Source organism: Oncorhynchus mykiss, chromosome 5 (genome assembly GCF_013265735.2).
Source record: "Oncorhynchus mykiss isolate Arlee chromosome 5, USDA_OmykA_1.1, whole genome shotgun sequence".
Classification (NCBI taxonomy): Eukaryota; Metazoa; Chordata; class Actinopteri; order Salmoniformes; family Salmonidae; genus Oncorhynchus; species Oncorhynchus mykiss.
The window spans coordinates 92,941,600-93,081,826 of record NC_048569.1 but is presented as its reverse complement, the minus strand read 5'-3'; the positions used below and the strand labels follow the sequence as shown (position 1 = coordinate 93,081,826).

The 140,227-nt window shown below is 44.2% G+C and overlaps 4 protein-coding genes and 1 long non-coding RNA gene across 13 annotated transcripts; 3 read left to right on the top strand and 2 right to left on the bottom strand.

Annotated features, from left to right (window-relative positions):
* Positions 1 to 3,823: 3,823 nt before the first annotated feature.
* Positions 3,824 to 8,457, top strand: LOC110522899. Its single transcript, XR_002473391.2, has 3 exons — positions 3,824 to 4,020; positions 8,025 to 8,133; positions 8,371 to 8,457. It is a non-coding gene; the product is annotated as an uncharacterized LOC110522899 (long non-coding RNA).
* Positions 8,458 to 19,525: 11,068 nt separating this feature from the next.
* tm4sf18 (transmembrane 4 L six family member 18) lies at positions 19,526 to 36,929 on the top strand. The gene is made up of 4 exons (XM_036978837.1): positions 19,526 to 19,959; positions 26,485 to 26,556; positions 31,437 to 31,579; positions 35,569 to 36,929. The coding sequence occupies exons 1-4, from the start codon at positions 19,783 to 19,785 to the stop codon at positions 35,765 to 35,767; spliced, it is 591 nt and encodes a 196-aa protein (XP_036834732.1). The 5' UTR covers positions 19,526 to 19,782; the 3' UTR covers positions 35,768 to 36,929.
* Positions 36,930 to 40,347: 3,418 nt separating this feature from the next.
* Positions 40,348 to 79,756, top strand: cp (ceruloplasmin). Its single transcript, XM_036978795.1, has 20 exons — positions 40,348 to 40,551; positions 41,128 to 41,372; positions 46,993 to 47,205; positions 47,683 to 47,979; positions 48,096 to 48,350; positions 48,915 to 49,080; positions 49,286 to 49,425; positions 58,454 to 58,594; positions 58,845 to 58,889; positions 63,681 to 63,895; positions 64,050 to 64,200; positions 64,605 to 64,817; positions 65,110 to 65,317; positions 67,114 to 67,253; positions 67,524 to 67,652; positions 68,862 to 68,968; positions 77,917 to 78,136; positions 78,479 to 78,618; positions 79,169 to 79,331; positions 79,476 to 79,756. Exons 1-20 carry the CDS (start codon positions 40,394 to 40,396, stop codon positions 79,496 to 79,498), a joined length of 3,369 nt encoding a protein of 1,122 aa, XP_036834690.1. The 5' UTR covers positions 40,348 to 40,393; the 3' UTR covers positions 79,499 to 79,756.
* Positions 79,757 to 80,445: 689 nt separating this feature from the next.
* hps3 (HPS3 biogenesis of lysosomal organelles complex 2 subunit 1) lies at positions 80,446 to 113,326 on the bottom strand. Of its 9 annotated transcripts, none has more exons than XM_036978796.1 (19): positions 112,671 to 113,322; positions 102,843 to 103,210; positions 99,860 to 100,034; positions 99,559 to 99,766; positions 99,229 to 99,311; positions 96,818 to 97,007; positions 96,155 to 96,236; positions 95,030 to 95,184; positions 93,314 to 93,415; positions 91,398 to 91,506; positions 89,749 to 90,002; positions 89,031 to 89,208; positions 88,686 to 88,919; positions 88,414 to 88,599; positions 88,122 to 88,316; positions 85,991 to 86,089; positions 84,021 to 84,227; positions 83,651 to 83,741; positions 80,446 to 81,411 (listed from the first exon to the last, which is right to left on the bottom strand). In XM_036978796.1, exons 1-19 carry the CDS (start codon positions 112,885 to 112,887, stop codon positions 81,284 to 81,286), a joined length of 3,261 nt encoding a protein of 1,086 aa, XP_036834691.1. In that variant the 5' UTR covers positions 112,888 to 113,322; the 3' UTR covers positions 80,446 to 81,283. The 9 variants fall into 9 exon arrangements, with proteins under 9 accessions (XP_036834691.1, XP_036834693.1, XP_036834692.1 ...); XM_036978798.1 differs by having other exon boundaries at positions 99,559 to 99,736; positions 112,671 to 113,321; XM_036978797.1 differs by having other exon boundaries at positions 102,855 to 103,210; positions 112,671 to 113,321.
* A 14,302-nt stretch (positions 113,327 to 127,628) lies between these two features.
* Positions 127,629 to 139,792, bottom strand: si:ch211-284e20.8 (CY domain-containing protein). The gene is given in 10 exon segments (XM_036978835.1): positions 127,629 to 127,817; positions 127,819 to 127,865; positions 127,867 to 127,929; positions 128,430 to 128,528; positions 128,743 to 128,888; positions 128,933 to 128,948; positions 137,035 to 137,201; positions 137,396 to 137,474; positions 138,470 to 138,582; positions 138,835 to 139,792. Coding segments are annotated over 10 exon segments (948 nt in total). The 5' UTR covers positions 138,893 to 139,792; the 3' UTR covers positions 127,629 to 127,657.
* Between the last annotated feature and the right edge of the window lie 435 nt (positions 139,793 to 140,227).

Below are 140,227 nucleotides of genomic sequence, written 5' to 3'. Positions count from 1 at the left end.
TGTGAAAAAGCAACGAGTCCAAGGCATATCACAATATTTCAACATACAATCGCAGGAATACATCGTTTGGAAAGCAAATGATTATCGCTGTAAAGTTTGTTATCAAAATTGAGTGAACAACAGTATAGCCTACCTAATTGGCACCCGCAGAGATCATTGGTAATATCGTTGGTGGGCGTGCACTGCACCTATTCATTATCATTGGGTCAGTGCTACTTAAATTTGCTTTTGGACAATAATTGCCTCCTCCAGTTTAATTGGACATCAAATTCTATTTCTGTCTCCCCTTCTTGTAGGTCTATTATATGGGCAATTTCGTTTGTATTGACCTGTTAGTCAGTGACAGCGGAGAAGGTGTAAAGGATGTGAAACGGCTAGCTTAGTTAGCGGTGCCCGCTAAATAGCGTTTCAATCGGTGACGTCACTTGCTCTGAGACCTTGAAGTAGTAGTTCCCCTTGCTCTGCAAGGACCGCGGCTTTTGTGGAGCGCTTCGTGGGTGACTGTTGTTGATGTGTGCAGAGGGTAACTGACTCGCGCCCGGGTATGGGCGAGGGAACGGTCTAAAGTTATACTGTTACATAGGCTATCATGTTATATTCTGCTAATGTCTCCAACTCCAGTCATATAAAGTGTAGTAGAATAGCATGACATGTGTTTATGAAAGGCCACATGTTTCCCATGCTAAGAAAGAAGAAACAGAGCCTATAGGCTACTCTATGCCATACTCTCTCAGCCATGCCTTGAAAGCTATTTTTTGGCCAACAGTGATTGAGTTATATTATTAGCCTAAATTATGACAATCCAATCTACTCATCACATTACGAATAGTAGGCTGTCTTTACATAACTCTGCAAATGCAATTATGTGTGGATGCTTTATTATAAAGGTGCATTTTTATGGTGAAAATTAGCTACCCACAAACTTGAAACTCACGCATTGTCTATGTATGTCAGGTTGGTTACACTAGTTGGAAAAGAGGATGAATGTAATTCATTGTAGGACACATCTTTCAGCCAGCGCTGGCTCTGAAGACAGATATATTGGTCCTCTAATACAGCACTATTAAAAATATTAACCAGATGTATTAACATCCCTCCCTACACCATTAATAATAGCACTTTCCTAAACAAGATCTGTTAACTAATTTAAAGTGGTAGCACCTAGGGCTGTGGTGTTCATGACATTTTATCAGCTGGTGATTGTCATGCAAATAACAGCCGGCCTCATGGTAATCGTCCGTTAATGAACATAAACACCTTTAGCATCGCCTGGCTTCCACGCATAGACTACAAGAACATCTACATGTAAAAAAAAAGTTTAATAAATCAATTTAATATAGCCTACACCCCTCAGACTCAACTCTGGACCTTGAAGCCAGCCCCACTGCATTTTGTCATTGTTCTCCTGTAATCAGGGACTGGTTGCAGGTTGCACACACATCATCAGTCTCTCATTCACAATTTGACAACCCCTTGATAATATTCTCACCCATCAGACTATTCTTCATTTAATCTGCTCTTTACATATAGTCTACTAATATATGTGGGTCATTATTTTTTTTATTTAGAATGGCCCACACAAAGAAAACGGAATCCGTAGCCGGAGGTTCCGTTCCGGAGGTTCCGGAGGTTCCGTTACGGAGGTTCCGTTACGGAGGTTCCGTTCCGTTTTTAATAACATGCAAGCATAGGTAGTGCGTCCACAACGATTGGGTAAACTTTCCCTGAAGTAAATGGATTTAAATTGCCAAAATTATATCCTAATTAGCCTACTCCTGTCTATACAGAAATAAATAAAACCATTCAAAACAGTCTACTAAAGCATGATTTGGCCTCAGAGGATTGTTAAGCTTCTTTCCAAAAAATAAATTGTGGATTGTTTTAAATGACATTGCCTGCAGTTAGAAGGAAAGGCAGCGCGTGCAATTTGAGCAGATTATTGTTGATTTGTAACTGTCTGTGAAAAAGCAACGAGTACAAGGCGTATCACAATATTTCAACATACAATCGCAGGAATACATTGTTTGGAAAGCAAATGATTATCGCTGTAAAGTTTGTTATCAAAATTGAGTGAACAACAGTATAGCCTACCTAATTGGCACCCGCAGAGATCATTGGTAATATCCTTGGTGGGCGTGCACTGCGCCTATTCATTATCATTGGGTCAGTGCTACTTAAATTTGCTTTTGGACAATAATTGCCTCCTCCAGTTTAATTGGACATCAAATTCTATTTCTGTCTCCCCTTCTTGTAGGTCTATTATATGGGCAATTTCGTTTGTATTGACCTGTTAGTCAGTGACAGCGGAGAAGGTGTAAAGGATGTGAAACGGCTAGCTTAGTTAGCGGTGCGCGCTAAATAGCGTTTCAATCGGTGACGTCACTTGCTCTGAGACCTTGAAGTGGTAGTTCCCCTTGCTCTGCAAGGACCGCGGCTTTTGTGGAGCGATGGGTAATGATGCTTCGTGGGTGACTGTTGTTGATGTGTGCAGAGGGTAACTGACTCGCGCCCGGGTATGGGCGAGGGAACGGTCCAAAGTTATACTGTTATACTGTTACATAGGCTATCATGTTATATTCTGCTAATGTCTCCAACTCCAGTCATATAAAGTGTAGTAGAATAGCATGACATGTGTTTATGAAAGGCCACATGTTTCCCATGCTAAGAAAGAAGAAACAGAGCCTATAGGCTACTCTATGCCATACTCTCTCAGCCATGCCTTGAAAGCTATTTTTTGGCCAACAGTGATTGAGTTATATTATTAGCCTAAATTATGACAATCCAATCTACTCATCACATTACGAATAGTAGGCTGTCTTTACATAACTCTGCAAATGCAATTATGTGTGGATGCTTTATTATAAAGGTGCATTTTTATGGTGAAAATTAGCTACCCACAAACTTGAAACTCACGCATCGTCTATGTATGTCAGGTTGGTTACACTAGTTGGAAAAGAGGATGAATGTAATTCATTGTAGGACACATCTTTCAGCCAGCGCTGGCTCTGAAGACAGATATATTGGTCCTCTAATACAGCACTATTAAAGGTCACCACAGGCACCACTTTTGTGAAAAAAATATTTTATTACATTTTTTTAATTCCGATTTTTCAGGGGGTGGTGCAACAACCTCAGCACCCCTACTTCCCGCAGCCATGATCATACACACTTAAATAGGAAATGGAGGACACTTTTCCGTGGCTCATTTTCATGCCAGCCAGGTAGGCTACTCCTATTGCAATGTGCTTCATATTAGGAAAGTTAAGAAATAAGTATAGTAGGCCTAGCATATAGAAAGCTGATGGGATCCTCCTCTTTTTAAGAGGACATACAAATGTTGCGCAACGTGAGCTCATAGTGTCTCATGAGCTCATTTTGTAGGGACAATAGAGCGCTGAGTACCCAGGCCATTAGCAAGTTTGGTAGGCTACTGTATCTCAGAGCTTCCATATCTTCATCCTGGGAGTAGTCAGTGGGGCAGTTGTGTGTGTGAATTTCCAGTACACTCTTAGAAAGAAATGTGCTATCTAAAGAACCTAAAATGGTTCTTCGGCTGTCCCCATAGATAGGAGAACCCTTTGGAGAACTCTTTTTGGTTCCATGTTTTGAGTTCCTTTTGAGTTCCATGTAGAACCCTTTCCACAGAGGAAACCTTTTCCCTTTCCATCTGGAACCAAAAAGGGTTCTCCTAAAGGGTTCTCTAAAACTGCCCTTAGGTAATGACTCTCTGTGTTTCCCGCTGAAGATGGTGGTGTGACTCTATGTTTCCTGTTAACTTCCCGTTACCGCTGACAAACTGAAACGTGCGTTTCCTGTTCCTCTGTGTCTGCAGATCTCCATCCAGGACATCCTGAGGCCCTCCTTTAGACCTTCCCTGTTGTTTCCGCCCACCACTGGGTCAAGTGGGTCCATAGCAGGTGGGATGCTGGGAGGGAGATGGAAAGAGACTTCCTGATTAAGAACGAGGGGCACAAACATGGACAGATGTTTTCCGAACCCCATCTGGCCCAAACCTTCCAGGTAACCCTGCCCTGGGCCTTGACTGAGCGAACCATCAGAGATGTCCAACATTACTCAGAGAGGAGTGTCTGTGTGTGCATTTCTCACTCCTGGGGCACGGGGCTCAACTCTATTGTGTACAGAATGGATCTCTAATGCCATGTCTAACAGACTTGGTCCTTTAACCTGTGAGTCCCTGAGTCACCAGTCTGGTTTTGTATAAGTAAATCCTATAGAAAACCCATGATGATGTATTGGTTAACCTTGCTAACTATAGCTAGGCTACTCATGATGATGTATTGGTTAACCTTGCTAACTATGATGTATTGGTTAACCTTGCTAACTATAGCTTGGCTACTCATGATGATGTATTGGTTAACCTTCTAACTACAGCTAGGCTACTCATGATGATGTATTGGTTAACCAGGCTAACTATAGCTAGCCTACTCATGATGATGTATTGGTTAACCTAGCTAACTATAGCTAGGCTAGTAATGATGATATATTGGTTAACCTAGCTCGCTATAGCTAGGCTAGTAATGATGATATATTGGTTGACCTAGCTAGCTATAGCTAGGCTAGTAATGACGATATATTGGTTGACCTAGATAGCTATAGCTAGGCTAGTAATGATGATATATTGGTTGACCTAGATAGCTATAGCTAGTAATGATGATATATTGGTTGACCTAGATAGCTATAGCTAGGCTAGTAATGATGATATATTGGTTAATCTAGATAGCTATAGCTAGTAATGATGATATATTGGTTAACCTAGATAGCTATAGCTAGGCTAGTAATTATGATATATTGGTTGACCTAGAAAGCTATAGCTAGGCTAGTAATGATGATATATTGGTTAACCTAGATAGCTATAGCTAGGCTAGTAATGACGATATATTGGTTGACCTAGCTTGCTATAGCTAGGCTAGTAATGACGATATATTGGTTGACCTAGATAGCTATAGCTAGGCTAGTAATGACGATATATTGGTTGACCTAGATAGCTATAGCTAGGCTAGTAATGACGATATATTGGTTAACCTAGATAGCTATAGCTAGGCTAGTAATGATGATATATTGGTTAACCTAGATAGCTATAGCTAGGCTAGTAATGATGATATATTGGTTAACCTAGATAGCTATAGCTAGTAATGATGATATATTGGTTAACCTAGATAGCTATAGCTAGGCTAGTAATGATGATATATTGGTTAACCTAGATAGCTATAGCTAGGCTAGTAATGATGATATATTGGTTAACCTAGATAGCTATAGCTAGGCTAGTAATGACGATATATTGGTTAACCTAGATAGCTATAGCTAGGCTAGTAATGATGATATATTGGTTAACCTAGATAGCTATAGCTAGGCTAGTAATGATGATATATTGGTTAACCTAGATAGCTATAGCTAGGCTAGTAATGACGATATATTGGTTAACCTAGATAGCTATAGCTAGGCTAGTAATGATGATATATTGGTTAACCTAGATAGCTATAGCTAGGCTAGTAATGATGATATATTGGTTAACCTAGATAGCTATAGCTAGTCTACTCATGACGATGGATGTATTGGTTATTTGTTTTTTGCTTTGGAAGTGCTTTCAGATTTCTTTATTTTATGAAAAGTGCTATAGAAGTTTAATAAATGATCATTATTATCCATTACTGAGTGCTGCCATGGATAGCATCATCCATCCACCATAACAGCCAGTTGATTATTATTTTCAGTTCATTGATAAAGAAGACATCTCATTGTGCTTTTGTAGCTAATTTATGCCATTTAGCAGACGCTTTTATCCAAATCATACAGTCATGCGTGCAAACATTTATACGTATGGGTGGTCCCGGGAACCAAACCCACTATCATACCGATGCCAGCACCATGCTCTACCAACTGAGCTATAGAGGACCACATAGTTTCCATAGCATCTGCTGGTCCCAGTGGGCTGACATAGAGATCCCTGGTCCCAGTGGGCTGACATAGAGATCCCTGGTCCCAGTGGGCTGAGACAGAGATCCCTGGTCCCAGTGGGCTGAGACAGAGATCCCTGGTCCCAGTGGGCTGAGACAGAGATCCCTGGTCCCAGTGGGCTGACATAGAGATGCCTGGTCCCAGTGGGCTGAAACACTAAGATCGTTGGTCCCAGTGGGCTGAGACACTAAGATCGTTGGTCCCAGTGGGCTGAGACACTAAGATTGTTGGTCCCAGTGGGCTGAGACACTAAGATCGTTGGTCCCAGTGGGCTGAGACACTAAGATCGTTGGTCCCAGTGGGCTGAGACACTAAGATCGTTGGTCCCAGTGGGCTGAAACACTAAGATCGTTGGTCCCAGTGGGCTGAGACACTAAGATCGTTGGTCCCAGTGGGCTGAGACACTAAGATCGTTGGTCCCAGTGGGCTGAGACACTAAGATCGTTGGTCCCAGCGGGCTGACAGAAAGATCGTTGGTCCCAGTGGGCTGACAGAAAGATTGTTGGTCCCAGTGGGCTGAGACACTAAGATCGTTGGTCCCAGTGGGCTGAGACACTAAGATCGTTGGTCCCAGTGGGCTGAGACACTAAGATCGTTGGTCCCAGTGGGCTGAGACACTAAGATCGTTGGTCCCAGCGGGCTGAGACACTAAGATCCCTGGTCCCAGTGGGCTGAGACACTATGATCGTTGGTCCCAGCGGGCTGAGATACTAAGATCGTTGGTCCCAGCGGGCTGAGACACTAAGATCGTTGGTCCCAGTGGGCTGAGACACTAAGATCGTTGGTCCCAGTGGGCTGAGACACTAAGATCGTTGGTCCCAGCGGGCTGAGACACTAAGATCGTTGGTCCCAGTGGGCTGAGACACTAAGATCGTTGGTCCCAGTGGGCTGAGACACTAAGATCGTTGGTCCCAGTGGGCTGAGACACTAAGATCGTTGGTCCCAGTGGGCTGAGACACTAAGATCGTTGGTCCCAGTGGGCTGAGACACTAAGATCGTTGGTCCCAGTGGGCTGAGACACTAAGATCGTTGGTCCCAGTGGGCTGAGACACTAAGATCGTTGGTCCCAGTGGGCTGAGACACTAAGATCGTTGGTCCCAGTGGGCTGAGACACTAAGATCGTTGGTCCCAGCGGGCTGAGACACTAAGATCGTTGGTCCCAGTGGGCTGAGACACTAAGATCGTTGGTCCCAGTGGGCTGAGACACTAAGATCGTTGGTCCCAGTGGGCTGAGACACTAAGATCGTTGGTCCCAGCGGGCTGAGACACTAAGATCGCTGGTCCCAGTGGGCTGAGACACTAAGATCGTTGGTCCCAGCGGGCTGAGACACTAAGATCGTTGGTCCCAGTGGGCTGAGACACTAAGATCGTTGGTCCCAGTGGGCTGAGACACTAAGATCGTTGGTCCCAGCAGGCTGACATGTCACGTGTACACAGAAACTGATCTCTGACTCATATTTCACTGGTGTCTACGTTCGGAGAGAATGTCAGTTGAATGAAATGAATGATTGACTGAATAGCTGGTGAATTGTTTTATTATGCTGTGTCACTCCTATATATTGATAGATAAAATATTTCCCAACTCAATGATTGATTCAGGTATTTTTTTTAAATGTAATAAATAAATAAATTAGGGGGTAGACCAGCTTTAATAGTGCAGATAGATTGTAGCTTCCATCAATGTAATAGTCTGTATCATTTTCAATCCCTCATATATTGTTTTGTAAATATATATACAGTTCCAGTCAAAAGATTGGACACACCTACTGTACTCATTCCAGGTTTTTTCTTTTTTTTTTTTTTAACAATTTTCTACATTGTAAAATAATAGTGAAGACATCAAAACTATGAAATAACACTTATGGAATCATGTTGTAACCAAAAAAAGCGTTAAACAAATCAACATCTATTTTAGATATTACATTCTTCAAAGTAGCCACTCTTTGCCTTGATGACAGCTTTGCACTCTTGGTGCTCTCTCAACCAGCTTCATGAGGTAGTCACCTGGAATGCATTTCAAATATTTTGTTTTTAATCCCATCCTTCAGCTACCATCAACCCCTCCCATCTACCATTCAGAACAGAGGCGTGATGAGTCTGGAGGATCTATGTGACCATGACAACGAGGAGTTCAAACAAATCCACACTGACTACAGGGTATGTTCAAGGACACACAACACAACCAACGAAGGAGGAGTTTGATGTGATGGATCACAGTGACACAATGTTCATGTTACTATCAGTCCCACTGTGGAGACTCTCTCTCCTCCCTCTGTTCTCTCTCCCACTCTCACTTTCCTGCTCGTCTCTCTCTTTCCCGCTCTTCTCTCTGTTTCTCTCTCTCCTCCTCTCTCTCTTTTTCATTCGCTCTCTCTTTTTCCCTCTCTCTATCAGGGGGTGAAGCTATGGAAAATCTCTCATGGCAGGACTCATGGCCCTCAATATACTGGAGAACTTTCCCATCAAAGGTACACTCCTCACCTTAGCTATGGCTCAACAATAAAGGACAACCCCAGCTATGTATTGATTTGTGGAGAAGAGCATGGCTACATTAAACTCCATTGAGAGAATGTGTTAATTACTTACAGCTCGATTGTTCCATTGTTGCTTTGATAGGAATCAAAAAAAATCACCACATAAGGCCACCTGTTACTCTCAGTGAGGATCTTGGGTTGAGCCGTCTCGGCGTTCCACAACAAACAGCCAACCCTGGGTCTGTTCCAGAACCGGTGGTGAGAAACACTGGCCTGTTCAATGCAACCCAAGAAGGTGCTACCTAGAACCATAAAGGGTTCTTCAATTGTCCCCCATAGGAGATCCTTCAGAAAATAACTATTTTTGGTTCCAAGTGGAACCCTTCCACTAATGCAAGGTTCTAAATGGAACCCTTTCGCTACTAAAAAGGTTCTGAGTAGAATAATGGAGACCACCAAAGGGTTCTATCTGTGGTATAAAAGATTTTACTCTGAACCGTTTCTTATCCTTTTGAGACAAACAAATAAAAAGTGTATCTCTGTGTATCTGTGCTCTGGTTCATAACAGTGGAGTTATCTCTATGTGGTGGCTGAGGCCCTGAGCCTGGCTGATACAGTCCATTACTGTGCCGACCCAGACCATGTTAAAATCCCTCTGGAGCAGTGAAGGCTCCTTGGAGGAGGAAGGGGAGGACCATCTTCCTCAGTGAATTTTATTAAAAAAATAAAAATAGTGAAATATTTTAAAAAGTTATCATTTTTAAATAAAACTTTACGAAATATATTCACGTCACCAAACAATTGATGAAAACACACTCTGTATAGGAGCAACATGGTGTATCCGGAGGCAGAGTATGTGAGTGGAGTGGAGCAAGGAGTGGAGCTGGAGCGAGGGGTGGAGCGAGGGGTGGAGCTGGAGCGGAGCGAGGGGTGGAGCTGGAGCGGAGCGAGGGGTGGAGCTGGAGCGGAGCAGGGACTGGAGAGGAGCAGGGAGAGGAGCAGGGACTGGAGCTGGAGCGGAGCAGGGACTGGAGCTGGAGCGGAGCGAGGAGTGGAGCTGGAGTGGAGCAGGGACTGGAGCTGGAGAGGAGCAGGGACTGGAGCTGGAGCGGAGCGAGGAGTGGAGCTGGAGTGGAGCAGGGACTGGAGCTGGAGAGGAGCAGGGACTGGAGAGGAGCAGGGACTGGAGCTGGAGCGGAGCGAGGAGTGGAGCTGGAGTGGAGCAGGGACTGGAGCTGGAGCGGAGCTGGAGTGGAGCAGGGACTGGAGCTGGAGAGGAGCAGGGACTGGAGCTGGAGCGGAGCGAAGAGTGGAGCTGGAGTGGAGCAGGGACTGGAGCTGGAGCGGAGCGAGGAGTGGAGCTGGAGCGAGGAGTGGAGCTGGAGCGGAGAGAGTTTCCAGAGGCTGGAGCATCGTCCTTCTCACCACTCCAGTTTAACTCTTCTGTAGCGCTCACTTCACGAGCTCAGGGCCCAGCATGCATTTATAGGCTACTTGTGTGCAGCTATAGCCCTTACTTTAGCTCGTGTCATGGAGTTCTCTAAATATTTAAATTAATAAACAGACAAAACACATAGGTGAAAAATCAAGGTGACTTACAAAGATGAGAAGGACCAAGAGCAACAGAGGGAATCATTGTGGAATCTGAAAAGACAGGTATCCTGAATGCTTGACGATGTACTTACTACGTGCACAAGCTAAGTGTGTCACTGTAGCAAAGTATTTATAAATAAAACATCTGATCTCTTAAACGTTTCATTAATTTTCCTTTGGCAAGAGTGGCCAGAAGGGTGTTTATGATCCCCAGTGGTTCTGAGAGGCTATTCTCCGCTGTTGGCCTGCTCTACAGGCACCACCGCAACAGCCTGAAGCCACAGACTCTGGCCAAACTCATGTTTCTAAAAATGAATTCAAAAGGCAAGAAGGCCCTCATTTTTCATTTAATTTGTATTTAATTGTAAGTAAGTCACAGCCTATATACAGTATGTGCAATTTATAGACTATAATGATTTAATACAACAAAATGTTGTTTCAATTCTGAGCACTTAAATGTCCCTGCCAACCTATTGTGTTGCACTCGCAAATGCTTCACAATGTATTTCTTTGTAGGCTTTAGCCTTGAAATAATTGAAATAATACTGCCTAAATAATTCATTTTCCTTCTTAGACTCCCTGTCTGGCTCCTGACCTATTTACAGTGTTTATATGCTGTTTAATATGACATGTGGCCTATTTGAAATGATAAGCACTTCCTACAGTCACCTTTTCATGTTGTTTATTAAAATACTTTTCATTACAATCATATGGTTTGGTTTCAGTACTTCAAAACCAAATGGTAGGTCCCAGTAGTCACAACAATAGATGGGTGATGGTTAAATGGTAGGTCCCGGTAGTCACAACAATAGATGGGTGATGGTTAAATGGTAGGTCCCGGTAGTCCACAACAATAGATGGGTGTTGGTTAAATGGTAGGTCCCGGTAGTCACAACAATAGATGGGTGTTGGTTAAATGGTAGGTCCCGGTAGTCACAACAATAGATGGGTGTTGGTTAAATGGTAGGTCCCGGTAGTCACAACAATAGATGGGTGTTGGTTAAATGGTAGGTCCCGGTAGTCACAACAATAGATGGGTGTTGGTTAAATGGTAGGTCCCAGTAGTCACAACAATAGATGGGTGTTGGTTAAATGGTAGGTCCCAGTAGTCACTACAATAGATGGGTGTTGGTTAAATGGTAGGTCCCGGTAGTCACAACAATAGATGGATGTTGGTTAAATGGTAGGTCCCAGTAGTCACAACAATAGATGGGTGTTGGTTAAATAGTAGGTCCCGGTAGTCACAACAATAGATGGGTGTTGGTTAAATTGTAGGTCCCGGTAGTCACAACAATAGATGGGTGTTGGTTAAATGGTAGGTCCCAGTAGTCACAACAATAGATGGGTGTTGGTTAAATGGTAGGTCCCAGTAGTCACAACAATAGATGGGTGTTGGTTAAATGGTAGGTCCCGGTAGTCACAACAATAGATGGGTGTTGGTTAAATGGTAGGTCCCGGTAGTCACAACAATAGATGTGTGTTGGTTAAATGGTAGGTCCCAGTAGTCACAACAATAGATGGGTGTTGGTTAAATGGTAGGTCCCTGTAGTCACAACAATAGATGGGTGTTGGTTAAATGGTAGGTCCCGGTAGTCACAACAATAGATGGGTGTTGGTTAAATGGTAGGTCCCAGTAGTCACAACAATAGATGGGTGTTGGTTAAATAGTAGGTCCTGGTAGTCACAACAATAGATGGGTGTTGGTTAAATTGTAGGTCCCGGTAGTCACAACAATAGATGGGTGTTGGTTAAATGGTAGGTCCCAGTAGTCACAACAATAGATGGGTGTTGGTTAAAAGGTAGGTCCCGGTAGTCACAACAATAGATGGGTGTTGGTTAAATGGTAGGTCCCGGTAGTCACAACAATAGATGGGTGTTGGTTAAATGGTAGGTCCCGGTAGTCACAACAATAGATGGGTGTTGGTTAAATGGTAGGTCCCGGTAGTCACAACAATAGATGGGTGTTGGTTAAATGGTAGGTCTCGGTAGTCACAACAATAGATGGGTGTTGGTTAAATGGTAGGTCCTGGTAGTCACAACAATAGATGGGTGTTGGTTAAATGGTAGGTCCCGGTAGTCACAACAATAGATGGGTGTTGGTTAAATGGTAGGTCCCGGTAGTCACAACAATAGATGGGTGTTGGTTAAATGGTAGGTCCCGGTAGTCACAACAATAGATGGGTGTTGGTTAAATGGTAGATCTCGGTAGTCACAACAATAGATGGGTGTTGGTTAAATGGTAGGTCTCGGTAGTCACAACAATAGATGGGTGTTGGTTAAATGGTAGGTCCTGGTAGTCACAACAATAGATGGGTGTTGGTTAAATGGTAGGTCCCGGTAGTCACAACAATAGATGGGTGTTGGTTAAATGGTAGGTCCCGGTAGTCACAACAATAGATGGGTGTTGGTTAAATGGTAGGTCCCGGTAGTCACAACAATAGATGGGTGTTGGTTAAATGGTAGGTCCCGGTAGTCACAACAATAGATGGGTGTTGGTTAAATGGTAGGTCCCGGTAGTCACAACAATAGATGGGTGTTGGTTAAATGGTAGGTCCCGGTAGTCACAACAATAGATGGGTGTTGGTTAAATGGTAGGTCCCGGTAGTCACAACAATAGATGGGTGTTGGTTAAATGGTAGGTCCCGGTAGTCACAACAATAGATGGGTGTTGGTTAAATGGTAGGTCTCGGTAGTCACAACAATAGATGGGTGTTGGTTAAATGGTAGGTCTCGGTAGTCACAACAATAGATGGGTGTTGGTTAAATGGTAGGTCCTGGTAGTCACAACAATAGATGGGTGTTGGTTAAATGGTAGGTCCCGGTAGTCACAACAATAGATGGGTGTTGGTTAAATGGTAGGTCCCGGTAGTCACAACAATAGATGGGTGTTGGTTAAATGGTAGGTCCCGGTAGTCACAACAATAGATGGGTGTTGGTTAAATGGTAGGTCCCGGTAGTCACAACAATAGATGGGTGTTGGTTAAATGGTAGGTCCCGGTAGTCACAACAATAGATGGGTGTTGGTTAAATGGTAGGTCCTGGTAGTCACAACAATAGATGGGTGTTGGTTAAATGGTAGGTCCCGGTAGTCACAACAATAGATGGGTGTTGGTTAAATGGTAGGTCCCGGTAGTCACAACAATAGATGGGTGTTGGTTAAATGGTAGGTCCCGGTAGTCACAACAATAGATGGGTGTTGGTTAAATGGTAGGTCTCGGTAGTCACAACAATAGATGGGTGTTGGTTAAATTGTGATTTTAATAAATGAAGTGAATTTGGAACAGCATTTTTTCTTACTGTGAGTGAGAAGCAGTTTTTAGCAGAATGGTTGGAAAGGACTTGGAGCATGGAGCGGTGCGCAAGCATGAGCGAGATTTAAGACCACTCAACTCCGCGTGGAGGACAGCTAGCTTCTGTCCTCCTCTAGGTACATTGACTTCAATACAAAACCTAGGAGGCTCATGGTTCCCACCCCCTTCCATAGACTTACACAGTAATTACGACAACTTCCGGAGAACGTCCTCCAACCTATCAGAGCTCTTTCAGCATGAACTGACATGTTGTCCAACCAATCAAACGATCAGAGAATGAATCTAGTACTGAAAGCATTAGCTACAGCTAGTTAGCACTGCAGTGCATAAAATGTGGTGAGTAGTTGACTCAAAGAGAGAGAAAAACAATAGTTTTGAACAAATTGATTTATTCCAAAATGAAGGAGGCAAGAGAGAACGAGAGAGAGAGAGAGAACTAGAAGGAGAGAACTAGAGAGAGCTATCTAGCTATATTTCGTAATATATATATATATGTATATGTATATATATATATATATATATATATATACACACACACTGACTGCCACTGCTCTGGAGAGTCTAGCATCGACTACAGCCTGTAACAGTCCCACACAACATACACAGGTCAGACCACACAAGTGTGTGTTATGAAAAAGTAAGTGAGTGAGTGAGTGAGTGAGTGAGTGAGTGAGTGAGTGAGTGAGTGAGTGATAGAGAGAGAGACAGAGAGAGAGACAGAGAGAGAGACAGAGAGACAGAGACAGAGAGAGAGACAGAGAGAGAGAGAGACAGAGAGAGAGACAGAGAGAGAGACAGAGAGAGAGACAGAGAGAGAGACAGAGAGACAGAGACAGAGAAAGAGACAGAGAGAGACAGAGAGAGAGACAGAGAGACAGAGAGAGACACAGAGAGAGAGAGAGAACGTCTGTATCCATGACAGGATCAGGGCTTTGAGGTGACACCACCCTTTCTATTTCCAGTTCAGTGGAGGCTGCTGAGGGGAGAACGTCTCATAATAATGGGTGGAACGAAGCAAATTGAATGGCTTCAAACACATGGAAACCGTTCTACTGATTCCAATCCATCCATTACCACGAGCCCGTCCTCCCCAATTAAGGTGCCACCAACCTCCTGTGTTACAGTTAGTGCATTCATCTGAAGGGAGCTAGGTGAGACAACCACATAGCTTAGTCATAGTAAGTAAAACAATTCCTCAATAAAGCTAGTTATCAGCAAAGCTGCCTCCTCCCTGTAAATAGTACCTGTATCTGCCAGGTACACTCTGCGTGCTGTAGATATTGCATGGCGACAGCACCGATCGATCGATCCTACCAGACTTTGATCTCTTGATTCACTAGATGAAAGACAAACAAAACAGGCCGGTTTCCCTGTCTGACACCGCTGCATAAATAACCCTTCAACAACCATCTGTCTGTCTTGTGGTGGACACTTCTAAATATTCAAATATGACCCATGTTCTCTTTCTCTCTCTCTCTCTCTCTCTCTCTCTCTCATGTTTACTAAACTACTGTAATACTTTCAGAATCAAATCAAATTAACGTGTGCACACATTTTGTTCGTTAATACAAGTGTGTGAAAATTCTATATTTTTTTATTCTTATCGCAAAGTGTATATTCCGATAAGCATCCCAAAATTGTTTCTCCTATAAAGGGTTTTGTTGTTTGCCCTGCCTAGCCTTGACGACATCCCTTTGGAATGAACAGCAGAGCGATGTGTCATGGCCGTTGAATTCTATTGAGTGAAAGGAAAAGGGCGATGGGGGGCACATCCTGGCTGAGTCACAGCCCTCCAAGCCCCTCTTTGTTTCTGCTTCTGTGAGAGGGAGGTTAGTGGGAAAGACCAGCCCAGCCCTAAAGCTTGAACTGAGCCACTAGGAAAATCAACTGAACACTCCTGATCCAAACAGAGAGTTGTGTTCAAACTGCACGATTCCCCCTGAACCAAACCCATATGGGACTTCACAGGGACTGCATTCTGCATTTTTTTTCTCTCTCTCTCTCTCTCTCTCTCATTAATTAGATGGATTTTCTATTCTCTTCCTGATTTGTTTGAATAGAAAATGTCAGTCACCCTATAACCCTGTGAGAGACTTCTATTTTTATTTGTAGAGACCGGGGAAAATCCCCCAACTGCGGAAAAGAGGAACAAAGGCCGTCCTGGGGTTATGTGTGAATGTAATTATTGTCATTATTGTGTAGGTACAAGACCAGTTTGGTCTTCTTGTATTAATCCATACATGAGCTATAAATCTACCCACAAATCAAATCAAATGTATTTATAAAGCCCTTCGTACATCAGCTGATATCTCAAAGTGCCGTACAGAAACCCCCAGCCTAAAACCCCAAACAGCAAGCAATGCAGGTGTAGAAGCACGGTGGCTAGGAAAAACTCCCTAGAAAGGCCAAAACCTAGGAAGAAACCTAGAGAGGAACCAGGCTATGAGGGGTGGCCAGTCCTCTTCTCACAACATCTCAAACCTGTGACCCTCCGTCAGTGGATTGGACTCTGCCCACTGTTGTATCCCCTTACAACAGGCTTCCCCTGGTACACAGCCTCAAATCCCCAGGAATATGTTAGTCAGCAAATGAAAGAATGAAACACTGATAGCAGCTGCGGTTCATGAACGAGTCCAGCTAACCTTGGTTACGCCAGATTAGGATTAATACAGGGTGATATTACTAAACTACATTACACTTGATCCCATTCTTTCCATTTGAGTCATTTAGCAGACGTTCTTACCCTGAGCGACTTACGAGTGCATTCAATTTGATACTACACGGGACAAGTGTAGTATTGTATAGCCCCAGTGTGTACTTAGCTATTAAACACGTAAACGTGGTTAACTAAGTTGCTGTCCCAAATGAAGTACCCATTGACCTTCATATATTGTGTTGGGGGGGTTACTGTGATGAGGTTGTTGTGACTGAATAAAAGAACTGACTGGTGTCCCAGATAGAATGTGTCACTATAGGTCTGTCGGGATAGGTTGGTGTCGTCTTGTCTCATCTGTTTGGCCTATGTTTATTCTTCTCATGCCATCTCCTGTTGGTGGAGAGAATGACTGGCTCAGTTAGAGGGCTGTTCGCAGCCACCTGTCCTGTCAATAAACTCAAGGTCATATAACCTGATACCACCGAATTTCTGCCATGCCATGGGTTTACTTTGGATGAATAGTTCAGCTGTTTGTCTAAAACATTGCTGCATCTGTCTAGGGTTAGAAATAAACATATACATGTGTATTTGTACACTGAAGCTAAAACTTTTAATTTGGCTCTATATACGCCCACATTTTGGATTTGAGACAACAAAACAAAAAAAATTCATATGAGTCGACAGTACAGAAGGCGTGTATGCCTTATGATTAACGAGTCGTGGTGTGATCATAACAACATACAGGAACTCAAGTCCTTTTGTTCACCTGACCTAAAATTCCTTACAATCAAATGCCGACCGCATTAACTACCAGGAGAATTCTCTTTGATTATAATTTCATCCGTGTATATCCCCCCCAAGCAGACACCTTGACGGCCCTGAAAAAACTTCATTGGACTCTATATAAACTGGAAACCACATGTCCGTAGGCTGCATTTATTGTAGCTGGGGATTTAAACAAGGCTAATCTGAAAACAAGACTCCCTAAATTTGATCAGCATATCGAATGCGCGACCCGGGCTGGAAAAAATTCTGGATCATTGTTACTCTAACTTCCCCGACGCATACAAAGCTATCCCTCGCCCTCCTTTCGGCAAATCTGACCACGACTCCATTTTGTTGCTCCCAGCCTATAGACAGAAACTAAAACAGGAAACGCCCGTGCTCAGGTCTGTTCAATGCTGATCCGACCAATCTCATTCCACGCTTCAAGATTGGTTCGATCACGTGGAGTGGGATATGTCCCGGTTAGCGTCGAACAACAACATTGATGTAAACGCTGATTCAGTGAGCGTGTTTATTAGCAAGTGCATCGGTAATGTTGTACCCACGGCGACTACTGAAACCTTCTTCAATCAGAAACCGTGGATTGATGGCAGCATTCGCGCAAAACTGAAAGCACGGACCACTGCTTTTAATCAGGGCAAGGCGACCGGAAACATGACCGAATACAAACAGTGTAGCTATTCCCTCCACAAGGCAATCAAACAAGCTAAGCTTCAGAATAGAGACAAAGTAGAGTCACAATTCAACGGCTCAGACACGAGAGGTATGTGGCAGGGTCTACTGTCGATCACGGACTACAAAAAGAAAACCAGCCCTGTCGCAGACCCCAATGTCTTGCTCCCAGGCAAACTAAACGACTTCTTTGCTCGCTACAACTGACTAGGTATACCCCTTTCCCTTTACTCAGTACTTTCTTGAAGCATCTTTGGCAGTGATTACAGCCTCGAGTCTTCTTGGGTATGACGCTACAAGCTTGGCACACCAGTACTTGAGGAGTTTCTCCCATTCTTCTCCGCAGATTCTCTCAAGTTCTGTCAGGTTGGACGGGGAGCGTTGCTGCACTGCCAATTTTGCATTGTCTTGGCTGTGTGCTTAGGGTTGTTGTCTGTTGAAAGGTGAACCTTCACCCCAGTCTGAGGTCCTGAGCGCTCTGGAGCAGGTTTTCATCAAGGATCTCTCTGTACTTTGCTCCGTTCATCTTTCCCTCGATCCTGACTAGTCTCCCAGTCCCTGCCGCTGAAAAACATCCCCACAGCATGATGCTGCCACCACCATGCTTCACGGTAGGGATGGTGCCAGGTTTCCTCCAGACGTGACACTTGGCATTCAGGCAAAATAGTTCAAACTTGGTTTCATCAGACCAGAGAATTTTGTTTCTCATGGTCTGAGAGTCTTTAGGTGTCTTTTGGCAAACTCTAAGCAGGCTGAGGAGGCTGAGGAGTGGCTTCCATCTGGCCACTCTACCATAAAGGCCTGATTGGTGCTGTTCTGCCGAGATGGTTGTCCTTCTGGAAGGTTCTCCCATCTCCACAGCTCTGTCAGAGTGACCATCGGGTTCTTGGTCACCTCCCCGACCAAGGCCCTTCTTCCCCGATTGCTCAGTTTGGCAGGGTGGCCAGCTCTAGGAAGAGTCTTGGTGGTTCCAAATTTCTTCCATTTAAGAATGATAGAGGCCACTTCAATGCTGCAGAAATGTTTTGGTACCCTTCCCCAGATCTGTGCCTCGACACAATCCTGTCGCCGAGCTCTACGGACAATTCCTTCACCCTCATAGCTTGGTTTTTGTTCTGACAAATCAAAATCATGTCCAATCAATTGAATTTACCACAGGTGAACTCCAATCAACTTGTAGAAACATCTCATGGATGATCAAAGGAAACAGGATGCACCTGAGCTTATTATGAGTCTCATAGCAAAGGGTACTTTTTTAAACTTATGTAAATAAGGTATGTTTTTTCAAACATTTGCATAAATATTTTTTTTAAAACTGTTTTTGCTTTGTCATTATGGGATATTGTGTGTAGATTGGCGAGGATTATTAAAAAAGTCAATTTTAGAAAAAGGCTGTAATGTAACAAAATGTGGAACAAGTCAAGAGGTCTGAATACTTTCCAAATGCTCTGTAGAATGGTTGAGGTTCTCGATGATCTTGGTCTTGGTCTCTCTGTGACACCAGGTGCTGTAGATGTCCTGGAGGGCAGCCATTGTTTTAGCTTCACTGTTCAAATAAATACGTAAAAGGGATTGTATCTGCTTTTACAAACCAAAATACTCTACTGTTCACACTGTATATTCTTTGTAGTGGTCTGTTGACCCGTTGGTTAACTTTGTCAGGGCGTTCACAGTTCACCGCCCCCTGGAGTATTGTGGAGTAGTGGAGGAGGTTCCATAAATATGAGTCAATTGTAATGTATTTTTAGTCATGTGTCAGACCCCAGTAAGACTAGCTGTCAATGGGGAATCACATCAAAACACAAACACATACTCCCTCTTTATTGCTCTCGGTCTCTCTTTTTCTCTCACTCTGTCACTTTCTTTCTTACTCTCTGCCCCCCCCCCCCCCTCGCTCGCTCTCTGAATTCCTAAGGGATTTTTCATAGTTTTTCGGACAGAATGCTTTCCGGCCCTGAGGGATTGGTCAGGGCTCAAGACTCTCACCCTTCTCTCTTCCTGTGGCGTCCGTTCCACTCAGGTCCCTCGCCTTAAAATGGAGCTGGTTGCGTCATCAACCTCAGACTCTCAGGAGGTGGAGGGTTCAGTTAAAACCCATCCACACCAGGGAAACCATTCAGTTTCCTTCCTGGATTACAGCTGTGAACAGACCCCAGACCTTCCTCTCTCTCTCTCCATTCCTCTCTTCACGGATCCTCTAACCCTCTCTCTGCATTTCTCCACTCCTCTCTCCACTCGCTGGTCTCCTTGGTGATCCCCGCTCCACTCCTCCTCTCCATTCCTCTCCTCCTCGTCCTCCTGTGTGGTAGGGGCGATGTGCTCTACGGGTTTTGTGCGGTCGCTGGGCTTTGCCCTCCTGCCCCTGGCGGTGTGCTGTATTGTGGCTAACGTTCTGCTGTTCTTCCCCGGAGGAACGACCCAATACTTGCAAGAGGGGAAACTGTCCAGGCTGGTCTGGTTCATGATGGGCATCGGAGGGGGAGGCGCATTGGTGAGTAGTTTTCAACTCTCTAGAGACAGCAGGAGCGGTAGAGATACTCTTAATGATCAGCCAACTGACATTTACTCCTGAGGTGCTGACTTGCTGCACCCTCGACAACTACTGTGATTATTATTATTTGACCATGCTGGTCATCTATGAACATTTGAACATCTTGGCCATGTTCTGTTATAATCTCCACCCAGCACAGCCTGAAGAGGACTGGCCACCCCTCATAGCCTGGTTCCTCTCTAGGTTTCTTCCTAGGTTTTGGCCTTTCTAGGGAGTTTTTCCAAGCCACCGTGCTTCTACACCTGCATTGCTTGCTGTTTGGGGTTTTAGACTGTGTTTCTGTACAGCACTTTGAGATATCAGCTGATGTAAGAAGGGCTATATAAATACATTTGATTTGATTTGAGTAGCTACAGTATATGTCATCTTGTTGTTACTACACCGGCTACAGTTGTAGTACTGTTGAGTTGACGGTTTATGGGTCAGGTTAAGAAGCGGTCCAGGGAACAAAAGGTAAAATAAAATATCAAGATAATTAGGAGAACTTTAGGGAAGTTATAATAGTTTCATATTTTGGTCTTGTATTTCCTTTCAGATAAAAGCACATGCTAATATGAAACAGGTATTAATCTGACAGGTGCTAATCTGACAGGTGCTAATCTGACACGGGTATTCATCTGACACAGGTGCTAATCTGACAGGTGCTAATCTGACACGGGTATTAATCTGACACAGGTGCTAATCTGACACAGGTATTAATCTGACACAGGTGCTAATCTGACACGGGTATTAATCTGACACGGGTATTAATCTGACACAGGTGCTAATCTGATTTTAGTAAATCGATGTGTGTAAGGAATTGATCTTTTGCCTTTTTTTGTAAGAGTGGGGTTGAGGCTACATGGCTGTATCCTGGATGTTTTGACCTTCCCTCAGCTGTTTTCCTAACTGTGTAGATACAATAGGAGACAAAGGAAATGGTTGTCAGCTCTTCCTCCAACAAACCCTAGGAGTTTTATTTTACCAGACACCTACAACAGGTTCAATAAAAGGTGGCTAATGGAGCATATTTTTGTTGTTGTTGTGATTAGCGACAGTTGTACAGTACAGTTCAGTACAATACAGTACTACAACAACATAGCTCTTGAGGATACTGTCTATAGATGATGAATTGATGCGCTGAAATAATATACCGAGGCAGAACCTGATATTTTCCCACCGTTGTGTGTGTCTCTGTAGATGTTCCTGAGATTTTCCCCCGTTGTGTGTGTGTCTCTGTAGATGTTCCTGAGATTTTCCCCCGTTGTGTGTGTGTCTCTGTAGATGTTCCTGAGATTTTCCCCCGTTGTGTGTGTGTCTCTGTAGATGTTCCTGAGATTTCCCCCGTTGTGTGTGTGTCTCTGTAGATGTTCCTGAGATTTTCCCCCGTTGTGTGTGTGTCTGTAGATGTTCCTGAGATTTTCCCCCGTTGTGTGTGTCTCTGTAGATGTTCCTGAGATTTTCCCCCGTTGTGTGTCTCTGTAGATGTTCCTGAGATTTTCCCCCGTTGTGTGTGTGTCTGTAGATGTTCCTGAGATTTTCCCCCGTTGTGTGTGTGTCTCTGTAGATGTTCCTGAGATTTTCCCCCGTTGTGTGAGTGTCTGTAGATGTTCCTGAGATTTCCCCCCTGTTGTGTGTGTGAGTGTCTCGGTAGATGTTCCTGAGATTTTCCCCCGTTGTGTGTGTGTGTCTGTAGATGTTCCTGAGATTTTCCCCCGTTGTGTGTGTGTCTCTGTAGATGTTCCTGAGATTTTCCCCCGTTGTGTGTGTGTCTGTAGATGTTCCTGAGATTTTCCCCCGTTGTGTGTGTGTCTCTGTAGATGTTCCTGAGATTTTCCCCCGTTGTGTGTGCGTCTCTGTAGATGTTCCTGAGATTTTCCCCCGTTGTGTGAGTGTCTCTGTAGATGTTCCTGAGATTTCCCCCCGTTGTGTGTGTGTCTGTAGATGTTCCTGAGATTTTCCCCTGTTGTGTGTGTGTCTCTGTAGATGTTCCTGAGATTTTCCCCCGTTGTGTGAGTGTCTCTGTAGATGTTCCTGATATTTTCCCCCGTTGTGTGTGTGTCTCTGTAGATGTTCCTGAGATTTTCCCCCGTTGTGTGTGTGTCTCTGTAGATGTTCCTGAGATTTTCCCCCGTTGTGTGTGTCTCTGTAGATGTTCCTGAGATTTTCCCCCGTTGTGTGAGTGTCTCTGTAGATGTTCCTGATATTTTCCCCCGTTGTGTGTGTGTCTCTGTAGATGTTCCTGAGATTTTCCCCTGTTGTGTGTGCGTCTCTGTAGATGTTCCTGATATTTCCCCCCGTTGTGTGTGTGTCTCTGTAGATGTTCCTGAGATTTTCCCCCGTTGTGTGTGCGTCTCTGTAGATGTTCCTGAGATTTTCCCCCGTTGTGTGAGTGTCTCTGTAGATGTTCCTGAGATTTTCCCCCGTTGTGTGTGTGTGTCTCTGTAGATGTTCCTGAGATTTTCCCCCCGTTGTGTATGTGTGTGTCTCTGTAGATGTTCCTGAGATTTTCCCCCGTTGTGTGTGTGTCTCTGTAGATGTTCCTGAGATTTCCCCCGTTGTGTGTGTGTGTCTCTGTAGATGTTCCTGAGATTTTCCCCCGTTGTGTGTGTGTCTCTGTAGATGTTCCTGAGATTTTCCCCCGTTGTGTGTGTGTCTGTAGATGTTCCTGAGATTTTCCCCCGTTGTGTGTGTGTCTCTGTAGATGTTCCTGAGATTTTCCCCTGTTGTGTGTGTGTCTCTGTAGATGTTCCTGAGATTTTCCCCCGTTGTGTGTGTGTGTCTCTGTAGATGTTCCTGAGATTTTCCCCCGTTGTGTGTGTGTCTCTGTAGATGTTCCTGAGATTTTCCCCCGTTGTGTGAGTGTCTGTAGATGTTCCTGAGATTTCCCCCGTTGTGTGTGTGTCTGTAGATGTTCCTGAGATTTTCCCCCGTTGTGTGTGTCTCTGTAGATGTTCCTGAGATTTTCCCCCGTTGTGTGTGTGTCTCTGTAGATGTTCCTGAGATTTTCCCCCGTTGTGTGTGTGTCTGTAGATGTTCCTGAGATTTTCCCCCGTTGTGTGTGTGTCTCTGTAGATGTTCCTGAGATTTTCCCCCGTTGTGTGTGCGTCTCTGTAGATGTTCCTGAGATTTTCCCCCGTTGTGTGTGCGTCTCTGTAGATGTTCCTGAGATTTTCCCCCGTTGTGTGAGTGTCTCTGTAGATGTTCCTGAGATTTTCCCCCGTTGTGTGTGTGTCTGTAGATGTTCCTGAGATTTTCCCCCGTTGTGTGTGTGTCTCTGTAGATGTTCCTGAGATTTTCCCCCGTTGTGTGTGCGTCTCTGTAGATGTTCCTGAGATTTTCCCCCGTTGTGTGTCTCTGTAGATGTTCCTGAGATTTTCCCCCGTTGTGTGTGTGTCTGTAGATGTTCCTGAGATTTTCCCCCGTTGTGTGTGTGTCTCTGTAGATGTTCCTGAGATTTTCCCCTGTTGTGTGTGTGTCTCTGTAGATGTTCCTGAGATTTTCCCCCGTTGTGTGTGTGTCTCTGTAAATGTTCCTGAGATTTTCCCCCGTTGTGTGAGTGTCTCTGTAGGTGTTCCTGAGATTTTCCCCCGTTGTGTGTGTGTCTCTGTAGATGTTCCTGAGATTTCCCCCCTGTTGTGTGTGTGTGTGTCTCTGTAGATGTTCCTGAGATTTTCCCCCGTTGTGTGTGTGTCTCTGTAGATGTTCCTGAGATTTTCCCCCGTTGTGTGTGTGTGTCTCTGTAGATGTTCCTGAGATTTTCCCCCGTTGTGTGTGTGTCTCTGTAGATGTTCCTGAGATTTTCCCCCGTTGTGTGAGTGTCTGTAGATGTTCCTGAGATTTCCCCCCTGTTGTGTGTGTGAGTGTCTCGGTAGATGTTCCTGAGATTTTCCCCCGTTGTGTGTGTGTGTCTGTAGATGTTCCTGAGATTTTCCCCCGTTGTGTGTGTGTCTCTGTAGATGTTCCTGAGATTTTCCCCCGTTGTGTGTGTGTCTGTAGATGTTCCTGAGATTTTCCCCCGTTGTGTGTGTGTCTCTGTAGATGTTCCTGAGATTTTCCCCCGTTGTTTGTGCGTCTCTGTAGATGTTCCTGAGATTTTCCCCCGTTGTGTGAGTGTCTCTGTAGATGTTCCTGAGATTTCCCCCCGTTGTGTGTGTGTCTGTAGATGTTCCTGAGATTTTCCCCTGTTGTGTGTGTGTCTCTGTAGATGTTCCTGAGATTTTCCCCCGTTGTGTGAGTGTCTCTGTAGATGTTCCTGAGATTTTCCCCCGTTGTGTGTGTGTCTCTGTAGATGTTCCTGAGATTTTCCCCCGTTGTGTGTGTCTCTGTAGATGTTCCTGAGATTTTCCCCCGTTGTGTGAGTGTCTCTGTAGATGTTCCTGATATTTTCCCCCGTTGTGTGTGTGTCTCTGTAGATGTTCCTGAGATTTTCCCCCGTTGTGTGTGCGTCTCTGTAGATGTTCCTGATATTTCCCCCCGTTGTGTGTGTGTCTCTGTAGATGTTCCTGAGATTTTCCCCCGTTGTGTGTGCGTCTCTGTAGATGTTCCTGAGATTTTCCCCCGTTGTGTGAGTGTCTCTGTAGATGTTCCTGAGATTTTCCCCCGTTGTGTGTGTGTCTCTGTAGATGTTCCTGAGATTTTCCCCCCGTTGTGTATGTGTGTGTCTCTGTAGATGTTCCTGAGATTTTCCCCCGTTGTGTGTGTGTCTCTGTAGATGTTCCTGAGATTTCCCCCGTTGTGTGTGTGTGTCTCTGTAGATGTTCCTGAGATTTTCCCCCGTTGTGTGTGTGTCTCTGTAGATGTTCCTGAGATTTTCCCCCGTTGTGTGTGTGTCTGTAGATGTTCCTGAGATTTTCCCCCGTTGTGTGTGTGTCTCTGTAGATGTTCCTGAGATTTTCCCCTGTTGTGTGTGTGTCTCTGTAGATGTTCCTGAGATTTTCCCCCGTTGTGTGTGTGTCTCTGTAAATGTTCCTGAGATTTTCCCCCGTTGTGTGTGTGTCTCTGTAGGTGTTCCTGAGATTTTCCCCCGTTGTGTGTGTGTCTCTGTAGATGTTCCTGAGATTTCCCCCCTGTTGTGTGTGTGTGTGTCTCTGTAGATGTTCCTGAGATTTTCCCCCGTTGTGTGTGTGTCTCTGTAGATGTTCCTGAGATTTTCCCCCGTTGTGTGTGTGTGTCTCTGTAGATGTTCCTGAGATTTTCCCCCGTTGTGTGTGTGTCTCTGTAGATGTTCCTGAGATTTTCCCCCGTTGTGTGAGTGTCTGTAGATGTTCCTGAGATTTCCCCCCTGTTGTGTGTGTGAGTGTCTCGGTAGATGTTCCTGAGATTTTCCCCCGTTGTGTGTGTGTGTCTCTGTAGATGTTCCTGAGATTTTCCCCCGTTGTGTGTGTGTCTCTGTAGATGTTCCTGAGATTTTCCCCCGTTGTGTGAGTGTCTGTAGATGTTCCTGAGATTTCCCCCGTTGTGTGTGTGTCTGTAGATGTTCCTGAGATTTTCCCCCGTTGTGTGTGTCTCTGTAGATGTTCCTGAGATTTTCCCCCGTTGTGTGTGTGTCTCTGTAGATGTTCCTGAGATTTTCCCCCGTTGTGTGTGTGTCTGTAGATGTTCCTGAGATTTTCCCCCGTTGTGTGTGTGTCTCTGTAGATGTTCCTGAGATTTTCCCCCGTTGTGTGTGCGTCTCTGTAGATGTTCCTGAGATTTTCCCCCGTTGTGTGAGTGTCTCTGTAGATGTTCCTGAGATTTCCCCCCGTTGTGTGTGTGTCTGTAGATGTTCCTGAGATTTTCCCCTGTTGTGTGTGTGTCTCTGTAGATGTTCCTGAGATTTTCCCCCGTTGTGTGAGTTTCTCTGTAGATGTTCCTGATATTTTACCCCGTTGTGTGTGTGTCTCTGTAGATGTTCCTGAGATTTTCCCCCGTTGTGTGTGTCTCTGTAGATGTTCCTGAGATTTTCCCCCGTTGTGTGTGCGTCTCTGTAGATGTTCCTGATATTTCCCCCCGTTGTGTGTGTGTCTCTGTAGATGTTCCTGAGATTTTCCCCCGTTGTGTGTGCGTCTCTGTAGATGTTCCTGAGATTTTCCCCCGTTGTGTGAGTGTCTCTGTAGATGTTCCCGAGATTTTCCCCCGTTGTGTGTGTGTCTCTGTAGATGTTCCTGAGATTTCCCCCCGTTGTGTGTGTGTCTCTGTAAATGTTCCTTAGATTTTCCCCCGTTGTGTGTGTGTCTCTGTAGGTGTTCCTGAGATTTTCCCCCGTTGTGTGTGTGTCTCTGTAGATGTTCCTGAGATTTTCCCCCCGTTGTGTATGTGTGTGTCTCTGTAGATGTTCCTGAGATTTTCCCCCGTTGTGTGTGTGTCTCTGTAGATGTTCCTGAGATTTCCCCCGTTGTGTGTGTGTGTGTCTCTGTAGATGTTCCTGAGATTTTCCCCCGTTGTGTGTGTGTGTCTCTGTAGATGTTCCTGAGATTTTCCCCCGTTGTGTGTGTGTCTCTGTAGATGTTCCTGCCTGCTGGTGTGTTCATCAGCCTCGGGAAATGTGCAGGCTGCTGTTGGAATGAAAGCCTCGTGGTGAGTACTGATGCTTTGGTTACGTCCCGTCATTAAGGGGCCTTGTGTATTGTGAGGTCATGTGACGTGGTCATGTGACGTGGTCATGTGACGTGGTCATGTGACGTGGTCATGTGACGTGGTCATGTGACGTGGTCATGTGACGTGCCTGGATTTTAAACTGTATTTCAAGCTTTTTCCATCAAACTGTCCACCACTTTTCTTTTATTTTCTTTTATAGCTTTGATCCTATAAATATAAAATCACTGATATTACAAAAGGTCAATTTTAACACTTGTGCTAAGCTAATGCAAAAACTAGGTAGGCTATGCTTAGCTAATTATACATAGGGCCATTGTAACACTATTAGCGGGTACACTAATGATATGAGGAGGAGGCCTCACCATCAGGGAGTACAAAGCATCTGGGCCGGGAAGAGGAGCTGAACCTTATCTGTGTACAAGATGTTTTGTAACAGCCAACATTTCTCCTCACACACCCACACACTCCTCTCATGGGGATTGTTATGCAGCTGTTCTGGGTGTAGCAGGCAGGCCTGACCGCGTGCGCGTGTGTGTGTGTGAGAAAGAGAGATATATATATATATACAGTGCCTTGCGAAAGTATTCGGCCCCCTTGAACTTTGCGACCTTTTGCTACATTTCAGGCTTCAAACATAAAGATATAAAACTGTATTTTTTTGTGAAGAATCAACAACAAGTGGGACACAATCATGAAGTGGAACGACATTTATTGGATATTTCAAACTTTTTTAACAAATCAAAAACTTAAAAATTGGGCGTGCAAAATTATTCAGCCCCTTTACTTTCAGTGCAGCAAACTCTCTCCAGAAGTTCAGTGAGGATCTCTGAATGATCCAATGTTGACCTAAATGACTAATGATGATAAATACAATCCACCTGTGTGTAATCAAGTCTCCGTATAAATGCACCTGCACTGTGATAGTCTCAGAGGTCCGTCAAAAGCGCAGAGAGCATCATGAAGAACAAGGAACACACCAGGCAGGTCCGAGATACTGTTGTGAAGAAGTTTAAAGCCGGATTTGGATACAAAAAGATTTCCCAAGCTTTAAACATCCCAAGGAGCACTGTGCAAGCGATTAATATTGAAATGGAAGGAGTATCAGACCACTGCAAATCTACCAAGACCTGGCCGTCCCTCTAAACTTTCAGCTCATACAAGGAGAAGACTGATCAGAGATGCAGCCAAGAGGCCCATGATCACTCTGGATGAACTGCAGAGATCTACAGCTGAGGTGGGAGACTCTGTCCATAGGACAACAATCAGTCGTATATTGCACAAATCTGGCCTTTATGGAAGAGTGGCAAGAAGAAAGCCATTTCTTAAAGATATCCATAAAAAGTGTTGTTTAAAGTTTGCCACAAGCCACCTGGGAGACACACCAAACATGTGGAAGAAGGTGCTCTGGTCAGATGAAACCAAAATGTAACTTTTTGGCAACAATGCAAAACGTTATGTTTGGTGTAAAAGCAACACAGCTCATCACCCTGAACACACCATCCCCACTGTCAAACATGGTGGTGGCAGCATCATGGTTTGGGCCTGCTTTTCTTCAGCAGGGACAGGGAAGATGGTTAAAATTGATGGGAAGATGGATGGGGCCAAATACAGGACCATTCTGGAAGAAAACCTGATGGAGTCTGCAAAAGACCTGAGACTGGGACGGAGATTTGTCTTCCAACAAGACAATGATCCAAAACATAAAGCAAAATCTACAATGGAATGGTTCAAAAATAAACATATCCAGGTGTTAGAATGGCCAAGTCAAAGTCCAGACCTGAATCCAATCGAGAATCTGTGGAAAGAACTGAAAACTGCGGTTCACAAATGCTCTCCATCCAACCTCACTGAGCTCGAGCTGTTTTACAAGGAGGAATGGGAAAAAATTTCAGTCTCTCGATGTGCAAAACTGATAGAGACATACCCCAAGCGACTTACAGCTGTAATCGCAGCAAAAGGTGGCGCTACAAAGTATTAACTTAAGAGGGCTGAATAATTTTGCACGCCCAATTTTTCAGTTTTTGATTTGTTAAAAATGTTTGAAATATCCAATAAATGTCGTTCCACTTCATGATTGTGTCCCACTTGTTGTTGATTCTTCACAAAAAAATACAGTTTTATATCTTTATGTTTGAAGCCTGAAATGTGGCAAAAGGTCGCAAAGTTCAAGGGGGCCGAATACTTTCGCAAGGCACTGTATATACACTACCGTTCGAAAGTTTGGGGTCACTTAGAAATGTCTGTGTTTTCCATGAAAACATACATGAAATTAATTGCAAAATGAATAGAAAATATAATGAAAACGTTGACAAGGTTATAAATAATGATTTTTAATTGAAATGATAATTGGGTCCTTCAAACTTTGCTCTCGTCAAAGAATCCTCCATTTGTAGCAATTACAGCCTTGCAGACCTTTGGCATTCTATTTGTCAATTTGTTGAGGTAATCTGAAGAGATTTCACCACATACTTCCTGAAGCACCTCCCACAAGTTGGATTGGCTTGATGGGCACTTCCTACATACCATACGGTCAAGCTCCTCCCACAACAGCTCAATAGGGTTGAGATCCAGTGACTGTGCTGGTCACTCCATTATAGACACAATACCAGCTGACTGCTTCTTCCCTAAATAGTTCTTGCATAGTTTGGAGCTGTACTTTGGATCATTGTCATGTTGTAGGAGGAAATTGGCTCTAATTAAGCGCCGTCCAGAGGGTATGGCATGGCGTTGCAAAATGGAGTGATAGCCTTCCTTCTTCAAGGTCCCTTTTACCCTGTACAAACTTGACCACCACCAAAGCACTCCCAGACCATCACATTGCCTCCACCATGCTTGACAGATTTTTCGGCGTCTCACAAATGTTATTTTTTGTGATCCGATCACCTCAAACTTATATTAGTCTGTCCAAATCTCTTTTTTCCAATCTTCCTCTGTCCAGTGTCTGTGTTCTTCTGCCCATCTTAATCTTTTCTTTTTATTGGCCAGTCTGAGATATGGCTTTTTCTTTTCAACTCTGCCTAGACGGCCAGCATCCCGGAGTCGCCTCTTCACTGTTGACGTTGAGACTGGTGTTTTGCAGGTACTATTTAATGAAGCTGTGAGTTGAGGACTTGTGAGGCGTCTGTTTCTCAAACTAGACACTAATGTACTTGTCCTCTTGCTCTTTTGTGCACCGTGGCCTCCCACTCCTCTTTCTATTCTGGTTAGAGCCAGTTTGCGCTGTTCTGTGAAGGGAGTAGTACACAGCGTTGTACGAAATCTTAAGTTTCTTGGCAATCTTGGCCTTCATTACTCAGAATAAGAATAGACCGACGAGTTTCAGAAGAAAGTACTTCTGGCCATTTTGAGCCTGTAATTGAACCCACAAATGCTGATGCTCCAGATACTCAACTAGCCTAAAGAGGGACAGTTTTATTGCTTCTTTAATCAGCACAACAGTTTTCAGCTGTGCTAACATAATTGCAAAAGGGTTTTCTAATGATCAATTAACCTTTTAAAATTAACTTTGATTAGCTAACACAACGTGCCATTGGAACACAGGAGTGATGGTTGCTGAAATTGGACCTCTGTACGCCTATGTAGATTATTCCATAACAAATCAGCCGTTTCCAGCTACAATAGTCATTTACAACATTAACCATGTCTACACACTTTTCTGATCAATTTGATGTTATTTTAATGGACAAAAAAAAATTGTTTTTCTTTAAAAAAACAAGGACATTCCCAAGTGACCCCAAACTTTTGAACGGTAGTGTATGTGTGTACAGTATATACTAATGTATTATATATATATATATATATGTGTATTATAGATGTGTATTACATATGTTTATTATACATGTGTATTATATGTGTGTATATATATATATGTGTATTATATAAGTGTGTATATTATGATGTGTATTATATGTGTGTTTTACAAGTATGCGTGTATTATAGATGTATATAATACACATATATAATACATGTGTATTATATACGTGTATATTATATGTGTATTATGATGTGTATTATAGATGTATATTGTATATTATATATGTGTATTGTATTTGTGTATTATATATGTGTATTATATATGTGCATTATATATATATATAAATATGTGTGTGTATATTATAGATGTGTGTGTGTATTATAGATGTGTGTGTGTGTATTATAGATGTGTGTATTATAGATGTGTGTGTGTGTGTATTAAAGATGTGTGTGTGTGTATTATAGATGTGTGTGTGTATTATAGATGTGTGTGTGTGTGTATTATAGATGTGTGTGTGTGTATTATAGATGTGTGTGTGTATTATAGATGTGTGTGTGTATTATAGATGTGTGTGTGTGTGTGTATTATAGATGTGTGTGTGTGTGTGTGTGTGTGTGTGTATTATAGATGTGTGTGTGTGTGTATTATAGATGTGTGTGTGTGTGTGTGTATTATAGATGTGTGTGTGTGTGTATTGAAGATGTGTGTGTGTGTGTGTATTAAAGATGTGTGTGTGTGTGTATTATAGATGTGTGTGTGTGTATTAAAGATGTGTGTGTGTGTATTAAAGATGTGTGTGTGTGTGTATTATAGATGTGTGTGTGTGTGTGTGTATTATAGATGTGTGTGTGTGTGTATTATAGATGTGTGTGTGTGTGTATTATAGATGTGTGTGTATTATAGATGTGTGTGTGTATTATAGATGTGTGTGTGTATATTATAGATGTGTGTGTGTGTATTATAGATGTGTGTGTGTGTATTATAGATGTGTGTGTATTATAGATGTGTGTGTGTATTATAGATGTGTGTGTGTGTATTATAGATGTGTGTGTGTATTATAGATGTGTGTGTGTATTACAGATGTGTGTGTGTGTGTTTATTCCAGATGTGTGGATCAGTCACGGCAGCGTTAGTTGGGTTGGCCGGGTCGGGGTACTGTTTTGTCATCTCTGCCATGGCCATGTTGGAGGGACCTCAGTGTGACACCGGTCTGGGATGGTCCTATCCCTTCGCCAACAAGGGAGGAAGGTTAGTGCTAATATATAATAATATATAACAATATATAATAATGTATAATAATATATAATAATTTATAATAATATATAATAATTCATTCTGGAAATATTCTAGATATTAAAGCTTTGTTTAGTTTCTGAATTAGAAACAAATGTCTGTTTTTCTGTTGTGTTTGGATCGAATCCCCGAGCAAGGTAAGAATCTGTTCTTCTGCCCCTGAGTAAGGTAGTTAACCCACAGTTCCCCGGGCGTGGAAGACGTGGATGTTGATTAAGGCAGCCCCCCCCCCCCCCCCCCTCTGATTCAGAGGGGTTGGGTTAAATGCGGAAGACGCATTTCAGTTGAATAAATTCAGTTGGAATTTAGGTACTAGGTATCACCTTTCCTCCAATGAGGGTGGGTCCAGGGTGTCTACGAGTAACAATAACTTGACTACAGTGCGTTTAGAAAGTATTCAGACCCCTTGACTTTTTACACATTTTGTTACGTCACAGCCATATTATAAAATGGATGAAATTAATAAAAAAAAATCCTCATCAATCTACACACAATAGCCCATAATGACAAAGCGAAAACAGGTTTTTATACATAAATACCTTATTTACAAAAGGTATTTCAGACCCTCGGCTTTGAGACTCGAAATTGAGATCAGGTGCGTCCTGTTTCCATTGATCCTCCTTGAGATGTTTCTACAACTTGAATTGAGTCCACTTGTGGACTCGGTACTGGTACTTGTGTATACAGTGCATTCGGAAATTGCTCACTTGGCATTTAGGCCAAAGAGTTCAATTTGGTTTCATCAGACCAGAAAATCTTATTTCTCATGGCCTGAGATTCTTTAGGTACCTTTTTGGCAAACTCCAAGTGGGCTGTCGTGTGCCTTTTACTGAGGAGTGGCTTGCGTCAGGCCACTCTACCATAAAGGCCTGATTGGTGGAATGCTGCAGAGATGGTTGTTCTTCTGGAAGGTTCTTCCATCTCCACAGAAGAACTCTGGAGCTCTGTCAGAGTGACCAAGGCCCTTCTCCCCCGATTGCTCAGTTTGGCCGGGCAGCCAACTCTAGGAAGAGTCTTGGTGGTTCCAAACTTCTTCCATTTAAGAATGATGGAGGCCACTGTGTTCTTGGGGACCTTCAACGCTCCAGAAATTGGAACCCGTCCCCATATCTGTGCCTCGACACGATCTTGTCTTGGAGCTCTACAGACAATTCCTTCGACCTCATGGCTTGGTTTTTGCTCTCACATGCACTGTCAACTGTTGGACCTTATATAGACTGGTTTCAGAAACATCTCAAGGATGATCAATGGAAACAGAATGCACCTGACCTCAATTTTGAGTCTCGTAGCAAATGGCCTACTTATGTAAATTGAGTATTTCTGTTTTTATTTTTTAAAACGTATACATTTGCAAAAATGCCTAAAAACCTGTTTTTGCTTTGTCTTCATGTGGTATTTTGTGTAGATCGATGAGGAACAAAAAGTCAATGGGTCTGAATACTTTCCGAATGCCCTGTGTAGTGTATTTTACGATCTGTATGGCACAGCTGTCAATTTTTTTTATCCTTAAATGAAACTGGTATACTTTTTTTATTTATCACAATTTTCTTTAACCAATTTTGGTCTTTAATTCAGGGTCAACAGACAAGTTCCTAATTTTCTCCCCATACCACTTGTCTCTTCCATTTTTGCGGTAATGCTGCAATTAGTTGGTTGTAATTTCGGATAGAGCAGATATTTCCATATACAGGTGTCCTGGCTAAATTCCCAATCTGGCCCTCAAACCATCACGGTCACCTAATAACCCCCAGTTTACAATTGGCTCATTCATCCCCCTCCTCTCCCCTGTAACTATTCCCCAGGTCGTTGCTGCAAATGAGAATGTGTTCTCAGTCAATTTACCTGCTAAAATAAATACATGATCAACAAATACAGTGGGGAGAACAAGTATTTGATACACTGCCGATTTTGCAGGTTTTCCTACTTACAAAGCATGTAGAGGTCTGTCATTTTTTTTAGGTACACTTCAACTGTGAGAGACAGAATCTAAAACCAAAATCCAGAAAATCACATTGTATGCTGTTTACTTGTCAGCTCAGGGATTCGATCCAGCAACCTTTTGGTTACTGGTCCAACGCTCTAACCACTATGCTACCTGCCACCCCTCAATCAATTAGTATATTAGTCAATCAATTAGTATATTAATCAATCAATTAGTATATTAATCAATCAATTAGTATATTCGAGTTTAACCGTAATATTTGTTTGGTCTTTTCTGGTGGATTAAAATTCAATTGCAACCAACTTTCTATGGCTTGTTTTAAAAATAGTGACATTTTGGAGATTATTTAATTTTCAAATAACTGAAAGTGAGAGGTTGTAATCTGAATAAAGGGGAAAAGGCCATTCTTACTAATCTGTTAGAGAACGAGTTCAGATTTAAGCGTATATTTTGTATGACTGAAGCCTTTAGTGAGCGGTCTAATGATATTAATATTAAATCATTTCTGCCCTTCAAATGTATATTCATTATATAAATAGGCATGTTTCATTTTGTCTGGCTTGCCATTCCCCCAAAAATGGAATAAAAACATCACTTTAGTAAATACTATCCACACAAAAAAAGCACTCTAGTAAATACTACAGTATTATCCACAAAAAAAAGCGGTACTTAATTTACATGTACCCTGTCCATTCACCTCCCACATATCGTAATTTGTGGCAACCATAAGTGAAAAACCTACATGCCAAGTATAGACCATATATTGTGTTCCCTGCAGGATGTAGAAAAGAACAGGATCTCTGAACTACCTGTTCAGATCCCAGTCCTAACTCCCTGCAGGTGGTAGAAAATGTGTTATTTTAGTATTTCTCCAGTAGGTTTCCTGAAGGACAAAGACTTCTATTTCAAATATAATAAAACACAAACACTTTAGTAAATACTACAGTAATGTCTGTAAAAACACTACAGCAAATACACCATTATACTACAATCCACAAAAAAACAAACATTAATTACTATAGTTTATACTACAGTTCTCTTTTACTACAGTATTTATATTATAGTTAACTTGAAATACTACAATACACTACAGTAACTACTACAGTATCCACTGTAGTGTCTCTACAGAATTTAGTCCACAAAAACACAACAGGAAATACTACAGTAAAGTCTGCAACAACACTACAGGAAATAGTATAGTATTTCTACCATATTATACTATAGTATTTTTCATGTGGGTATTGTCTTTTCTTTTTTGCAAAAAAAAAAAAGTAGTGTGTAGTGCCAATAGTTAGCTACAATGCTACAATGGCAGGAAAGTATTTCACTACCGAAAACACTACGTAGGTTTAAATGTAGTTTAAGTAGCAGCAAAGCTACTGCAAAATGGTGTTAAATGTTTAACTACGCGTAGTTTAGTACTCCAACACTGGTTGAAGTAGTATAAAAATAACAGCCTGTTCTTAACACCTCGCAACGTCTAAACTTAATATCAACAATACTACCCAATAGTATAGAATATATACACAACACTACAGAATATATACACAACACTACAATACTACCCAATACTACCCAATATGTATAGAATATATACACAACACTACAATACTACCCAATACTACCCAATAGTATAGAATATATACACAACACTACAATACTACCCAATATGTATAGAATATATACACAACACTACAGAATATATACACAACACTACAATACTACCCAATATGTATAGAATATATACACAACACTACAATACTACCCAATAGTATAGAATATATACACAACACTACAATACTACCCAATATGTATAGAATATATACACAACACTACAGAATATATACACAACACTACAATACTACCCAATACTACCCAATATGTATAGAATATATACACAACTACAATACTACCCAATACTACCCAATATGTATAGAATATATACACAACACTACAGAATATATACACAACATTACAACTTTCCCCCTGTGTTTGTCTACAGGTACCTGTTTGAGCAGGAGACGTGGTCTAACTGTTCATATCCTGTCAGCATTGTGGAGTGGAACGTGACTCTGCTGTCCATCCTGCTGGGTCTCAGTGGGTTGGAGTTTATCATCTGTTTCCTACAGGTCATCAACGGGCTGGTGACAGCCGTCTGCAGACCCTGCTGCTACAAACAGGACTATACCCTCAACGCCTGAACACACACACACACACCACACACACACACACAAAAATACGACACACACACACACACACACAAATGTGACACACACACACACACACAAATGTGACACACACACACACAAATGTGACACACACACACACACACACACACAAATGTGACACACACACACACACACACGTGTACATGATACATACATGCATATAACAACATAAGATCCAGTGGCATACCCATGAAATGACACATAAAACAGGAGAGTGTACATTACCAGCCGGGGGAACATTGCTTTCCTAGACACTCGTTATTATCTCCTTATTGGTTTATAAATCAGGAAGTGTGATTCAGGAAGTGTGATTTTTTTCCAAGCGAATGCTGCCTCATCTCTGTATGAGGGAGAGATACCTGTTTGAATGTTCAGTTAATTTATGGTATTCATTACAAAACACTGTATAATAAAAACACCGGATGAAAGTTTGTAGACCGCAACAATAGCCTTTTTTCATGTCTGTATTTTTTTTATATCATGTTTAACACACTGGGCACAGATGTCAGTTCAACGTCTAGTTTTGATTTACGTTTGGTTGAGTTGTCAACTAATGGTGAATTTTACATGAAATCAACAAAAAGTCTTAATGGGTCATAATTAATAAACACTATTTTTTTTAAACTGCAAAAAAAAATAAAAAATTGGGTGTTTCTCTGTCAAACAGTTTTGTTATATTTTAGTCTTCTGTGATATATCTAAAGTGTAGTATTGGGATGCAAACTCAAAATGTAATACATTTAAACTCTATATCTGACATGGTACAGGTGTCGTCTTAAACCCATAACCATGTGTTTGAGGTGTATACTTTTGTTTCACAGTAGATTTGTTTAAGACTACCCAGAAACACCAACCTTGTGACCTTGATTTAGCCCACTGCAGTAAAATGTTTTAAGTTTGGTGGATAAAAATATTTTTGCGAATCCAAATCAGTTTTTCACATTGATTTTTTGTTGTTGAAATGATGTCAATGGAGAGTTTTGTCTTTTGTATTAATGTTTTCATTTTAAGTGTATTGTAAATGATTGTCTCACAGATTCTAGATGTTAAGATAAATCAATTTGATATATTTAGTGCATTTGTAATATTTTTATAACGTTTGTGCTGCCTTAAATAAAAGTATTTTCCATTTCAATTGTTCTGATTATTCCTATTTTGTTTTATAGTAAACATGCTATATTTGTCAAAGTTGTATACTTTGATACCTATTTACCAATGGACAGCTATTAAAGTCATAGGCGTAATCTCAAATCAACCCCTAAATCCTTCACTCAACTTCTAATCAATATGTTGAAACTTCCACCTAGCCTATCAGAAGGAAAGGTGGAGCTGTTACAATATGCTATCCTCTCATATCTCCACAAGTGCATAGGGCATAGGGTTTAGGGGTCGATTTGGTATAGGACCATACTGTCACATCATTCCATAGACTTCCATAGTTCTGATGTTATACTCCCACTATCTGGCTCAAATGTAGAACTACAATATTTTAACACCACCTTGGAATACGCTGGGCTACAACCATTGGTCAAGAGCAAAAAGTAGATTTGGTTATTGTCATTGACTAGTTAGATTGGGCCGGACCCATTTTAGACTGGGGAAGTGGTTAGTCATTGACTAATATGGATGATTTTTTTTGCATGACCTTAGATTACTGAGAGGGGGCATTGTTGTCCCCTCACGTCACTGGTTGACCCTCAGTAGCCCATGGTGAGGACATGTTGGATTTCCCGTAGGGGAGATGTGGGGTAAGTTGAGCCAAAAGGGTAAGTTGAGCCACCATTGTTCTAGGAAACACAAAATTAATCAGGTGACCAAATATTTAGGAAGAGGTCATCATTTCATGGCGTCTGTGAAGGAAGAAGCCACATTGGAAAAAGTAGCAAGCAAGTTAGGTCCAGAAAACACATTTTCAACAAGTCAAATTAATTGATTGTGTTCGAGGTTTCATGATGCTTGTATCCAAACCAAAGTAGATCAATTTAAGATTGTTCTATACATCAGTTGGGGTCTCTATAACCTTCAATATGAGCTCCTAAACCTAGCATGAAAGTGCTTCCTCAATGGCCTTGGGGTAAGCTGAGCCAATGGCCTTGGGGTAAGCTGAGCCAATGGCCTTGGGGTAAGTTGAGCCAATGGCCTTGGGGTAAGCTGAGCCAATGGCCTTGGGGTAAGCTGAGCCAATGGCCTTGGGGTAAGCTGAGCCAATGGCCTTGGGGTAAGTTGAGCCAATGGCCTTGGGGTAAGTTGAGCCAATGGCCTTGGGGTAAGTTGAGCCAATGGCCTTGGGGTAAGTTGAGCCAATGGCCTTGGGGTAAGTTGAGCCAATGGCCTTGGGGTAAGCTGAGCCAATGGCCTTGGGGTAAGCTGAGCCAATGGCCTTGGGGTAAGCTGAGCCAATGGCCTTGGGGTAAGTTGAGCCAATGGCCTTGGGGTAAGTTGAGCCAATGGCCTTGGGGTAAGTTGAGCCAATGGCCTTGGGGTAAGTTGAGCCAATGGCCTTGGGGTAAGCTGAGCCAATGGCCTTGGGGTAAGCTGAGCCAATGGCCTTGGGGTAAGCTGAGCCAATGGCCTTGGGGTAAGCTGAGCCAATGGCCTTGGGGTAAGCTGAGCCAATGGCCTTGGGGTAAGCTGAGCCAATGGCCTTGGGGTAAGCTGAGCCAATGGCCTTGGGGTAAGCTGAGCCAATGGCCTTGGGGTAAGCTGAGCCAATGGCCTTGGGGTAAGCTGAGCCAATGGCTGAGCCAATGGCCTTGGGGTAAGCTGAGCCAATGGCTGAGCCAATGGCCTTGGGGTAAGCTGAGCCAATGGCCTTGGGGTAAGCTGAGCCAATGGCCTTGGGGTAAGCTGAGCCAATGGCCTTGGGGTAAGCTGAGCCAATGGCCTTGGGGTAAGCTGAGCCAATGGCCTTGGGGTAAGCTGAGCCAATGGCCTTGGGGTAAGCTGAGCCAATGGCCTTGGGGTAAGCTGAGCCAATGGCCTTGGGGTAAGCTGAGCCAATGGCCTTGGGGTAAGCTGAGCCAATGGCCTTGGGGTAAGCTGAGCCAATGGCCTTGGGGTAAGCTGAGCCAATGGCCTTGGGGTAAGCTGAGCCAATGGCCTTGGGGTAAGCTGAGCCAATGGCCTTGGGGTAAGCTGAGCCAATGGCCTTGGGGTAAGCTGAGCCAATGGCCTTGGGGTAAGCTGAGCCAATGGCCTTGGGGTAAGCTGAGCCAATGGCAAGTTAAGCAAATTGAAGTGTTTTCTTCCCAGGCATAACGCAAATCATTATTGCTGTGAAATCAGGGCCCATGTTAAAAGTGTTTAAAAAGTACATAGTGTTTGTTAGGTGTTAAGCCCGTGTTAAAAGATGCTTCAAATTATTAAAAGACAAAAACAGCGATTGTGATTGTGTTGAACTGTGTTTGAGAAATAAAGATAGACATGTTTTAAAAAGGAAGTGGTCAAATTAAATTTGGTACAGAAATTTGTAGGCGGCTTAACTCACCCTGTCCTCTGGCGTAACTCAGCCCATACCTGGGGTAAGTTGTGCTAAGAGACAAGCTATGTTAAAAAAAAATATATTTCCAGAGTTACCCAACATCCTAAAATATATGTAGATATCTTTGTTAGAAAGAATACTACATTTCCCTTGACTATTCCCGTCAAACCATGTTGATTTTCGCTCAGAGTTAGGAAACCACATCGTCATGCTCTGTGTTCTTTTGGGCCTTATGTAAATAGTGTCTGTTTACCGGTGATTGACTGAAGCAACTCATTGTCCTACGATGTGATTGGCCATTGTTGTCAGAAATAAAGCTCTCTTTGTGGATTTGGTAGACAAAGTAACAATGGGTAGAATCATGTACACAGTGGCCAGTGTTTGTTGTCTAACTTTACTATCCTTTAAAGTTCCAAAAGTCCTCACAAGGATAGTAAAACAAGAAAAAACTAATAAATTAGGACATTTTGCCTGACCCCAAAAGGAAAAAATAATATTTTAGGCTCAGGAGTTAGGTTTAGGGTTAGTATTAGGGGTTCAGTTTAGGGTTAGGGGTTTAGGGTTAGTATTAGGGGTTCAGTTTAGGGTTAGGGGTTTAGGGTTAGTATTAGGGGTTCAGTTTAGGGTTAGGTTTAGGGTTAGTATTAGGGGTTCAGTTTAGGGTTAGGGGTTAGTATTAGGGGTTCAGTTTAGGGTTAGGTTTAGGGTTAGTATTAGGGGTTCAGTTTAGGGTTAGGGGTTTGGGGTTAAGGTTCAGTTAGTGAAAATAGGATTTTGAATGAGAATACGTTTATTTGGTTAGGTTTAGGGTTAGTATTAGGGGTTCAGTTTAGGGTTAGGGGTTTGGGGTTAAGGTTCAGTTAGTGAAAATAGGATTTTGAATGAGAATATGTTTATTTGGTCTCCACTTGGAGAGTAAAACCAATGTTAGTGTGTGTAGGTGAAAATAAGTGATGGTCTTCTCCAGGTCAAAGGTCTGGAAATGCTGCATCTGTGTGTGTTTGTGTGAGGTCACATTGCCTGTTTGTGATTGGCCGTGTGGACCCAACACCCCAGTATCTATAAAAGGCTGTGAGTTCTGTAACAAAAAAAAAGTCATCTGACGGTCTGGAGCCAAAATGGGGAGTTCTACAGCGAGCCTGTTCCTTCTGCTGGGCTGCTTCACCACTGTGTTCTGTATCACACGGGAATATTTTATCGGGATTCAGGAGATTCAGTGGGATTACGCTCCCGCTGGGAAAAACATCATCCTCAACAAACTGCTGAAGGAAGATGAGTGAGTAATTCAGTACAACTGTCATGAAGAAGTAATAAAATATAACTAATAAAATATAATAGAATATATTTAGGGCCTACTATATATACACACACACACACACACAGACTGTATATGTAGAAGTTTTTGGAAGTTATGATAGGAGTGTTTTAGGAATTCGTTGAACACAGTATTTCCTGTATAATATACTACAGTGAAATCTACATTATACATTATTCAGTAAGTATTCACACCTCTTGACTAGTTCAACATTTGTTGTGTGACAAAGTGAGATTAAAACTGATTTAATTGTAAAAAAAAAAAAATTGTCGTCGATCTACACAAAATCCTGTCAAAAGTGGAAGAATATTTAGATTATTATTTATATATATATATATATATATATATATATATATATATATATATATATATATATATTTTTTTTTAAAGTAATATAGATTGTAAACTATGTAGACTTTTTTTTGCGATGAATCCATTCAATAGTACCTTGCGTGTGTATAAATGTTAATTATGTCTCATCTAACCCCCCTCTCTCTCCACTCTCTCTCTACTCTCTCTCCACTCTCTCCACGACAGACACGCTGCTACGTTCCTGGAGCGCGGGCCCCAGAGAATCGGCAGTGTGTACAAGAAAGCAGTTTACCTGCAGTACACGGACGCCACCTACACGAAGGAGATAACCAAGCCCAAGTGGCTGGGCTTCCTGGGCCCTGTGATGTCGGCTGAGGAAGGGGACGTGATCAAGGTCCACCTGAAGAACATGGCCACTAGGGCCTACTCCATCCACTCCCATGGAATCATGTACAACAAGACCAGTGAGGGTGAGTGGATGTGGATAGGTGTCTAGAATAGTAGTAGAATAGAGGAAAGAATATCCTATTTAATTATCAACGCAAAACCTCCAAGACAAAATGGACATTTGCCATAACTGCAGGCAACAGAGATGATGGATTGTGTTGCCCTATTAATTATGGAGTGGAGAGCCGTCTGTAGATTATGTAGGGTGAATACTATGAATGCAGTGAGTTGAGTGACACCCTCTAATGTGAATCGTGTAGTGAGTGAAGTGACACCCTCTAATGTGAATCGTGTAGTGAGTGAAGTGACACCCTCTAATGTGAATCCTGTAGTGAGTGGGGGTGACACCCTCTAATGTGAATCCTGTAGTGAGTGGGGGTGACACCCTCTAATGTGAATCCTGTAGTGAGTGAGAGTGACACCCTCTAATGTGAATCCTGTAGTGAGTGGGGGTGACACCCTCTAATGTGAATCCTGTAGTGAGTGGGGGTGACACCCTCTAATGTGAATCCTGTAGTGAGTAGGAGTGACACCCTCTAATGTGAATCCTGTAGTGAGTGGGAGTGACACCCTCTAATGTGAATCCTGTAGTGAGTGGGAGTGACACCCTCTAATGTGAATCCTGTAGTGAGTGGGAGTGACACCCTCTAATGTGAATCCTGTAGTGAGTGGGAGTGACACCCTCTAATGTGAATCCTGTAGTGAGTGGGGGTGACACCCTCTAATGTGAATCCTGTAGTGAGTGGGGGTGACACCCTCTAATGTGAATCCTGTAGTGAGTAGGAGTGACACCCTCTAATGTGAATCCTGTAGTGAGTGGGAGTGACACCCTCTAATGTGAATCCTGTAGTGAGTGGGAGTGACACCCTCTAATGTGAATCCTGTAGAGTGGGGGTGACACCCTCTAATGTGAATCCTGTAGTGAGTGAGGGTGACACCCTCTAATGTGAATCCTGTAGTGAGTGGGGGTGACACCCTCTAATGTGAATCCTGTAGTGAGTGGGGGTGACACCCTCTAATGTGAATCCTGTAATGAGTGAAGTGACACCCTCTAATGTGAATCCTGTAGAGTGGAGGTGACACCCTCTAATGTGAATCCTGTAGAGTGGGGGTGACACCCTCTAATGTGAATCCTGTAGTGAGTGGGGGTGACACCCTCTAATGTGAATCCTGTAGTGAGTAGGAGTGACACCCTCTAATGTGAATCCTGTAGTGAGTGGGGGTGACACCCTCTAATGTGAATCCTGTAGAGTGGGAGTGACACCCTCTAATGTGAATCCTGTAGTGAGTAGGAGTGACACCCTCTAATGTGAATCCTGTAGTGAGTGGGAGTGACACCCTCTAATGTGAATCCTGTAGAGTGGGGTGACACCCTCTAATGTGAATCCTGTAGTGAGTGGGGGTGACACCCTCTAATGTGAATCGTGTAGTAAGTGGGGGTGACACCCTCTAATGTGAATCCTGTAGTGGGTGGGGGTGACACCCTCTAATGTGAATCCTGTAGTGAGTGAGTGTGACACCCTCTAATGTGAATCCTGTAGTGAGTGGGGGTGACACCCTCTAATGTGAATCCTGTAGTGAGTGGGGGTGACACCCTCTAATGTGAATCCTGTAGTGAGTGGGGGTGACACCCTCTAATGTGAATCCTGTAGAGTGGGGGTGACACCCTCTAATGTGAATCCTGTAGTGAGTGGGAGTGACACCCTCTAATGTGAATCCTGTAGTGAGTGGGGGTGACACCCTCTAATGTGAATCCTGTAGTGAGTGGGAGTGACACCCTCTAATGTGAATCCTGTAGTGAGTGGGGGTGACACCCTCTAATGTGAATCCTGTAGTGAGTGGGAGTGACACCCTCTAATGTGAATCCTGTAGTGAGTGGGGTGGGGTGGGTAATACTCCTGGCACAAGTCACATGATGGGGACCGGGATTCAATCCCTGCGTCCACTTTTCCCACCTGCCTGTATCCCCATCGTATTTACATACTATCTCAATAAAGTGTCAAAATACACCACCCCCCCCCCCCAAGACATATTGAAGTCAGTCACTGATCCAGATAACTCCCGTATTGAAGTCAGTCACTGATCCAGATAACTCCCGAATTGAAGTCAGTCACTGATCCAGATAACTCCTCTATTGAAGTCAGTCACTGATCCAGATAACTCCCAAATTGAAGTCAGTCACTGATCCAGATAACTCCTCTATTGAAGTCAGTCACTGATCCAGATAACTCCCGTATTGAAGTCAGTCACTGATCCAGATAACTCCCAAATTGAAGTCAGTCACTGATCCAGATAACTCCTCTATTGAAGTCAGTCACTGATCCAGATAACTCCCATATTGAAGTCAGTCACTGATCCAGAAAACTCCCGTATTGAAGTCAGTCACTGATCCAGATAACTCCCGTATTGAAGTCAGTCACTGATCCAGATAACTCCCGAATTGAAGTCAGTCACTGATCCAGATAACTCCTCTATTGAAGTCAGTCACTGATCCAGATAACTCCCAAATTGAAGTCAGTCACTGATCCAGATAACTCCTCTATTGAAGTCAGTCACTGATCCAGATAACTCCCGTATTGAAGTCAGTCACTGATCCAGATAACTCCCGTATTGAAGTCAGTCACTGATCCAGATAACTCCCAAATTGAAGTCAGTCACTGATCCAGATAACTCCCATATTGAAGTCAGTCACTGATCCAGATAACTCCCGTATTGAAGTCAGTCACTGATCCAGATAACTCCCGTATTGAAGTCAATCACTGATCCAGATAACTCCCAAATTGAAGTCAGTCACTGATCCAGATAACTCCTCTATTGAAGTCAGTCACTGATCCAGATAACTCCTCTATTGAAGTCAGTCACTGATCCAGATAACTCCTCTATTGAAGTCAGTCACTGATCCAGATAACTCCCATATTGAAGTCAGTCACTGATCCAGATAACTCCCGTATTGAAGTCAGTCACTGATCCAGATAACTCCCGTATTGAAGTCAGTCACTGATCCAGATAACTCCTCTATTGAAGTCAGTCACTGATCCAGATAACTCCCGTATTGAAGTCAGTCACTGATCCAGATAACTCCTCTATTGAAGTCAGTCACTGATCCAGATAACTCCCGTATTGAAGTCAGTCACTGATCCAGATAACTCCTCTATTGAAGTCAGTCACTGATCCAGATAACTCCTCTATTGAAGTCAGTCACTGATCCAGATAACTCCCGTATTGAAGTCAGTCACTGATCCAGATAACTCCCATATTGAAGTCAGTCACTGATCCAGATAACTCCTATATTGAAGTCAGTCACTGATCCAGATAACTCCTCTATTGAAGTCAGTCACTGATCCAGATAACTCCCATATTGAAGTCAGTCACTGATCCAGATAACTCCCATATTGAAGTCAGTCACTGATCCAGATAACTCCTCTATTGAAGTCAGTCACTGATCCAGATAACTCCCATATTGAAGTCAGTCACTGATCCAGATAACTCCCGTATTGAAGTCAGTCACTGATCCAGATAACTCCCGTATTGAAGTCAGTCACTGATCCAGATAACTCCCGTATTGAAGTCAGTCACTGATCCAGATAACTCCCATATTGAAGTCAGTCACTGATCCAGATAACTCCTCTATTGAAGTCAGTCACTGATCCAGATAACTCCCATATTGAAGTCAGTCACTGATCCAGATAACTCCCATATTGAAGTCAGTCACTGATCCAGATAACTCCTCTATTGAAGTCAGTCACTGATCCAGATAACTCCCATATTGAAGTCAGTCACTGATCCAGATAACTCCCGTATTGAAGTCAGTCACTGATCCAGATAACTCCTCTATTGAAGTCAGTCACTGATCCAGATAACTCCCGTATTGAAGTCAGTCACTGATCCAGATAACTCCTCTATTGAAGTCAGTCACTGATCCAGATAACTCCTCTATTGAAGTCAGTCACTGATCCAGATAACTCCCGTATTGAAGTCAGTCACTGATCCAGATAACTCCTCTATTGAAGTCAGTCACTGATCCAGATAACTCCTCTATTGAAGTCAGTCACTGATCCAGATAACTCCTCTATTGAAGTCAGTCACTGATCCAGATAACTCCCGTATTGAAGTCAGTCACTGATCCAGATAACTCCCGTATTGAAGTCAGTCACTGATCCAGATAACTCCCATATTGAAGTCAGTCACTGATCCAGATAACTCCCGTATTGAAGTCAGTCACTGATCCAGATAACTCCCGTATTGAAGTCAGTCACTGATCCAGATAACTCCCGTATTGAAGTCAGTCACTGATCCAGATAACTCCCATATTGAAGTCAGTCACTGATCCAGATAACTCCCGTATTGAAGTCAGTCACTGATCCAGATAACTCCCGTATTGAAGTCAGTCACTGATCCAGATAACACCCATATTGAAGTCAGTCACTGATCCAGATAACTCCTCTATTGAAGTCAGTCACTGATCCAGATAACTCCCATATTGAAGTCAGTCACTGATCCAGATAACTCCTCTATTGAAGTCAGTCACTGATCCAGATAACTCCCATATTGAAGTCAGTCACTGATCCAGATAACTCCCGTATTGAAGTCAGTCACTGATCCAGATAACTCCCGTATTGAAGTCAGTCACTGATCCAGATAACTCCCATATTGAAGTCAGTCACTGATCCAGATAACTCCTCTATTGAAGTCAGTCACTGATCCAGATAACTCCCGTATTGAAGTCAGTCACTGATCCAGATAACTCCTCTATTGAAGTCAGTCACTGATCCAGATAACTCCTCTATTGAAGTCAGTCACTGATCCAGATAACTCCCGTATTGAAGTCAGTCACTGATCCAGATAACTCCCGTATTGAAGTCAGTCACTGATCCAGATAACTCCTCTATTGAAGTCAGTCACTGATCCAGATAACTCCCGTATTGAAGTCAGTCACTGATCCAGATAACTCCCGTATTGAAGTCAGTCACTGATCCAGATAACTCCTCTATTGAAGTCAGTCACTGATCCAGATAACTCCCGTATTGAAGTCAGTCACTGATCCAGATAACTCCTCTATTGAAGTCAGTCACTGATCCAGATAACTCCCGTATTGAAGTCAGTCACTGATCCAGATAACTCCTATATTGAAGTCAGTCACTGATCCAGATAACTCCTCTATTGAAGTCAGTCACTGATCCAGATAACTCCCGTATTGAAGTCAGTCACTGATCCAGATAACTCCTCTATTGAAGTCAGTCACTGATCCAGATAACTCCCGTATTGAAGTCAGTCACTGATCCAGATAACTCCCGTATTGAAGTCAGTCACTGATCCAGATAACTCCTCTATTGAAGTCAGTCACTGATCCAGATAACTCCCGTATTGAAGTCAGTCACTGATCCAGATAACTCCTCTATTGAAGTCAGTCACTGATCCAGATAACTCCTCTATTGAAGTCAGTCACTGATCCAGATAACTCCCATATTGAAGTCAGTCACTGATCCAGATAACTCCCGTATTGAAGTCAGTCACTGATCCAGATAACTCCCGTATTGAAGTCAGTCACTGATCCAGATAACTCCTCTATTGAAGTCAGTCACTGATCCAGATAACTCCTCTATTGAAGTCAGTCACTGATCCAGATAACTCCCGTATTGCCAGGTGCTCTGTACCCGGACGAGACGACGGATGCGGAGAAACATGACGACCGGGTGGATCCTGGGAAGAGCTACACTTACGTGTGGGTCCTGAGCGACACCCACGCCCCCACCAAGGATGACACCAACTGCCTGGCACGCGCCTATCACTCCCACCTCCACGCACCTCAAGACATCGCCTCAGGACTTGTTGGACCCCTCATCATCTGTAAAAAAGGTACAGGCTTCTTATCAGGCACCTAAACGCTGGTTGTGTACAGTAGGAGGTCTGATCTGGTTTTGAACAACAACATGTTGCACCACTGGAGCCCCCGAGTGGCACAGCGATCTAAGGCACTGTATCTCAGTGCTTGAGGCGTCACTACAGACACCCTGGTTAGATTCCAAGCTGTATCACAACCGGCCGTGATTGGAAGTCCCATAGGCCCAGCGTCGTCCAGGTTTGGCCGGCGTAGGCCGTCATTGTAAATAATAATTTGTTCTTAACTGACTTGCCTAGTTAAATAAAGAATAAAAAAAATAAAAAAATGTTTTAAAAAAAATTAACTATTTGAGTTTTATGTATAGTGTTATTAGCCCATTGTGGCGACAGTGATCCTGAGATTACAGAAGAGAGAACACACACCATCTCCCTGTGTCATAAAGGCCATAGTATGTTATCGTGTACATGGATGTTTATTTCTGAGATGCGCAGGTACCCTGGATGTCTATGGTGACAAGGCAGCAGACTACTCGTACGTCCTGATGTTCACTGTGTCGGACGAGAACATGAGCTGGTACCTGGACGACAACATCAAGACCTACTGCACTCAGCCATCAACAGCAGCCAACAGCCCACAACAGCCATCAACAGCAGCCAACAGCCCACAACAGCCATCAACAGCAGCCAACAGCCCACAACAGCCATCAACAGCAGCCAACAGCCCACAACAACCCACAACTAAAGTAGACAAAGATGATGAAGCCTTCCAGGAGAGCAACCTGATGCACTGTGAGATTATTAACGTAAATAACACTTACACACACACACACACACACAAACGCTAAACAACGCACAAAGCCTATGAGATCATAGGCCACTAACACAGTGTGTCCACTGTTTTGCAGCGATCAATGGCTTTGTGTACGGCAACCTGCCTGACCTGAGCATGTGTGTCGGAAACAAGATCCACTGGCACCTGATCGGCATGGGCAATGAGGTGGACATCCATTCAGTGTTCTTTCATGGCCAGATCCTGACCAACCTTGGTCACCACACTGACGCGGTCAGCTTGTTCCCAGCCACATTCACCAATGTGGAGATGACCGCTGACAACCCTGGTCACTGGCTGCTGAGCTGCCAGGTCAACGACCACCTAATGGGTATGTATGTATTTCACAAGCCAGGGACTGTATCCAATAAGCATCTCAGAGAATAGGCTTCTGATCCATTGTAGGACCAGGTGTTCCCTTGCCATGTGCTATTAATAATAAAGATCTAGAAGGTTAAAATGAATCACCTACTCCGAGATTCTTAGGGCCCAGATAGACAGCCAATCAGAGGGTAGTGCAACAACTCCCCAACAAGTTACAAGACATGCCACAGAGTGAACATTTTATTTGCCAGAGTCCGAGTTAATGTAACATCCCGCTGGACACAAACCGGTTGAATCAACGCCGTTTCCACATGACTTCAAATAAACAATTCAATGCCGTTGAATCAACGAGGAAAACGGATTGGATTTGCAAAAACGTTCCTCAGTGTAAAGGAATATCCTTTCTTCGCCCAACTCTGAACCGAAATCCAATGACATGGTGACATTTTTGGTTGATTTCACGTTCGTTGACAATTCAGTCAAACGTAAAATCAAAAACTAGACGTTAAACTGACGTCGGTGTCCAATAGGATAAAGTGATTTGTCTTCCTCTGATTTTCCTCCACCTCAGCGGGCATGCAGGCTCTCTTCGAGGTCAAGAAGTGTTTCCCCGCCGTCCACAAGCCGCGGCCCAACGGGGAGGTGAGGGAGTACTTCATCGCTGCCGAGGAGGTGCTGTGGGACTATGCCCCCTCACAGGTCAACCACGGCACAGGGAAACCGCTGAACACAGACGGGTCAGTAACACCACTGTCGTCTGTGGTTCGGGCGCACTTGTTTTGAGTTGAAAAGGGATTTTTGAGTGCGTAACTATTGCCCATTACCAATTTAAACCTGGTCCCCAAATAAATATAGAAACGGACTGAAGGTTTTGTTTTCTGGTCTTGTATTGGTGCTGATCTGACTGGTACCATGTTCTTTGTCCCTCCTGAATGTCCTCAGTGATTCAGAGACGTTTTTCCAGAGGGGTAACGATCGCATTGGCGGGAAATATAAGAAGGTCCAGTACAAGGAGTACACAGACAACACCTTCACCGTGCAAAAGGAGAGAACACCTGAGGAGTTGCACCTAGGGATTCTGGGTAATGTACTACACACCCCTTGCACTGTCTTCACATTATGCTGCCTTGAAATTAAATCTAAAAAGGGATTACATTTTTAAAAATTCCTATCGATCTACACAACCTACTCCACATTTACAAAGTGAAAGAAAAATTATATAAAACTGTCCAAATGAATAAAAAAACAAAATAGGATGTATTGATTGATTGATCATTCAAATCGACGGGCTCTAGTGGAGCGGGTCGAGAGATTCAAGTTCCTCAGTGTTGAAATCACTAAGGATCTATCATGGTTGACACACACCAACACAGTCGTGAAGAAGGCACGGCAATGCCTCTTTCCCCTCAGGACGCTGAAAAGATTGAGAATGGGTCCTCAGATCCTCAAAAAGTTATACAGCTGCACCATTGAGAGCATCTTGACTGGCTGCATCACCGCCTGGTATGGTGACTGCTTGGCAAGGCGCTACAGAGGGTAGTGCGTACGGCCCAGTACATCACTGGGGCAGAGCTCCCTGCCATCCAGGATCTATATACCAGGCGGTGTCAGAGGAAGGCCCTAAAAATGGTCAAATACTCCTGCCACCCACAAGTCGTAGTCTGTTCTCTCTGCAACCGCACGGCAAGTGGTACCAATGCAGGACCAACAGGACCCTGAACAGCTTCAAACCCCAAGCCATAAGCCTGCTAAATAGTTAGTTAAATAGCTAACCAGACGATCTGCATTGACCGTTTTTGCACTAACTTTTTTAAAACTCATCACATCTGCTGCTGCTACTGTTTATCATCTGTCATTATACTCCTAGTTATATGTACATACAGTATTACTCCTAGTTATATGTACATACAGTATTACTCCTAGTTATATGTGCATACAGTATTACTCCTAGTTATATGTGCATACAGTATTACTCCTAGTTATATGTACATACAGTATTACTCCTAGTTATATGTGCATACAGTATTACTCCTAGTTATATGTGCATACAGTATTACTCCTAGTTATATGTACATACAGTATTACTCCTAGTTATATGTGCATACAGTATTACTCCTAGTTATATGTGCATACAGTATTACTCCTAGTTATATGTGCATACAGTATTACTCCTAGTTATATGTACATACAGTATTACTCCTAGTTATATGTGCATACAGTATTACTCCTAGTTATATGTGCATACAGTATTACTCCTAGTTATATGTGCATACAGTATTACTCCTAGTTATATGTACATACAGTATTACTCCTAGTTATATGTGCATACAGTATTACTCCTAGTTATATGTGCATACAGTATTACTCCTAGTTATATGTGCATACAGTATTACTCCTAGTTATATGTACATACAGTATTACTCCTAGTTATATGTACATACAGTATTACTCCTAGTTATATGTGCATACAGTATTACTCCTAGTTATATGTGCATACAGTATTACTCCTAGTTATATGTGCATACAGTATTACTCCTAGTTATATGTACATACAGTATTACTCCTAGTTATATGTGCATACAGTATTACTCCTAGTTATATGTACATACAGTATTACTCCTAGTTATATGTGCATACAGTATTACTCCTAGTTATATGTGCATACAGTATTACTCCTAGTTATGTGCATACAGTATTACTCCTAGTTATATGTGCATACAGTATTACTCCTAGTTATGTGCATACAGTATTACTCCTAGTTATATATGTACATACAGTATTACTCCTAGTTATATATGTACATACAGTATTACTCCTAGTTATATGTGCATACAGTATTACTCCTAGTTATGTGCATACAGTATTACTCCTAGTTATATGTGCATACAGTATTACTCCTAGTTATATGTGCATACAGTATTACTCCTAGTTATATGTGTATACAGTATTACTCCTAGTTATATATGTACATACAGTATTACTCCTAGTTATATGTGCATACAGTATTACTCCTAGTTATATGTACATACAGTATTACTCCTAGTTATATATGTGCATACAGTATTACTCCTAGTTATATATGTGCATACAGTATTACTCCTAGTTATATGTGCATACAGTATTACTCCTAGTTATATGTACATACAGTATTACTCCTAGTTATATATGTGCATACAGTATTACTCCTAGTTATATATGTGCATACAGTATTACTCCTAGTTATATGTGCATACAGTATTACTCCTAGTTATATGTGCATACAGTATTACTCCTAGTTATATGTGCATACAGTATTACTCCTAGTTATATGTGTGCATACAGTATTACTCCTAGTTATATGTGCATACAGTATTACTCCTAGTTATATATGTGTATACAGTATTACTCCTAGTTATATGTGCATACAGTATTACTCCTAGTTATATGTGCATACAGTATTACTCCTAGTTATATGTGTGCATACAGTATTACTCCTAGTTATATGTGCATACAGTATTACTCCTAGTTATATGTGCATACAGTATTACTCCTAGTTATATGTGTGCATACAGTATTACTCCTAGTTATATGTGCATACAGTATTACTCCTAGTTATATGTGCATACAGTATTACTCCTAGTTATATATGTGTATACAGTATTACTCCTAGTTATATGTGTGCATACAGTATTACTCCTAGTTATATATGTGCATACAGTATTACTCCTAGTTATATATGTGCATACAGTATTACTCCTAGTTATATATGTGCATACAGTATTACTCCTAGTTATATGTGCATACAGTATTACTCCTAGTTATATATGTGCATACAGTATTACTCCTAGTTATATGTGCATACAGTATTACTCCTAGTTATATATGTGCATACAGTATTACTCCTAGTTATATATGTGCATACAGTATTACTCCTAGTTATATGTGTACATACAGTATTACTCCTAGTTATATGTGCATACAGTATTACTCCTAGTTATATGTGCATACAGTATTACTCCTAGTTATATATGTGCATACAGTATTACTCCTAGTTATATGTGTGCATACAGTATTACTCCTAGTTATATGTGCATACAGTATTACTCCTAGTTATATATGTGCATACAGTATTACTCCTAGTTATATATGTACATACAGTATTACTCCTAGTTATATGTGCATACAGTATTACTCCTAGTTATATGTGCATACAGTATTACTCCTAGTTATATGTGCATACAGTATTACTCCTAGTTATATATGTGCATACAGTATTACTCCTAGTTATATATGTGCATTCAGTATTACTCCTAGTTATATGTGCATACAGTATTACTCCTAGTTATATATGTACATACAGTATTACTCCTAGTTATATGTGCATACAGTATTACTCCTAGTTATATGTGCATACAGTATTACTCCTAGTTATATATGTACATACAGTATTACTCCTAGTTATATGTGCATACTGTATTACTCCTAGTTATATATGCATACAGTATTACTCCTAGTTATATGTGTGCATACAGTATTACTCCTAGTTATATATGTGCATACAGTATTACTCCTAGTTATATGTGCATACAGTATTACTCCTAGTTATATGTGCATACAGTATTACTCCTAGTTATATATGCATACAGTATTACTCCTAGTTGTATGTACATACAGTATTACTCCTAGTTATATATGTACATACAGTATTACTCCTAGTTATATATGTACATACAGTATTACTCCTAGTTATATGTGCATACAGTATTACTCCTAGTTATATGTGCATACAGTATTACTCCTAGTTATATGTGCATACAGTATTACTCCTAGTTATATGTGTGCATACAGTATTACTCCTAGTTATATGTGCATACAGTATTACTCCTAGTTATATGTGTGCATACAGTATTACTCCTAGTTATATATGTGCATACAGTATTACTCCTAGTTATATATGTACATACAGTATTACTCCTAGTTATATGTGCATACAGTATTACTCCTAGTTATATGTGTGCATACAGTATTACTCCTAGTTATATATGTGCATACAGTATTACTCCTAGTTATATATGTACATACAGTATTACTCCTAGTTATATGTGCATACAGTATTACTCCTAGTTATATGTGCATACAGTATTACTCCTAGTTATGTGCATACAGTATTACTCCTAGTTATATATGTACATACAGTATTACTCCTAGTTATATATGTACATACAGTATTACTCCTAGTTATATATGTACATACAGTATTACTCCTAGTTATATGTGCATACAGTATTACTCCTAGTTATATATGTGCATACAGTATTACTCCTAGTTATATGTGCATACAGTATTACTCCTAGTTATATGTGCATACAGTATTACTCCTAGTTATATGTGCATACAGTATTACTCCTAGTTATATATGTGCATACAGTATTACTCCTAGTTATATATGTGCATACAGTATTACTCCTAGTTATATATGTGCATACAGTATTACTCCTAGTTATATGTGCATACAGTATTACTCCTAGTTATATATGTGCATACAGTATTACTCCTAGTTATATGTGTGCATACAGTATTACTCCTAGTTATATATGTGCATACAGTATTACTCCTAGTTATATATGTGCATACAGTATTACTCCTAGTTATATGTGCATACAGTATTACTCCTAGTTATATGTGCATACAGTATTACTCCTAGTTATATGTACATACAGTATTACTCCTAGTTATATATGTGCATACAGTATTACTCCTAGTTATATATGTACATACAGTATTACTCCTAGTTATATATGTGCATACAGTATTACTCCTAGTTATATGTGCATACAGTATTACTCCTAGTTATATGTGCATACAGTATTACTCCTAGTTATATGTACATACAGTATTACTCCTAGTTATATGTGCATACAGTATTACTCCTAGTTATATGTGCATACAGTATTACTCCTAGTTATATGTGTATACAGTATTACTCCTAGTTATATGTGCATACAGTATTACTCCTAGTTATATGTGCATACAGTATTACTCCTAGTTATATGTGCATACAGTATTACTCCTAGTTATATGTACATACAGTATTACTCCTAGTTATATATGTGCATACAGTATTACTCCTAGTTATATGTGCATACAGTATTACTCCTAGTTATGTGCATACAGTATTACTCCTAGTTATATGTGCATACAGTATTACTCCTAGTTATATATGTGCATACAGTATTACTCCTAGTTATATATGTGCATACAGTATTACTCCTAGTTATATGTGCATACAGTATTACTCCTAGTTATATGTGCATACAGTATTACTCCTAGTTATATATGTGCATACAGTATTACTCCTAGTTATATATGTACATACAGTATTACTCCTAGTTATATATGTGCATACAGTATTACTCCTAGTTATATATGTACATACAGTATTACTCCTAGTTATATATGTACATACAGTATTACTCCTAGTTATATGTACATACAGTATTACTCCTAGTTATATATGTGCATACAGTATTACTCCTAGTTATATATGTACATACAGTATTACTCCTAGTTATATGTGCATACAGTATTACTCCTAGTTATATGTACATACAGTATTACTCCTAGTTATATATGTACATACAGTATTACTCCTAGTTATATATGTACATACAGTATTACTCCTAGTTATATATGTACATACAGTATTACTCCTAGTTATATGTACATACAGTATTACTCCTAGTTATATATGTACATACAGTGTCTACCTCAAATCACCTCGTACCCCTGCACTTCGACTCTGTACTGGTACCCCATGTAATAGAGCCATTGTGTATTTATTATTACGAATTATTACTTTTCTTTTTCTATTTTCTTTCTCTCTGTATTGTTGGGAAAGGGTATGTAAGTCAGCATGTGACAAATAACATTTTATTTGATGTCTCCACACCCCTGAGTTAATACTTGGTGGATGCACTGTTGACAGCCATTATGGCTGTGAATCATTTTGAATAATGTTCGAAAAACTCTTAGGGAAACCTATATTCATTGATTTTTTTCAAAATCAAAAGACTGAGACAAGTTTGAACTTTTTACCTGGGCTTTGCTCCTTTCATATTTATTTTTATCCTAACAAACTCCCCTGTTGGTGACAAGCATACCCATAACATGATAAATGCCGCAAGCCTGTGTTAAAAATTCCACTCCAAATCATCCATTCTGTGTGCAACAAGGCCGTTAAGAAGTACTGCAAGACAACATGGCAAAGACATTAACGACAGGTTTGGGTCAAATCCAATACAACACAGTGTGAAACCCTCTGTATTTTCAAGTATTGGGGTGGCAGCATTATGTTATGGGTATGCTTGTCATTTGCAAGGACTTGGGAGTTTGTCAGGATCAGAAGAAATATGAAAGGAGCAAAGCCCAGGGACAATTACACCAATTTTTATGCCAAAGACACACCAGAAGGGCTTTCCAAAAGGTGTAAATCAGCCGTAGCGGTGCGTGGGTAAAATCACTGAGGAAGCCAAGCCAAGCCAGTAAAAATTCCATATTAAATCTGTTGCGATATTTGCGGCGTTTGCTCTTCAACCCATTCATTCACACGCCACCATGATATACAATAAGGCCGTGACAACAAAAAGACAACAGTCACGCAGTGGTAGAATCAATTCAACTACACATTTGTTTGTTTCATCACAAAACCCGGAGCGCAACATCTGTGGTGAAGTCCACAAAGCAAATATTGCATGTAACAAACAGTCATATGACCTGCAGCGTGGTCACTCAAGTTAATATTTTCAACAGTTTACTGAACAACTACTGATTTACAACCTCAGAGTTACCCACAAGTCAGCACAAAGACAACAGGAGCCCTGCCTCCACTATTTCGGCACCATTTCAACTTAAACATCATCAAATCAACAAAGTTTAGTTTAGTACACTGAAAACAAACTTAAAGATACCAAAAACAATTTAGTCCAGTCAATTATTATGCTCTTGTCAATTATTATGCTCTTGTCAATTATTATGCTCTTGTCAATTATTATGCTCTTGTTTAAGTCAGTCCTGACTTAAATCTGCTTGAAAATTACAGACAAGGTTTTAATATTTCTGTCCATCAATAATTCCCAACCAAATGTATTATTATTATTATTTTTAGCCCAATTTCGTGGTATCCAATTGTTTAGTAGTTACTATCTTATCTCATTGCTACAACTCCCGTATGGGCTCAGGAGAGACAAAGGTCGAAAGTCTTCCGATACACAACCCAACCAAGCCGCACTGCTTCTTAACACAGCGCGCATCCAACCCGGAAGCCAGCCGCACCAATGTGTCGGAGGAAACACCGTGCACCTGGCGACTTGGTCAGCGTGCACTTCCTCTATTGTAATCGCTCCTCTTTCACCGCAGCAGCCAAACTAACCCTGATTCAGATGACCATCCTACCCATGCTAGATTACGGAGACATCATTTATTGATCGGCAGGTAAGGGTGCTCTCGAGCGGCTAGATGTTCTTCACCATTCGGCCATCAGATTTGCCACCAATGCTCCTTATAGGACACATCACTGCACTCTATACTCCTCCGTAAACTGGTCATCTCTGTGTACCCATCACAAGACCCACTGGTTGATGCTTATTTATAAAACCCTCTTAGGCCTCACTCCCCATATCTGAGATATCTACTGCAGCCCTCATCCTCCACATACAACACCTGTTCTGCCAGTCATATTCTGTTAAAAATCCCCAAAGCACACACATCCCTGGGTCGCTCGTCTTTTCAGTTCGCTACAGCTAGCGACTGGAACGAGCTGCAACAAACACTCAAACTGGACAGTTTTGTCTCAATCTCTTCATTCAAAGACTCAATCATGGACACTCTTACTGACAGTTGTGGCTGCTTCGCGTGATGTATTGTTGTGTCTACCTTCTTGCCCTTTGTGCTGTTGACTGTCCCCAATAATGTTTGTACCCTGTTTTGTGTTGCTACCATGTTGTTGTCATGTTGTGTTGCTACCATGCTGTGTTGTCATGTGTTGCTGCCTTGCTATTTTGTTGTCTTTAGGTAATGTTGTCTCTCTTGCTGTGATGTGTGTTTTGTCCTATATTTATATTGTACTTTTTAAATATTTAATCCCAGGCCCCTGTCCCCGCAGGAGGCCTTTTGGTAGGCCATCATTGCAAATAAGAATTTGTTCTTAACTGACTTGCTTAGTTAAATAAAGGTTAAATCCCCCCCCCCAAAAAAATTGGGTAATAATGAATTGTGTCATTTTGAAGTCACTTTTTATTGTAAATAAGAACAGAATATGTCTCTGAACGCTTTCACATTAATGTGGATGCCTCCCTGACTACAGATAATCATAAATTAATCATGAATAATGATGAGAGAGAAAGTTACAGAGGCACAAAGATCATGCCCCGAAAACATGCTAACCTCTCACCAATAACATGGGTGGTTAGCATTTTTGGTGATATTTATGCCTCTAACTCTGTAAATCCAATTGAATCCCTTTTTAGAGGTAATTTATAAAATGTGAAGACTATGCAATGGATGTGTAGACTTTCACTAGTCACTGTAGTTCCCTCATACTGCAGGTTGATTCTGTTGCTCCGGGAGTAGGAGAACTATCCCTTAAGTCTTGTAGTGGGTCCTCTGTAGATTTAAGCAATTGCACCCCGGAGGTTTGTGGTATATGGCAAATATACCAGAGCTGTGGGCTGTTCTTTTAAGCATGACGCAACGCGGAGTGCCTGGATACAGCCCTTAGCCGTGGTATATTGGCCATATACCACAAACCTCCGAGGTGCCTTATTGCTATTATAAAACTGGTTACCAATGTAATTAGAGCAGTAAAAAATACATGTTTTGTCATGCCCGTGGCATACAGTCTGATATACCACGGCTGTCAGCCAATCAGCATTCAGGGCTTGAACCACCCAGTTTATAATACATGGTAGATCATGGCAACACCTGGATAGTGGGATCGATACCCGGGACCACCCAAATGTCATTTATTTATTTTCTATGCATGCATACTTTTTGTTACTTTGGATAAAAGCGACTGCTAAATTGCATATTTCTACAAATGTATTAATGACTGAATGGCTGCCGTGTGTGTTGCAGGTCCTGTGATCAGGGCCGAGGAGGAAGACACCATCAAGGTGGTGTTTAAGAACAAGGCCAGCCGTCCTTTCTCCATGCAGCCACATGGCGTGCAGTACAGCGTCGAGCAGTCAGGGACTCTCTACTATAACGAACTGGAAGGTTAGAGGCTGTAAAACACGAGTGATGATTATTAATTATAATGTTAAGTCAACACCCTGATGAAGACAGCTGGTGTCTGCCGAAACGTTGGTTATACAATTATTTACATCTGAGCTCCCAGAGTGTGCGACTCTCCTTTTTTTTTTCAAGACAACACCGTTTAACGTTATTTTTGTTGTAAAAAAAAAAAGTTTCCTTTCAGTGACAAATGTCTCATTACCATCAATTAACGCTCGTAATGCTTTCACAGAATCCTACACTGCCAAAAAACTCAGAGAACTCAAGAAGGAGACGAGTAAGTACGCTCATTTATGCCTATTCTTTATATATATTTTTTTTATAGAACTACAGTATCCAGCAAGGGTCAATTTCATTTCAATGCCAGTCAATTGGAGTTCCAACTTTATTCAATGCTTTTCAACGGGCCCGATTCAATCCGTAGCACTAACGATCGGCGCTACAGCGTGATGTAAATGTAAAGGCAGTGTGCCATCGTTCGCGGAGACTGCATTCATTGTAAACGCTGCATATGTCAGAAAATGACCTTTAAATGGAAATGATGCTACAGCACACATCTTCAGCACTACGGATTGAATCAAGCCCTTACTTTCTGAATTGACTGGAATTGAAATAGAATTGACCCCAAACCCTGGTATCCAGTTCCTGCAGGTGTTCAGCCACACTGAGGAAGAGGTGGGGACGCGGCCAGCTGGCCAGGGATGTTTTATGTTTGGTCACCAGGAGCTTTCTCTCACCAAACTCGGTCCAAATAAAACTAAACAATGTCACTTCGTTTGCTCTTGCTAGGTAGTGATGCTAGACATCCACAGTGTAAAGTCTAAGACAGTGGAACCTAGGACATTAGCTACAGTAGTGGCTGGTTAGTTACTGAGTCCTGCTGGCAGTGTACACACATTTACACCTGCCCAGAATAAGCACAGAACCTATTATGACCGTAGGCCCAATTTTACATTTACATGTTAGTCATTTAGCAGACACTCTTATCCAGAATGACTTACAGTAAGTGAAGTTAAGATACTGTAGCTGGGTTGGACAGCCACATATCACAGTCATAGTAAGGACATTTTTCCTCAAAAAAGTAGATATCAGCAAAGTCAGAGCTAGTAAGACAAAAAACTAAAAAAGTAAAGCTTTAGTTCACGAAAGGTATTCCTCACCATGTGAAGATATGATAGGGCCGAGTTACTTGGTGTATAGAGGCAATAGGAAAGGGCCTAGAACCCGAGCCTTGGGGAATACCACACATGAGAGGTACGTGGTGCAGACACAGATCCTCTCCACATCATCTGCTAGGAGAGGTCTGCCAAGTAGGATGCAATCCAGGAGTGTGCAGAGCCTGAGACGTTCACTGATGGTTCACGGTGTCAAAGGCAGCAGATCTAGGAGGATGAGAACAGACGAGAGAGAGTCCCTCTGGCAGAGAGCCTCCGTAACACAGAGAAGAGCAGTCTTGACACAGAGAAGGGCAGTATCAGAGAAAGATACCCAGAAAACATGACCCCATTGGCCCTGTGTGGCTATTTGGTGGGCAAGATGGGCACGGGCTAGCCCACACCAAGCCCACAGCAGCCCAATATTGGGCTAGCCCACAACAAGCTCAACACAGGCTAGCTTACACCAATCCCACATCAGCCCAACACGGGATCGCCTACACCACCTCAACATGGGCCAGCCTAATCCAAGCCCAACACGGCTAGCCTACAACTTCCCAGCACAGGCTAGCCCACACCAAGCCCAGCACGGGCTAGCCCACACCAAGCCCAGCACATGCTAGCCCACACCAAGCCCAGCACATGCTAGCCCACACCAAGCCCAGCACATGCTAGCCCACACCAAGCCCAGCACATGCTAGCCCACACCAAGTCCAGCTCAGGCTAGCCCACACCAGGCCCAGCCCAGGCTAGCCCACACCAAGCCCAGCCCAGGCTAGCCCACACCAGGCCCAGCCCACACCAAGCCCAGGCCAGGCTAGCCCACACCAGGCCCAGGCCAGGCTAGCCCACACCAGGCCCAGCCCAGACCAAGCGCAGCACGTGTTAGCCCACACCAGCCCAATAGAGGCTAGCCCACACCAAGTCCAGCTAAAGGCGGGGGCTCATTCAAATATTTTGGGGTGTGGTTAGCACACAGTTCTCACAATCTCGTTTTTTTTACTGAGTGTCTGTGTTCTGATGTGTGATGGCCAATGTTCTTCGATCTTGTACACTGTCAATGATGCAGTCTTTAAAAAGTTCCTAAAGGGGCAATCTGTAGTTACTACCTCAATGTTTGGACTTATAAATGAACGCTACTGTAGGTTCTCATTGATTCTTCAAGAACATAACTTATAAATGCCTCATGAGCTTAGTTCAACTGTCACACCCCATCAGAACCCAAAATATAAGATTGTTTTACTCCTTTGTTTGTAAACAAAGTAAATATAAACAAACACTGTATAGCCTCAAAACATGGTTAAAACTATAATGTTGATGTCATGGATGGTCAGTCCTTGAATCCATAGCTCTGTCCATGAATTTGAGAATGTTCACATTTCTCCAGCCCCATCCCTTGGATTTACTATTGTTTGACTTTGTTATTGTTTCAACTGTTGATTGCCCCTTTAAATAAGTGCATGTCACATCTTGTTAAAAAAAAAAAAAAACAGTGTACAAAACATTAGGAACATCTGCTGTTTCCATGACATAGACTGACCAAGTGAATCCAGGTGAAATCTATGATCCCTTATTGATGTCACCTGTTAAATCCACTTCAAATCAGTGGAGATGAAGGGGAGGAGACAGGTTAAAGAAAGATTTTTAAGCCTTGAGACAATTGAGGCATGGATTGTGTACGTGTGCCATTCAGAGGGTGAATGGGAAAGACAACATATTGAAGTGCCTTTGAACGGGGTCTGGTAGTACAGTAGGTGCCAGGCGCACACGGTTTGAGTCTGTCAAGAACTGCAACGCTGTGGGGTTTAAAAAGATCAACAGATTCCCATGTGTATCAAGAATGGACCGCCACTCAAAGTACATCCAGCCAACATGGGCCAGCGTCCCTGTGGAACGCTTTCAACACCTTGTAGAGTCCATGACCTGACGAATTGAGGCTGTTCTGAGGGCAAAAAGAGGGTGCAACTCAATATTAGGAATGTATATGTGTATATGCAGTGTATATGCAGTGTATATGCGTATATGCAGTGTGTATGCAGTGTGTATGTGTATATGCAGTGTATATGCGTGTATGCAGTGTGTATGTGTATATGCAGTGTATATGCAGTGTGTATGCAGTGTGTATGTGTATATGCAGTGTGTATGTGTATATGCAGTGTATATGCAGTGTATATGCAGTGTATATGCAGTGTATGTGTATATGCAGTGTATATGCAGTGTGTATGCAGTGTATGTGTATATGCAGTGTGTATGTGTATATGCAGTGTGTATGTGTATATGCAGTGTATATGCAGTGTATGTGTATATGCAGTGTATATGCAGTGTATGTGTATATGCAGTGTATATGTGTATATGCAGTGTATATGCAGTGTGTATGTGTATATGCAGTGTGTATGTGTATATGCAGTGTATATGCAGTGTATATGTGTATATGCAGTGTATATGCAGTGTATATGCAGTGTATATGTGTATATGCAGTGTATATGCAGTGTATATGCAGTGTATGTGTATATGCAGTGTATATGCAGTGTGTATGTGTATATGCAGTGTGTATGTGTATATGCAGTGTATATGCAGTGTGTATGTGTATATGCAGTGTGTATGTGTATATGCAGTGTATATGCAGTGTATATGTGTATATGCAGTGTATATGCAGTGTGTATGTGTATATGCAGTGTGTATGTGTATATGCAGTGTATATGTGTATATGCAGTGTATATGCAGTGTATGTGTATATGCAGTGTATATGCAGTGTGTATGTGTATATGCAGTGTATATGCAGTGTATGTGTATATGCAGTGTGTATGTGTATATGCAGTGTATATGCAGTGTATATGTGTATATGCAGTGTATATGCAGTGTGTATGTGTATATGCAGTGTGTATGTGTATATGCAGTGTATATGTGTATATGCAGTGTATATGCAGTGTATGTGTATATGCAGTGTGTATGTGTATATGCAGTGTATATGCAGTGTGTATGTGTATATGCAGTGTATATGCAGTGTGTATGTGTATATGCAGTGTGTATGTGTATATGCAGTGTATATGCAGTGTATATGCAGTGTATGTGTATATGCAGTGTATATGCAGTGTGTATGTGTATATGCAGTGTGTATGTGTATATGCAGTGTATATGCAGTGTGTATGTGTATATGCAGTGTGTATGTGTATATGCAGTGTATATGCAGTGTGTATGTGTATATGCAGTGTATATGCAGTGTGTATGTGTATATGCAGTGTGTATGTGTATATGCAGTGTATATGCAGTGTATATGTGTATATGCAGTGTATATGCAGTGTGTATGTGTATATGCAGTGTATATGCAGTGTGTATGTGTATATGCAGTGTGTATGTGTATATGCAGTGTATATGCAGTGTATATGCAGTGTGTATGTGTATATGCAGTGTATATGCAGTGTATATGCAGTGTATATGTGTGTATGCAGTGTGTATGTGTATATGCAGTGTGTATGTGTATATGCAGTGTGTATGTGTATATGCAGTGTGTATGTGTATATGCAGTGTGTATGTGTATATGCAGTGTGTATGTGTATATGCAGTGTGTATGCATGATAGATTTGGTTGTCTTTCTGATACAATATAACACGTTCCCTAAACACCTTGAAGGCTTGTAAAATGATGACATTTATGCATTGAATTAAATTGTAATAAATATATTATAAATAAATTCCTATTAAAATAGAAAAGGCACATCGGCCCAATGTAGACAGCCTAGATGGGGCCAATATTTTAGCCCGCATTGGGCCCACGTGGCTGGCAATGTGGGCATGTTTTCTGGGACAGCTCTAATCCTGGTCCTTCTGTTTTTGCCGTAACACAGACCGTTTATTCAACTAATCACCAAGCCATGGAATCTTTATCTTATTAACCTCTAAACCCCTACCCTCCAGGAACTGTTACCCCTCCCCCGGCAGCGCTGGTCAAACCAGGCACCACCCACACCTATGAGTGGGTGGTCCCTAAGGGTGGCGGGCCGGTGGCGGACGATGCAGACTGCATTACATACTTCTACTACTCAGCCGTGGACCCTGTGAAAGACACCAGCTCCGGCCTTGTTGGACCCCTCCTGGTCTGCAAAAAAAAGACCCTCAAGAAAGGGAAACAGGTAAAGAAATGGAATTGGATTGAATAGCTTTATTGTCAGTGTGTTGAAATATTGAATCGGTAATGTGTTCATCAGCTGACTTGGCATTAGAAAAAGGTCAAATACAGACAAGAGCGCTCACATCAAATATTTTCACGTCTATTTCCCATTTCAGAAAAACGTCAACAAGGAGTTCCACATGCTGGCTACAGTGTTTGATGAGAACCTGAGCTGGTTCCTGGATGACAACATTAACCAGTTTACCAAGGCTCCCAAAACTGTCAACAAGGAGGACGAGGACTTCCAGGAATCTAACAAAATGCACTGTGAGTCTTTTAGGCTTTGTTTACACACGCAGCCCAGTTCTGGTCTTTTACTCAATCAACTATTTGTAAAATAGCTGATCTGATTGGTCAAAAGACCAAATTAGTGGAAATAGATCAGAATTGGGCTGTTTGTGTAAACACAGCCTTAGAACACTGATCTATCATGGAAACTTGTTAAACTGTGATGCTAATTCAGCTACAAAACATATACATCTTTGGCAAAGTTGTAATTAAACTCATTCCTTCTCAGTTACTTTCAAAAAGCCTATATTGTAATTGGATTTCCCTATGGATAAAAAAAAAGTAAACACCAAAACACAGAGCAGTTACCAACAACCTAACACGTTTCTACCTCTCACTGGTCTTCTGTAGGGCACTAACTTTTCCATTTCCTGTTCCCACAGCGATCAATGGCTACATGTATGGGAACCTTCCAGGGCTGACCATGTGTAAGGGGGACAAGGTGTCTTGGCACCTGTCTGGCCTGGGCTCGGAGGCTGATATCCACGGCCTATACTTTGAAGGGAACAGGTTCATCTACAGAGAGACACGCAAAGACGTCATGAACGTGTTCCCTCACATCTCCCACACTGTCATGATGGAGCCAGACAGCATGGGTAAGACACATTATGCATGGAGGGATGAGTGGGTGGATGAATAGAGGGATGGACAGATGGGTGGATGGACTAATGGAGAGATGGAGGGATGCATGAAGGAATGAATGGAAGGAAGGAGGGATGGCTGAGTGGATGGATGAATAGAGGGATGGGCGGATGGACTAATGGAGAGATGGATGGAAGGAGGGGCAGACAGAAAGACAGAATTGTAAATGTTCACTTCTGTTCTAATTGCAAATCAATTAAAATGAATTATAATGACAGACAATGCATTTGTTTACCCCCCCTCCAGGTCAGTTTGAGGTGGTGTGCAAGACGACTGACCATTACCAGGGAGGTATGAGGGCCAACTACACTGTGCAGAAGTGTAGTATGTTCAACAGGCAGTCAGAGATCATGCTCCACTCGAAGACCTACTACATTGCCGCCATGGAGATAGACTGGGACTACTCCCCCAACCGGACCTGGGAACAGGAGATGTACCATGGCCTCACACAGAGGTAATCTAACCGTAGCTTCATGTCCACAACCCCAGCCATAACCCTAACCCCAGCTCAACCCTAACCCCGGCTCAACCCTAACCCCGGCTCAACCCTAACCCCGGCTCAACCCTAACCCCGGCTCAACCCTAACCCCGGCCCAACCTTAACCCCGGCCCAACCCTAACCCCGGCCCAACCCTAACCCCGGCTCAACCCTAACCCCAGCCATAACCCTAACCCCAGCCATAACCCTAACCCCAGCCATAACCCTAACCATAACCCTAACCATAACCCTAACCCCAGCCATAACCCTAACCCCAGCCATAACCATAACCGCAACCAGAACCCTAACCGCAGCCATAACCCTAACCCTAACCCCAGCCATAACCCTAACCCTAACCCCAGCCATAACCCTAACCCCAGCCATAACCCTAACCCCAGCCATAACCCTAACCATAACCCTAACCATAACCCTAACCCCAGCCATAACCCTAACCCCAGCCATAACCATAACCGCAACCAGAACCCTAACCGCAGCCATAACCCTAACCCTAACCCCAGCCATAACCCTAACCCTAACCCCAGCCATAACCCTAACCCCAGCCATAACCCTAACCCCAGCCATAACCATAACCGCAACCAGAACCCTAACCCCAGCCATAACCCTAACCCCAGCCGCAGCCATAACCCTAACCGCAGCCATAACCCTAACCCCAGCCATAACCATAACCCCAGCCATAACCCTAACCCCAGCCATAACCCTAACCGCAACCAGAACCCTAACCCCAGCCATAACCCTAACCGCAACCAGAACCATAACCCCAGCCATAACCCTAACCCCAGCCATAACCATAACCGCAACCAGAACCCTAACCCCAGCCATAACCCTAACCGCAGCCATAACCCTAACCCCAGCCATAACCATAACCGCAACCAGAACCCTAACCCCAGCCATAACCCTAACCAGAACCCTAACCCCAGCCATAACCCTAACCCCAGCCGCAGCCATAACCCTAACCGCAGCCATAACCCTAACCCCAGCCATAACCCTAACCCCAGCCATAACCCTAACCCCAGCCATAACCCTAACCCCAGCCATAACCCTAACCCCAGCCATAACCATAACCCCAGCCATAACCCTAACCCCAGCCATAACCCTAACCCCAGCCATAACCCTAACCCCAGCCATAACCCTAACCCCAGCCATAACCATAACCGCAACCAGAACCCTAACCCCAGCCATAACCCTAACCCCAGCCATAACCCTAACCCCAGCCATAACCATAACCGCAACCAGAACCCTAACCGCAGCCATAACCCTAACCCCAGCCATAACCCTAACCCCAGCCATAACCCTAACCCCAGCCATAACCCTAACCATAACCCTAACCCCAGCCATAACCCTAACCCCAGCCATAACCCTAACCCCAGCCATAACCCTAACCCCAGCCATAACCCTAACCCCAGCCATAACCCTAACCCCAGCCATAACCCTAACCGCAGCCATAACCCTAACCCCAGCCATAACCCTAACCCCAGCCATAACCCTAACCGCAGCCATAACCCTAACCCCAGCCATAACCCTAACCCCAGCCATAACCCTAACCCCAGCCATAACCCTAACCCCAGCCATAACCCTAACCCCAGCCATAACCCTAACCCCAGCCATAACCCTAACCCCAGCCATAACCCTAACCATAACCCTAACCCCAGCCATTACCCTAACCGCAGCCATAACCCTAGAAACATTTGTGTTCCATGTTTGAGACATGGATCTACAATACATCAGTGTCAGTATGTTTTCTTTGTCTCCAGTCCAGGAAATGATTTCATTGATAAACAGGGTAAGTTCATCGGCTCCATGTACAAGAAGGTCGTGTACAGGGAGTTCACCAACAATAAATTCACCAAACAGAAGGAGAGATCAGCAGACATGCAACACCTGGGGATCCTGGGTAAGTTGTAGTATAAAGGCTTTGGTTCTGGGTAAGTTGTAGTATAAAGGCTTTGGTTCTGGGTAAGTGGTAGTATAAAGGGTTTGGTTCTGGGTAAGTTGTAGTATAAAGGCTTTGGCGGTACAGTAGGCTTATATGTACATAACATATGGAATTTAATTGCCATTCTTTACTTTCCAGGGACCAAACCATGACTTGACATTATTTTCATTATCAAACTGACCTGTTATGAATCCTAATTGATGACCCCTCTTGTTTTTCGTTCCCCAGGCCCTATGATCCATGCAGACATTGGTGACAAAGTCAATATAGTCTTCAAGAACATGGCCACAAGAACTTACTCTATTCACGCACACGGGGTGAAGACAGACGTTCCACAAGTCAAAGAAACTAAGCCAGGTAAAATAAACAGCACCCATAATCCATTGCATTTGACCAGCTGGTGTTTTAGACATTGGATTTGACCAGCTAGTGATATAGACATTGGATTTGACCAGCTAGTTTTATAGACATTGGATTTGACCAGCTAGTGATGTAGACATTGGATTTGACTAGCTAGTTTTTATAGACATTGGATTTGACCAGCTAGTGATGTAGACATTGGATTTGACCAGCTAGTGATGTAGACATTGGATTTGACCAGCTAGTGATATAGACATTGGATTTGACCAGCTAGTGATATAGACATTGGATTTGACCAGCTAGTTTTTATAGACATTGGATTTGACCAGCTAGTGATGTAGACATTGGATTTGACCAGCTAGTGATGTAGACATTGGATTTGACCAGCTAGTGATATAGACATTGGATTTGACCAGCTAGTGATATAGACATTGGATTTGACCAGCTAGTTTTTATAGACATTGGATTTGACCAGCTAGTGATATAGACATTGGATTTGACCAGCTAGTTTTATAGACATTGGATTTGACCAGCTAGTGATGTAGACATTGGATTTGACCAGCTAGTTTTTATAGACATTGGATTTGACCAGCTAGTGATGTAGACATTGGATTTGACCAGCTAGTGATGTAGACATTGGATTTGACCAGCTAGTGATATAGACATTGGATTTGACCAGCTAGTGATGTAGACATTGGATTTGACCAGCTAGTGATGTAGACATTGGATTTGACCAGCTAGTGATGTAGACATTGGATTTGACCAGCTAGTGATATAGACATTGGATTTGACCAGCTAGTTTTATAGACATTGGATTTGACCAGCTAGTGATGTAGACATTGGATTTGACCAGCTAGTTTTTATAGACATTGGATTTGACCAGCTAGTTTTTATAGACATTGGATTTGACCAGCTAGTGATGTAGACATTGGATTTGACCAGCTAGTGATGTAGACATTGGATTTGACCAGCTAGTTTTTATAGACATTGGATTTGACCAGCTAGTTTTATAGACATTGGATTTGTGATAGTGATACGTAGTAGTTTCAATAGCAGAAAGTACTTTGGATCGCAACAAAAACCTATATGTGTCATTGATCTTTTATTACTATGGTTACTCATATATATTTCATGACCCTGTTCTACACAATAACAACTTTGTCGTGAGTGAGAGTTAGTTTCCTAAAGCAGAGTTGTCCCATACAGGTGAGACCCAGACATACACATGGTATGTCCCCAAGACAGCTGGGCCTACAGACAAACAGGAGACATGCAGTGTGGGAGCTTATTACTCCACAGTCGACGTCAACAAGGTAAATGAGATAACACAAACTGAGCCACAAACTCAAATCTCTAGATCAGGGTCTTGTTTCCCAAAGCCTTTAGTAGCGTTGAGATCATTGTTAGATTGTAAGAAGGTTCTGTCTTTAGTAGCCAAGGTGTTTCCCCAGACTTACACACATAAAAACATCTACGAGTGATCCAGACCACACGTACAGCAGCTAAAGTTTTTTTTACCCATTCCGAGTCACTTTAGTCACAGAAGATCTCCGCTAAACATAGAATCAAGATGTCTGACTCGGCCCCCAGTGTCCGGTCTGGAGCGTGAAGTCACGAGCGCCGTTGGTCGGCTATGGCATAGCGTTGCCAAAAGCCCTGTTCTGCCCTGGAAAGCCTATGTAAATTACGATTAGCAGAACTGCCAAACAAAAAAACTTTCTAGTCACGGTCACTATGATCTTTAACTATTTCTTGGTGCCATTAAGCCCAAGGGGCCAGGGTTCCAGTCTAAAAACATGGTTGACTGCTCCTACAGTTTTGACCTGGTATTGCAGTTTAACTGATGCCCAGCCCAGAAAGACAATTTCAATAGATAGCCACATAGAGAAGTCAAGACTTGAAATTTCCTAATAAGACAATTTAGTCATCACCTTTATGCACAAAACAGCCAAATTACTGTCGCTGAGGCCGATCTTTTTTCAAATCACTTACAGCGGAAGATATTAACATTTTATATTCATCAAATGTCATGTTTTTGGATGACATGACGACGTTGTCGCTGCTCGCGCTGCACATACTGCTAGCGCGCATGTGATGATGGTCGCATAAATCGCATACAACCTGGATAGAGAATCGTGTATGTGAAAGTGAATAGATTACTTTGAAAACAACGGTCGTACATCTTGGATCCAGTTATTATCATCAGTAGTGGTTCATGGGTAAAGTCACTGGGGAAGCCAAAACATGTCAAAACAAAAAAACATATTACAACATACGGTGCCTTTGGAAAATATTCAGACCCTTCCCTTTTTCCACATTTCATTACGTTACAGCCATATTTTTTAAAAATGTAACCTTAATTTAACTAGGCAAGTCAGTTAAGAACAAATTCTTATTTACAATGGCGGACTACCCCGGCCAAACCCGGACGACGCTGGGCCAATTGTGCGCTGCCCTATGGGACTCCCAATCCCGGCCGGAGGTGATACAGCCTGGATTTGAACCAGGGCCTGCCTCTTATACTGAGATGAAGTGCCTTACACTGCTGTGCTACTCAGGAGCCTTATTATAAAATGGATTAAATTCATGTTTATCCTCATCAATCTACATACAATACCCCATAATGACAAAGCGAAAACAGGTTTTTAGATATGTTTGTAAATGTATTAAAAATAAAAGCAAAAAAAACTACATATTTAAATAAGTATTCAGACCCTTTTCTATGAGACTCGAAATTGAGCTCTGGTGCATCCTGTTTCCATTGATCATCCTTGAAATGTTTCTACAACTTGATTGGAGTCCACCTGTGGTAAACTAAATTGATTGGACATGATTTGGAAAGGCACACACCTGTCTATATAAGGTCCCACAGTTGACAGTGAATGTCAAAAACCAAGCCACGAGGTCAAAGGAATTGTCCGTAGAGCTCCGAGACAGGTTTGTGTCAAGGCATAGATCTGGGGATGGGTAGCATTGAAGGTCCCCAAGAACACAGTGGCCTCCATCATTCTTAAATGGAAGAAGCCACTCCTCAGTAAAAGGCACATGACAGCCTGCTTGGCGTTTTCCAAAAGGCAATCTACTCTCAGACCATGAGAAACCAAATTCTCTGGTCTGATGAAACCAAGATTGAACTCTTTGGCTTGAATACCAAGCGTCACGTCTGGAGGAAACCTGGCACCATCCCTACAGTGAAGCATGGTGGTGGCAGCATCATGCTGTGGGGATGTTTTTCAGCGGCAGGGACTGGGAGACTAGTCACGATCAAGGGAAAGATTAACGGAGCAAAGTACAGACAGATCCTTGATGAAAACCTGCTCCAGAGTATTCAGGACCTCAGACTGAGGTGAAGGTTCAACTTCCAACAGGACAATGACCCTTAGCACACAGCCCAGAGAATGCAGGAGTGGCTTCGGGACATGTCTCCGAATGCCCTTGAATAGCCCAGCCAGAGCCCGGACACCGATCTAACATCTCTGGAGAGACCTGAAAATAGCTGTGCAGCGATGCTCCCCATCCAACCTGACAGAGCTTGACAGGATATGCAGAGAAGAATGAGAGAAACTCCCCAAATACAGGTGTTCCAAGCTTGCAGCGTCATACCCAAGAAGACTTGAGTCTGTAATCGCTGCTAAAGGATCTTCAACAAAGTACTGAGTAAAGGGTCTGAACACTTATGTAAATGTGACATTTCAGATTTTTTCATTTAATACATTTGTAAAAGTGCTAATAAAAACAGTTTTTGCTTTGTAATTAATGGGTATTGTGATGTCATTATGGGGTATTGTGATGTCATTATGGAGTATTGTGATGTCATTATGGAGTATTGTGTGTACATTGATTAAGGGGAAAAACAAATTAATCCATTTCAGAATAAGGCTGTAACGTAACAAAATGTGTAAAAATGCAAGGGGTCTGAATACTTTCCCAATGCACTAAATGCAATAAATTCAACCACACCTTTGTTTCATCACAAATCTGGACCTTAACCTTTGTTCTGTGAAGTCCACAAAGCATAATGCATGTAACAAACAGCTACGTGACCTACAGCATGGTCAGGCGAGGTAATGTTTCTGACCTTTCCTAAAACTATTGATTTAGAACCACGGAGAGTTACATCAGGTCTCAAAGAAAACAGGAGCTGCCTCCACTATTCCAGAAACATTTACACTTCAACATTATCAAAATCACCCAGGAGTAGTCTCATACAGTGACAACTAAAAGATACCAAAAACAATTTAGTCCAATCAACGTAAGGTAAATATGATGTAGTTTTCAGTAGTTCTGATTTCTCTCTCTCTCTGTGTGTGTCTGTGTGTGTCACAGGAGGTTGGTGGCACCTTAGTTGGTGAGGACAGGCTCATTGGAAAGGCTGGAACGGAATCAGTGGAATGGTATCAAACACATAGAAACCATGTGACACATAGAAACTATGTGTTTGATGCCATTCCATTGGCTCTGTTCCAGCCATTATTATGAGCCTTTCTCCCCTGAGCAGCCTCCACTGGTGTGTGTGTGTGTGTGTGTGTGTGTGTGTGTGTGTGTGTGTGTGCATAGAAAATACATTTAAATCACCCTACTTGTAGAGAAATGCCAATGCCATCCTCATCTCTTTCATGTTGATGAAATGGTCTATGACTGTCATACAATACACGCTTTTAGTGTTTGTTGTCCTGGGCAACCTGGCTAAAAAGCTTGCTCGCTAGCCTAACTGCCTTTCATGGGCAACGATGAGCCAGCTAGTTAACATTAGCCTACTATATCTAGCTACATATTGAACTTCCATCCTCTCAGGCCAGGGAAACAATGTATTCATTTATGGTTGGATCAGAATCACCGTTATAATCATTGACCAGTACAGACAATTAAGTAAAACCCCAAGTTCAAATCCCTATCTCCATCCATGACTAACTTAGGAATGGGCCACTTTTAGCTAGCTAGCCACCGGAAGACAACGACAACTAAATGCAACAATTCAAGTTATTTTCTGTCAATAACGTTTTGCTTTTGATGTGAAGCCAAACCCAAACTGATTTCTCTTGACATTTCTTTTGTTGGTGCGCCAGGACCATTCACAGTGGCGCTCACTCAGTTTAGCTCAACGCAGATTGGCCATTATTTAATACCTTTTTGAAAGAAAAGGCCAAATGCTCTCTGGCTTGCCTTACATTCAATGCTACGGGCGGCAACAATGTCATACTCTTTTTGACCAGCCGGCATAAAATAGATGGGCTACACGTGATGAGAAAGATTCAGCTTCTTGCAAATTGAAGAAAACTTATGAAACACAAAAATGTGTTTAATTAGTTCCCTTGGCATCCGCTAATACAGGCTACTGCTTATTATACTTCAGCCTATTCAGCAATATGGCGAGCTTCAAATTCAAATTCTTCAGGCTTCACGCAACAATCAGAAGTTGTCCGTAGGAATACCAGAGTTAGAACAATGAGCCAGGTGTTTCACCGGATGTATGAACCCGAAGCATCCAGTTGGCGTTTCCAGGCCAGTAGCTGGCAGCGGGAGAAGAAGGAACGAGATGGATTTTGGCCGACATTCGGCAAAATGTTCTCATCGATTAAACATTTGATCTCAATACAGCTTTCTGTTCCCAAAACTACAATCTGTTATGAACAGAGTGGACAAAGTTTTCTAGACTTACCCTTTGCCAAAGTAAAACAATTCAAAAATTATAATAGTAAAACAAATGTATTTTTTATTTTTAGTTGGAGTGCAAAGGCGAATTGAGTTATTTCACAAACGCACTTCAGAAATATGCAAATACTTGCTATAACGCACCAATAGGGTTTCACTAGCTCGTGCTTGGCTCTGCCATACCTCCTTGCTTGTTCTGCGCGCTATGGTTAATTTGCTCCAATTGGAAACGACAGGCTCTGGTCTATTTTTTTGGATGATGTCAGCGCTATCACCCTCTACTGATTTTAAAGTCTTTGGTCTGACGGTGACTGCCATTAACTTCAAAACTAAGTTGACTACAAATTCAAAAGTTGTCAAAGTATTTGCAATTGTTACAAACAAGTGAATGATAAAAAGTATGCTTCAAATGAAAACCGAGATGACAGCATAAAAATATTCATAGGATAGGCTTCATGGGCCTATATAGGCTATTTCAATCATATTTAAATAAAGGTAAAGTTCAATAAATTGAGTTTTATTTTGCTACTAGGCTACTGTCTATTTTTTTTTGCCTCAATGTGTTTCATGATGTGCGCAATGATGTACAGTACCTAACCCTCAATAGCCCACTTACAGTCATAGGTGATAATATCTCTCTAGGTGCTAATCCGTCATCAATATTGTGTAATAATACTAATGTTAAGGTAAAATTTGAATGGAGGAAGCTGATCCGAGAGCAGCGATGTTTTTCTTTCGATCATATCGGTATCAAGACACGGTCTAACAATGAATTTAACTAACGTTATCTCTACGTGCTTGTTTGGGAAACACTTAAAATGTTGACTCGTAAATAACGGTGCATCTGATAATCGTTAATGCTTAAATGACATCGTACATCCGTAGGTAAACATGTCACTGTTACAGGCTGACTACACCGCAGGCGTTGCAAAATAAATGTAGAAATCTATATTGCTCGTGCACGCCAATGAGCGTCTGCGTTGCCAAGGGCTAAATTAGAAGTCAGTTCTATTTCTGACGCAGATCGCGCAGCAAGTCCTGCCTCCCCCATCTCCTCATTGGTTTATAGAAGTAGGTACCCACGTGAACAAGGTCAGTGGCGGTAATGCACCTAATTTATGAAAGATGCCAATCACAAGAGAAAATAAAAAGCCTGGAAGGAGGAGAGATGACTAGAAACAATTTGGTTGATCATTTTATATGTGGATTAATTGGCGGAGTAGAGGACCTTGTGCATTTCAGGTAAAATAACAACTCAATGTTTATATCCCAGGACAAATTAGCCAGCAACAGCAAGCTAGCTAAATAGGACAAATTAGCTAGCAAGTGTAAGCTAGCTAAATTTCCATAAATGTTTAATGCTTTTCGACCTGTCCCCAAATTAATATAATTGGTTCAGAGTTTGTTTTGATAATTTAACCTGTGTGTCGTGATCGAGTTTGGTATGTGGGGACAAAATCCATCTATGCACGATGGCGCACGTGCACAGCCGGTTTGGGTTCCATGTTAGTCTACACCTGTTGTTTGCGAAGCATGTGACAAATACATTTGATTTGACATCGCAACTAGAAAAAGAGGCCCAGTTCTGCGTTTGTCTACAATCCCCCACATCACATATACAATTGAAGTTTTAATGACTGCAAACTAAGTGTTTCAAACACTCCACAAATTTCTTGTTGACAAACTATAATTTTGGCAAGTCGGTTAGGACATCTACTTTATGCATGACAAAAGTCATTTTTCCAACAATTGTTTACATACAGATTATTTCAGTTATAATTCACTGTATTCCAGTGGGTCAGAAGTTTACATACACTAACTTGACTGTGCCTTTAAACAGTTTGGAATATTCCAGAAAATTATGTCATGGCTTTAGAAGCTTCTGTTAGACTAATTAACATAATTTGAGTCAATTGGAGGTGTACCTGTGGATTTATTTCAAGGCCTACCTTCAAACTCAGTGCCTCTTTGCTTGACATCATGGAGAAATCAAAAGAAATCAGCCAAAACCTCAGAAAAAAAAATTGTAGACCTCCACAAGTCTGGTTCATCCGTGGGAGCAATTTCCAAACGCCTGAGGGCACCACGTTCATCTGTACAAACAATAGTACGCAAGTATAAACACCATGGGACCACACAGCCGTCATACCGCTCAGGAAGGAGACGCGTTCTATCTCCTAGAGATGAATGTACTTTGGTGCGAAAAGTGCAAATCAATCGCAGATCAACAGCAAAGGTCCTTGTGAAGATGTTGGAGGAAATAGGTACAAAAGTATCTATATCCACAGTAAAACGAGTCCTATAATCGACATAACCTGAAAGGCCGCTCAGCAAGGAAGAAGCCATTGCTCCAAAACTGCCATAAAAAAGCCAGACTATGGTTTGCAACTGCACATGGGGACAAAGATCGTACTTTTTGGAGAAATGTCCTCTGGTCTGATGAAACAAAAATAGAACTGTTTGGCCATAATGACCATCGTTATGTTTGGAGGAAAAAGAGGCTTGGACGCCGAGGAACACCATCCCAATCGTGAAGCACGGGGGTGGCAGCATCATGTTGTGGGGGTGCTTTGCTGCAGGAGGGACTGGTGCACTTCACAAAATAGATGGCATCATGAGGACGGAAAATTACGTGGATATATCAAAGCAATATCTCAAGACATCAGTCAGGAAGTTAAAGCTTGGTCGCAAATGAGTCTTACAAATGGACAATGACCCCAAGCATACTTCCAAAGTTGTGGCAAAATGGCTTAAGGATAATAAAGTCGAGGTATTGGAGTGGCCATCACAAAGCCCTGACCTCAATCCTATAGAAAATTTGTGGGCAGAACTGAAAAAGCGTGTGCGAGCAAGGAGGCCTACAAACCTGACTCAGTTACACCAGCTCTGTCAGGAGGAATGGGCCAAAATTCACCCAACTCATTGTGGGAAGCTTGTGGAAGGCTACCCGAAACGTTTGACCCAAGTTAAACTATTTAAAGGCAATGCTACCAAATACTAATTGAGTGTATGAAAACTTCTGACCCACTGGGAATGTGATGAAAGAAATATAACCTGAAATAAACCATTTTCTTTTACTAGGATTAAATGTCAGGAATTGTGAAAAACTGAGTTTAAACGTATTTGACTGAGGTTTATGTAAAACTTCCGACTTCACCTGTACACTACATGACCAGAAGTATGTGGACACCTACTCGTCCAACATCTCATTCCAAAATCATGGGCATTAATATAGAGTTGTTCCCCCCTTTGCTGCTATAACAGCCTCCACTCTTCTGGGAAGGCTTTCCACTAGATGTTGGAACACTGCTGTGGGGACTTGATCCATTCAGCCACAAGAGCATTGAGGTTGGGTATTGATGTTGGGCGATTAGCCCTGGCTCACTGTCGGTGTTCCAATTCATCCAAAAGGTGTTTCATGGGGTTGAGGTCAGGGCTTTCTGCAGGCCAGTCAAGTTCTTCCACACCGATCTCAACAAACCATTTCAGTATGGACCTCGATTTGTGCACAGGGGCATTGTTACACTGAAATAGAAAATCACAGAATCATCAAGAATGTCATTGTATGGTGTAGCATTAAGATTTCCCATCACTGGAACTAAGGGGCCTAGCCCAAACCATGACAAACAGCCCCAGACCACTATTCCTCCTCCACCAAACTTTACAGTTCACACTATGCATTGGGGCAGGTAGCGTTCTCCTGGCATCCGCCAAACTCAGATTCGTCCCTTGTACTGCCAGATGGTGAAACGTTTCCACTACTCCAGAGACGGCAAGATTTACACCACTCCCTCCAATGCTGATCTTAGGCTTGTGTGCAGCTGCTCAGCCATGGACATTTCATGAACCCCCCTGACGAACACTTCTTGTGCTGATGTTGCTTCCAAAGGCTGTTTGAAACTTGGTAATAAGTGTTGCAACGAGGACAGAATATTTTTTACGTGCAATGCGCTTCAGCACTCGGCAGTCCCGTTCGGTGAGCTTGTGTGACCTACCACGTCGCGGCTGAGCCGTTGTTGCTCCTAGACCGGGGCTGCCCAACCCTCTTCCTGGAGATCTACCGTCCTGTGGGTTTTCGGTCCAACTTTCTTCCTGGAGATCTACCGTCCTGTGTGTTCAGTCCAACCCTAATTTAACACACCTGGTTCTACTTATTAGCTGCTCAACAAGACCTTAACTAGCTGAATCAGATATGCTAAATTAGGGTAGGACTGAAAACCTACAGGACAGTAGATCTCCAGGAAGAGGGTTGGGCAGTTCTGTTCTAGATGTTTCTACTTCACAATAACAACATTTACAGTTGGCCAGGGCAGCTATACCAGTGCAGAAATTTGACAAACTGACTTGTTGGAAAGGTGGCATCCTATGACAGTGCCACGTTGAAAGTCACTGAGCTCATCAATAAGGCCATTCAACTGCCAATATTTGTCTATGGAGATTGCATGGCTGTATGCTCGATTTTATACACCTGTCAGCAACGGGTGTGGCTGAAATAGCTGAATCCACTAATTTGAAGGGGTGTCCACATACTTTTGTATATATAGTGTACATATAAATACCTACATGTTAAAACACAAACATTACATACTATTTGGTCTCTACCCCCCAGGACCTGTACAGCGGTCTAATTGGTCCCTTAGTGATATGTAGGCGGAGCTATGCGAGATCATTTGGACTGAAGAAGGAAGTGGAAGAGTTTGCTCTCCTTTTCATGGTGTTTGATGAGAACGAGTCCTGGTACCTGGACGACAACATCAAAACAAACATCAAGACCCCCACCAGGAACATCAAAGAGGACGAGGACTTCATCGAGAGCAATAAAATGCATGGTGAGTCTGGGGAAAGAAAGGGTGTGTGTTCTTCATCCAGCGTTAATAGGAAAGCCTTTGCTTAATGATTTCTGAACCATTTATAAAAGAAAGGCCTTATAAAAAGGGGATTTATTAAGACTTCATTACTAGGCCTTATTAAAAAGCTATTGTTTGTTTAAAGTGGGACCAGGGCCTATTCACAAAGCCTTTAAAAAAAAAAAAAAAAAATAGGAGTGATCTAGGATCAGTTTTTGCCTTTTATAGATCAGATCCTAGATCAGCACTCCTACTCTGAGACACTTGATAAATACTGCCCCGGGTAAAATTTATGTTTTTGTCACTGACATGTCTCTGCTGTAGGCATCAACGGGCAGCTGTATGGAAACCTGCTGGGACTGAACATGGAAGTGGGGGACAAGGTGTACTGGTACCTGATGGGGATGGGCAACGAGATAGACATCCACACTGCCCACTTCCACGGGCACAGCTTTGACTATAAGGTAAGATCCCATTTGACCATATTAAAAAAAAAAAGTCACAAAAAAAACATTAAGTGTACATTTCCTCAAAACCTTTCCTGGAAACTTTCAAAGCAGCATAACTTTCCTCCAATTTAAGTGTATGAAGCTCTAAATCATCAGAACTTTTATTAAAAAAACAAAAACAGAATAGAGAGGTCACATTGAAGACCACATTGAATTTGGGACCATAGGCACAGATGTAGGCGGTCAGTCAAGTATGCATACACTTTTATCTAAAATGTTCTTCAAGGTTGTCTTGGGAACACACAGGATGTGGCTGCATTCAATCTGCGCTACAGCCTTATAGAAATTTAAAGGCAAATGTTCTCGTATTAGCCGGAGACTGCATTCACAGTAAATGCTGCATAGGATGGCTCAAATCAGAAATTACCTTTAAATTCCACATCACACTATTAAAAAAAACAAACAAAAAAAACTCTTGAATCGAGCCCTTGATCTTCTAGCCTAGAACTAATACATCTGAATCAACTAAATGGTTACATACATTCTCTGGTCCTGTGTTCCCCAGCTGAGTGGAGGGTCCCACCGTGCAGATGTGTTTGGCCTGTTCCCAGGCACCTTCCAGACAGTGAAGATGAAACCAAAGTACCCTGGCTCCTGGCTGCTGCACTGCCACGTGGCAGACCACATCAAGGCCGGCATGGTAACGGTCTACAAAGTCACTGAGAAGGGTAAGGAGTGTGTAGGTTTGGTTCACTGTGTGTGAAGTGTGGGTTACCGTGTGTGTGTGTGTGTTTACACTCTATAATTTAGCTGTTACTCCCCACTTGTGAATGTTTATACAACTAACCTCTCTTGTGTTTTTGTGTCTTCAGAAAAGAAGGGCTTTTTTGGATGAACGTGGAGCATTAACACAAACAGCGAATACAAGCTACGTACATCTCTTCAGTAATTACACATTGACCTCGTATTCCACACGAGGAGCACAGTGACCACTGACAATGCATGAACTAACTAAAACGGCTTTAATACAGGGTTTGAGCCTACCTGGTTAAATAAAGGTGAAATAATAAAATAAAATAAAGCAATGAGCAATGTCTAATGTCAATGCTCTAAAATACAGCATTGATAATAATAAAGAAAATATAAAATCCTTCCTGATGTTGTTTCTGATGTCGTTCCTGATGTTGTCCACCATTGGCATGAAAGACAGTGTCTTAAAAGGTTTACAGAGAACGGCGCGACAAACTAAAAAAACATCCAGTCAGCGGCAGTCCTGTGGACGAGAGGTCGAAGGAGAATGGAAAGAATCGCGAAGGCGAACTGGCGGGCCAAACAGACAAAATAACGGCGCAGTACGACAGTAGTATGGAGAACAGCATCTCGGTCCTTCTCACAGATGGGCTACACCGGGTTCCACTCCTATCAGCTAAGAACAAGAAGAAGCGGCTCCAGTGGGCATGCCATCACCAACACTGGACAATAGACGAGTGGAAAAACATTGCCTTGTCCGACAAATCTCTGATGGCAGAGTCAGGATTTAACATAAGCAGCATGAGTCCACGGACCCGTCCTGCCTGGTGTCAACGGTACAGGCTGGAGGCGGTGGTGTACCTCCGTCCAATCTGCAGAAACATGCCTGATTCCATGGTGTCAGCATGGACCAACATCCCTGTGGAACATTTCCGACTTGTAGAATCAATTCCCCGAATAATTCAGGCTGTTCTGGAAGCAAAGGGGAATCCGACCCGGTACTAGATGGGTTGAAATAATAAACGGGCCCGGTGGGTGTACACTTCAATATATTGCTAATGTGTTTGTGAAAGGAGCAGAACCAACATAAAATGTTTTTAGAGAGCGTTTATTAAACACAGCGAACCAAAAAAACAAACAAAAAAAACCTGATAAAAGCAAACACTGGGAATAGATTATATACGGGGTTTCATAGTGAGGTTATACCTCTCAGAGAAGCTTCCTTCCACGTTAATCAACCACCTTTTCTTTATCTCTTCTTCCAATGAACACCAGAAAGTCTAGTCCAGTGTATAACTCAACATCCAGTTCCTAATACTCAGTAATAAAAAGGTCTCAGGGGTATCCGCAAGTCCACACAGAAGAGGTACTGTACCACTGCAGGGCATGACTAGCGACGTGACAATACTAAACAGTCATAGAAAAATTGAGGTCAGAAAAAAAAAAGAACAAAAAGTTTAAAATAATTCAGGATTTCCTTATTCAAAAATCAGAAAATAGTCATATCTCTGCACAGCAAAATTCTCTGTTCATATTAATTTGACTAATAGGACTACAAACTGTGTTTTTTGTATGGGTACCATTTCCATAAGGCTCTACAGTAGTAGCGTTTTGAGAGGCTCACTCCACACTAAGTGGTTGATTGTCCAGCGCCTTCCAGGTTTAGGATCCTCCATAGAAATAGAATCAGCAGAAGGGACATTTCCATTCAAACCAGCGGTCCGTTGCATCAGTTGCTGTACTGGGCGTACCACTTGGAATGTATGCTTAAAATGGACACTAACCTGTTCTACTTAGGCAGAAATGTCAAATTCAACTAATCTGCCATATTGGATGGACCATGAAATAAAACAATGGCTTTTAGAGCTACTGTATATGTCTGTTCTACTAGTTGTAGTTCTACTAGTTGTAATTCTACGGCTCCTCCTCCTCACATCATGAGGTTTCTCTGGCTGCACTCCAGCAGGTGAGGCAGGAAGAAGTGGACCGTCCCGTCGTCAGGCAACAGGTCCAGCAACTCCAGGGGGTTCAGCTCCATGGCAACCACCACCAGCGTTTCTGTTGTCAGGGAAAATGCAGATGTTATGGCCCAACTCTGAATATGAAAAGGGGCAATCTGCAATTCATACATTTTTTTGACTTTTAAATTAATTATATTCATCCACTGATTCTTGAAGAATTTATACTGAACAAAAAACGCAACATGTAACAATTTCAGCGATTTTAGTGAGTTATACAGTTTATGTCAAATAAATCACTCAATTGAAATAAATTCATTAGGACCTAATATATGGGTTTCACATGACTGGGCAGGGACGCAGCCCTGGGTGGGTATATGCCCACCCACTTGGGAGGCAGGCCCACCCACCGGGAAGCCAGGCACAGCCAATCAGAATGAGTTTCTCCCCACAAAAGGACAGAAATACTCCTCAGTTTCATCAGCTGTCCGGTGTGACTGGTCTCAAACGATCCTACCGGTGAAGAAGCTAGATGTGAAGGTCCTGAGCTGGCGTGGTTACATGTGGTCTGCGGATGTTCGGCCAGTTGGACGTACTGACAAATTAACATTAAATTATCTGGCAACAGCTCTGGTGGACATTCCTGCAGTCGTCATGCCAATTGCACGCTCCCTCAAAACTTGAGACATCTGTGGCATTGTGTTGTGTGACAAAACTTCACATTTTAGAGTGGCCTTTTATTGTCCCCAGCACAAGGTGCACCTGTGTAATGATCATGCTGTTTAAATCAGCTTCTTGATATGCCACACCTGTCAGGTAGGTGGATTATCTTGAGAAATGCACACTAACAGGGATGTAAACAAATTTGTGTACAACATTTTAGAGAAATAAGCTTTTTTGTGTGTGTATGTCACATTTCTGGGATCTTTCATTTCAGCTCATGAAATACATGTTGCATGCATTTTTTTTGTTCGGTGTAAAACATCTATACGCCACATGATCTTAGGTCAACTGTCGTAACCCATCAGAAACCAAAATAGAAGCACTCCACTGTTTGTAAACAATGTAATTGTTCACACACACACACACACACACACACACACACACACAGTATACCCTCAAAACATGTTTAAAACTATACATTTTGATAGCATGGGTGGTCAGTCCTTGCATCCATAACTCTATAATCACTTGAGACTGGTTATACTTATCCAGCCCCATCCCTAAGCTGTTACCCAAAACAGTGGTGGGGTGGCCTTTGTTATTGTTTAAACTGCAAATTGCCCCTTTAACCACAGAAAAGGTGGTGACATTCTGGTGTTAAACCCTAAGCTTGAAAACACAGGCTAGAGTCTAACTGGTGAAACTAGACTGACACCGTGATGAGAGTGTACCGTCATTTCTCCCTCAACATGGTTTTCATGGTGCTGCTCTGGGAGCGTGACGAGATGCGTGGCTACAAAATTAGCTTCTTGTGATATGCAGATAGAATGGAAGCGCATCGCCTGCACGTCGACCACCCTTCACAACGGGAGGATATTAGTGCACCGCTCGCCTGCACGTCGACCACGCTTCACAACGGGAGGATATTAGTGCACCGCTCGCCTGCACGTCGACCACGCTTCACAACGGGAGGATATTAGTGCACCGCTCGCCTGCACGTCGACCACGCTTCACAACGGGAGGATATTAGAGCACCGCCTGCACGTCGGCCACGCTTCACAACGGGAGGATATTAGAGCACCGCCTGCACGTCGACCACCCTTCACAACGGGAGGATATTAGAGCACCGCCTGCACGTCGGCCACGCTTCACAACGGGAGGATTAGAGCACCGCCTGCACGTCGACCACCCTTCACAACGGGAGGATATTAGAGCACCGCCTGCACGTCGACCACCCTTCACAACGGGAGGATATTAGAGCACCGCCTGCACGTCGACCACCCTTCACAACGGGAGGATATTCTTGCTACTTCAGCAACAAATGTGCATGTTTGTTGTAATTAAAATGATTTGAAGTAGTTATATATATACATATTTAGATTTTTCAACACCTAAAATGCAATACCAAACCTTTCAATGTATTCAGGGTTATTTTTGTTATTTTCCTACTTAGGTTTTAGGATTATTGCGATTATTTGTGAATTTATATATCTGATATTATGTGTTTATTTCTGTGCAGCTGCATCTTTGCAACGCTGCCGAGGAAAATAAACTGGAAGCGTAAAAACGACACTGCTTCAAGAGAGACTCGCGTCGCAGACGACGTACTGCTTTCCCCGTGCGATACGTTTTACAGAGACGTGGCGATGACGGTGTAGTTAAGGCTGTGAGTGTACCTTTGAGTGCAGCCAGCAGGATGGTGTTCTCTCCCTGTGTTGCTCTGGTTCTCTCACACAGCTCGGGGAACAGCTTCTGCCACCACAGAGCCTGAGCAAAAAAAAACACACGAATCCATTAGAAAGATATGCACTATAGAACCATTGAAATATATATGAAAAAAAAGGGCAATGTTCCTGTGTTCACAGAGAGAAATTACCTTAATTTGCGCTATTATGTGGGCCTTCTGCGGTACTGATTAAATCTAGCCCTCTCAGAGCATAGGACTGAGGTTAGAGCTTATGAGGATTTAAGGTTGTGTAAGTACGCATAGGGTTAAGATCCACAGTAGGGTCAAAGGAGTTGGGGCAACAGTTCCATAGTACCCACCATGTTGTTGTTCTGCAGCTCATGATTAGCATAAGGGATGATGGCCTGAGGACAGCGGTCTAGCAACCTCTCGATGGAGCTCTCGTAGTGACCCAGCTTGGTGGCACAGAGCACGTGCACACTGAGCCCGGCGTTGTCCTCGTCAGGCAGCTGCTCCAACAGGGGCAGGATGGATGACACGTCCAGGGTGGGACCGCACAGCAGGGACTGGATGATTCATTGTTTGTACACCATAGTGGTACATTTACAGTGGGGCAAAAAAGTATTTAGTCAGCCACCAATTGTGCAAGTTCTCCCACTTAAAAAGATGAGAGAGGCCTGTAATTTTCATCATAGATACACTTCAACTATGACAGACAAAATGAGAAAAAAAATACAGAAAATCACATGTAGGATTTTTAATGAATTTATTTGCAAATTATGGTGGAAAATAAGTATTTGGTCAATAACAAAAGTTTCTCAATACTTTGTTATATACCCTTTGTTGGCAATGACAGAGGTCAAACGTTTTCTGTAAGTCTTCACAAGGTTTTCACACACTGTTGCTGGTATTTTGGCCCATTCCTCCATGCAGATCTCCTCTAGAGCAGTGATGTTTTGGGGCTGTTGCTGGGCAACACGGACTTTCAACTCCCTCCAAAGATTTTCTATGGGGTTGAGATCTGGAGACCACTCCAGGACCACTCCTGGCCACTCCAGGACCTTGAAATGCTTCTTACGAAGCCACTCCTTTGTTGCCCGGGCGGTGTGTTTGGGATCATTGTCATGCTGAAAGACCCAGCCACGTTTCATCTTCAATGCCCTTGCTGATGGACGGAGGTTTTCACTCAAAATCTCACGATACATGGCCCCATTCATTCTTTCCTTTACACAGATCAGTGGTCCTGGTCCCTTTGCAGAAAAACAGCCCCAAAGCATGATGTTTCCACACCCATGCTTCACAGTAGGTATGGTGTTCTTTGGATGCAACTCAGCATTCTTTGTCCTCCAAACACGACGAGTTGAGTTTTTACCAAAAAGTTATATTTTGGTTTCATCTGACCATATGACATTCTCCCAATCTTCTTCTGGGTCATCCAAATGCTCTCTAGCAAACTTCAGACGGGCCTGGACATGTACTGGCTTAAGCAGGGGGACACGTCTGGCACTGCAGGATTTGAGTCCCTGGCGGCGTAGTGTGTTACTGATGGTAGGCTTTGTTACTTTGGTCCCAGCTCTCTGCAGGTCATTCACTAGGTCCCCCCGTGTGGTTCTGGGATTTTTGCTCACCGTTCTTGTGATCATTTTGACCCCACGGGGTGAGATCTTGCGTGGAGCCCCATATCAAGGGAGATTATCAGTGGTCTTGTATGTCTTCCATTTCCTAATAATTGCTCCCACAGTTGATTTCTTCAAACCAAGCTGCTTACCTATTGCAGATTCAGTCTTCCCAGCCTGGTGCAGGTCTACAATTTTGTTTCTGGTGTCCTTTGACAGCTCTTTGGTCTTGGCCATAGTGGAGTTTGGAGTGTGACTGTTTGAGGTTGTGGACAGGTGTCTTTTATACTGATAACAAGTTCAAACAGGTGCCATTAATACAGGTAATAAGTGGAGGACAGAAGAGCCTCTTAAAGAAGAAGTTACAGGTCTATGAGAGCCAGAAATCTTGCTTGTTTGTAGGTGACCAAATACTTATTTTCCACCATAATTTGCAAATAAATTCATGAAAAAATCCTACAATGTGATTTTCTGGATTTTTTTTCTTATTTTGTCTGTCATAGTTGAAGTGTATCTATAATGAAAATTACATCTCTCATCTTTTTAAGTGGGAGAACTTGCACAATTGGTGGCTGACTAAATTCTTTTTTGCCCCACTGTACATGTAAGGGTTAAAAAACAACTTAATTTTACAAGTTGATTGGTTGGTTGATTGATTCCATGTCTGACTGATAAATTGATAAATAGCACAGACATGATGCAGAGAGACTGACCTGTAGTTTGTGGAGGTCCTCTGGAATGATGTTGAAGTGAGCTGGAGTCAGGATGCTGACCCAGGGGTACAACACACCATAGTGGGAACACCAGTTAATCTGTAACACAGAAACCGTCACCCAGGGTTACAACACACCGTAGTGGGAACACCAGTTAATCTGTAACACAGAAACCGTCACCCAGGGTTACAACACGCCGTAGTGGGAACACCAGTTAATCTGTAACACAGAAACAGTCGCCCAGGGTTACAACACACCGTAGTGGGAACACCAGTTAATCTGTAACACAGAAACAGTCACCCAGAGTTACAACACACCGTAGTGGGAACACCAGTTAATCTGTAACACAGAAACAGTCACCCAGGGTTACAACACACCGTAGTGGGAACACCAGTTAATCTGTAACACAGAAACCGTCACCCAGGGTTACAACACGCCGTAGTGGGAACACCAGTTAATCTGTAACACAGAAACAGTCACCCAGGGTTACAACACACCGTAGTGGGAACACCAGTTAATCTGTAACACAGAAACAGTCACCCAGGGATACAACACACCGTAGTGGGAACACCAGTTAATCTGTAACACAGAAACAGTCACCCAGGGTTACAACACACCGTAGTGGGAACACCAGTTAATCTGTAACACAGAAACCGTCACCCAGGGTTACAACACGCCATAGTGGGAACACCAGTTAATCTGTAACACAGAAACCGTCACCCAGGGTTACAACACGCCGTAGTGGGAACACCAGTTAATCTGTAACACAGAAACAGTCACCCAGGGTTACAACACACCGTAGTGGGAACACCAGTTAATCTGTAACACAGAAACAGTCACCCAGGGTTACAACACGCCATAGTGGGAACACCAGTTAATCTGTAACACAGAAACCGTCACCCAGGGTTACAACACACCGTAGTGGGAACACCAGTTAATCTGTAACACAGAAACCGTCACCCAGGGTTACAACACACCGTAGTGGGAACACCAGTTAATCTGTAACACAGAAACAGTCACCCAGGGTTACAACACGCCGTAGTGGGAACACCAGTTAATCTGTAACACAGAAACAGTCACCCAGGGTTACAACACACCGTAGTGGGAACACCAGTTAATCTGTAACACAGAAACCGTTACCCAGGAATACAACACACCGTAGTGGGAACACCAGTTAATCTGTAACACAGAAACCGTTACCCAGGGTTACAACACACCGTAGTGGGAACACCAGTTAATCTGTAACACAGAAACCGTTACCCAGGGGTACAACACACCATAGTGGGAACACCAGTTAATCTGTAACACAGAAACAGTCACCCAGGGTTACAACACACCATAGTGGGAACACCAGTTAATCTGTAACACAGAAACCGTTACCCAGGGTTACAACACACCATAGTGGGAACACCAGTTAATCTGTAACACAGAAACAGTCACCCAGGGTTACAACACACCATAGTGGGAACACCAGTTAATCTGTAACACAGAAACAGTCACCCAGGGTTACAACACACCGTAGTGGGAACACCAGTTAATCTGTAACACAGAAACAGTCACCCAGGGTTACAACACACCGTAGTGGGAACACCAGTTAATCTGTAACACAGAAACAGTCACCCAGGGTTACAACACACCGTAGTGGGAACACCAGTTAATCTGTAACACAGAAACAGTCGCCCAGGGTTACAACACACCATAGTGGGAACACCAGTTAATCTGTAACACAGAAACAGTCACCCAGGGTTACAACACACCGTAGTGGGAACACCAGTTAATCTGTAACACAGAAACAGTCGCCCAGGGTTACAACACACCGTAGTGGGAACACCAGTTAATCTGTAACACAGAAACAGTCACCCAGGGTTACAACACACCGTAGTGGGAACACCAGTTAATCTGTAACACAGAAACAGTCACCCAGGGTTACAACACGCCGTAGTGGGAACACCAGTTAATCTGTAACACAGAAACAGTCGCCCAGGGTTACAACACACCGTAGTGGGAACACCAGTTAATCTGTAACACAGAAACAGTCGCCCAGGGATCTCCACTACCTCCTAGACTCCAGCCTTGGGGGACATCACACCTTAGTGCGAAGAACACGCTACAGGCACACAGAAAAACACACCAGGTCGTCTGCGCTCTTGAGCGGTTTGAATCCACGGCCGTCTCGGCGTGTGACGCGATCGATGTAGACAGCGGTGAGGCGGAACAGCAGCTCCTGGATGACGGCTTCCTGTGACGAGGCCATCAGCAAGGCTTCCCAGAAGTCAACCAGCAGCTGAGGGCCTCCCTGGGGCCCTGACACATCCCCACACAGCTCCTACAGGAAACACACACGCACAATGAAACGCATTACATATGGTCACATTTTGGAATTGAATACTTGAGGAATGACACACACACACAGTAACCCTGACCTGGAAGAAGAGGTCAGCCTCGTCCAGTTTGACCTTGTCGTTCTCGTGCAGCGCCACCATGGCTGCCACCAGCAGGCCGTCCTGGTTGTCCCTGAGGTGACGAGCCAGGAGAGTAGGTACCACCGTATCCCCTCTGCCGTGCAGCAGCAGCTTGGCTTCCTCGATGAACCCATACACCTGCAGCATCTGGGACGGGGCATAGAGCAGATACACTGTTCACACACACACACACACTCCTCTTCCCCCACCACCATACACTAACATGAGCTGACCTCTGTGTGTCGGTCCATGTGTTGCCTGTAGAGCTGCAGGTCTGCCATACGCAGGGCCAGGGCAGCCTTGGACAGGGTGAGGGGTACGGAGGGGGCTCCGATGGACTCCAGCCGCTCTAGGTGGGCCAGGCCACAGTCAGGGCTAGCTCTGGCCATGGAAGGGCTGGCTATAACATGGGGAAGCTGGGACGGCTCGGCCACACCGAAGATATCCAGCACCTCGTTGGCCGTCTCCTACAACACACACACACAGACACCAACCACTGAATCTCAACAGTGTGGCTATTAAATCAGAAGAGCTTGTATTGGAATGGCTGGAGGTGTCCAGGGACTGGTGAAAGTTACCTCAGTGAGCAGCTCCAGGGTCTCCTCATAGAGGGAGTGTTTGAGGAAGAAGAGAAAGCCCTTCCCGTAGCCACAGAGGCTGTTAGACAGACCCCTGTTCCTGGAGATCACCTCTGTCAGAGACAGGCCTGACATCTTATAGTAGGGCAGGGCCAGGTGGCAGTCCCGCTTATCAAACCTACACATCGGTGGAAGGGATGGTCGCACTTTACATTCAGTAAACCAACCAACACATCAATCAGTCCACCAACACATCAACCAATCCACCAACACATCAATCAGTCCACCAACACATCAATCAGTCCACCAACACATCAACCAATCCACCAACACATCAACCAGTCAACCAACACATCAACCAGTCAACCAACACATCAATCAGTCAACCAACACATCAACCAGTCAACCAACACATCAACCAGTCCACATCAACCAACCAGTCCACCAACACATCAACCAACCAATCCACCAACACATCAACCAATCCACCAACACATCAACCAGTCAACCAACACATCAACCAGTCCACATCAACCAACCAGTCCACCAACACATCAACCAACCAGTCCACCAACACATCAACCAACCAGTCCACCAACACATCAACCAACCAGTCCACCAACCAACCAGTCCACTAATCAGTCCACCAACACGTCAACCAACACATCAACCAACCAACTTATCAACCTTGATGTTAATGTGATCCGACCCCACTGACCTGCTGAAGCAGTCTCCTAACTGGGCACAGCTCTCCTGGAAGGCCTGCTGCAGCTCCTGTCTGTCTGCGGTGCGGGTTGTATTATATCCCAGGGCCTGGGCTAGGTTCTGACCAGTGGTCTGAGGCCGTTCTACAGGGTTTCCAACCCGGGGGTCCAGGAGCGTGGCTCTCAGGAGGAGGTGGGCTTCACTGAGCAGGTGCAGACGGCTGTGAGACAGAGGGTTGGTCTCCTCATACGTCTTACTGTACTCCACCTAGCCCAGAGAAACGGTTCATTGTTGAACGCCAAGGTTAAACAGTATAAATGATTGTTGAACGCCATGGTTAAACAGTATAAATGATAGTTGAACGCCAAGGTTAAACAGTATAAATGATTGTTGAACGCCAAGGTTAAACAGTATAAATGATTGTTGAACGCCAAGGTTAAACAGTATAAATGATTGTTGAACGCCAAGGTTAAACAGTATAAATGATTGTTGAACGCCATGGTTAAACAGTATAAATGATTGTTGAACGCCATGGTTAAACAGTATAAATGATTGTTGAACGCCATGGTTAAACAGCATAAATGATTGTTGAACGCCAAGGTTAAACAACATAAATGATTGTTGAACGCCAAGGTTAAACAGTATAAATGATTGTTGAACGCCATGGTTAAACAGTATAAATGATTGTTGAACGCCATGGTTAAACAGTATAAATGATTGTTGAACGCCATGGTTAAACAGTATAAATGATTGTTGAACGCCATGGTTAAACAGCATAAATGATTGTTGAACGCCAAGGTTAAACAACATAAATGATTGTTGAACGCCAAGGTTAAACAGTATAAATGATTGTTGAACGCCATGGTTAAACAGTATAAATGATTGTTGAACGCCATGGTTAAACAGCATAAATGATTGTTGAACGCCATGGTTAAACAGTATAAATGATTGTTGAACGCCAAGGTTAAACAGTATAAATGATTGTTGAACGCCATGGTTAAACAGCATAAATGATTGTTGAACGCCATGGTTAAACAGCATAAATGATTGTTGAACGCCATGGTTAAACAGTATAAATGATTGTTGAACGCCATGGTTAAACAGCATAAATGATTGTTGAACGCCATGGTTAAACAGTATAAATGATTGTTGAACGCCATGGTTAAACAGCATAAATGATTGTTGAACGCCATGGTTCAACAGTATAAATGATTGTTGAACGCCATGGTTAAACAGTATAAATGATTGTTGAACGCCATGGTTAAACAGTATAAATGATTGTTGAACGCCATGGTTAAACAGTATAAATGATTGTTGAACGCCATGGTTAAACAGTATAAATGATTGTTGAACGCCAAGGTTAAACAGTATAAATGATTGTTGAACGCCAAGGTTAAACAGTATAAATGATTGTTGAACGCCATGGTTCAACAGTATAAATGATTGTTGAACGCCATGGTTAAACAGTATAAATGATTGTTGAACGCCATGGTTAAACAGTATAAATGATTGTTGAATGCCAAGGTTAAACAGTATAAATGATTGTTGAACGCCATGGTTCAGCACAACCGACAAAGGTCAAAGAAAAAAAAAAAATGGTAAAATGGAGGTAAGGTGTCATAACATTAAGGCTATTGTTGACATGTTCTCATGGTGCGTTACCATCTCGTTGTAGAGCTGGAGGGGGGGGACGGTGTTGACCACGTACAGGTTCCAGCCGTGACCCATCTCACTGGGATTCTGGGGCTTGGTGAAGGGTGACTTCCTGTTCCTGGGTCAGAGAAGCAGGAAGTACAAGTCAGCTCATCTCTATAATAAAAAATAAAAAAAATGGCCACAGATGGCTGACATTACAGCTTCTATCTAGGTGGTCAGAAACTACAGCTCAGCTGCCATAAATAACATCAAGCACATGAAGGAAACAATAGCCCCTGGGCTGGACCAGAATGCGAAAGCGTGTAGCTCAATTGGGAGTTTGCATGAATGACATAAACCTATGAGCTAAAAAAACCACCAAACATTTAGTTTTAGATCCAGTTTACACGTTAGTCATTTAGTAGACGCTCTTATCCAGAGGGACTTACAGTTAAGTGAAGAGAGCGAGGTGAGACAACCACATAACATTGTCAGGAAAAACAATTCCTAAACAAAGCAGCTATTAGCAAAGTGAGTAGTAGCACTTCTCCCTAGAGATTAGTTTGACTACCTACCAATGCAAACCAATCAACAGAGGATGTTATTGAGGGCAAGGGGTTTTGGGCGTTAATGGGAATCAGACACGTTGCATGCTTTTCTTCACGACTCATCATGTTAACACACAAGGCCTACTGACCCGTGTGCTGAACACTGTGTGTGTGTGTTCTATCGGCTTCCCTGTCCAGTACAGCCTGTAGCAGCGACAGCTAACAGACCTGATGCTCTTAGCCAGTGAAACACGCGGCAGTGTCAAGCAGTCTCATGTGATAACAAAGCCCCTGTGTGTGAGATTTGGATTTTTTAAAAAAGGTCAGCTTGGTGGAGGAATGGTATTTTCTGCATGTTTCCCCACTTCTCGTCTGTGAATGCATGGTCTCACTTCCTGATTCTACATGCAGCGGTCTCCACTGGCCACGCGGCGGTCTCCACTGGCCACGCGGCGGTCTCCACTGGCCACGCGCCGGTCTCCACTAAGACCGGTCTCCACTGGCCACGCGGCAGTCTCCACTGGCCACGCGGCGGTCTCTACTGGCCACGCGTCAGTCTCTACTGGCCACGCGGCGGTCTCTACTGGCCACGCGGCGGTCTCTACTGGCCACGCGGCGGTCTCTACTGGCCACGCGGCGGTCTCTACTGGCCACGCGGCGGTCTCTACTGGCCACGCGGCGGTCTCTACTGGCCACGCGGCGGTCTCTACTGGCCACGCGGCGGTCTCTACTGGCCACGCGGCAGTCTCTACTGGCCACACAGCGGTCTCTACTGGCCACACGGCGGTCTCTACTGGCCACACGGCGGTCTCTACTGGCCACACGGCAGTCTCTACTGGCCACACGGCAGTCTCTACTGGCCACACGGCAGTCTCTACTGGCCACACGGCAGTCTCTACTGGCCACACGGCAGTCTCTACTGGCCACACGGCAGTCTCTACTGGCCACACGGCAGTCTCTACTGGCCACATGGCAGTCTCTACTGGCCACACGGCCTTCCAACCTCTGGATCCATCATGCTTTAGTCTAATCAGGCGTACTGGGTTTTCAGACGTTAATGCTCACAGTACATCATATATGCCTTTTAGCCAACGCTTTTATTCAAACGCGCCTTAAGAGTCATCCTTTCATACATTTTACATACTGGTGGTCCCGGGAATCGAACCGCCACGCTCTAACAACTGAGCTACATACAGACCACTACACGAATGACATGATATTATGTCCAGTAGGTGATATCATCACACTGATACGATGTTCTGTTTAGTCCATCAGTTAGTGACGAGACACACAGGGGGATGTTGTTTTAGTAGGGTTGGTGGGGTGGGGGGGGGGGGGGGTTTATTCCAGGTGGACTACAGAGGGACACACCATCAAGGAGGTCAAGAGACTTACAGGAAGGAGTGGGCCAGAAAATGCTTCAGAGCCGGCGTGGTGGAAGGCTCTATACCTACTGCTAGGAAAATCCCCCTAAGGGTTTTGTGATCTTTGTATTCTCTACAATAAGAGTTTACAGGTACAATTGAAGGACAGAGAGAAGGGAGATTTCAGATATTTAAAATCCTATAAATTAACAAATGAAATCTTTTAAACACAAATGTGAAGTAATAAAAGTGTATTTTCAGTGCTTAATAAAAGTGTATTTTCAGTGCTTAATAAATGATGAGTGTGTCTATTGTCTGAATGCTGCTTTACTTGTGCTCCACAGTAAGATGCTCTGACCATGGGTATAGGATTAGATAAGGGCTGGGTGATTTTCTACATTTGATGGTATGCCTGCATTTTATGCTTCGGGAATAACACAAGTTCTTCATATGTTTTTCTGTGTAACCCACGACCCTAGGATGGCAACAAATTAATTCTATGTGGTTTTAAAACGGGCTTTCCCCCATTCTGATTGCTTTATACTAAACCAAAACTGACAGTAAAGTAGTCCAATTTGTAGAACTTTTCATTTGTTTATCACTGTATCAAAAAATGTAATTATAGAATATAGATGGTATCAAAATATAATTATAGAGAAAAATCCTTTGCCATACGTGGTTCGACACTGGCATACCTTAAAATACAATATCATCACCCAGCCCTAGATCGGATGTCTTACCATAAATCTATAGCATCACCCAGCCCTAGATCGGATGTCTTACCATAAATCTATAGCATCACCCAGCCCTAGATCGGATGTCTTACCATAAATCTATAGCATCACCCAGCCCTAGATCGGATGTCTTGCCATAAATCTATACCATCACCCAGCCCTAGATCGGATGTCTTACCATAAATCTATAGCATCACCCAGCCCTAGATCGGATGTCTTGCCATAAATCTATAGCATCACCCAGCCCTAGATCGGATGTCTTACCATAAATCTATACCATCACCCAGCCCTAGATCGGATGTCTTGCCATAAATCTATACCATCACCCAGCCCTAGATCGGATGTCTTACCATAAATCTATAGCATCACCCAGCCCTAGATCGGATGTCTTACCATATATCTATACCATCACCCAGCCCTAGATCGGATGTCTTACCATAAATCTATAGCATCACCCAGCCCTAGATCGGATGTCTTGCCATAAATCTATACCATCACCCAGCCCTAGATCGGATGTCTTACCATAAATCTATAGCATCACCCAGCCCTAGATCGGATGTCTTACCATAAATCTATATCATCACCCAGCCCTAGATCGGATGTCTTACCATAAATCTATACCATCACCCAGCCCTAGATCGGATGTCTTACCATAAATCTATAGCATCACCCAGCCCTAGATCGGATGTCTTACCATAAATCTATACCATCACCCAGCCCTAGATCGGATGTCTTACCATAAATCTATACCATCCCCCAGCCCTAGATCGGATGTCTTACCATAAATCTATACCATCACCCAGCCCTAGATCGGATGTCTTACCATAAATCTATACCATCCCCCAGCCCTAGATCGGATGTCTTACCATATATCTATACCATTGCCTACATTTGAATTGGTCCTATTTCTAAGTAGTATGTACTTTACCGTGAGACAATTGCAAAATGTATATTTCCTTTCTAAATCATGTGTGGCTCTAGCTATGACTACAGTGTCTAAGTGTGTGACCTACATGACTCTGCGTGCGGTCCTCTCTGTGTCCTCCCTGGTCTCCACATCTGCAGTGGTCAGCAGGACGACGTGGTGTCGGTAGTGACACAGAGCCTTCAGACCAATGAACTGCTGAATACGCAGAGCACACAACTCCATGGTGACGGGAGGACAGGCCTGCGTGCGCGCACACACACACACACACACACAATGTTTTATTATCTGGTGGTTATTAAGTTGGTGAAATTGTAATTACATTGTTATTAACTCACAATTACACTTTTGTATCTTTGGGATTTATTAAAATAATCATATTGCTGCTACATGTCAAGTAGATATTCATTGAAAACTGTTTCTTGCCGATATTATGGCCTTACTCTGGGAACCTGACGGGAGGAATATGGGCCCTAGGGGCGGTAAGTAGCCACTCACAATGAAGATTCCACTTTAAATAAAAATTGGGCTTCCCAGCATGTGCAGACCAATCACATTTAGGCTCTAAATTACCATTCCTGAGAGACACTGCAGCCCTGCCTTACACGATGCTAGTCAGATTCCACTGTGTCACTGTTGGACAATGCACGCATGCAGACACACACTGCACAAAAACAACGACACGCTTGTCACCAGATGCAACTGTGTAAGTGGTGGTTGCCACTATGAGCCCTTTCCAGCTCCACCATCTTTGTGAACGTAACGCAGTGATCTGAGCCAAGCAGACAGCTACCTGTATTTCTGGAGAAGCTGTGATCCAATCTAATAATGACTTCCTGTCTTATTGTGTAGCAGGGCCAAATCAGAGCACAACCAACCGAGGCACAACCAATCACACACGAGGGGAAGCCTCTGGTCAAAGCATCCTTAAGACCAATAATGAAGATGTCCAAGGCATGGGGGTAGATATGGTGAATATTCCACCAAGCCTGACGGATAACTAAAAGCTTTTCCGGTCCTCAGATCTATAAAGAGCTCCCTAGGGGTCCGGCCGTGGGTCGATCTGTCTTCCATTAGCTAAGGAAAATAGGGTGATCCTCACCTTCATGGTGGTATCAATGTAAGGGTCCTCAGATCTATAAAGAGCTCCCTAGGGGTCCGGCCGTGGGTCGATCTGTCTTCCATTAGCTAAGGAAAATAGGGTGATCCTCACCTTCATGGTGGTATCGATGTAAGGGTCCTCAGCTCTGGCTGCCACTGCTGCACACCTCACTGAGAAGCACTGGAGAGCATTCCTGAGAAACACAGGTATAAATTAGGGCCCTGGGTTTTGTGAGATTATGTGACATGCCTAGATTTTAACCTTTTTTTAATTAAAATGTTCTTATGTCACATGGTCCAACAACCATCCCCCAGACAATTGCTTTCATTTTTGGTATTCAGGATAAAATCTTGCCATTTCTTTTTTTATTTTACTAGGCAAGTCAGTTAAGAACAAATTCTTATTTTCAATGATGGCCTAGGAACAGTGCGTTAATAACTGCCTGTTCAGGGGCAGAACGACTTGTCAGCTCGGGGATTTGAACTTGCAACCTTTCAGTTACTAGTCCAACGCTCTAACCACTAGGCTACCCTGCCGCTATGTCACATGATTGCGCCAACACTGTAGGGTCGTGTCCAGATGTATCCAGATGTTTCTGTACCATATCAGGGTATTACCAACCCTCCAAAAAGTATAGATTTATTACTGTATTGAAAATCACACCGTCAGTTAAAAAAAATAATACTGTTTATACCATATACCGGGGTATCACCGAAGTCAGAGACTAGTCTCATGGACTTCCTTTACCGTCGAGAGGCCCAGCCCAGTACTTACTTTGTGATGATGTGGAGGAAGAGGTCAGAGAGGACGGCCTGCTGGGCCTTCTCTGGATACTGATAGGCTGAGACCATCTGAACCCCGCCCCTCACGCTGTACAAATAGCCCGTCTTGGGCAGCGAGAAGAAACAGAACAAACACGTCGGCTCCACCCCTCTACCCCCCTCCACACATACTTCCTGGTTGCCTGGTTGTCAGGGAGAGGAGAGCAATGGAAGAGAAAGGGATGAGATGTGAAGCAGATGGGAATGTAGAAAATATAGGTGCTCCTACTTTAAGTGTCCCTCATACATATGTATTTACACTACATGTTAATTCCATAGGTAGGGAAAGAGCCAAGTACTTAGAGAGTTGGAACATTGAGGTTTCTACATTATGGTGCATTTAACAGGACACTACAACATTCTATGGCTACATTGTCTCGCGTCAGATGGCGTCACTCCTCCGCAACACTCATCCCAAAACCGATCGTTCTTGTAGGACGTGAAACTTCAAATTTGAATAATGAGCATCCGCTATTCAAAAAATTAAAACATAGTCCCTAATTTTGTATATCACTGTGCTCTCATAGGACTCCATGAAATAGGCAGAATAACTAGCTAGCTAAATTACTACACACATTATGAGTGATTTCATAGTTTGCCATTGTGAAAAAAATGTGGGGAAAAAACGGTGGTCTCCTGTCCAAATTCTGTGCCAGGATGTTGGTCGCCAGTGTAGTGACTTGATCAGCTGTGTAAATGTTGTAGCTAGCTTACTGACACAGTTAGCTAGCGCTTCCTTCACTAACTAGCTAACATAAAAAGCTTGCTTAGCCTGTTTAAATTACCCTGAAGTTGTAGACATGTAGCCCCACAATTAAGTAGTAACTTAACAGAAAATTGGTCCATAGATCAGCATGTTTCTCCGCAATTGTATCGTTGAGGTCAGCTGAGCATAGCAGCTAACTCAGGAGGCTGGTGGAATGACTCGAACAAGTGCTTCATGAAAACTCATAACAATGTGAGCATAATTAGCACTACTAGCTAACTACAGTAGCTTGCTAGCCAGCTTTTGTTGTAAGTTTTAACATTGTGTGTGCAGCACTAGGTAGGTAGATGATTTCAGCTAACGTTAGCAAGCTATTGTTAATGTTGGACAAATTTATGCTAGCTTTCGTGCCCATTGTCAAACTTTAGAGATACTGTTCATTGAAGCAAAATAATCCTCACCAACATAACGTGATTTACATACAGTGCATTTGGAAAATATTCAGTACCCTTGACTTTTTCCACTTTGTTACGTTAGAACCTTATCCTAAAATCGATTAAAAAAAATTAAAAAATCCTCAATATAAGCACAATATCCCATAATGGCAAAGCCATTATTGATGAAACCAATATTGAACCGGTGGCCTGAATGCCAAGCGTCACGTCTGGAGGAAAACTTGCACCATCCCTACGGTGAAGCATGGCGGTGACAGAATCATGCTATGTTTTTCAGTGGCAGGGACTAGATGACCAGTGAGGATCGAGGGTAAGATGAAAGGAGCAAAGTACAGAGAGATCCTTGTTGAAAACCTGCCCCAGAGCACTCGGGGCCTCAGACTGGAAAACGACCCTAAGCACACAGCCAAGACAACACAAGAGTGGCTTTGGGACAAGTCTGAATGTCCGAGTGGCCCAGCCAGAGCCCGTACTTGAACCCGATAAAAACATCTCTGGAGAGACCTGAAAACACCTGTGTAGCGACGCTCCCCATCCAACCTGACAGAGTTTCAGAGAATCTGCAGAGAAGAATGGGGAGAAACTCCCCAAATACAGGTGTGCCAAGCTTGTAGCGTCATACCCAAGAAGACTCGAGGCTGTAATCGCTGACAAAGGTGTTTCAACAAAGTACTGAGTAAAGAGTCTGAATACTTAAACATATGTAATTTTAGTTTTATTTGATACCTTTGGTGAAATTTAAAAAAAAAACATGTTTTTGCTTTGTCATTATTGTTTGTAGATTGAAGGGGGGAAAGAAAGTAATGAATTTAAAATAAGGCTGTACCGTAAACAAAAATGTGGGGAAAAAAAAAACAGTCTGAATACTTTCCGAATGCATTGTATTTATTGTTTTAGATTCATTCAGACAGTTTTGACGCAAAAATGGGGTTCAGCAATGTCAATGTCACCTAGGTAATACTGCTAAAAATGTTAGACAGCACAAACTACTTTTACACGATAGGATGACTGATCGGTGCAGGTGGAACAGGTGTGCTATCTGAAGTAAGACAATGTGTTAGCTCCCCATTACCATTACACAGGGAATATTTCAACAGCGCTATTTAAAACTGCATGTCTAGAATGAGAATAATTCAATTTTAAAAGTTGGCCCAACTCTATACGGTTCTTGGGAAGGCACAGTGTAATGAGGTTCTGACTCACTGGTGAACACTGGGTGAAACTGCAGGGAGTGCAGGTGGGTCTCCTCAACACTACAGTCCTGGAAGAAGTCTGGAGCAAAACGCCTGGACAGGGGAGACTCAATATGATGAGACCACACACAGAGAGACACACACACAGAGAGACAGAGACACACACACACAGAGAGACAGAGACACACACACACAGAGAGACACACACACACAGAGACACACACACACACACACAGACACACACACACACACAGAGACACACACACACAGAGACACACACACACACAGAGACACACACACACACAGAGACACAGAGACACACACACACACAGAGACACACCTGTATAAGATATAGGTGATGATGAGGTTGCCCCTGGCCTCACTCTCCATGCCTGTCCACTCCAGGGAGATCTTGACCCCACAGTCCTTAGCCCTGTCCCCCAGGAGCTCTTGGTGCTTGGGGAAAATGAAGAAGTCATCATGGTCACGGTGACCAGCCAGACCCTCTCTCCTCCCCTCTGGCGAATACAACACAGTGTAAACACAACCTAGTCAGACACAGAACATGCAAATCACACCATGTCCTGTGAAGTAATAGTATGTGGTATCTGAAGCATCGGTTTTCATGTGTAGAGTGTTACCCGTCTCGTTGTCGTGTTCTGCTCCAGTGATCATATCTTGGGGGACCAGACTGTGGTCCTGGGGCTTCTTGTCAGCTGACTTCTGGGTAAAAGCAGCACCAGGAAGTCTCTCCAGTTTGACCACCAGCACCTCCAGCTCTGTCTGCATTGCAATGTACCCTGCACAGATCGCCACCTGCAGGCAGGGAGGGCATACACATTCTATGAAAAGGTTGCATGACAGAATAACCTTCTCTAAGTTAGGAGCGGCAGGTAGCCTAGCGGTGAGAGAGGTGAGCCAGCAACCGGAGGGCTGCAAGTTCGAATCCCAGGTCCAACAGGGAAAAACTCAGGAAGTGAGCTGGCAACAGGAGGGTATCAAATCCTAGATGCCATTACCTTTGTGCATGAACCCCCCCCCCCCCCCCCCCCCCCCAGGACACTAAAGAGGCCTTTCTACTTACTCTGAAAAACACCAAAAGAAAGATGCCCAGGGTCCCTGCTCATCTGCGTGAACGTGCCTTAGGCATGCTGCAAGGAGGCATGATGACTGCAGATGTGGCCAGGGTCCCTTGCTCATCTGCGTGAACGCGCCTTAGGCATGCTGCAAGGAGGCATGAGGACTGCAGATGTGCCCAGGGTCCCTGCTCATCTGCGTGAACGTGCCTTAGGCATGCTGTAAGGAGGCATGAGGACTGCAGATGTGGCCAGGGTCCCTGCTCATCTGCGTGAACGTGCCTTAGGCATGCTGCAAGGAGGCATGAGGACTGCAGATGTGGCCAGGGCAATAAATTGCAATGTCCATTCTGTGAGACGCTAAGACAGCGCTACAGGGAGACAGGACAGACAGCTGATCGTCCTCGCAGTGGCAGACCAAATGTAACAACACCTGCACAGGATCGGTACATCTGAACATCACACCTGCGGGACAGGTACAGGGTGGCAACAACTGCCTGTCTGATCGCCGGATCAGACAGGACTGGCAAAAAGTTCTCTTCACTAACGAATCGCAGTTGTCTCACCAGGGGCGATGGACGGATCCATGTTTATCGTCGAATGGAATGAGCGTTACACCGAGGCCTGTACTCTGGAGCGGGATCGATTTGTAGGTGGAGGGTCCGTCATAGTCTGGGGCAGTGAGCCTGCATCATCAAACTGAGCTTGTTGTCATTGCAGGCAATCTCAACGCTGTGCGTTACAGAGAAGACATCCTCCTCCCTCATGTGGTTCTCTTCCTGCAGGCTCATCCTGACATGACCCTCCAGCATGACAATGCCACCAGCCATACTGCTGATGAGCGCATCTGGGACCTGTTGGATCAGAGAGTGAGGGCTAGGGCCATTCCCCCCAGGAATGTCCAGGAACTTGCAGGTGCCTTGGCGGAAGAGTGGGGTAACATCTCTCACAGCAAGAACTGAGCAAATATGGTGCAGTCCATGAGGAGGAGATGCACTGCAGTACTTAATGCAGCTGGTGACCACACCAGATACTGACTGTTACTTTTGATTTTGACCCCCCTTTGTTCAGGGACACATTATTCAATTTCTGTTAGTTACATGTCTGTGGAACTTGTTCAGTTTATGTCTCAGTTGTTGAATCTTGTTTTGTTCATTGAAATATCTACACATGTTAATAAGTTTGCTGAAAATAAATGCAGTTGACAGTGAGAGGACGTTTCTTTTGTGCTGAGTTTATATGGTTTGACTATGACAGTTTACAATCTAAGGGAACACCAAGTAATTTAGTCTCCTCAACTTGTTCAACAGGCACACCATTCATTACCAGATTCAGCTGAGGTCTAGAACTTAGGGAATGATTTGTACCAAATACGATGCTCTTAGTTTTAGAGATGTTCAGGACCAGTTTATTACTGGCCACCCATTCCAAAACTGACTGCAACTCCTTGTTAAGGGTTTCAGTGACTTCATGAGTTGCTGACAAGTACGGTGCACCCGTAAAGTATTTAGACCCCTTGACTTATTCCACATTTGTTACGTTACAGCCTTATTCTAAAATGGATTAAACAGTTTCCCCCCCCCCTCATCAATCTACACACCCCATAACCCATAATGACAAACCAAAAACTGTTTAGAGATTTTTGCAAATGTATTAAAAATAAAAAAAACTGAAATATCATATAAGTATTCAGACTCTTTACTCAGTACTTTGTTGAATCACCTTTGGCAGCGATTTACAGCCTCCAGTCTTCTTGGGTATGACGCTACAAGCTTGGCACACCTGTATTTGGGGAGTTTCTTCCATTCTTCTCTGCAGATCCTCTCAAGCTCTGTCAGGTTGGATAGGAAGTGTCGATGCACAGCTATTTTCAGGTCTCTACAGAGATGTTCGATTGGGTTCTAGTCCGGGCTCTGGCTGGGCCACTCAAGGACATTCAGAGACTTGTCCCGAAGTGTGTTCTTGGGGTCCTTCAATGCTGCAGACATTTTTTGGTACCCTTCCCCAGATCTGTGCCTCGACACAATCCTGTCTCAGAGCTCTACGGACAATTCCTTGAACCTCATATGGTTTGGTTTCTGCTCTGACATGCACTGTCAACTGTGGGACCTTATATAGACAGGTTTGAGCCTTTCCAAATCATGTCCAATCAATTTAATTGACCACAGGTGGACACCAATCAATATGTCAAGGATGATCAATGGAAACAGGATGCACCCGAGCTTCAATTTCGCATAGCAAAGGGTCTGAATACCTATGTAAATAAGGTACCTGTTTTTTAATATTTAATACTTTAAAAAAAAATGTAAGTTCTCGCTTTTTTATTATCAGTTATTGTGTGTATATTGATGAGGCAAAACATGTATTTAATCAATTTCAGAATATGGCTGTTAACCTAACAAAATGTTGAAAAAGTCAAGGGGTCTGAATACTTTCTGAATGCACTGTATGTATTTCAGTGTCCACGCAGGGAATAAAAAAAAACTTGTTTTCCTTTCAATATCTGGGTGGTAAAAAGAGACTACGGAAATCCCAACCCCTAACTTACATCCATCCCTACCTGTTGGGGCGACAGTCCCGGGAGGTGGATGATGAGACAGCGCTCAAAGTCCAGGATGGAGAGCTTGTCGTTGAGGGCCTGTCTCTTTAGACTGAACAGCACCAGGCTCTTAGGACACCCCACCAGCAGGTCTCCGGTCACCCCACAGCACGCCACACACAGCGGACGCTCAAACAGTGGAATCTCAATGATCTCCATCTGCTCCTTGGGAGCCCCGCGCATGGACGAGCCGCGCAGGAAATGACCGAGCAGACGCACGCCAACGCGGGTCTTCTCAGCCGCTTGGTAGCGCCAGTTGGTGTAGGCGCGTAGGTAGGGGGCGTTGTTCTTCTCCTCGATGGTCACCAGGTAGTCCCCTGTGGAGGGAGGGGCGGACAAGGGGAGGAGGGTCAGAAACCATTTTATTTGTCACATGCTTCCTAAACAAACAACAGGTGTAGACTAACAGTGAAATGCTTACTTATTGAGGACAATGAGGAGAATGTCATGAGTTAGAGGTAGTTTTCCAAGCCAATACTAACTTCCTTCATACTGGACACAGAGACATAAAAATGGTATTCACTAGATCATCTGACTCTGGGGGATGTAGACAAAGAGCCTCGTTGTTCATTTGACTAGTGGGGATGTAGATAAAGAGCCTCGTTGCTAAAATCACGACATATCCCTTTGACACTAGAGGTCCAAATTAGCCTCGTATTGTTTTGTTGATTGCATTTCAACTAACTCCATTATACAGTTGAAGTAGGAAGTTTACATACACCTTAGCCAAACACATTTAAACACAGTTTTTCACAATTCCTGACATTTAATCCAAGAGTAGAAATTCCCTGTCTTAGGTCATTTAGGATCACCACTTTATTTTAAGAATGTGACGTGTCAGAATAATAGTAGAGAGAGTGATTTATTTCAGCTTTTATCTCTTTCATCACCTTCCCAGTGGGTCAGAAGTTTACATACACTCAATTAGTATTTGGTAGCACTGCCTTTAAATTGTTTAACTTGGGTCAAACGTTTCAGGTAGCCTTCCACAAGCTTCCCAAAAGACTAAGTTGGGTGAATTTTGGCCCATTCCTCCTGACAGAGCTGGTGTAACTGAGTCAGATTTGTAGGAATGGCTTTTTTATGGCGGTTTGGAGCAGTGGCTTCTTCCTTGCTGAGCAGCCTTTCAGGTTATGTTGATATAGGACTTGTTTTACTGTGGATATAGATACTTTTGTACCAGTTTCCTCCAGCATCTTCACAAGAACCTTTGCTGTTGTTCTGGGATTGATTTGCACTTTTCGCACCAAAGTACGTTCATCTCTAGAAGACAGAACGCATCTCCTTCCTGAGCGGTATGACGGCTGTGTGGTCCCATGGTGTTTATACTTGCATAATATTGTTTGTACAGATGAACGTGGTACCTTCAGGCGTTTGGAAATTGCTCTCAAGGATGAACCAGACTTGTGGATGACTACAATTTATTTTCTGAGGTCTTGGCTGATTTCTTTTGATTTTCCCATGATGTCAAGCAAAGAGGCACTGAGTTTGAAGGTAGGCCTTGAAATACATCCACATGTACACCTCCAATTCACTCAAATGATGTAAATTACCCTAACAGAAGCTTCTGGAGCCATCACGTAATTTTCTGGAATTTTCCAAGCTGTTTAAAGGCACAGTCAAATTAGTGTATGTAAACTTCTGACCCACTGGAATTGTGATACAGACAGATTATTTCACTTATAATTCACTCTAAACAATTGTTGGAAAAATTACTTGTGTCATGCACAAAGTAGATGTCCTAACCGACTTGCCAACACTATAGTTTGTTAACAAGACATTTCTGGAGTGGTTGAAAAACGAGTTTTAATGACTCCAACCTAAGTGTATGTAAACTTCCAACTTCAACTGCAGCTACAGTGGGGAGAACAAGTATTTTATACACTGCCGATTTTGCAGGTTTTCCTACTTACAAAGCATGTAGAGGTCTGTAATTGTTTATCATAGGTACACTTCAACTGTGAGAGACGCAAAAATCCAGAAAATCACATTGTATGATTTTTAAGTAATTAATTTGCATTTTATTCCATGACATAAGTATTTGATACATCAGAAAAGCAGAACTTAATATTTGGTACAGAAACCTGTGTTTGCAATTACAGAGATCATACGTTTCCTGTAGTTCTTGACCAGGTTTGCACACACTGCAGCAGGGATTTTGGCCCACTCCTCCATACAGACCTTCTCCAGATCCTTCAGGTTTTGGGGCTGTCGCTGGGCAATACAGACTTTCAGCTCCCTTCAAAGATGTTCTATTTGGTTCAGGTCTGAAGACTGGCTAGGCCATTTCCAGGACCTTGAGATGCTTCTTACGGAGCCACTCCTTAGTTGCCCTGGCTGTGTGTTTTGGGTCGTTGTCATGCTGGAAGACCCAGCCACAACCCATCTTCAATGCTCTTACTGAGGGAAGGAGGTTGTTGGCCAAGATCTCGCGATACATGGCCCCATCCATCCTCCCCTCAATACAGTGCAGTCTTCCTGTCCCGTTTGCAGAAAAGCATCCCCAAAGAATGATGTTTCCACCTCCGTGCTTCACGGTTGGGATGGTGTTCATGGGGTTGTACTCATCCTTCTTCCTCCAAACACGGAGAGTGGAGTTTAGACCAAAAAGCTCTATTTTTGTCTCATCAGACCACATGACCTTCTCCCATTCCTCCTCTGGATCATCCAGATGGTCATTGGCAAACTTCAGACGGGCCTGGACATGCGCTGGCTTGAGCAGGGGGACCTTGCGTGCGCTGCAGGATTTTAATCCATGACGGCGTAGTGTGTTACTAATGGTTTTCGTTGAGACTGTGGTCCCAGCTCTCTTCAGGTCATCGACCAGTTTCTGCCGTGTCGTTCTGGGCCGATCCCTCACCTTCCTCATGATCATTGATGCCCCACGAGGTGAGATCTTGCATGGAGCCCCAGACCGAGGGTGATTGACTGTCATCTTGAACTTCTTCCATTTTCTAATAATTGCACCAACAGTTGTTGCCTTCTCACCAAGCTGCTTGCCTATTGTCCTGTAGCCCATCCCAGCCTTGTGCAGGTCTACAATTTTATCCCTGATGTCCTTACACAGCTCCCTGGTCTTGGCCATTGTGGAGAGGTTGGCGTCTGTTTGATTGAGTGTGTGGACAGGTGTCTTTTATACAGGTAACGAGTTCAAACAGGTGCAGTTAATACAGGTAATGAGTGGAGAACAAGAGGGCTTCTTAAAGAAATACTAACAGGTCTGTGAGAGCCAGAATTCTTACTGGTTGGTAGGTGATCAAATACTTATGTCATGCAATAAAAAGCTAATTAATTACTTAAAAATCATACAATGTGATTTTCTGGATTTTTGTTTTAGATTCCATCTCTCACAGTTGAAGTGTACCTATGATAAAAATTACAGACCTCTACATGCTTTGTAAGTAGGAAAACCTGCAAAATCGGCAGTGTATCAAATACTTGTTCTCCCCACTGTATGTAGACCAAATCAAAATGTTTCCAGATGTTTCCAATCCCCCCCCCCTCCCCCCATTTTTATTTTCACTGTATTGAAAATCATACCGTTTATATTTCAAAAACCCCAGTATACGGTATATTGCCCAAGCCTAGTAGCTAAGTTGCGTTGTTCATGTAGGAAATGCTAGTTAGCTACAAAGCTACAGTGTATTGGTTACAGCAGACCTGTATGCTAGCCAACCAGTCTGCTAACTAATTGCAATGTTGGATAGATAGCTAATCTGTTCCATTTATGGAAAGTATTTCAATTTATCCAATCTTATCTTCTAATGTTAGCTCATCTGTAGCCCCCAACTACCTAGCTAAGTTCCAGCGCTTGTCTCGTTATTTTTCAGCCATCTTGTTTGAACACCGAATGACCACATGCTGCCTGCGGTAGCTAGCTAGATATCCCGGCCTCAGCCATTGCATATCTTGCCAGTACACATGAATGAATGCAGATGAGTCAGTCATGTATCGTTAGCAAGGAGAGACCCTCGTTTTCAATGAATAAATTGGCTTGGTAGCTACATCAGCACACATACAGTGCCTTGCGAAAGTATTCGGCCCCCTTGAACTTTGCGACCTTTTGCCACATTTCAGGCTTCAAACAAAGATATAAAACTGTATTTTTTTTGTGAAGAATCAACAACAAGTGGGACACAATCATGAAGTGGAACGACATTTATTGGATATTTTAAACTTTTTTAACAAATCAAAAACTGAAAAATTGGGCGTGCTAAATTATTCAGCCCCTTTACTTTCAGTGCAGCAAACTCTCTCCAGAAGTTCAGTGAGGATCTCTGAATGATCCAATGTTGACCTAAATGACTAATGATGATAAATACAACCCACCTGTGTGTAATCAAGTCTCCGTATAAATGCACCTGCACTGTGATAGTCTCAGAGGTCCGTTAAAAGCTCAGAGAGCATCATGAAGAACAAGGAACACACCAGGCAGGTCCGAGATACTGTTGTGAAGAAGTTTAAAGCCGGATTTGGATACAAAAATATTTCCCAAGCTTTAAAACATCCCAAGGAGCACTGTGCAAGCGATAATATTGAAATGGAAGGAGTATCAGACCACTGCAAATCTACCAAGACCTGGCCGTCCCTCTAAACTTTCAGCTCATACAAGGAGAAGACTGATCAGAGATGCAGCCAAGAGGCCCATGATCACTCTGGATGAACTGCAGAGATCTACAGCTGAGGTGGGAGACTCTGTCCATAGGACAACAATCAGTCGTATATTGCACAAATCTGGCCTTTATGGAAGAGTGGCAAGAAGAAAGCCATTTCTTAAAGATATCCATAAAAAGTGTTGTTAAAAGTTTGCCACAAGCCACCTGGGAGACACACCAAACATGTGGAAGAAGGTGCTCTGGTCAGATGAAACCAAAATTGAACTTTTTGGCAACAATGCAAAACGTTATGTTTGGCGTAAAAGCAACACAACTGAACACACCATCCCCACTGTCAAACATGGTGGTGGCAGCATCATGATTTGGGCCTGCTTTTCTTCAGCAGGGACAGGGAAGATGGTTCAAATTGATGGGAAGATGGATGGAGCCAAATACAGGACCATTCTGGAAGAAAACCTGATGGAGTCTGCAAAAGACCTGAGACTGGGACGGAGATTTGTCTTCCAACAAGACAATGATCCAAAACATAAAGCAAAATCTACAATGGAATGGTTCAAAAATAAACATATCCAGGTGTTAGAATGGCCAAGTCAAAGTCCAGACCTGAATCCAATCGAGAATCTGTGGAAAGAACTGAAAACTGCTGTTCACAAATGCTCTCCATCCAACCTCACTGAGCTCGAGCTGTTTTGCAAGGAGGAATGGGAAAAAATTTCAGTCTCTCGATGTGCAAAACTGATAGAGACATACCCCAAGCGACTTACAGCTGTAATCGCAGCAAAAGGTGGTGCTACAAAGTATTAAATTAAGGGGGCTGAATAATTTTGCACGCCCAATTTTTCAGTTTTTGATTTGTTAAAAAAAGTTTGAAATATCCAATAAATGTCGTTCCACTTCATGATTGTGTCCCACTTGTTGTTGATTCTTCGCCAAAAAATACAGTTTTATATCTTTATGTTTGAAGCCTGAAATGTGGCAAAAGGTCGCAAAGTTCAAGGGGGCCGAATACTTTCGCAAGGCACTGTATTTCCTTAACCGATGCAGACGATGGTTTCATAGCCTGCCATACGTGAGTTACTGAGCTGCGGCTACGAGGTTATCAGAAAGTGTACTAGCTAGCCTACTTGTCTGGAAAACGGCATAACCTACATGTCGAAATATAATTTGAGCTTTTTCCTCTGCTAGCCAACCGGCTACCACATTTGGAGCTGCTTGCTAGTAGAAAATGTTACACACAGAAAATGATTATATCCTGTCTGTTATTTGACTTGAGGAGGATGAGAATGACAAACTATACAGTAGGATTGTAGTTATCATACATACTACAGAAGGCAGTATTGCAGTTCTTTTAAAATAAGGTTATCGTGAGTCCGGAGAACTCAAAATGGACAGTCAGTGTAGGAAGACACTTGGCTGTCACTAGTATATTTGTATGTAGGCCTCCATGTAAGTGTAACCTGTTTTATAGGCTATGCATTATTATAATCATTTACTTTGTCACGTGCATTTTGAATCGAGCAACAAGGACCGTCATTTAAACGTCCCCCCAAAAAAGCTTGTTATGCAAAGGGGCTCAAAGTTAAAAGTGCACTATCCATTACGAGTCAACCATGTGCCTCTTAAAAGCAATGATAATAACAATAGCTTACACGACTGCTATTTGACAAATCCATAAGGCAATTCAATAAACCATATGTAATGACCAGATTTATCTTTTTCCATAAAAGCACATGGATGTGTGTGAAACAGAAACATGGGGTTTTGTCATATGTAAAAAAAAATGTTGTCCAACATTAGTAGTAAACTAGTCAAGGATTTATTTAACTAGCCAAGTCAGTTAAGAAGAAATTCTTATTTACAATGGACGGCCTACCCTGGCCAAATCCGGACGACGCTGAGCCAATTGTGCGCCGCCTAATGGGACGCCTAAGCACGGCCGGATGAGATACAGCTTGGATTCGAACCAGGGATTTGCACTGAGATGCAGTGCCTTAGACGGGAGGATGAATATTTTTGCAATATTGGCACACAACAAACGTAAACTTTGAATTTGTAAGTTTCAAATATCCCTCTAGTGGCCAGGGTTGACCTAGACCTATTTTAAAGAACTGCTATTGGTTGGTGGATATATAGTCTAAGATCTTTGATAGGCTGATGAAGTACTTGTGACAGGATATAGTCAGTGCCACCTGTTGAGGCTAGCATAGGGCTAACGTGTGCCATGTAATCTGATGGGACCAGCTACAATTTAGTGTTTGGTCACGAGCAAGTAAATTGACTATTTTAATTGGCTGATGCTCATTTTGTACCGGAGAACCTGTTTATTAAATGTAAATGGTTACTTATGTTCACAAGTATGCGTAACAGTATAACTTTAGACCGTCCCCTCGCCCATACCCGGGCGCGAACCAGGGACCCTCTGCACACATCAACAACAGTCACCCACGAAGCATCGTTACTCATCGCTCCACAAAAGCCAGTAAAAGGCAGGAGAATGCATATCCCATCCCTGCATTGAGGTACGTTTACCGACCCATAACTTGCGCCCGCGCCACTGCCATAATATAATCATGATTGTGTTCCCACGCCAGTGCAGCTTAGTTTAAACAAGCGCAACGGTGGCATCGGAAACTTCTGGCAAAATAATTAATTTGAAGAATTTATCGTCACTGCTAGCTAGCTAGCCAGCCAGCCAGTTTTATAGGAAAGATCTCATACATTTTTCAAAATTCACTGCCAATATGCCAACATGCACTCCCAGGAATCCCAGTTCCACAATAAATGTTTGTTTTGTTCAATAATGTCCATAATTTATGTCCAAATAGCTACTTTTGTTAGCGCGTTTTGTAAACAAATCCAAACTCACGAAGCGCGTTCACTAGGAGCAGACAAAATGTCAAAAAGTTGTGTTACAGTCCGTCGAAACATGTTAAACGATGTATAGAATCAATCTTTAGGATGTTTTTAACATAAATCTTCAATAATGTTCCAACCGGAGAATTGCGATGGAACAGAGCTCGCTCTCACATGAACGAGCGTCACGAGCTCAAGGCATTCTGGCAGACCGCTGATTCATTCCCCTCTCATTCGGCCCCACTTCACAGTAGAAGCATCAAACACGGTTCTAAAGACTGTTGACATCTAGTGGAAGCCTTAGGAAGTGCAACATGACCAATATCCCACTGTGTCTTCAATAGGGAATGAGTTGAAAAACAACCAACCTCAGATTTCCCACTTCCTGGTTGGATTTTTTCTCAGGTTTTTTCCTGCCATATGAGTTCTGTTAAACTCACAGACATCATTCAAACAGTTTTAGAAACTTCTGTGATTTCTATCCAAATATACTAATAATATGCATATATTAGCAACTGGAACTGAGTAGTAGGCAGTTTACTCTGGGCACCTCTGGGCATCTTATTCATCCAAGCTACTCAATACTGCCCCCAGCCATAAAAAGTTAACAACTTCCTTCACAATAGCTCTCCTCTGCTCCACTAAGCACATGAAGTATGAAAGCCCTGATGTCTGCAGAGGCTGCTTCGCAGTAAATACTGTACAGCCCCTTCAGAAGTTAGATTGACCATGCAGAGCCTTTAAATATACCATGGCATTGTTGAATACTCATTTCTGATTGGCTTGAAGGGCGTTCTAGAGTGCATTATTTCCCTATAACGCGCAGTATATTTGCACGGTATAATTCAATGTCTATGATTCGATCTTATATGTTCGAGCTGCTTTTGAAATCAAAAGTTGAATTGAAAACATTACTGGTATTGTTGAATAAAATGTTCATAATAGCAAGCTAAGACTAAAGGCGTCGGCATGCTTCAGTTCGGCTGGCAGCTAGCCACAGTCGGCTAGGCGAACCAAACGAGTGTGCTCGTATACTTCCTCAAAAGACCTTAGCTTGAAAAACAAGGGGAAAAAAGTGGCAATAGTACTGTTTGTCCATTTTGAGATGCCGTAGCCACTCAAAATAGTCCGAATTAATCTAACCAAAATCTGTCACTCATTTTGAAAAGGCGCATGAAAACTATTAGTCTCGCATTGAAAGACAAAGACTTTACTTTCCAAAATCATGGGCATTAATATGGAGCTGGTCCCCCCCTTTGCTGCTGTAACAGCCTCCACTCTTCTGGGAAGGCTTTCCACTAGATGTTGGAACATTGCTGCAGGGACTTGTTTCCATTCAGCCACGAGCATTACGGAGATCAGGCACTGATGTTTGGCGATTAGGCCTGGCTCGCAGTCGGCGTTCCAATTCATCCCAAAGGTGTTCGATGGGGTTGAGGTCAGGGCTCTGAACAGGCCAGTGAAGTTCTTCCACACCGATCTCGACAAATCATTTCTGTATGGGTGTCGCTTTCTGCATGGGGTCATGCTGACGTTGCTTCCATAGGCATTGGAAGTCGGTAGTGAGTGTTGCAACCAAGGCTAGACGATTTTTACATTCTACATGGTTCAGCGGTCCCATTCTGTGAGGTTGTGTGGCCTACCACTGCGGCTGAACCGTTGTTGCTCATAGACATCTTCACTTCACTATAACAGCACATACAGTTGAACGGGCAGCTCTAGCAGGGCAGAAATTTTACAAACTGACTTGTTGGAAAGGTGGCATCCTATGACTGTGCCACGTTGAAAGTCACTAAGCTCTTCAGTAAGGTCATTCTACTGCCGGTCTATAGAGATTGCTCGATTTTCTGTGGCTGTATCCAGGCACTCAGGAGACGACACCAGCGAGGGTAAAAAAAACCCACAAAAAACACACCCTGTTTAAAAGAAAAATTGTATATTGACTTTCAATTGAAATAGCAGAATCCACTCATTTGAAGGGGTGTCCACCTACTTTTGGCCATGTAGTGTACTTCAGTGGATGTTGAAAATATTTTTAGCCATGGTATAAATGGGATAATCAACTCCTGGCTCTATCCGTTCTCTGGAAAATAATGCAACTCAAAGGAAGGTTAGGATAATGCCTCTACTGCCATTCATTTCAATTCGACTTGCTTGGATTTCTCCCTGACCAATATGGTTGCCATTTTCACACCATTCTGGAACTTCATGACAAATCCCTTCTAGTAATTAGATGCACCTCAATCACTCAGCAGTAAACAACTCAGCAAATAGGGAAAGAAGAAGTGAGAGAAAGAAAATGACACACCTATCTCACTGTGTAGGATGCTCTGCACTGTCCCCATAGTGGCGAAGCGGCAGATGAGAGGACACCCCTCTTCTCCCAGTTGAAAAGCCTCGATCTTGCATCCTCCAGCGGACACCACGAATAGGGCACCCCCGCCACAGCACACCAACCCCGGTTCCTGCTCGGTTGGCACGATTTGCTGGGACGCGAAGGGGTGGCAGTTGTATACGTGAACCATCTTTGCTTGTTTTCGTAAATTACGTCGAGGCAAAACAAAGTATACACCAAGCTAACTACATTGTCCCTGTGCGGGGCTTGTGTTACCAAATATAATGTGGTCTCTATCGCGGTTAGTGAGCTCCAGCCCGAGGCTAGCTTACTTAATCTATATCACATGCCCCACAGTCTTGTGATGAGCAGGCTGAATCCGTTGAACTCGAAAAGTATTTTTTTCTACCCAGTCTATGGTAAATTTACTTAACTTCCTCTGCCATTCGAAGTCCCCTTTCTGCACAGAAATCATAAAGTAATGTGAAAGAGAAAGTCTGAAGAGTTACGCTGTGAAAGTGACAACTAGAAATAACAACCCCACCTCCAGCGTTGATTGGCTGAGTTCCCTGTCAATAGCGTTTGAAAGTCCCGCCTGTCTGCCTGCCTCTGCTTAGTCGGTGGCATTATTTCAACATAAATTGGATAAAAACTGCTGTTAAAACTCCGAAGAAGAAGAAGAAGAAGAAGAAGGCAGGCACCTTCTTCTTCTTCCTCTCATGTTTCTTCTTCTTTGGTGAGTTTTAACAGCAGTTTTTATCCAATTTATGTTGAAATAATGCCACCGACTAGACTGGAATATAAATCCATTATACTTTGATCCACAAAATTGATAATAAAAAAAAAAAGAATTAATACAAATAAAACCCTACATTCATTCATCCTTAAGAGTCTATGAGTGCGTCAATCTAAGTAACATAATAAAAAAATCCACATCAAAATCTGTCAGTTTAAGATTTTTGGGGGCATTGGCTGCGTCTCAAACAGAAAGCATCCGCCTATGTCGGCCTTAGTATCTGTGGTGGAGTGTGGCTAAACTACAGTGGTGTTTGTCACACCATGAGACATCCCGAAAATCGGTCTTCGCAGAAAAACATCGTCCGAACGGTTTGGCCTTCAAATTAATGTGACCACTCTAGGAAAGAGGAGACTCCCACAAGTGTCACAGGACTTGTCTGAAAGTAACCCATACAAATGAATAGAACTATGAAGATTTTTTTTGTGCCCCAAAAAATATAATGGGTTAAATCCTGCGCTTTCTTATATCTCCTAGATATAGGACAGACTCTTCAAAACCTTATTCCTTATGATTTACTTTTGGACTGTCTTTTTTTGCCATTTATGTCATGTATTGTCATGTTGTGTCTTTCTGTCCTTTCCTTTCACCCTGTCTCCCTTTGCTGGTCGTATTAGGTTACCTTTTCTCCCCCGCTTTCCCCCAGCTGTTCCTTGTCTCCTCTTGACTACCTCGTCACCCCTTCTCCCACCTGTTCCCCTTTTCCCTCTGATTAGTCCCCTATATCTCTCTCTGTTTTTGTTCCTGTCCTTGTCGGATTCTTGTTTGTTGTGTTTCATGCCTGAACCAGACTGTCGTCATGTTTGCTGTAACCTTGTCCTGTCCTGTCGGAATCTGCCGGTCTATCTGAGCCTACCTATGTTTGGTTATTAAAGAAGCTCTGTTTAAGTTAGTTCGCTTTTGGGTCCTCATTCACTCACCGTAACAGAAGAATCCGACCAAGAATGGACCCAGCGACTCCGGATCCTCTCCACTCAGCCGTCGAGATCCAGGGAGCGATGCTAGGCAGACACGAGCAGGAATTGTCTGCTGCTCGACATGCCGTTGAGACCCTGGCCACCCAAGTCTCCAACCTCACAGAACAGGTTCACCATCTCCGCCTCGTTCCACCGGCCACTTCCAGGGCTTTCGAATCTCCGGAGCCCAGAATCAATAACCCGCCGTGTTACTCTGGGGAGCCCACTGAATGCCGCTCGTTCCTCACCCAGTGTGATATTGTGTTTTCTCTCCAGCCCAACACTTACTCCAGGAGCACTGCTCGTGTCGCCTACGTCATATCTCTCCTTATTGGACGGGCTCGTGAGTGGGGCACGGCAATCTGGGAGGCAAGGGCTGAGTGTACTAACCAGTATCAGGACTTTAAGGAGGAGATGATACGGGTTTTTGATCGATCTGTTTTTGGGGAGGAGGCTTCCAGGGCCCTGTCTTCCCTATGTCAAGGTAATCGATCCATAACAGACTACTCTATTGAGTTTCGCACTCTTGCTGCCTCCAGTGGCTGGAACGAGCCGGCTTTGCTCGCTCGTTTTCTGGAGGGTCTCCGCACAGAGGTAAAGGATGAGATTCTCTCCCGGGAGGTCCCTTCCAGCGTGGATTCCCTGATTGAACTCGCTATTCGCATTGAGCGACGGGTTGATCTTCGTCACCGAGCTCGTGGAAAGGAGCTCGCGTTCTCCGTTGCCCCCCTCTCCGCATCACTACCATCTTCCTCTGCCGGCTCGGGAGCTGAGCCTATGCAGCTGGGAGGTATCCGCATCTCGACTAAGGAGAGGGAACGGAGAATCACCAACCGCCTCTGTCTCTATTGCGGTTCTGCTGGTCATTTTGTCACTTCATGTCCAGTAAAAGCCAGAGCTCATCAGTAAGCGGAGGGCTACTGGTGAGCGCTACTACTCCTGTCTCTCCTTCAAGATCCTGCACTACCTTGTCGGTCCATCTACGCTGGACCGGTTCGTCAGCTTCCTGCAGTGCCTTAATAGACTCTGGGGCGGAGGGCTGTTTTATGGACGAGACCTGGGCTCGGGAACATGACATTCCTCTCAGACAGTTAAGGGAGTCCACGGCCTTGTTCGCCCTGGATGGTAGTCCTCTCCCCAGGATTCAGCGTGAGACGCTACCTTTAACCCTCACTGTTTCTGGTAATCATAGCGAAACCATTTCTTTTTTGATTTTTCGTTCACCTTTTACACCTGTTGTTTTGGGCCATCCCTGGCTAGTTTGTCATAATCCTTCCATTAATTGGTCTAGTAATTCTATCCTCTCCTGGAACGTCTCTTGTCATGTGAAATGTTTAATGTCTGCTATCCCTCCTGTTTCCTCTGTCTCTTCTTCACAGGAGGAGCCTGGTGATTTGACAGGGGTGCCGGAGGAATATCACGATCTGCGCACGGTGTTCAGTCGGTCCAGGGCCACCTCTCTTCCTCCACACCGGTCGTATGATTGTAGTATTGATCTCCTTCCGGGAACCACTCCCCCCCGGGGTAGACTATACTCTCTGTCGGCTCCCGAACGTAAGGCTCTCGAGGATTATTTGTCTGTAGCTCTTGACGCCGGTACCATAGTCCCCTCCTCCTCTCCCGCCGGAGCGGGGGTTTTTTTTGTCAAGAAGAAGGACGGGTCTCTGCGCCCCTGCATAGATTATCGAGGGCTGAATGACATAACAGTTAAGAATCGTTATCCGCTTCCTCTTATGTCTTCAGCCTTCGAGATCCTGCAGGGAGCCAGGTTTTTCACTAAGTTGGACCTTCGTAACGCTTACCATCTCGTGCGCATCAGGGAGGGGGACGAGTGGAAGACGGCGTTTAACACTCCGTTAGGGCACTTTGAATACCGGGTTCTTCCTTTCGGCCTCGCTAACGCTCCAGCTGTCTTTCAGGCATTAGTCAATGATGTCCTGAGAGACATGCTGAACATCTTTGTTTTCGTTTACCTTGACGATATCCTGATTTTTTCACCGTCTCTCCAGATTCATCTTCAGCACGTTCGACGTGTCCTCCAGCGCCTTTTAGAGAATTGTCTTTTTGTGAAGGCTGAGAAGTGCACTTTTCATGCCTCCTCCGTTACATTTCTCGGTTCTGTTATTTCCGCTGAAGGCATTAAGATGGATCCCGCTAAGGTCCAAGCTGTCATTGATTGGCCCGCCCCTAAGTCACGAGTCGAGCTGCAGCGCTTTCTCGGCTTCGCGAACTTCTATCGTCGTTTCATCCGTAATTTCGGTCAGGTGGCAGCTCCTCTCACAGCCCTTACTTCTGTCAAGACGTGCTTTAAGTGGTCCGTTTCCGCCCAGGGAGCTTTTGATCTCCTCAAGAATCGTTTTACATCCGCTCCTATCCTTGTTACACCTGACGTCTCTAGACAGTTCGTTGTCGAGGTTGACGCGTCAGAGGTGGGCGTGGGAGCCATTCTTTCTCAGCGCTCCCTCTCTGACGACAAGGTCCACCCATGCGCGTATTTTTCTCATCGCCTGTCGCCGTCGGAACGTAACTATGATGTGGGAAACCGCGAACTGCTCGCCATCCGGTTAGCCCTAGGCGAATGGCGACAGTGGTTGGAGGGGGCGACCGTTCCTTTTGTCGTTTGGACTGACCATAGGAACCTTGAGTACATCCGTTCTGCCAAACGACTTAATGCGCGTCAGGCGCGTTGGGCGCTGTTTTTCGCTCGTTTCGAGTTCGTGATTTCTTATCGTCCGGGCTCTAAGAACACCAAGCCTGATGCTTTATCTCGTCTCTTCAGTTCTTCAGTAGCCTCCACTGACCCCGAGGGGATTCTCCCTGAGGGGCGTGTTGTCGGGTTGACTGTCTGGGGAATTGAGAGGCAGGTAAAGCAAGCGCTCACTCACACTCCGTCGCCGCGCGCTTGTCCTAGGAACCTTCTTTTCGTTCCCGTTCCTACTCGTCTGGCCGTTCTTCAGTGGGCTCACTCTGCCAAGTTAGCCGGCCACCCTGGCGTTCGGGGTACGCTTGCTTCCATTCGCCAGCGTTTTTGGTGGCCCACCCGGGAGCATGACACGCGTCGTTTCGTGGCTGCTTGTTCGGTCTGCGCGCAGACTAAGTCCGGTAACTCCCCTCCTGCCGGCCGTCTCAGGCCGCTTCCCATTCCCTCTCGACCGTGGTCTCACATCGCCTTAGATTTTGTCACCGGACTGCCTTCGTCAGCGGGGAAGACTGTTATTCTTACGGTTGTCGATAGGTTCTCTAAGGCGGCTCATTTCATTCCCCTTGCTAAGCTTCCTTCTGCTAAAGAGACGGCACAAATCATCATCGAGAATGTTTTCAGAATTCATGGCCTTCCGTCAGACGTCGTTTCGGACAGAGGTCCGCAATTCACGTCTCAATTTTGGAGGGAGTTTTGCCGTTTGATTGGGGCTTCCGTCAGTCTCTCTTCCGGCTTTCACCCCCAGTCTAACGGTCAAGCAGAACGGGCCAATCAGACTATTGGTCGCATCTTACGCAGTCTTTCTTTTCGCAACCCTGCGTCTTGGTCAGAACAGCTCCCCTGGGCAGAATACGCCCACAACTCGCTTCCTTCGTCTGCGACCGGGCTATCTCCTTTTCAGAGTAGCCTCGGGTACCAGCCTCCGCTGTTCTCATCTCAGTTCGCCGAGTCCAGCGTCCCCTCCGCTCAGGCTTTTGTCCAACGTTGCGAGCGCACCTGGAAGAGGGTCAGGTCTGCACTTTGCCGTTATAGGACGCAGACTGTGAGGGCTGCTAATAAGCGTAGAACTAAGAGTCCTAGATATTGTCGCGGTCAGAGAGTTTGGCTCTCCACTCAGAACCTTCCCCTTAAGACGGCTTCTCGCAAGTTGACCCCGCGGTTCATTGGTCCGTTCCGTATTTCTCGGGTCATTAATCCTGTCGCAGTTCGACTTCTTCTTCCGCGATACCTTCGTCGTGTCCACCCGGTCTTCCATGTCTCCTGTATTAAGCCCGTTCTTCGCGCCCCCGCTCGTCTCCCCCCCCCCCCCCCCCCCCCCATCCTTGTCGAGGGCGCACCCATCTACAGGGTCCGCAGGATCTTGGACATGCGTCCTCGGGGCCGTGGTCACCAGTACCTCGTTGATTGGGAGGGGTACGGTCCTGAGGAGAGGAGTTGGGTTCCCTCTCGGGACGTGCTGGACCGTGCGCTGATCGAGGATTTCCTCCGTTGCCGCCAGGTTTCCTCCTCGAGTGCGCCAGGAGGCGCTCGGTGAGTGGGGGGGTACTGTCATGTATTGTCATGTTGTGTCTTTCTGTCCTTTCCTTTCACCCTGTCTCCCTCTGCTGGTCGTATTAGGTTACCTTTTCTCCCCCGCTTTCCCCCAGCTGTTCCTTGTCTCCTCTTGACTACCTCGTCACCCCTTCTCCCACCTGTTCCCCTTTTCCCTCTGATTAGTCCCCTATATCTCTCTCTGTTTTTGTTCCTGTCCTTGTCGGATTCTTGTTTGTTGTGTTTCATGCCTGAACCAGACTGTCGTCATGTTTGCTGTAACCTTGTCCTGTCCTGTCGGAATCTGCCGGTCTATCTGAGCCTACCTATGTTTGGTTATTAAAGAAGCTCTGTTTAAGTTAGTTCGCTTTTGGGTCCTCATTCACTCACCGTAACAATTTATGAATTTGTCATTTAATGTGTTTCTATGGGCTGTACTAGTAAAGACCCAATTCAATATTTCATCAAATCATTTTGTAATACTTTTTTAATATTCACCTAAAGGGGTCCTAAAAGGTCAAATGAAATAGGACACCACCACTCAACACGACCTGTAAACTCTTCTAAAGTCAAATCTCGTACCCCCAAATACTTCTCTTTTTCTGTGACTTTACGTTCCATCTCTGCTGCACACCCTAGCTATGAACGCTAAGAATCCAACCTTACTAAAAAAGCATATATCCCTCACTCACCTAACCCTCTGTGCTGGTACAGATCTACTACTCACGGGTGAATTTACTTACCAAATGCCGGTGCTCAATTTATTTGACAGACCAAGAAGAGGCACGAAGCCTGAAAAAAAGTTATAACCATTTCATTAGAACGACAAACACGAACTACAACTCCAACCAGCTGTATATGTCCAACGTTCGACAGCTTGGCGGTCTGCGTTTAAAAAAAATGTACTGGCTGGCAACATTGAATAAAAAAAGCCCCACCGTAATCTAATATAAAACACATTCAGCCATTAGACTGCTGAACACTTGAACTGGACTGAACACCTGCTCTAATTCTCCGCACCGTAGCACACGTCACAACTGCGACTACCAGATTCTTATTATACGGCTCAATTTAAACACTTGAACTGGACTGAACACCTGCTCTAATTCTCCGCACCGTAGCACACGTCACAACTGCGACTACCAGATTCTTATTATTATACGGCTCAATTTAAACACTTGCCCCCCATCCCCCTCTTCCCCATTACACATGTAAATAGTGTACTATAAATTGTGCCTTCCTGTATTATACTGACGCTAAAATATTCCTTCTATTCTACTGAGCCATTTACTTTAAGTTCGTATTCTTATCTTGTATTATTTCTTATTGTTGTTTCATTATCGAGAAGGAACCTGCAAGTCAGCATTTCTTTGGATGGTGAATACAATGCGCATCCCGTACATGTGACTAATAAAACTAGAAACATCAAACGAACTGTAACTAACAGGTTTTTACCCTCCTGTGAGTCCTCAACTCGAGCAGGCTAACAAGGCTCCAGGAGTTGTAGTTCGAATGCGTTCTTATTGTCAATCACAACATTCTTATTGGCAGACTCGACAGCCTTGGTTCCTAAAATGATTGCCTCGCCTGGTTTACCAACTACTTCTCTGATAGAGTTCAGAGTGTCAAATCGGAGGGCCTGTTGTCCGGACCTCTGATAGTCTCTATGGGTGTGCCACAGGGTTCAATTCTCGGGCCGACTCTCTTTTCTGTATACATCAATGATGTTGCTCTTGCTGCTGGGGATTCTCTGATCCACCTCTATGCAGACGACACTATTCTGTATACCTCTGGCCCCTCCTTGGACACTGTGTTAACTAACCTCCAGACGAGCTTCAATGCCATACAACTCTCCTTCCGTGGCCTCCAACTGCTCTTAAACCCAAGTAAAACAAAATGCATGCTATTCAATCGATCACTGCCCGCACCTGCTCGCTGGTCCAGCATCTCTACTCTGGACGGCTCTGACTTAGAATACATGGACAACTACAAATACCTGGGTGTCTGGTTAGACTGTAAACTCTTCTTCCAGACTCGCATTAAGCATCTCCAATCCAAAATTAAATCTAGAATCGGCTTCCTATATCGCAACAAAGCATCCTTCACTCATGCTGCCAAACATACCCTCGTAAAACTGACCATCCTACCGATCCTCGACTTCGGTGATGTCATCTATAAAATAACCTCAAACACTCTTCTCAACAAACTGGATGCAGTCTATCACAGTGCCATCCGTTTTGTCACCAAAGCCCCATACACTACCCACCATTGCGACCTGTACGCTCTCATTGGTTGGCCCTCGATTCATACTCGTCGCCAAACCCACTGGCTACAGGTTATCTACAAGTCTCTGCTAGGTACAGCCCCGCCTTATCTCAGCACACTGGTCACCATACCCACTCGTAGCACGCGCTCCAGCAGGTATATCTCACTGGTCACCCCCAAGCCAATTCCTCCTTTGGTCATCTTTCCTTCCAGTTCTCTGCTGCCCATGACTGGAACGAATTGCAAAAATCTCTGAAGTTGGAGACTCACATCTCCCTCGCTAGCTTTAAGCACCAGCTGTCAGAGCAGTTCACAGATCACTGCACCTGTACATAGCCCATCTGTAAACAGCCCATCTATCTACCTACCTCATCCCCATACTGGTATTTATTTATTTATTTTTGCTCCTTTGCACCCCAGTATCTCAACCTGCACATTCATCTTCTGCCGATCTACCATTCCAGTGTTTAATTGCTATATTGTAATTACTTCGCCACCATGGCCTATTTATTTCCTTAACTTACCTCATTTGCACTCACTGTATATAGACTTTTTGTTTTCTTTTGTTCTACTGTATTATTGACTGTATGTTTTGTTTATTCCATGTGTAACTTTGTGTTGTTGTATGTGTTGAATTGCTATGCTTAATCTTGGCCAGGTCGCAGTTGTAAATGAGAACTTGTTCTCAACTAGCCTACCTGGTTAAATAAAGGTGTTCTCAACTGGCCTACCTGGTTAAATAAAGGTGTTCTCAACTGGCCTACCTGGTTAAATAAAGGTGTTCTCAACTGGCCTACCTGGTTAAATAAAGGTGTTCTCAACTGGCCTACCTGGTTAAATAAAGGTGTTCTCAACTGGCCTACCTGGTTAAATAAAGGTGTTCTCAACTGGCCTACCTGGTTAAATAAAGGTGAAATACACTTTTGTAACTTCCGCCGATGTGTTTTGCTTCTTGAGCGTCAATTATTTTGATAAATGGCATCGGGTATGAGCAAGTTGATACATAAATATAATAATAGATATATATATTAATATACAGTTGATGTCGGAAGTTTACATACACTTAGGTTGGAGTCGTTAAAACTCGTTTTTCAACCACTCCACAAATTTCTTGTTAACAAACTATAGTTTTGGCAAGTCGGTTAGGACATCTACTTTAAGCATGACAAAAGTAATTTTTCCAACAATTGTTTACAGACAGATTATTTAACTTATAATTCAACTGTTTCACAATTACAGTGGGTCAGAAGTTTACATACACTGTGCCTTTAAACAGCTTGGAAAATTCCAGAAAATGATGTCATGGCTTCAGAAGCTTCTGATAGACTAATTGACATCATTTGAGTCAATTGGAGGTGTACCTGTGGATGTATTTCAAGGCCTACTTTCAAACTCAGTGCCTCTTTGCTTGACATCATGGAAAAATCAAAAGAAATCAGCCAAAACCTCCACAAGTCTGGTTCTTCCTTGGAAGCAATTTCCAAATGCCTGAAGGTACCACGTTCATCTGTACAAACAATAGTACACAAGTATAAACACCATAGGACCACGCAGCCATCATACCGCTCAGGAAGGAGACGTGTTCTGTCTCCTAGAGATGAATGTACTTTGGTGCGAAAAGTGCAAATCAATCCCAGAACAACAGCAAAGGACCTTGTGAAGATGCTGGAGGACACCGGTACAAAAGTATCTATATCCACAGTAAAACAGTAAAACGAGTCCTATATCGACATAACCTGAAAGGCCGCTCAGCAAGGAAGAAGCCACTGCTCCAAACCGTCATAAAAAAGCCAGACTACGGTTTGCAACTGCACATGGGGACAAAGATCATTCTTTTTGGAGAAATGTCCTCTGGTCTGATGACACAAAAATATAACTGTTTGGCCATAATGACCATCGTTATGTTTGGAGGAAAAACGGAGAGGCTTGCAAGCCGAAGAACACCATCCCAACCGTGAAGCACAGTGGTAGCAGCATCATGTTGTGGGGGTGCTTTCCTGCAGGAGGGGCTGGTGCACTTCACAAAATAGATGGCATCATGAGGGCAGAAAATTATGTGGATATATTGAAGCAACATCTCAAGACATCAGTCTGGAAGTTGAAGCTTGGTCACGCATGGGTCTTCCCAATGGACAATGACCCCAAGGGTACTTCCAACGTTGTGGCAAAATGGCTTAAGAACAACAAAGTCGAGGTATTGGAGTGGCCATCACAAAGCCCTGACCTCAATCCTATAGAACATTTGTGGGCAGAACTGAAAAAGCGTGTGCGAGCAAGAAGGCCTACAAACCTAACTTGGTCACACCAGCTCTGTCAAGAGGAATGGGCCAAAATTCACCCAACTTATTGTGGGAAGCTTGTGGAAGGCTACCCGAAACGTTTGACCCAAGTTAAACAATTTAAAGGCAATGCTACCAAATACTAATTGAGTGTATGTAAACTTCTGACTCACTGGAAATGTGATGAAAGAAATAAAAGCTGAAATAAATAATTCTCTCTACTATTATATATACACATTATATATTTATATATATATATTTTTTTTTTTCATGAATTTGATGATATAAGCTTGAAGCCCATAAAAAACCATATGGTACAGGAACCAGGAACTTGCAAGGACTTTCATAGGGAATTACGAGTTGGAGAGGCGTTCAAGTTCATTTTTTCTAGTCGTGTGTGGTAAACACCACCTTCCCACTTGGTTATGAAGTCCCATTCAGTTTTTAATGGACTTCAAGCTTATATCATCACATTCCTGAAAACGTGGCAATTTAAGAAATATGTATAATTGTATTTGCAGATGAATTTACCTTTACCCAATGCCTTTAAGTAAGGTTTTTGATTACAAAAAAAAAATGCAATTGAAAATATTCATGAAAGGCATCAGGTAGAAGTACATTAATCCAAAAAATATGAATATAATTTTACACATCTTAAATGACCATATTTTCAGGTTGTTGATGATATAAGCTTGAAGCTCATTTAAAAACAGTACGGGACTTGAACCAGGAAGTTAGGCAGGACGTTCATAGCACATTGGTCAATGTTGACGCATAGCTACCTTCACCACAACATCCCATCTGCTGTACTACACTGGCAGATTCAGAAATATTTTTAAGAGTAATTTGGTTAACATCATGCTTTTGAAACACACACAGTTGCTCTTCACATCAGATGAAAACATTTTTAATGGTAAATTCAATTGGCTACAATCACACAATACATGATTATAACCACTGAAAATATTCTGTATACATTGTAGGCTAAACTATACATTTATTGCTCTGATAAATTTACTAGCTATCATAGTTAGTATCATTGTAAGGGCGTTCGTCTGTAGGAGGAAGAGAAGCGGACCAAAGCGCAGCGTGGTGGTTATTCATGTTTTAATAAATCGCTACACATGAACAAACTAACAAAAACAAGAAATGTGAAAACGCAAAACAGTCCTATCCTGTGACACCAAACACAGTGACAGGAACAATCACCCACAAACACACAGTGAAACCCAGGCTACCTAAGTATGATTCTCAATCAGAGACAACTAATGACACCTGCCTCTGATTGAGAACCATACTAGGCCGAAAACATAGAAATGCCCCAAAACATAGAAAAACAAACATAGACTGCCCACCCAACTCACGCCCTGACCATACTAAATAAATACAAAACAACAGAAATAGAGGTCAGAACGTGACAGTACCCCCCCCCCAAAGGTGCGGACTCCGGCCGCAAAACCTTGACCTATAGGGGAGGGTCTGGGTGGGCGTCTGTCCGCGGGGGCGGCTCTGGCGCGGGACGCGGACCCCACTTCACCATTGTCTTAGTCCGCCTTATTGTCCGCCTCCCTGGCTTACTCACCATGGCCACCCCTCTCAATGACCCCACTGGACAGAGGGGCTGCTCGGGACAGAGGGGCAGCTCGGGACAGAGGTGAAACAGCTGCTCGGGACAGAGGGACAACTGCCCGGGACAGAGGGGCAGCTGCTCGGGACAGAGGGGCGATAGCAGCTCGGGACAGAGGGGCGATAGCAGCTGCTCGGGACAGAGGGGCGATAGCAGCTGCTCGGGACAGAGGGGCGATAGCAGCTGCTCGGGACAGAGGGGCGATAGCAGCTGCTCGGGACAGAGGGGCGATAGCAGCTGCTCGGGACAGAGGGGCGATAGCAGCTGCTCGGGACAGAGGGGCGGCAGCTGCTCGGGACAGAGGGGCGGCTGCTCGGGACAGAGGGGCGGCTGCTCGGGACAGAGGGGCAGCTGCTCGGGACAGAGGGGCAGCTGCTCGGGACAGAGGGGCGGCAGCAGCTTGGGACAGATGGGCGACAGCTGCTCTGGACAGAGGGGCAGCTGCTCGGGCGGCCCCTGGCTGACTGACGGCACTGGCGGCCCCTGGCTTACTGGCGGCCCCTGGCTGACTGGCGGCACTGGCGGCCCCTGGCTGACTGGCGGCACTGGCGGCCCCTGGCTGACTGGCGGCGCTGGCGGCCCCTGGCTGACGGGCGGCGCTGGCGGCTCCTGGCAGACGGGCGGCGCTGGCGGCGCTGGGCAGACGGGCGGCTCAGCTGGCGCTGGGCAGACGGGAAGCTCAGCTGGCGCTGGGCAGACGGGAAGCTCAGCTGGCGCTGGGCAGACGGGAAGCTCAGCTGGCGCTGGGCAGACGGGAAGCTCAGCTGGCGCTGGGCAGACGGGAAGCTCAGCTGGCGCTGGGCAGACGGGAAGCTCAGCTGGCGCTGGGCAGACGGGAAGCTCAGCTGGCGCTGGGCAGACGGGAAGCTCCGGCAACGCTGGAGAAGAGGAAGGCCCTGGTAGCGCCGGAGAGGCGGGAGACTCCGGCAGCGGCGCCGGACAGGCGGGAGGCTCCGGCAGAGGCGCCGGACAGGCGGGAGGCTCCGGCAGAGGCGCCGGACAGGCGGGAGGCTCCGGCAGAGGCGCCGGACAGGCGGGAGGCTCCGGCAGAGGCGGGAGGCTCCGGCAGCGGCGCCGGACAGGCGGGAGGCTCCGGCAGCGGCGCCGGACAGGCGGGAGGCTCCGGCAGCGGCGCCGGACAGGCGAGAGGCTCCGGCAGCGGCGCCGGACAGGCGAGAGGCTCCGGCAGAGGCGCCGGACAGGTGGGAGGCTCCGGCAGCGCTGGAGAGGAGGAAGCCCCTGTAAGGATGGGCCGGAGAGACAGCCTGGTACGGGGGGCTGCCACCGGAGGGCTGGTGCGTGGAGGTGGTGACGGATAGACCGGGCCGTGAAGGCGTACTGGAGATCTTGAGAGCAGGGCTGGCACCAACTGCCCTGGCTGGATCTTCACCCTAGCCCGGCAGATGCGGGGAGCTGGGATGTAGCTCACCGGGCTAAGCACGCGTACTGGGGACACCGTGCGCACAACTGCATAACACGGTGCCTGACCAGCACCACGCCCGCCACAGTTAGCACTGCTAGGAGCACTGTAGTGCTGAGATGGCACAGGACGTGCAAGGCTAGGGAGATGCACAGGAGGCCTGGTGCGTGAGGCTGGCACAGTCTTCACCAGACCCCTCGCACGCACCTCAGGATGAGTATGGAGAGCTGACCCCGGTGCCATTAAATCCCTGACACGCTCCGTCGGGCGAATGTCGTGCCTCATGCACCAAACCAGCAAGTCCCTCATATCACTCTCCTCCAATTTCCCCATTAACTCCTTCACAGTCTCTGCTTCGCTCACCTCCAACACCAGCTCTGGTTCTGAGCTCCTCCTTGGCTCCTCACGATAAACGGGGGGAGTTGGCTCAGGTCTGACTCCTGACTCTGCCACACTCCCCCTGGGCCCCCCCCCAAGAAATTTTTGGGGGTGACTCTCGGGCTTCCGTCCGCGCCGCCGTGCTTGCTTCGCCAACCTCATTCTCCTGTAACCTTCCGCGCACTGTTCCATCGAATCCCAGGCGGGCTCCGGCACTCTCCCTGGGTCGACCGCCCACCTGTCTATCTCCTCCCAAGTTGTGTAGTCCAGATTCTGCTCCCATGTCCCAAAATCCTGATCTCGCTGTTGCCTCTGTTCCTTCTCCTGCTGCTGCTGTTGCTGTTGCCCGTTACCACGCCGCTTGGTCCTGATGAGGTGGGTGATTCTGTAAGGGCGTTCGTCTGTAGGAGGAAGAGAAGCGGACCAAAGCGCAGCGTGGTGGTTATTCATGTTTTAATAAATCGCTACACATGAACAAACTAACAAAAACAAGAAATGTGAAAACGCAAAACAGTCCTATCCTGTGACACCAAACACAGTGACAGGAACAATCACCCACAAACACACAGTGAAACCCAGGCTACCTAAGTATGATTCTCAATCAGAGACAACTAATGACACCTGCCTCTGATTGAGAACCATACTAGGCCGAAAACATAGAAATGCCCCAAAACATAGAAAAACAAACATAGACTGCCCACCCAACTCACGCCCTGACCATACTAAATAAATACAAAACAACAGAAATAGAGGTCAGAACGTGACAATCATAGAGTACAATGTTGTGGAATTCTTTACTTATGTGATCTTGAGATAGCAGCAACGACAACAACAAAAAGGTGAACATTGTCCAGCTAGGGTAAAATAGGGGAAGTGTTTTGAGTCATCGTTCTTTCAGTTTTCCTTTGTTACCAAAGTATCTTTGTATCTCAGGAAAGTGTTAATAAGCTGTTATTGCAGTAGCGGAAGATGTTTATCAATCAAATTGGAAACCTATCCAGTCCCAGGTTAGTTTTCCTCTTGGCTCAAATCAATCCTCTTGGCTGGACAGTTGCTTGCTGCTGCTGAGGCTCTTGGAGGCGGTGGCACATGAGGGTGAGGTAGAACCACCACTATACCCAACGAGCCCTTCAGTCTGGGGGAAGCCTGATTGGAGTTGGGGGGGGTGGTGGTGGTGCTCATAGGGATGCAGGTGTGTGTGTGCGTGTTTTATGGTCCTCATCTTCACTCTGATGCCCACTGTCTCCTCTGACATGGGCCTCCTCCTCTGCCTTGGCAGCCTGAGAGATGGACATAATAATGATCACTTTATTTGTAAAATCCAATTGAAATGGTATGCCCACTCCCAGATCAACCCCTTTCCCCCAGACCTAGACATAGTCTTGGGCTTGAGTTTAGACCACAATTTAGTCAGATCTGGATGGAACAAAAGCCTACATTGCAGAGGTCTCCCCTCAGTCACTGAGGTTACTATGACTACTATGCTGGTCTCTCAGTTACTGAGGTTACTATGACTACTATGTTGGTCTCTCAGTTACTGAGGTTACTATGACTACTATGTTGGTCTCTCAGTTACTGAGGTTTCTATGACTACTATGTTGGTCTCTCAGTTACTGAGGTTTCTATGACTACTATGTTGGTCTCTCAGTTACTGAGGTTACTATGACTACAATGCTGGTCTCTCAGTTACTGAGGTTACTATGACTACTATGTTGGTCTCTCAGTTACTGAGGTTACTATGTGGCATGGCAGTGATGGCACTGTTGTGGAAGATTCCTACCTCTGGTTCAAAGATTTCACACTTCACCTCGATGGGGAGTTTGGTCTGAAACGTGCCATCATCCAGAGTGGTGTGAGAGCCTGTGCAGAAGGTCTTGTGCTAGGCGACAGAAAACGGAATTGGATTGCTCAAATAGAGAAACACGATATGATGCTAGTGATCTCACTGAGACTAATGTGGTTCTACAGTAGTCTGCTTTCCTCTGCTGAATAGCTGTCAGCTTGCCACATACAAATCATGATTTTTGTTCCCTTTTCCCTATTTCAAAACATGTGATAGACAGTGTGTAGATGTAGCGTGGTACTGTACTCACTGCAAATTCACAGTCCATCATTTTACACTGGGTCAAATCGACATCAGGAGTGTCCTTAGCACAGACCGTCTCTCTGATGGTGAACTCTACAAAATAGACCGTACCCACCACCCACTGTGAAGACGAAGCAGTATACTTTGAACTTGAAATCTACTGAAGAAAAATATAAACGCAACAGATAAAGTGTTGGTCCCATATTTCATGAGCTGAAATAAAACATCCCAGAAATATTCCATAAGTACAAAAAGCTTATTTAGCTAAAATTTTGTACACAAATTTGTTTTTGTTTTCAGATTTATCCTTTGCCAAGATAATCCATCTACCTGACAGGTGTGGCATATCAAGAAGCTGATTAAGCTGCATGATCATTACACAGGTGCACCTTGTGCTGGGGACAATAAAACGCCACTCTATTCTGTGCAATTTTATCACACAACACAATGCCACAGATGTCTCAAATTGGCATACTGGCTGCAGGAATGTCCACCAGGACTGTTGCCAGAGAATGTAATGCTCATTTCTCTACGATAAGCCGTCTCCAATGTCGTTTTAGAGAATTTGGCAGTATGTTCAACCGGCCTCACAACCGCAGACCACGTGTAACCACGCCAGCCAAGGACCTCCACATCCGGCTTCTTCACCTGTAGGATCGTCTGAGACCAGCCACCCAGGCAGCTGACTGAACTGTTGGTTTGCACAACCAAATAATTTTTGCACAAACTGCCAGAAACCGTCTCAGGGAAGCTCATCTGCATGCTCATCGTCCTCACTAGGGTCTTGACCTGACTGCAGTTTGGTGTCGTAACCGACTTCAGGCATGCTGGAGAAGTGTGCTCTTCCCGGATGAATCCCGGTTTCAACTGTACCGGGCAGATGGCAGACAACGTGTATGGCGTCGTGTGGGTGAGCGGTTAACTAATGTCAACATTGTGAAAAGAGATCCCTATGGTGGTGGTGGGGTTATGGTATGGGCAGGCATAAGCTATGGACAACGAGCGCAGTTGCATTTTATCGATGGCAGTTTGATTGCCATCGAGGTCCATTGTCGTGCCATTCATCCGTCACCATCACCTCATGTTTCAGCATGATAATGCACGGCCCCATGTCACAAGGATCTGTACACAAATCCTGGAAGTTAAATGTCCCAGTTCTTCCCTGGCCTGCAAAGTCACCATACATGTCACCCATTGAGCATGTTTGGGATGCTCCGGATCGACGTGTGTTCCAATTCCCGCCAATATCCAGCAACTTCGCACAGCCTGTCATGTATTGTCATGTTGTGTCTTGTTCCTGTCCTTTCTCTTCACTCCGTCTCCCTCTGCTGGTCGTATTAGGTTACCTTCTCTCCCTCTCCTTCCCCCAGCTGCTCCTCATCTTCTCTAACTACCTCGTTCACCCCTTTTCCCACCTGTTCCCTTTTTCCCTCTGATTAGGTCTCTATATCTCTCTCTGTTCCTGTTTCTGTCTTTGTCAGATTCTCGTTTGTGTTTCTCATGCCAGAACCAGACTATCGTCGTGTTTGCTTTACCTTGTCCTGTCCTGTCGGAATCTGCCTGTCCATCTGAGCCTACGTGTGTTTCGTTATTAAAGAAACTCTGTTTATGTTAAACCGCTTTTGGGTCCTCACTCACCGCTTAACAGAAGAATCTGACCAAGAATGGACCCAGCGACTTCGGATCCTCTCCACTCTGCCCTCGAGATCCATGGAGCGATGCTAGGCAGACACGAGCAGGAATTGTCTGCTGCTCGACATGCCGTTGAGACCCTGGCCGCCCAAGTCTCCAACCTCACAGAACAGGTTCACCATCTCCGCCTCGATCCACCGGCCACTTCCAGGGCTTTCGAATTTCCGGAGCCCAGAATCAATAACCCGCCGTGTTACTCTGGGGAGCCCACTGAATGCCGCTCGTTCCTCACCCAGTGTGATATTGTGTTTTCTCTCCAGCCCAACACTTACTCCAGGAGCACTGCTCGTATCGCCTACGTCATATCTCTCCTTACTGGACGGGCTCGTGAGTGGGGCACGGCAATCTGGGAGGCAAGGGCTGAGTGTACTAACCAGTATCAGGACTTTAAGGAGGAGATGATACGGGTTTTTGATCGATCTGTTTTTGGGGAGGAGGCTTCCAGGGTCCTGTCTTCCCTATGTCAAGGTAATCGATCCATAACAGACTACTCTATTGAGTTTCGCACTCTTGCTGCCTCCAGTGACTGGAACGAGCCGGCTTTGCTCGCTCGTTTTCTGGAGGGTCTCCGCGCAGAGGTAAAGGATGAGATTCTCTCCCGGGAGGTTCCTTCCAGCGTGGATTCCTTGATTGAACTCGCTATTCGCATAGAGCGACGGGTTGATCTTCGTCACCGAGCTCGTGGAAAGGAGCTTGCGTTCTCCGTTGCCCCCCTCTCCGCATCACTACCATCTTCCTCTGCCGGCTCGGGTGCTGAGCCTATGCAGCTGGGAGGTATCCGCATCTCGACTAAGGAGAGGGAACGGAGAATCACCAACCGCCTCTGTCTCTATTGCGGTTCCGCTGGTCATTTTGTCACTTCATGTCCAGGAAAGCCAGAGCTCATCAGTAAGCGGAGGGCTACTGGTGAGCGCTACTACTCCTGTCTCTCCTTCAAGATCCTGCACTACCTTGTCGGTCCATCTACGCTGGACCGGTTCGTCAGCTTCCTGCAGTGCCTTAATAGACTCTGGGGCGGAGGGCTGTTTTATGGACGAGACCTGGGCTCGGGAACATGACATTCCTCTCAGACAGTTAAGGGAGCCCACGGCCTTGTTCGCTTTGGATGGTAGTCCTCTCCCCAGGATTCAGCGTGAGACGCTACCTTTAACCCTCACTGTCTCTGGTAATCATAGCGAAACCATTTCTTTTTTAATTTTTCGTTCACCTTTTACACCTGTTGTTTTGGGCCATCCCTGGCTAGTTTGTCATAATCCTTCTATTAATTGGTCTAGTAATTCTATCCTCTCCTGGAACGTCTCTTGTCATGTGAAATGTTTAATGTCTGCTATCCCTCCTGTTTCCTCTGTCTCTTCTTCACAGGAGGAGCCTGGTGATTTGACAGGGGTGCCGGAGGAATATCACGATCTGCGCACGGTGTTCAGTCGGTCCAGGGCCACCTCTCTTCCTCCACACCGGTCGTATGATTGTAGTATTGATCTCCTTCCGGGAACCACTCCCCCCCGGGGTAGACTATACTCTCTGTCGGCTCCCGAACGTAAGGCTCTCGAAGATTATTTGTCTGTAGCTCTTGACGCCGGTACCATAGTCCCCTCCTCCTCTCCCGCCGGAGCGGGGGGTTTTTTTGTCAAGAAGAAGGACGGGTCTCTGCGCCCCTGCATAGATTATCGAGGGCTGAATGACATAACAGTGAAGAATCGTTATCCGCTTCCTCTTATGTCTTCAGCCTTCGAGATCCTGCAGGGAGCCAGGTTTTTCACTAAGTTGGACCTTCGTAACGCTTACCATCTCGTGCGCATCAGGGAGGGGGACGAGTGGAAGACGGCGTTTAACACTCCGTTAGGGCACTTTGAATACCGGGTTCTTCCTTTCGGCCTCGCTAACGCTCCAGCTGTCTTTCAGGCATTAGTCAATGATGTCCTGAGAGACATGCTGAACATCTTTGTCTTCGTTTACCTTGACGATATCCTGATTTTTTCACCGTCACTCCAGATTCATGTTCAGCACGTTCGACGTGTCCTCCAGCGCCTTTTAGAGAATTGTCTTTTTGTGAAGGCTGAGAAGTGCACTTTTCATGCCTCCTCCGTCACATTTCTCGGTTCTGTTATTTCCGCTGAAGGCATTAAGATGGATCCCGCTAAGGTCCAAGCTGTCATTGATTGGCCCGTCCCTAAGTCACGCGTCGAGTTGCAGCGCTTTCTCGGCTTCGCGAATTTCTATCGTCGTTTCATCCGTAATTTCGGTCAGGTGGCAGCTCCTCTCACAGCCCTTACTTCTGTCAAGACGTGCTTTAAGTGGTCCGTTTCCGCCCAGGGAGCTTTTGATCTCCTCAAGAATCGTTTTACATCCGCACCTATCCTTGTTACACCTGACGTCTCTAGACAGTTCGTTGTCGAGGTTGACGCGTCAGAGGTGGGCGTGGGAGCCATTCTTTCTCAGCGCTCCCCCTCTGACGACAAGGTCCACCCTTGCGCGTATTTTTCTCATCGCCTGTCGCCGTCGGAACGTAACTATGATGTGGGAAACCGCGAGCTGCTCGCCATCCGCTTAGCCCTAGGCGAATGGCGACAGTGGTTGGAGGGGGCGACCGTTCCTTTTGTCGTTTGGACTGACCATAGGAACCTTGAGTACATCCGTTCTGCCAAACGACTTAATGCGCGTCAGGCTCGTTGGGCGCTGTTTTTAGCTCGTTTCGAGTTCGTGATTTCTTATCGTCCGGGCTCTAAGAACACCAAGCCTGATGCTTTATCTCTTCTCTTCAGTTCTTCAGTAGCCTCCACTGACCCCGAGGGGATTCTCCCTGAGGGGCGTGTTGTCGGGTTGACTGTCTGGGGAATTGAGAGGCAGGTAAAGCAAGCACTCACTCACACTCCGTCGCCGCGCGCTTGTCCTAGGAACCTTCTTTTCGTTCCCGTTCCTACTCGTCTGGCCGTTCTTCAGTGGGCTCACTCTGCCAAGTTAGCCGGCCACCCTGGCGTTCGGGGTACGCTTGCTTCCATTCGCCAGCGTTTTTGGTGGCCCACCCGGGAGCATGACATGCGTCGTTTCGTGGCTGCTTGTTCGGTCTGCGCGCAGACTAAGTCCGGTAACTCCCCTCCTGCCGGCCGTCTCAGGCCGCTTCCCATTCCCTCTCGACCGTGGTCTCACATCGCCTTAGATTTTATCACCGGACTGCCTTCGTCAGCGGGGAAGACTGTTATTCTTACGGTTGTCGATAGGTTCTCTAAGGCGGCTCATTTTATTCCCCTTGCTAAGCTTCCTTCTGCTAAAGAGACGGCACAAATCATCATCGAGAATGTTTTCAGAATTCATGGCCTTCCGTCAGACGTCGTTTCGGACAGGGGTCCGCAATTCACGTCTCAATTTTGGAGGGAGTTTTGCCATTTGATTGGGGCTTCCGTCAGTCTCTCTTCCGGCTTTCACCCCCAGTCTAACGGTCAAGCAGAACGGGCCAATCAGACTATTGGTCGCATCTTACGCAGTCTTTCTTTTCGTAACCCTGCGTCTTGGTCAGAACAGCTCCCCTGGGCAGAATACGCCCACAACTCGCTTCCTTCGTCTGCGACCGGGCTATCTCCTTTTCAGAGTAGCCTCGGGTACCAGCCTCCGCTGTTCTCGTCTCAGTTCGCCGAGTCCAGCGTCCCCTCCGCTCAGGCTTTTGTCCAACGTTGCGAGCGCACCTGGAAGAGGGTCAGGTCTGCACTTTTCCGTTATAGGGCGCAGACTGTGAGAGCTGCTAATAAGCGTAGAACTAAGAGTCCTAGATATTGTCGCGGTCAGAGAGTTTGGCTCTCCACTCAGAACCTTCCCCTTAAGACAGCTTCTCGCAAGTTGACCCCGCGATTCATTGGTCCGTTCCGTATTTCTCAGATCATTAATCCTGTCGCAGTACGACTTCTTCTTCCGCGATATCTTCGTCGCGTCCACCCGGTCTTCCATGTCTCCTGTGTTAAGCCCGTTCTTCGCGCCCCCGCTCGTCTTCCCCCCCCCCCCCCCATCCTTGTCGAGGGCGCACCTATCTACAGGGTCCGTAAGATTTTGGACATGCGTCCTCGGGGCCGTGGTCATCAGTACCTAGTGGATTGGGAGGGGTACGGTCCTGAGGAGAGGAGTTGGGTTCCCTCTCGGGACGTGCTGGACCGTTCGCTGATCGATGATTTCCTCCGTTGCCGCCAGGTTTCCTCCTCGAGTGCGCCAGGGGGCGCTCGGTGAGTGGGGGGGTACTGTCATGTATTGTCATGTTGTGTCTTGTTCCTGTCCTTTCTCTTCACTCCGTCTCCCTCTGCTGGTCGTATTAGGTTACCTTCTCTCCCTCTCCTTCCCCCAGCTGCTCCTCATCTTCTCTAACTACCTCGTTCACCCCTTTTCCCACCTGTTCCCTTTTTCCCTCTGATTAGGTCTCTATATCTCTCTCTGTTCCTGTTTCTGTCTTTGTCAGATTCTCGTTTGTGTTTCTCATGCCAGAACCAGACTATCGTCGTGTTTGCTTTACCTTGTCCTGTCCTGTCGGAATCTGCCTGTCCATCTGAGCCTACGTGTGTTTCGTTATTAAAGAAACTCTGTTTATGTTAAACCGCTTTTGGGTCCTCACTCACCGCTTAACACAGCCATTGAAGAGGAGTGGAACAACATTCCACAGGTCACAATCAACAGCCTGATCAACTCCATGCGAAGGAGATGTGTCACGCTGCATGAGGTAAATGATGGTCACACCAGATACTGGCTTGTTTTGATCCAAGCCCCTACCTTTTTTCTAAGGTTTCTGTGACCAACAGATTCCCAGTCATGTGAAATCCATAAATTAGGGCCGAATGCATTGATTTTAATTGACTGATTTCCTTTACATGAACTGTAACTCAGTAAAATCTTTGAAATTGTTTCATGTTGCGTTTTATATTTTTGTTCAGTGTAGTTTTAGACAACATCAAGTTTTTAATTGTGAACGACACATCTATTCCCTTCAAATGACTCTTCTGATTTTTGTTTCTCCGTCTCATGATGGTGGATTACATTCTACTCCTCTCCAATAGCAAAACATTTCATATCTGACATACAGTTGAAGTCGGAAGTTTACATACACTTAAGTTGGAGTCATTAAAACTCGTTTTTCAACCACTCCACAAATTTCTTGTTAACAAACTATAGTTTTGACAAGTGGGTTAGGACATCTACTTGACATAAGTAATTTTTCAACTCACTGTATCACAATTCCAGTGGGTCAGAAATTTGACTGTGCCTTTAAACAGCTTGGAAAATTTCAGAAAATGATGTCATGGCTTTAGAAGCTTCTGATAGGCTAATTGACATCAATCATTTGAGTCAAATGGAGGTGTACCTGTGGATGTATTTCAAGGCCTACCTTCAAACTCAGTGCCTCTTTGCTTGACATCATGGGAAAATCAAAATAAATCAGCCAAGACCTTTTGTAGACCTCCACAAGTCTGGTTCATCCTTGGGAGCAATTTCCAAACGCCTGAAGATACCACATTAATCTGTACAAACAATAGTACGCAAGTACAAACACCATGGGACCACGCAGCCGTCACACTGCTCAGGAAGGAGATGTGTTCTCTCTCCTAGAGATGAATGTACTTTGGTGCGAAAAGTGCAAATCAATCCCAGAACAGCAAAGGACCTTGTGAAGATGCTGGAAAAACAGGTACAAAAGTATCGATATCCACAGTAAAATGAGTCCTATATCGACATAACCTGAACGGCCGCTCAGCAAGGAAGAAGCCACTGCTCCAAACCACCATAAAAAAGCCAGACTACGGTTTGCAACTGCACATGGGGACAAAGATTGTACTTTTTGAGAAATTACCATAATGACCATTGTTATGTTTGGAGGAAAAAGGGGGAGGCTTGCAAGCTGAAGAACACCATCCCAACCGTGAAGCTCGGGGGTGGCAGCATCATGTTGTGGGGGTGCTTTTGATTCAGGAGGGACTTCACAAAATAGATGGAATCATGAGGACGGAAAATTATGTGGATGTATTGAAGCAACATCTGAAGTGATCAGTCAGGAAGTTAAAGCTTGGTCGCAAATGGGTCTTACAAATGGACAATGACCCCAAGCATACTCCCAAAGTTGTGGCAAAATGGCTTAAGGATAATAAAGTCGAGGTATTGGAGTGGCCATCACAAAGCCCTGACCTCAATCCTATCGAAAATATGCGGGCAGAACTGAAAAAGCGTGTGCGAGCAAGGAGGCCTACAAACCTGACTCAGTTACACCAGCTCTGTCAGGAGGAATGGGCCAAAATTCACCCAACTTATTGTGGGAAGCTTGTGGAAGGCTACCCGAAAAGTTTGACCCAAGTTAAACAATTTAAAGGCAATGCTACCAAATACAAATTGAGTGTATGTAAACTTCTGAACCATTGGGAATGTGATGAAAGAAATACAAGCTGAAATTAATATTTCTCTCTACTATTATTCTGACATTTCACATTCTTAAAATAATGTGGTGATCCTAACTGACCTAAGACAGATAATTTTTACCAGGACTATCAGGAATTGTGAAAAACTGAGTTTAAATGTATTTGGCTAAGGTGTATGTACACTTCCGACTTCAGCTGTAGGTCTACAACAGGACGGTCTCACAGACCTGCATTCTAGCTCCTGTTACGTTGAGGAGGGTGAAGTAGTTTGGCAGGCGATTCATTCTATTGTATTTCTGGCGGATCAGATTGGTCGTCTCCGCTAGGATGGGGTCATCCAGCTGCACTACTGTTGGACAGTCTGGGCACGTGTTGACGATGACCGTGGCAGGCACTGAACACAAGGTCAAAGGTTAGGGGTTACAGTTCACTACAGGTCATCGCTACACGTTGGTGAAACCAAAGGTTCAATGCACCAGTAAGTCATTGAACTGAAAGGTTTTTGTGGTTACAGTAGCTACTGTATATTGTTCCTGACCTCATGACCTGACCAGTGAGCCCTACTGAGTCTATATAAACAGACTCTACCTTGTTGGATGGCACATTTATAGCTGCGCAGTTCCACACTCTTCCCAACAGAGATAGACGCCACACAATGCCCATACACCTGTGGAGTGGTAAGAGTTGTTTAATTCACAGATCCCACTCTCCACTAGGCTGGTGCCAGATGGTGCCTACTCCATTGTCAAGTTTAGCATGACAACTCCATGACTGGCATTGTCTAACTCCCCACTCCCTATAAGCCTAACTACCCACTCCCTATAAGCCTAACTCCCCACTCCCTATAAGCCTAACTCCCCACTCCCTATAAGCCTAACTCCCCACTCCCTATAAGCCTAACTCCCCAATCCCTATAAGCCTAACTCCCCACTCCCTATAAGCCTAACTCCCCACTCCTTATAAGCCTAACTCCCCACTCCCTATCAGCCTAACTCCCCACTCCCTATAAACCTAACTCCCCACTCCTTATAAGCCTAACTCCCCACTCCCTATCAGCCTAACTCCCCACTCCCTATCAGCCTAACTCCCCACTCCCTATAAGCCTAACTCCCCATTCCCTGTAAGCCTAACTCCCCACTCCCTATAAGCCTAACTCCCCACTCCCTATAAGCCTAACTCCCCACTCCCTATAAGCCTAACTCCCCACTCCTTATAAGCCTAACTCCCCACTCCCTATCAGCCTAACTCCCCACTCCCTATAAACCTGACTCCCCACTCCTTATAAGCCTAACTCCCCACTCCCTATGAGCCTAACTCCCCACTCCCTATCAGCCTAACTCCCCACTCCCTATAAACCTAACTCCCCACTCCCTATAAGCCTAACTCCCCATTCACTGTAAGCCTAACTCCCCACTCCCTATAAGCCTAACTCCCCACTCCCTATAAGTCTAACTCCCCACTCCCTATAAGCCTAACTCCCCACTCCCTATAAACCTAACTCCCCACTCCTTATAAGCCTAACTCCCCACTCCCTATAAGCCTAACTCCCCATTCCCTATAAGCCTAACTCCCCACTCCCTATAAGCCTAACTCCCCACTCCCTATAAGCCTAACTCCCCACTCCCTATAAACCCATACATCCATATATGGTAGACTGCTTACTGGTACGTTAGCTACATCCTTTACTTCACATTTCTTCCACGGCTTCTTGCTGATCACATGACACTTTGTCTCCAGCACGTCTATGGTCAGGTTGAACAGCACGCCTGCTCCTTCTTGGGGAGAGAGGTGGAAAGTGGAAAGCTCACCAATGCGTGCAATAGCAATTTAACAGCTCAAATACTCTCATTACTGACCAATTTACATGTATGTACTTTAGGGGGTATAGATAATTTCGCAAACACAACTCTAGAACTTACCTCTCTTGGACACTAGAGGGCAGTATCAATTACTAATAGAGAACCATACAAGCTGTTGTGATTTGTAAAAACAGAAATTATACAACTGTACACAGCACCTTTACTCACCTTTTATCTTTTCTGTAAAATGTGTGCTCAAAAGACAGGAAAATAAAACCTCTTGCATTGTTTCATTAACTATAAAAACCCTTTTTTTAGACAGGAACAGTAGTGCAGTTCAATACAGTAGCTAGTTGACTAGCCTCACCCCTGTCTACTGGCTGACATCATAGACTCTGTTGAGGCTGAGGATGAATCCTTCGGTGAGGTCAGAATTGATCTGGTCCAGGCCTTCCTCTGGACCTCTGGGCCCTGGCACCCCATCACGGGGGTCACCGGGGAGGGGCTACCCCCATGCCAACACACACACACACACACAGGGCCACCAGCCACACACAGACTCACATCCTTACTGTACACAGCACCCCGTGTTAGCCTGGTCGCTAATGCTAATGAGGAAACGAGGCTAAAGAAGCTTGGGCTGCGTCCCGGGGGGCGTACTATACGCAGACTGAGAGGGGTAGGAGGAGAGGTAGTCCAAGGCCCCTACTGGGACTCAGCTAGTCAACTTTGCCCTCTTCCCCAGAGCACATGCAAATACAGCTTTATCTGCAGTTGACCAATTACTTTTCGTACATTTAAACATTGAGTGAGGGGTTTGGGCCCGGTGTGGAAATAGACAAATATTTGCCCTCACTCAATGGGGGGGGGCAGTAGCCTCGAGCTGCCTGTTGGGAAATCTGCAGGAATACTACCTACCGCCATTGTGACCTTAAGCAAAGAAACCTATGTACTCAACAGCCCCATGCTCTGCCACAGTCCCATGCTCTGCCACTGCCCATGCTCTGCCACAGTCCCATGCTCTGCCACTGCCCATGCTCTGCCACAGTCCCATGCTCTGCCACAGTCCCATGCTCTGCCAGTCTTTTAACGAAACATATAGCCTGGGTGCCAGTCCTTTTAATGAAACATGTAGCCTGGGTGCCAGTCTTTTAATGAAACATATAGCCTGGGTGCCAGTCCTTTTAATGAAACATGTAGCCTGGGTGCCAGTCTTTTAATGAAACATGTAGCCTGGGTGCCAGTCTTTTAATGAAACATGTAGCCTGGGTGCCAGTCTTTTTCTGTTTAAGTAGTGAACTTGTCATTGACAAACAATGCCATGCAGTGATTTATCTTTTGTTTACTGGCTGTTAAATGCAGAAAAGGCTTAATGGCAGAGGGATGTTCCCTGAACAGCACAGTGTAATTGCTCTGCTCTGGTGCAGTTTCAGCAAGGCTGTCTGAATAACGAAGCTGCATCCTGTCCATATCAAAGGTTTATGAAGTGGATTAGGCATGTCCATCACATGTACTATCTTCATCACTCCTATGCTCATCTTCATACAAAACCACTCAAATCAAATCAAATCAAATCAAATCAAATCAAATGTTATTTGTCACATACACATGGTTAGCAGAT

What these genes read in the sequence shown, in the direction of transcription:
- tm4sf18 (XM_036978837.1), top strand. Translation starts at nt 19,783, where the DNA reads ATGTGCTCTACGGGTTTTGTGCGGTCGCTGGGCTTTGCCCTCCTGCCC. An exon ending in TCGGAGGGGGAGGCGCATTG is followed by an intron (nt 19,960 to 26,484) that starts GTGAGTAGTTTT and finishes GTGTCTCTGTAG; the next exon opens with ATGTTCCTGCCTGCTGGTGT. An exon ending in GTTGGAATGAAAGCCTCGTG is followed by an intron (nt 26,557 to 31,436) that starts GTGAGTACTGAT and finishes TGTTTATTCCAG; the next exon opens with ATGTGTGGATCAGTCACGGC.
- hps3 (XM_036978796.1), bottom strand. Translation starts at nt 112,887, where the DNA reads ATGGTTCACGTATACAACTGCCACCCCTTCGCGTCCCAGCAAATCGTG. An exon ending in TTTCTGGCCCACTCCTTCCT is followed by an intron (nt 91,507 to 93,313) that starts GTAAGTCTCTTG and finishes TCTCTGACCCAG; the next exon opens with GAACAGGAAGTCACCCTTCA. An exon ending in AGGCTGACCTCTTCTTCCAG is followed by an intron (nt 88,317 to 88,413) that starts GTCAGGGTTACT and finishes TGTTTCCTGTAG; the next exon opens with GAGCTGTGTGGGGATGTGTC.
- cp (XM_036978795.1), top strand. Translation starts at nt 40,394, where the DNA reads ATGGGGAGTTCTACAGCGAGCCTGTTCCTTCTGCTGGGCTGCTTCACC. An exon ending in CTACTATAACGAACTGGAAG is followed by an intron (nt 58,595 to 58,844) that starts GTTAGAGGCTGT and finishes ATGCTTTCACAG; the next exon opens with AATCCTACACTGCCAAAAAA. An exon ending in GGCACAGCTTTGACTATAAG is followed by an intron (nt 78,619 to 79,168) that starts GTAAGATCCCAT and finishes TGTGTTCCCCAG; the next exon opens with CTGAGTGGAGGGTCCCACCG.